Raw genomic sequence first — 123346 nt, 5'->3', positions numbered from 1 at the left:
GATCACTTGTTTCTTTTTACGTTGTTAGACCTCGGGAAACAGTACCGAGGTTGGAGGTTGGAAAGTGGCTTGATTCGCACTTGAAAGATGATGCTCAAGAACTGCACAGCCTTTATGAAAGCTAAATGCGCCTGCATTAACAAAATATGTGGACTGTACCCTCTTCAGTGAGCGCAGCGGAAGCAACATTTTATTGAAAATGGTTTTACGTAGTGACATCAATATTAAACAAAAATACACACCTGTATACCCCCTAAATTGATCTTAAGTTGTGCCGATGTAAGAAAGAGAGAGAGGGAGAGAGAAAGGATGAAAAGAAACACAGGGAGTTTAACTGGATGTTTAGTTTTGTTTGCCACCCTGCACGGGTGACATTCTGAATAACCCGGTTACCATGCCTGTGCAAGATGACACGCAAAGTGTTATATGGTCGCCTGTGACGAACTGTTCCACCTTAGCCTGTCACATGCAAGCAGCCATTTGACCATAGATCTAAATTGCGTTCGCACAGAAACGAGTCAGAAGCTCACAAAGTATACAGCTTTTCACCCGTGCATATTGTTGTGCACATCGACAGGGTAGTAGTTAACAATTTCTAGGTGATTATCACAATGTGCAGCGCCGTTCTGAAGTCAGTATATCCATTATCGAGAGACGTCGCGCGGGGCAGCCCAGATAAGCGAGAGTTTCGGTATCATCGGGGGCCACCGGAACGTTTCGGCATGTAGCTGTGAATTGTTTTCGCCACTCGTATATATATATATATATATATATATATATATATACATATATATATATATATATATATATATATATATAGAGAGAGAGAGAGAGTAAATCCGCGCGACAAACGCTTCGCAGACACCAAGCGCGGCGCTTTCAGAATCCCCTCCGGCGATCCTAACATTCCACGTCGTTCCCAGACCCTGGCTCCGTAACAGCGTAACGCGCACACTGAAAAGCACATACCCGACATCGGTGCGGTTATTAACGTGTCCCATGCGGCTCAAATGCGTAGAAAGAATGGAACGCTTGCGGCGGTAATTATCATTAGCGCGAGCAGCAGCGAAGGTCTGGTCTCTTCGTTTCCATATTGCGCGGTGTCCCGCCACCTCTCAAGAGTCGTTCCGTACACCCAGCCTCCGCATATTAATCCGCAGAAACCAAAATAGAAAGCGAGGGATAAAAAAGAGAAGAAAGATAACTGCCGCTCTTTCGAACCGCAGTACACGCGCCGCGCGGACTCTATTACGCTAGATGAGGCCGCCGCCCCCCTATGCTCCATTCGCTGTATAGTTCCTGCGCGTACACCTTTTTTCGCGCGCGCCAAATTCTTCAGGCGCGAACGACGCGTCCCGGCGCGCGAAAGATGACAGTGGCGACACGCGACCGTGGAGCCATCGTCATAACTGAGACCGGGATAAAATAAGCGCGGGAAAAGTAGCAGCGATGTATCCGGTTACATTGCTCTCTGTGAATGCCGCGCTTTTGTTTGTTTTTACCTCGTAGCTCGGTGGTGCGAATCGAAGCTCCAAACGAACAGCACGCAGCGGTCGCTTAGAAACAAAGGCGACGCGACAGTGCTGGCAGTCAACGCTTTTCTCTCTCTTTCTCTCTCTCTTTTCTGTGACGCGTTCTTGGTCGGCAGTGGTGATTACATTAGGTGGAGGGGATTTGAACAAGTGTATAATATGTATATACATAAATATTTCATATGGCGTTCCTTTTTCCGATATATATCTTCATTTGCTTCTAGCAGTGGCAACATAGCTGCTGCAGCACGCGGTCGGCAAATTCCTATACGCGCGATACGATTCCACACAATGGAACCTTATAATTGCCTGCGATTACTTTGTTATCGTGGTAAATGTATGATATTAATAATGCGAACAATGTTTTGGAAGCTCAAGTGTCATTTTAAAAATGTGGTCATAATGTACTACGATGAAGAAATAAGTATGCAACGTCTGGTCTTAGTTGCATGCGCTGCTCGAGCTGCCGAGTGCCGTGTTATACATCATAAAGGAAACACCGCTTCACCTGCGCGCTGACTCGGCCTCAATCCAGTTGCGTTTCGGTATCTCGGCAGTAAAGCCAACGTCACAGTGGTGTGATGTGTTTTCCTTCACGGCGTTCTTTCCCGTTGAGGCGATTATCAACGAAAACAAACATTGCGAACATGGCAGGCCGGGCGTTCATAACACGAACGCGACAAACGCTCGTCGAGTCGGCCTCTCGGGCTGGAATCGGCCTCTCGATTTCGTGTAAACACCATTCTATCGCGTAGGGCGCTTGTCGAGTCGGGCTGAGACAGCGCGACTGCATCGAATAGATTGGCCCAACTGGGCCCACCTGAAAAGCCTGTGTAAACACGGACGTGTCGGACCAGCAAAGAGACTTGCCCGAGAGCACCGGGACGTGATCCTTCTTTCTTGCTGCCCGCAGGAATGGTATCATGGACAAAGCAACGCAGGCACTGTGCGGTGCAACCTCTTTCATGTGGCGATAAGAGTCGCGAAGTAGAGATGTGGCTGATGGCTGTGGGAACTCGAAGTCCTGCTTGAACGCGTTGACACCTCGTCTCGAAGCTGCGTGCCGCCACTGTCGAGAACCGTCAGAAGCGAGTTCGTGGAAACGCGGTTCACGTCGGGCTCTGTGAGCCCGATCTTTTTATTTGTGCCACACTACCAGCTGCCCTCTGGCAGCCAAGGCGGGAGTGGTTAGCAATGAAGCAAACATGAGATAATGTCGTGCTATTCATTATAGGAAAGGGTTAAAAAAAAGGCACCCAAGTGCATGGTGAAAGGCTATTGGAGTCAAAACGAAAGTACTTGCACCTTAGAACGGGGGAAAAAAAGGGCGATAACAAATATCAACGCATGACAGTTGATCATATGGCAGTAGCTGACAAGTAGGCAAATGACCAAAATTACATAGAGGTAAACTAACTCCAACAGCCCGCGTCGGGTTCGTGCGAACGACTGCTCCAGACGTGCTATCCATAGACGGAAGCTATAGAAAAATAGCTACACTCAATTGATGCTCATCCACCATTCTCACTCGCGGAATTGTTTGGCCCTTGGCAATCGTAAACATGGCGTAAAGCATATCGAACGCACCCGAACATTTCTTACGGGGTGATCGTTCTTAAGCTTTCCAATATTTTTAAATTAACATCCGGCAGGTAGCATAACTGTTTTCCTTGAGCTGGATTATTCGAAGAGGCGGACATTACTATCACCAAAATTATCAACACATATTCAATTAGTTAACGTAAATACACTGATTATTATCTTAATTCACTATCTTATGCCACATATTGCAATTTGCAAATTGTAGCCGGGGAGTTTTCAAGACGTATCCGCTTGAAATGAATCTCGAGGTTGAGACCAGTATCGAAATATTATTTCCCGAAATGTAGGACGGAGTACGTGGGCGTTGCGGCTACTTTTGTGCTTCAATGGATAAAAGAGCATTTTATTTAAAGTTTAAGTGGAACTGCGCATTTTCACGGAGGTTTTGATGGCGCATATTTCCAAACTGGTGTCCTGGAAGTTCATTCCAAGTGGATGCGCCTTGCAAACTCAATGGCTACAATTCGTAGATTGCAATGTGTGCCGTGAAGTAAATAATTTGAAAGTAAATTAGCGATTATTCTTTATTTAGTTTAATATGTATTTCGATTTCTCGTGGAGGTAATACGTCCACCTCTCTGAACAATCCAGCTGAAGAACTCAAGGACTAGAATTATGTTACCTGCAACTGGCGATTTTTAAAAATTCTGGAAAACTTAAAAATGATCACTCCGTATAGAAAACGTGTACAGGTACCGCACTTTACAGTAACCAGAGTTTAGCGCAAACCACTTCCGTTATTCCCGTTTAAGTGCTCTACATATCATGCGTGTCACACGCTCTCTATGTTTCTTTTTTTTTTTTCGTATTCTCTGAAGCTTGCTTTTGATAGCCGTTTTTCTGTGTGTGCATTATTTCAAATATGCACTTTCCTCGTATGCGCATCTGCTCATCTCAGACTGCATAGCAGCCTCACGTATGTGTCTGGAACCTTGAAGTGTGGTTCAACTTGTCCTCGCCTTTTATCTCTATATGCTCGTGCACGTGTGTTTAGGACTGCATGGTCCACAATTCGGAACCCTATCGCGTTGCTTCTTACCTTAAATAATAAAAACATTATTGATATTATTATGCGAGAAGGCATGGAACGGGCTGATGGCGATGATGATGACTTTGGTTACCAAATAACTAGTATATGTAGGATGTCCTAGGGGACATTCGCCAAGGTTTAAAATTACGCGGAAGCACTTTTGGAGGCCGCAACCAAACGCTTGCTGTGGACTATCGTATGGAACAAGTGACATCATTTTTGTATATTCTGCGTAATTTCATCATTATAGTGAAGAATTATTAACCAACTTCTCCATGTACCAACTATAGGGCAGAGCTTGTAATGCAAGGGTTGCATAGAGCTTTCATGCAACGATCTAATTTGGCAACTTGTAGGCGTCTACTTGATACGTAATTATTTTTTCTGTATCTTAAACGAAGTCCGCGAAATATGACAAAAAAATAAGAAGAAGCTTGACACATGACCACCTGCGTGCCGCGATTGCACAGCTTTCACGCGTGCCACGTGCAAACTAACGGCGCAGTCAGCCTCGCGTGCCGCCATGTTCTGCTTATCGATTCCCTGAACCTGCGCCGCTGCCCTGTCATGTTCTGAGCGGCAGCGCATGAGGCCAAATGCTCTGTTCATGCATATGTGACGCAATCGAGAGGCACTGCAATCGCGAAGCTTAAGTGGGCGCGTGGCGTGCTCTTTCTTTATGAATATATTTTGCGGGCTTTCTTTAGAAGGCTGAAAAAAAAAATGCATATCCAGAAATTTCAGACGTTGCCCCTTCAGCCATCTGTCCAACTTCACCGCAAGGCGTCCATTTAAGTAAATTGGCAGCATCTGGAAAAAAGAAATGGCATTTCTAAACGTCGGCTTAAATTCAAGAAGTGTCAGTTAGCAACTTTGAGAAGGTAGTGCCTTTTCATAACATTTACCGCACTTCATCGTAACTTCCTCGCTGCGTTATAGAACCATTTTAATTGGGACGAAAACGCTGTTATAACGCAGCAGCCAAGTTTCAGCAAAGTGCCATCAGTGCCTATGTTCTTAGAATGAAGCACCATCGCGACGTTGCTAGCCGAAAGTTGTGGAGATTCGGTCGACCTCTTCAAATATCATTTTCTTTAAATGGTGCCCATCGAGTTACGCTTGTGCATTGCGGTGAAGTTCAACCAATGACTGAAATGGAGATATCCGAAGTTCTTGGATATGAATTACTAATAACCAGGAAGTTAGAAGCTACTGAATTAGGTGTTCCCTAGAAGGCTTTATAACATTCTCATTGATCTTGTGCCATAAAGTGATACCTGCGAAGTTGGTTAACTTATAATCTTGACTACTTATGCAATTAGGCAGCATGCAAAAGAAAGAGACACTTTGTTCATGCATAACCAACAACATGCATTTACTTGCGTCCACCTAGAATACTGAAGTATATCTGTAAACATTCGCTAAAGTTAGCAGGGACAACTTCTTTACAGGCAAAAGAGTGATGAGGATGTCTGGAATTCGGGGAGCAGTTTCACAAAAGGGTGGAATTGCTATCCGTCCGAGAGCACGAAGCTACGAAAGAAGTCTACACTGGTTTCTCATAAAGTCTCATAACGTTTAAGAGGAAAAAAATATATGTAGATAAAACTCCTATGCTGGAATCTGAGGAGCGAAGCTTTCGAGTAGCGGTTAAAGCAATGCAATGCAACTGATTATATTCCGCACAGCGACTTCCATCATAGTGGTTATCTGCTTCCCAGTGAAGAGGGAAGACGCGGAGACTGCCACCATGTAGCCTACGGGAATGCGCATCATATTCTCTCCGGTGTTAAGTCCCTCTATAATTACAGTGTATTCAGGGTCAGCGGACCGGTGTGAATGAAGCGGGCTGCTCGTGGAAATAGTGCATCAATAAACTGCACGTTACTCGGCTAAACACCGATCAAGTAAATGAGCCAAGCCGCTAAGCCTAAGAAACTAGGCATAACAAGGCTTTCTCTATTAAAGAAATTGTGTTTCTTACATTTGTATTAACGAAGACATTTAGGTATGATGTGTTTTGTCACCGAATAATTCTGTACAATCCAAGGCTGGCACCCTGGAGACAATAGTGAGGGTGGAAAATATGGTAGTGCTTTCCTGAGTGAGCTATTCGGCAAGGGAGCAGTAGTAGCAACGGTAAAAAAGTGATTGTGACTCCGTCTTCATATCGTCTTTTGTAGAAATAAATTTTTTTTCTAAACACACGGAGCTCGAGAGCCTAAAACCATCGTTTTAGGAGTCTTGAAGGAATATATCACTAAGTTTAAATAGGCCAGCCTACTCCTACAATACGTCGAATACTCTTATCGACTACGTTGCAGCATAAGAGAGGCCTTAGAAGTTGCTTTAGCGAAAGCACGTTGAACGTCGTCGCTGCTATATCACCGACCCTCTATACCGCACCACAGACCCCAGAATTTCACAGGTGAACTTCTTCAAACGCATAACGACAGTTAGTCCAACGAATACTGTCACTTAACTCGCCCCTTTTCGCTCCACAAGCCACTGCCACGTGCGAGCGCTTTTCAGTGTCGGGCATTGTTCTTTACCGAACAATGTCCGACACTGAAAACGTAACGACCAAGTACTTTTTTCTTTCTGCTCAGTTCATATTCAAACTTTCCTGCTCCCCTTCACCAGCTTAAGCCGATGAACCTATTTTGTGTACTGGTTACCATGCTTCGAATTCCTATTTATTATTTCTTTTTCCTAGGTACCACATATTTTCGATGTCTCGTAACAAAGCAAAATATTAATGAAAGGAAATTACCTGCTTCGTCTTTGCGTTGGTTCTATTAAGTACTGCTTAAACACTGGCCAATTGTAGTGCAACTTATTACTAGCAGCTTAAAGCAGTGAGCAGTGACGAAGATGCGGGTATTGTTAGAGGCGAGGAAATGTATTCATAGCGGAAGTGATCAAAGTGAGATAAGAGTAACGACACAAGGCACTGGTTTAGATTTCATAATATGAAGAAAAGTACAATGTGGTGTCTATCATCTTTATGTGGATATTCTTATTTTAATTTTTATCCCTCTCTCTGGCTCCCCCCCCCCCCCCCCACCAAAAAAAAAAAAAAACTAGTTTGACGCATCAAAATACTTTTGCCATAGATCCGCACATCCACATGCATACGGGCGCTCTCTCTGTTTTAAAAAAAAAATAGAGTGAACTCTTTGCAATGCATTCATTGCTACCGCAGTAATTCAAAGCCTCACTCATGTTTCATCTGATTTTCATCCGTATAGCATTCGCATTTCTTTGGGACGATGAAGCAACTTAGAGCCGTCACTAAGCACTCAGTCGAACTTTAAAAAAAAAACAATAACCAACACGTCTACAGAATATTCAGTGTAACATGTTTCATAATTATTCTACTCAGGTGTTGTATGCAATGAGTGCAGCACACAATAGGGCTCCACGAGCAGAGGTGCACCGGGCATCAAAGTAAGTTCTCTATGCGTTTACTAGCTCTGATTTACACACGTCTGCGGATATTTATTTATTTATTTATTTATTTATTTATTTATTTATTTATTTATTTATTTATTTATTGCATACTGCCAGCCTGGATGTCAGGCTTAGGCAGGAGGGGGGTACATAGCAATAGTGTGTATAAGAATACGATGTACATTTGGTCGAGCAAATATGGCATTGGAAGAAGTTACATAAGACGTACAAAGCGAAGTACAAACACAATACCACGATAATGTGAAACATCGCTAACTATTGCGAAATGCACTCAAGAAAGAAGACACCATCGAGCACTCAACCATATGGGCAGGTAGGTTGTTCCATGTGCGAAGTGTGCTCGGGAAAACTGAGGCTTTGAACACATTTGTTCTGCACAAGAACTCGCTCACCTTCTTTGAATGGCAAGAACTGGTTTGTCGCTAGGTAATTGAATGAAAATATGCATTTTTGTTTATTCCAAGTTGGTTATGGTAAACTAAGTTGAATAGTTTTATTCTTTCTTGCTGTCGTCTTCCTGTAGGGTCTCTAAATTGGCTGTTTGCAAAAGGGCTGATCGGGATATTTACCAAACATAAGAATTATATATGAACCTGACACATTTGCGTTGGACATTCTCAAGTTTGGTAACGTTGCTCTTTGTGTGTGGATCCCAAACAACTGCTGCACATTGTAGAACTGATCTGATGAAAGTTTTGTATGCGAGTAGCCTAATTTCTGTTGGGAATTTACAAAAGGTTCTTCTTAAATATCCAAGTTGCTTCATTGCCTTACTTAAAGTGTACGTTATGTGGTCATCCGATTTCAGATCTGATGTAATTATGACTACTAAGTATTTGTATTTTGTAACCTGAGATAAGGTGTTGTTATTGATTGTGTAGCAAAACTTCATATGATTAACTTTCCGTGTCACAGTCACCGCAACTGTTTTTTTTATAATTGATGCTCATTTACCAAGTTGAGCACCAGGCCTGAATTTTACGTAGAGACATACTTAATTAATCCTAATCGTCGTGGCTCAAAATCTCGTCGTAAAGTGTAAGATCATCGGCAAACAGGCGTGTTTTAATTGATATATTGGCAGCAATATCATTTATAAAGACCAGATAAAGCAATGGTGCCAGGACGGAGCCCAGAGGAACACCGGACTCTACAGGGACAGAGTCTGAGCTGATTCCATCAAGATAGACTGTTTGATGCCTGAATGATAAGTATGTCGCTAGCCATGCGAGCAATGTATCGTTTTTCAGAATAGGTTTAAGTTTCAGAAGCAGTTTTTGGTGGCACGCTGTATCAAAAGCTTTCTCGAAATACAGGAATATCATGTCTATTTGGTTACCCCTATCTGATGCTGATGCCAGGTCATCGACAATTTCTAATAGTCGCGTTACCGTGGAATGCTGTCGGCTATCAATAATGCAGTTTTCCTCTGCAAAAGTGGAAATATGTGCGAAGATAATGTGCTCGAGTGTCTTCGCACATGTACATAATACGGAAATTTGCCTGTAGGAAGAGACAAGGGAACGGTGGCCGGTTTTCGGTATCGGTGTGATTTTAGCATGTTTCCAATCGTTCGGAAGTTCTTCACACGACAATGATTTATCAAATATCAAACATAGGTACTTTGCGCACCAATCAGCGTAACGGAAGAGAAAGGAAGCAGGAATGCCATCAATTCCCGGCGAGTTCCTGAAATCTAGATTGAGCAGAAGGGTCAGTACACCGTCTTAACTAATGGATAGATTATTTATTGCAGGAATCTCGTCAAAAGCATTGAATTGTGGAATTACATCATCATCCTTGGTGAACACTGAATAGAAGTAAAAGTTTAAGGCATCCGCTACGTCTTTTCGATCCGTTACGGCAGTGCCATTTATCAGAAGGTTCGAAACTGATTGCTTCTTTGGGGACAAGTGACGCCAAAATTTTGCCGGTGATGCAACAAGAAACTCTTCTAAGCGTACACTTTGATAATATTCTTTACTTTTTTTGATAGCATCCTTGAGAAGCAGTCGCAGTTCAGATAGCTGGTATAGTTTTGTAATTATACGCTTCAGACGCCAGTGCTCCTCATACAGAGTTAACTTTTACCTTTTCATTTTGAATAAAAAGCGAGAGGTGGCCCCACGATGACCGTTGTTTGAATGCCATGACTCGGAGACATTCTCGTCGCCCTGAGCAGTACTGCTCTTTTTCTCTGCATCCACGCGCACTGTAAAGCGTGTTTCTCCTGAGTGCGTGCGCGTCCCTGCCTTACCGCGCGCACCGCCCTCAAGCGACGGGTACCCGGCGCTCTGTCCACGGGGGCAATGGAGAAGATGAACGCCCCAGCATCTTCCGCCTCCGGGATCCTGTTTGTTCTCCAGCCCCCTTTCCCTCTCCCGCGAGCAGCGGCGTCCTATTGGATAGCCTAAACCTTGACGTCAGCGCAGATTAGCCAGTCCCCGCCTCCGCTCGCTCCGCCCTTTCCTCCCGATCTCTCACCGAATCGCTCCGTCCCGCGGCGGAGGCGTTTCGCTCGCGAACCCGTCGAACAGGCTCGGAGCAGACGACAAAACCTGGCCGGCTGCCGGCGGCGTGCAAATGGCGAGAGGTCGCTTGTAGCAAAGGGAGCACGCTGTTCGGTCGTTTGGTCGTAGCGTGGACGGTGCAAGTTTGTGGTCCGAACGAGACCTGAACATGGATTTGTGATTGTGTGATTGGTGTGTCGTGCTCTGGACAGCCGCCGAGTGCTCGCTCTCACTTGGTCTTGTGTCATCTGAGAAGCCTCGCGTTTTCGCGGGTTTTATGAAAGCACTTACGCCTCTCTGGTCTCCTGTCTAGTGCAGTGCAGGAGCTGGATGGAAGTTGACCTTCGACCTTGGTGGTGTTGCCTCCAGTGTTACCAGTGACGGCGCGGCATGCAAAGCAATCGTGGCTTCTCTTGCCCTCGTAGCAGATGAAGCAAAACCAACTGTAGTCAGCGCAAACCCGGTGTTTTTCTCGCCAAAAACTCGAAGCTCGGTCTTGAGTAAACAGAGCCCCAGGACACTTGCAGGACAACCTTTGAAGCGCTTCGTCGGGACCTGTCTGACGAGCATCCGAGGCTGATAAGAAGACGAACCGAACATCTCCTAGGCATCAGCAGGCTCGAACGTAGGAAAATCGACGTACTTCGCGCGTCGAAGTGCCGATAAGGGCGGCGTCGTGTCGCGCACTTCGCCGACGACCGTGCTCCGCGCCCGTAGGACAGCGAGGGAGGCTGACCGCGACGTCGCTGCAGCCTCCCGTCGTCGCTGTCGTCGTACCCCACGGGTCCCAGCGGCAGCGTGGGTTGGTGGGAGTCTGATGCGACGGCGGCGGCGGCAGCCAGGATGAGCTGCACCGAGGTCATGTACCAGCCTTACTCGCCCTACTTTCCCTACCACCAGCGGGCGGCCGCCGCCGCCGCTTCGTGTCCCGGGGCTGGAGCCGCGTCCGGCATCACGGCCGCCCAGGCCGCCTGCCTCGACTACAAGGTGAGCGCCCTGGCAGAATGGCATGTATATATATATATATATATATATATATATATGGGTGTAGGCACTGAGCATACTCGACAGGGTTATCGGATTGTAAAGCCTGCAAGATGGATCTTCAGAACGACATGCTAGCAGGCCAGGAGCTTTGATATACGATTACATATATCTTAACGCTTTGTTCGTTGTTCATATACATGTTGTACAAGGTGCGTAATAAAGTTGAAACGAGTTCGTAATAATTGCTCGGTTCTCTGGTCGCTGTTGCACTGAGGGAAGGATTCGATTAACTTGAGCCTCTGCCCGTTCACTGGCATTTATTACAATGAGAAGGAAATTTGGGTTCCGTTGAGTTAAAGTGATAATTAGAAAGAAGTAGTGCAGTAACCATAGGCAAGACGAATATACTTTTCATAAATGTGCGCGGATGCCTTTTTCACAATGGGAGGCGAAGTAAACAGAATGTTCTTCAATAGAATTGAGCGCATTACTCAGTGTTCCAGTGTAATGCTACTGAGGCTGCCAGTGGATCTGCAACATGTACTTTTTGTGGCTTTAATAGCAAAGTATTGAACTTTTAGTCACTTACGATTTAATCTTTCAAATTGGTAATGAACGAGATTACAAAATCGGAAAAACCAATAACTAATCTTTTAAGATTAGCGTGCTTAGCGTATCATTTTCTTGGAATGTGTAGTTTCGTTACCTTGTATTATTTTCTTGCGTCATCCATGTTTTCTCCTTTAGAATCTAAGTTTGCTTGTGCCTGTATAGTAAACGTCACAAGTTTCGATTGTTCGTTTGAAGTTCTCATGTGCTGCGACGTACATTATGAACGAATTGGCATATAGCCTTCGTTTGTGAATCAGAATTCAAAGCGGGGCTGACTGGTATAAGCTTGCATGTTGTGACTCAGTGCGGAAATTAAAATAATGTCTACGTGTTTCACGTCCCATATCCACGACCTGATTTTGAGGCACGATTTAGTTAGGGACTACGGATTAATTTTGACCACGTGCCTCCACGGGTTTCCTTAACGGATGTCTAAACCTATAAGTACACGAGCATTCTTGCATTCCGCCCCCATAGCGGCATCGAACCCGGGACCTCGGGCTCAGCATGCGCAACGCCATAGCCGCTTATCTATACCGATGCTGGTAAATTTAGTGTGGAACGCGCAAGACCAAAGATAAAGGGCGCGGACAGACGCTCATGTTCAATTCCTTACAGCCAGATAGCGCGTCGGTTTGTCCTCTTCGTCTCCCGTCCGGTGCGTTCTGTGCCAAGTAAGTCGCACCAGAGATTGCAGTCGCATCACGAAACCGGTCCGTTTCTCGGAGCCGCACAGCGTGGAAAAACGGAGCAATTCATACGTGCGGTGTGTGCATGTATATTATTCAGACGAAAGCTTTATTTTTACGGCGAAAGCAGTCAATATATAGCTCTGTAATGGGTTTCCTCTGTCAGCCTTCATCCATCCCGTTACGCGAACGATGAGTGGGCCGAGAACTCGTATAGCTGTGTCTTCGGCTCGATTCTTATCCCGACCCAGTATACCTGCAAATACGTACGCATTAGGCTAATGGGTGTCACTGAAGCGGACGGACCCAATCAGCGATAACACAGCAGCGATGGAACACCTCCACGCTATTGCACTGCGTCAGATGTTACGTACAAATGCAGGCAAAACGCGGTGTAGGGTATAGCAGAATAAACGCTTAAAATAAAACATTGACGTATACCACCACCGCTGCTGGGTTTCGAACTCACGCAAGCAGACGGGAAGTCGGTCTGGTTCTTCGATGCTCACAACACACAGACTGGGAATCGAACTCGCGTCATTGCAAAGATGGGCGCTTGGTAATCGGATGCGCTATACATGCAGAGGACTCGCGCGAAAGAACTATATTCTCCGCATTTCGGCAATGTTTCGCGGTTCCCATGAAGTCTGAGACAGTCGCAGCCGGCACATGTATTTCGGAGGCCACAACAGTTCGAGGACGAGGATGACTTTGAGCACACTGCGTGGCAGTTGTCCTTAGAAATATGGCAGCGTATTGGTGAGTATAACTCATTGTCGTGATAGTGAAATCAGCCTGGTTGCACGAAGAGGTGCACATGGCAATGGAGATGGATGATCAGCCTCAAGCGTAACTCATATGCAGAATTATGACACATACCCATGTTATGACGCATACCCATGGAGATCAGTCGGTTCGCGGACAGCAGTGTCGAAAGATCAAAGGCGTCACTGCCAACCACTTCACAATAAGAGCAACACAAAGATTTTTTTTTTTTTTTTTTTTTTTGCAATGTAGCTTCCCCGATATACGGAGGACAAGTGTCCTTCATTTGAGCGCAGGAAATGCATTGGATTTTTTTTTTCCTTCTTTCTCGATAATGGCACGGCACTCTTACGCTCGTGACAGTCATTCTAAATGTCATTTCCTTGGAGGCACATAATTCCCAACCGGGGCAATCGAAACGACTCGTCGTGGGTGAAAAGCACATCATACAGATTATTATAATGTATCAGAATTATGGGTGTTAACACATATTGTATTCTCATGTGCATAGTTCATTCCCACGTAATGTATCTCCCACAAATGTATTTCCGCGCACCATACGGGAGAATTTGCAGCATGATTTCCCTAAACAACAGTTTTCTTTCTTTGATATACCTTTACAAATACTTCAAACATTTCATTTTTCGCAAATATTTTCTTTTATTTTGGTACATTGGACGAAACCCGACTTCCACAACATCCCTATAACTGCTGGCTGTTCAGCTGTTTGTATGCGTAGCGGTTGAGCTAAAATATTTTAAGTGCAACCAACAAACGAAATCATGTGGTGATTTTCACAATAAGAGAATGCTGTTGTCGCATTGAGTTCCGAGCAGAAGGATTCGTCGAAGCCTGCTCTTCTTGCTTTCGCGATTAAAGGCTATAGCTCGAGGTAACGGCGTATAGCCTGCATATGTTCTAAGTCGGGGGCCAAATTCGCAACGCTTGTCGATCGTACACCAGCCGTTTTGCTACATGCCGGTCCCGATCACTAGTATTACATCCAAAATCGCGAAGTTGCTGACAGCGCGTTCTCGCGAAAAATAATTTTCTGTCATAACTCACTGTATATACTGGCACTGTTTTATTTATTTTTTTAATCGTAGCATTCGTCACGCCAAGTGGTTGATCCTGGTGAAAATGCAAGCGCGGTGACGTTCGCTCCAATGGCGAATGTCAGTTATACACCGCCGAGGACGTGATTGTGATTCCAAGCCGACGTCGGGATCTGCAGTCGCTGCTGTTATATATTCTGCCGATATATGCGTGCATAACTTGAGCGCTCACAAGTTTCGTACTAGTCGGTTCGGTGTGTTGCAGAAATCACGTGTACACGTTGTGACGCACATGCTTCATGCGCAAACATGTCTACCTGACGTTGCTTTCGGGCTTTAAAAAAACGTCTCTCGAGGCATCGTGTTGAAGAAAGAAAAAAAAATAAGGCAACGGCAGAAATGGAAAGATATGCCGAAGCACATCAATAGGGTTGAAATAGTTCAACATTCCAGAAGTGGCAATGGAGAGAAAGATAATTAGAATTGTATTGGTAAATCGCTATCTTGCTATTCAAAAACGATACGCTCACCATAGGAAGACGTATGGTAAGCCCGAAAAAAAGAACGCAAATGCTAAAAATAGATAAGGAAAGAAAAGAAAGTATAAGAAAGAAAAGAAATTGAATATATTGCGACGCGGCATTCAAGTTCCCACACCGTCTCTCAGTATTGTCGGGAATTTTGGCGACGCCCGTTCTGGCTTAGTTAAATTTGTATCGGTAAAGATAGATTACATTCTATTCTAAAACAGCAAAAATCGAATTCAGCTTAATACAAGAACTTTTTCTAAGCCCCGCAACGGCCCGAGTACGGAAAGATATTTTATATCTGATATTGTATACACATATGTACTGGCACTGCAGCTTTAAAAGGATTGAACTTGGGCCTTCACTTTTCTCTTAGGCTATTCAAGCTCTTAGGAGAAAGGGATCGGTTGTTCGCCCTATGCGGTAGAGATAACTGCTCGCGAACGCTATCTGTTCAATCACATCCGATGGGGCAATGCTCCCGACTATAACTGCGTATCTGTAGGAAGTAGCCGTGGAAGGTTTTGACATACGAGGCGTCGCTCATCCAAATGCAGGATTGCCTCTTGGTGTCTTCTTAGACACATTTATGAAGTCTCGTACGAATTTGTACAACATACAAACACTGCGCATGGCTAAGCCATTGTTTGTTCGGATAACTCAGGATGAGAGATTAGTACTAATTAGTACTAGACTGAATGCGAGGCTCACAATTCCTTCACCGTTTCTCAGTGAAACGTCAGCACGGCTGTGCAATATATATATATATACGATGCATGTAACGCACTTGCATCCTTGGATTTTATTTGTCAGAGGCTGAACGAGTGAACTATTCGCTTCGACTTCTAGAATGATTTCGCTGCCTCTGCGAAGGACTCACGCTCTTGGTTTTCGAGATTACCTTTCAAAGGCGAGTATGACGATGGCTCCAATCACGCGGAAAAGTTGTTTACGCGACTGCCACTTAGCGAGACAGCCACGTTGTCCGTGAAAACGTATTAACCGAAACCAGAACCGTACCTCGTGCTCTCTTTAATATCGCCCACAGTTAGCCACCCATACCTCCACTTTGTGACGTTGTCACTCAGGGGGCATATTAGATTGGAGGTAACGATCAACGACAATACCCCTGCCCGCACAAAACGAGCTTTCAGTACACTGAATAGAGGTGGTCTCCGACAGATGCGTTTAGGATATCTTGCTTGTTGGCGTAACAAAGTGGTATGTAGATCTGGGCGAGCACGAATTGCGAATCCATGGTAGCTCTCAGAGGATCATTGACAGAGGTGGTGAAGTAAAATGACGAAATCGCACATAGTTCGTATCACATGTAGGCCGAAAACTACTGCCCGACTCAGCAGCGCTCATGGCTGACATTCACATTGGTGAAGTCATTTGTTGCTGCGGCCTCCTGACGTAGAAGCCCTGCGCGTGACTCAGAGGCAAGTTTGGGACCTTGTTGAGGCCCCTATAAATAAGATCCTTCCGCCGGTTGCTTGGCGACTCGCGCAGTCTCGTCGCTTATTTGGTTGGTGAAGGACGGGTGAAAGAATCGAACGGTCTGCCGGCCGCACAGGCGTGCATTAGGAGGATTCCTTCTTATCGACGTCTGCTATCACGGACCACACTGCAGCTGAGATTTCCTGGCGGCGCTGTGTATGGCGCTATACTCAGCGTGTATCATTTTCTTGTTCGCTTAAGCGACGTACGCGCATCGACGAGGTGATTCCAAGCACTTCACAGTTAGGAAGATTGTTAGGGAGAGCAGCTGAAGAAATAAGCTTCGAACGCTTATTACCGCTAATAGCAGAGATTACAGAGCAAATTAGTTGCATACTGAATGCGATGTATCCCCAAAGTGTGAGACACGGGCCATAACTTGGCATACGTATATGCGATGACATTCTGTCTTTTGCTTTTCAATACTCAATCTATAGACGGAGGGCATTTTTGAACGTTCTTCGTCGAAGTGCGCTTACTTCTGGTGGCAAGGACCAGTCAGAGAAATTCGTATGGTTCTTCAGATAAGCGAATCAAAAACGAGGCACGTGACCCTAATGAGCACGCACAAGTTCGTAATTCATATTCGATGTATAGCTATCAGACCAGAATAAAACGTGACTATGCAGTCATGAAGATCAGAACATTGAGAGCACGTGTATGCATAAGCAGCTGCCCAAAGTGCATGCATAACGAGCCGTTATGAGATGTGAAAATATGTGCAACAATGGCGCTTTTCGACCTGGTAAACATCACGCACCTTGTGTTGACTTGTAGGGAAATTCCTCACGCTCTACTTGAACCTCACTTTATATATTTTGTTTTGTTTCTTTTATTTTCACGAGCCTACTATACAGGCACAGCGTGAAGATCATGCCGATGAACGGGAGCTTAGACGCACACAGTCCTATCGTCTCGTCTTCTTCACGTTCGACCTCAGTCACGAAACACTGACAAGCTATAACTTGCCTCTCTTTTGGTGAGTGTACAAATTATTTGGCAGCGTCGACTGATGTAAAAAGAAAATTCAAGGCTGGTACATTGTAGCAATTCCTTCCGCTGGATTATATGTGCCACTCTTGGCATCCGCCACTCACGCACGGCTGATCACCTTCACGGCACAGGCGCGCGGAACGCCGCTCTGACTACTGACAAAGCCCAACAAAAAATGACATTGGAATTCAGTCGTTTCAGTATCCCGGCGCTGGTTACCGTCATGGCACCAGGAAATAATTTCGAGCTAAGAAGAGGCGGTAAAATCAAACCCCAAGTTTCACCTGATGTGCATTGCGAGTACCGCTTCCACAACGGAAAGCAAGGCATTTTACTCGTCCACGTAGTTCAGAGGCGCGGCTGAGATGCCGGTTGGCTAATTAATTCATGACTAGGGTACGATGAATCACTGAACGAATCCAGAGAAGCATACCGCACGCAAGAGGACACACTGAAGCATTTCAAGTACCTATATACACTATCTTTGTGTACCCTTTGTGAACACTGCCAGATGCCTGAAACACTGGAACACATACTGTGCGATTGCCCAGCATATACTCTGGAGCGAAGATCATTAGAATGTTTCCTAGCCAGCGTTGGCAGGCAACCACTGCCGGAGGAAGCTATCCTCGGCCAATTGGCCTGACACTGCAATTTCAACGCGTGCAACGAAAGTGTTGTTGAAGTTTATGCAGGACACCAAGCTGGACGAGCGGCCCTAGAAGGCAACTGTCTCATATACATAAGCACTCACCACTTCTTTTATCATCATCATCCATCCCAGTACTTTCACTCCCCTTCCCTCTTCCCAGCGCAGAGTAGCAGAATAGAGCCCACTAGCTCAGGTCGACCTCTCTGTCTTTTCTATCAATAAATTCTATTCTATTCTAATATATTGTGTACCCTCTTGTACGCTGTCTCTTTGTTGAATATTCGAGTAGTAATTCCGTGCCATAGTAATTCCTAACCGTGCGTGAATTTCACTAATTTCACTAATGTGACTAATTTTGTTGAACTTCGCCAATTAACTTTTCAGTTCTTTATTGTACGACACATATTGCAACCTACAAATTAAAGCCGGGGAGTTCGCAAGACCGAACTGTCAACTTTGATCGAATTTTCAGGCTGACACCAGTTTCGAGGTACAAATTCCCGAAATTGGCGACTAACTTTATCGGTGTCCCAGTTGCTTTTGTGCTTGTATGCCTAAAACGACGCTTTGAATAAAAAGTAAGTGGAACAGCAGTGCATGCTTACCGAAAGTTTGATGGTGCATATATATCACGAAACGGGTGCTGTCATCGGTTTTCGCTCCAAGTGGATATGCTTTGCAAACGTACCTATTGCTACTTGTACATTGCAATATGTGCCGTGAAGCAATTAAGTAAGAAATATTTAGGTAAGATTTGTTAATTACTCGAATATGCATTTCGATTTATGGTCGCACTAATGTCTGCCGCTTAGGGTATACTGCAGCTCAACGACTATTATTACGCTGTCTGCCACAGGCGACTTATAAAAGTTGTATATATGGTCTTAAAATGCACCCCGTATAATAGTGTCCGCACTTTCGACAAGTGGGCTGCAGCTTCAAGAAGCTGTAAAACAGATAATGAAAAAAGAATGCTCATATTGCTATACTCCCTGGATATTTTTGTAGACACGCCAGTGGCCAAGTTATGTTTTTATTTATTGACGCAGTAAATGGCTGTTCAAGAGGCAGTGGAGGAAGGAAGCAGCACATAAACGTTAGAGGGCAAATAATGTATATAAAACGCAGAACACAACACACAAATCACTTACCAATGAGTTGCAGCTAAATTACCGCAATTCAAATGTTCAACAGTGAATAGTGAAAAAATTCATAGATATAAAGACAGAGCAATTATTTGGGAAACAGCGCTCACTGCTAACATAACATTAGCTAGCATTTCATTGAAGCTTTTATATCTCTCTATTTCTAAAGAGAGAGATATAAGGGGAGAGGAAATAAAGCCTGATCGAATCGGAATGCGTCGAGGCATGCTTTTAAGTTGGTCGAACATATAAAAGCAAAATATATTTTTAAGAAACCTAATTAGAACACGTATATATTAATCCAGGTCACACACAGCCCCGAATGCGCGCCGACTGACACACTGGGACCACCGGTTTCAGCCTTTTTCCTTACCCACACCGACCCCGTAAGTGCTCTGGACGCTGTTTCCGTTTTCCGAGACACGCTGTATCGCGGAGTGCAGAAGGCGAGATGCATGCCAAGCTGTAGCTTTGCATCACAACAACGCTCAATTGGGCTAGCTACGGTAAGCGGCATCATCATGTCCCACACACATCAAGGGAGATATGGCGCGGATTTCTGGCCCGCTCTGTCCGCACCGTCGTCGTTGTGGCACGCCTCAGTGACGCCACTTACGTCATATTCCGCGTCACATCGACTGGTTCCAGCTCTTGTAAGGCTGACGCCATTCACGCCACCCGTATGAAGCGTTCCCACCCTCCGAATTCCGATTGCCTTGCCCTATGGACCGTCGTCTTCATCGATAAATTGCTATGCGTTACACGGGTCGACGGCTAACAGAAGCGAGCGATGTTGGCCTGGACTTTTTAAGCACATAGCACTGTTGTTAGTTCACAGAATCCTTCGAAGCGCTCATGCACAGAATGTGGACGACTCGGTCCCATTTACGCCAGTGTCTTCCTAACGTTCTTACATCTCAAATTAGCACATGCAGTCATCACGAAAGTGCTCAACCTATTAACACGAGTGCTTGCATTTATTCTCTACATTTCAGATCATTTTTTTTAGCCCAAGTAAACCTTTGTATGCGTATCTGAAATATATCTTAAATGCACACAACTCTCTAAATTTTTCTATGGTTCTTGCTTTCGTATTCTCAGGTTGAAATGGTTTGGGCTATGACTGACAATACACGATATATAGCGCTCTTGCATGCACAAGTCCGGAGCATGGCCAGAATCAGCTTATAACGAAATGCACAATCAACTGTAGAAGCAGAAGCCATACCATTATTTGCAGAGGAGCGTGTGATTTTGCTCGAATGTGTCTTTAACGTAAAATGATGTGGCATTTTTGGGTCGGCTGTAGGCACCTATCACGTAATCTTTGTTTGTGTGTGTGTGTGTGTGTGTGTGTGCGTGTGTGTGTGTGTGTGAGTTTCGCTGTGTTCACGACGTATAAAAGCAATTTACACGTGACACGCAATAAACAATCGGAAGGTACACATATATATAAGCGCTTCATTGTCTGCAATTTCTTCATGTTGGGCATTTCTTCCTCCACTTATTGAGTTGCGCTAAAATCAAGAAAAAGCCGCGTAGTTTTTTTCTTAAATAGTTGCTCACAACATCCACAGTCACCAAGCGTCGAATAAATCGGCACTGAACATGCACAGGAAAAATGCGTTCGTCTGAGGAAAATGCGTGTCATGAGCGCCATTTCGCTCACGACATCAGTTGTAGCAGTTTTGGCCTTAGGGTCGATTCATCCCTAGACGAGACCTTCAAAACGGCTCATCGAGCCGGGAGAGCAAGGAGCCTTCAACACGGGCAGCTTAAACATTGATTTACAGAAACAGTGAATTTGAAAAAGTGGTGTAAGAAAACTAATATACAAATGCAATTTCGAGTGTCAGGCTTCCTACATTTCAAACAGGTAGATGCTTAGACGCGGTCCTCCTGATGCATGGAAAAAGAAAACATCAAAGTTGCACCCAACTTCTGGGAACCTATTACACTGACCACTTCACAATGATAGCGTACAAAGGAATAAAAATTGGGTACATCAGCGAGAATATAAGTCGTGAGCTTATATTTATTCCAACAACGCAATCTTTTCTATTATTAGCGAGGTTGCAGTTGTCATTGTTACTTTCAACATTGGCGCCTTAAAAAATTATTTTCCGACCACACAGCACGCGGCCCTTCCTCCCCCCCCCCCCCCCCCCAACCCAACCAACAATTCTGAAACCGCTGTCTTCTTGTCAAATACCCTGAAGAGGTTGAGCGCAAATATATGAGGAGAAAGCAGTCAAGTAAAAGCATGGTTGCCGTCATCACTTGGGGAGAATGTTGCTTTTGCAGAAAATGAGCTCAGGGCCGAAGGAAGCGCTGGAACCACACGTATTTTATATTACTCGCATGTGTTTAACGGTAGCTTTACACCGACAGCGTCAGCTGGAATAGCAAATTTCCAGAGAATGTCTTATCGGTGTTTGCTCGACAACACCTTTTCTGATGCTTCTGATGATGTGCCCTTGTTCCGCCATACACTATTGATATCTTCAGGTCTCCCTTCCTATGAATGTCTGCCTTACTTAGATCTCATCGTGCTAGCGCTCGATTACCTGTTTTTCTTCCTTTGTCGACGATGGTTGCTCTTTTTTTACGACGGGCTGAACGTTGGCAGTGGGTGTTATGAATCCCTCCATGACACCGTTTCTGGAGGCTGTGCACATATTCCGCATGCCTTCACAGATGACGTTTCTTTGTACTGACCGGATGGTTTAGTGTACCTAGTCCTAGTTATTGTACATTAACCGGTATGATTTAGAGGTTCCTTTAGTTTGATTATATCCCTTTATTGTCATCCATTGCTCACGACTGGCCGATCCGAGTGCTAACGTGTACGCGTACGGTTCACTCGCGAGCCAAGGATATATATTTGTGGGTGGATACTGATGACATGAGTCGGGTTTGTAGAAACGCGCCCGATAGTTTCTTAAACCTGCGATATGAATTTCATCGATATCTATTCATAACCATCGAGATCAACCTCCCTGATTTCCTTAGCAAAGTGAAACAACGTCTTATTAGGTACCGTAAACAAAGACTGAGAAACTACACAGCACAAATGTGCCGGTTCTTTCGACCCGCTTTTGGTTTTAAGGAGAAGAATACAAAATTTGTGAATATCGCTTAAAAACGCATCAACAATGATTGTAGCTGCCACAATACACTTGCAAGCGTTACAATTACGGCTGCAAGCGTTTGAGGGATTAATGAACGTGTCAGCGGGGACTCAAGACTGTACGCAAAATTTCTGACAGGAACCTTTTTCCCTTGTGCAGCCAGAAAAGGACCAATTCCATTTCGCTTGACAAATGCCAGTTATTGGTCCTATGTGCACGCAGCAAGGCGGTTCAATATGTGACTCAGTATCTTAGTCCGGATGTCGCGTTGCTCTAGCAAATGTTTCCACGATGTGAAATGCAAGTTAATATAGTCGCTTCAACTTTGCTTGCCTTGGATCTTGAATGGTACGCTGCGGCGCTTAATGTATAGTGCAGCATTGAGTGTGTTTCTTGCATCGCCAAAATTTAATCATTATCGTTTCAAATATAGCCCAAGATTGTTTGCAAAGGATTAGTTTACTATATAATAGACCTTTGCTTAGAAGAAGGAATGCGATTTAGGATCGCCACGTTTTGGCCAGTGTACGATAACTACTCAAAGTGCCGGCAACACAACGTCAAAGCTATAAGGAGGGAATATACACAGCAGCCAAATGTGTAATTTCAAAGCGAAGAACATTTATACCTTCTTAGTGCAGAAGGTCCTTGAAGGACAGCACCGCGCTGTCGAGGACGCGCGTAGCCGCATGACAATAGCGAGTTATGATTGTCAGAATTCCCTCGCGACTTCCATAAAGAGACCCCCACCAATCTTGCGGCTGTACAATGGACGCGAGTCCATAAACGCGAGAGATCCAGGACAAATCGCTATACGAAATTTCTGTAGAGTACTTTGCTGATAGTGGCGGTGCGGGAGGGGGGTTCAAGCTCATATTCTTCTGGCCCCACTGCAACCGAGACGAGAAACGATATACTACCTTTCACCCCAGATTCTCTCCATACGTGGCAGCCGCGACGCTCATAACAGACGCAGACGCGCGCTCACTTATATACGTCGCATTCAGAGAGACAGACCAATATACGTGAGCGTGCACCCCCGGTCCAGTTCGTTGTGTACCGTCCATGCAGAGACCTGGAGAGGCTGCGCGGCTCCCGCGAAAGTAATAGCACGCTGCCGCACGGCCAGCACAGCCAACAGTGTGGCCGGCCTAACGCCACTCGGACCAATCCTCTGACTCGACCCCGCCGCCAACGCTCGCAATAAGCGGCACTGACCCGATCCGTTGCTCCGTGCCATGCGTGGGCTTTCAGGCGGCCGTGCGCGCAGTCATGAGAGGAAGAGCTAGCGAACATTGCGCCCCCCCCCCCCCCCTTACCACGACAGACAGCTTCTCTAGGAGCAAAACGGAAAGGACAGGGACGCGGACGGGGAGAAGAGACGGTGCCGTCCTTCGCGCGCATCCGCGGAAACTTTATTGCGAGGTTTATTGCGAGCCGTTCGGTATAAAGCGCGCTGATGAAAAGACCCTAAGAAAGCGTGCGTGGCGGTAGGCGGAGGAGGCGCTGGATAGTACAGTGCCGGTCACGCGGTTACCTTTTCTTCTTTCTTTTTTTTTTCGGGCACATAAAGAGCGACGAGAAAACGTGTTACGAGGATATGTTTGTCGTGAAGAGACGACGATAGAGAGAAGGAGAATAAAAAAGAAGAATTCGTTTTATCGTTACATCGGCTACCATCCTGTAAGTTTTCTTGCGGTGACCATCTGTAGTACTCGCCAGTCATTGAGCCTTCAACAGCCATGTGGGACGCCATGTGAGGAGCATGCATCTATAGAGCGTTCCGCGTTTCGCGTTGAAGTAAAAAATAAAATGAAATAACTTTCATGCACATGTATATGACTTCTAAAATTCGTTTCTATGCGAAGGCTCAAGTATATTGAAGTGATTTGTAGAAGAGCAAGAATGGGCTCGTGCAGGCAGGGACGTTAAATAAATAAAGCAGGTCTCAGACAGCTATCATGCTGAACATTATGCGGACAAATTCATGAGTACAATAAAATTACACAGTCGTTGACTTCTATCATGTATGATAAGCTACAGTTAAATGGCAGCAGTGATAAGGACGGGAATCAAATCATTTTTTTTATTCTTGGCGTTAAATCAAGTGAACGCTCCTCAACATCCGTACGAACTATTCATGTGTCTTTCCGCTAATGCTAGATTTAAATATTTTCTATGCAAGCATTTCGGGATACCGTTAGAACAATTCGTGGCTGTTTTTTTGAATCCTCAGTTTTCTCTCCATAGTCTGCACTATATGCCAGCTTCCTAAGCCTCACGACATCAACATAATTACCCCACTATATATATAAGTGCATCCAAAATACCGAAAATGCTCAAACACCATAGCTGGAACAACAGCTGAATATATATGAAAGTACTCGTATAAACCACCAGCGAGGCTTCTCTAAGAGAAGGTGTCACCTAAAGATGTTACTCAATGTCCATGTTGAAATACAGGGCCCTTATTCAGAAAAAGAAAGAAAGAAACGTTACAGCAGTTCGTAAGAAAAGATACGAGCAAATGATGATTTTAGACATACGAATAGAGAAGACAGCCGGTGAATGACACGCAGCCCTTAAGAACAACGGGCTCGTGAATTCCGCCCTTTGGTCAGTGCTTACGAAAGCTCTTTCGCTCGAATTGTTCGTAAAAACAAACTGCACCAATTGTGATTCTAGGCACACCATCAGCGAAAGTGACAGGCCACTAGCAAAGAAAACTTACGAACGAGGAACTGTTTAAATTTGGCCGAACTTGCCAAGCTCTTTTCCTTAATCAGTGCTTCTGTGCAACTGACAATGCGGCCTTCCGGCCTGCAATGCCTATTTATAACACGTTACTTTCCAGGACACCTTATTTTATAGGTAATCTTATCCAAAGCTTTGGCAGCATTAGAAATCAACTATTTTGAATCATTCCACCGTCTTATATTTACGTCATTATTGATAGCTCACGATGGTAGTCTGGTGACATGGAGGGCTGTGCACAGTGTGGAACTGACGCAAGTTACTAAATTCGTTTACTATATTTCTCCAGAAAAATCCATTCATTAATTACTCAAGAACCTACTTCTTCGTAATGTATCGCATCAAGCTCAGTATCTGCCAACATTGTAACTTTTACCAAATAGAGTTTATTTTTTTATTTTTTTTCGAATGTGAAAAGTAAACATTAGCCCGCAGATATTCCCAATGAAAAATGAATTTCTTGGAATCTTTATTCATACGTGTGATTGCGTATCTGTAGTCATTCGCAAAATTACCATGCGGATTCGTCTTCCTGACGTCTCGCAGTACAGAACCATTAAAACGAACTAATGTGCAATAGAATGGTTATAACTATAAGAAAAAAAAAAAAAGAGGAGTCGACACTAATGGCTCTTAATAAAACACACTTCTGAAAGCGGTATTTCGCTCCGTACTACGTAAAGTCACTGCAAATACTTCAGGGATCGTCAAAGCCGCACGTATGGCGTTTCTCGCGCAGTGATAATGAAAATTCACTCTATGTTTTTTTTTCTATAACGGAGGCATTTACATCGTATTTGTGCCCATACCGACTAACCATTACAGTGGAAGAGGTGTTAATCACAATGCTCTGCTATTTATTTATAACTGACGCACAGACTATCTTACCGTGAATATTTAGGTACCAGTGCTGGAAAGCTTTCAGCCAGAGCAAAGGTCCGCAGTACTTCATGGCAGTCACATACGATTACATTCATGCCAGGAATCTGACCCGGCGGAAACGTGCATGGACACACAGTGACACACAAACAGATTGCTCTCGCCCTCAGTATAACCTTCTCGGGGACTTTGTTTTGCAAGCAAGTCTGGCATCGCAACACTTTGCAAACTGCATGTGCTGGCGTCTTAATGCCCGTGCCACGCATACCGCTCAACCGCCGCGTAACACAGGCCGCAGTGTAGTGGCGAGGCGATCGTAATCATCAAATGCCTGCTACGCAGGGAGAGCCCCCCCCAACTTATACTTTCTAATACTTTGCACGCCACAAACCTGCCACAACTAAAGCAAAGAAGCAAGAAACGCTACAGCTACATGCGCACCGAAGTTACTTCGATGATCCGACCCGCTCGATCAGTTAGCGCGCGATGATGTACACCGCGCCGATCGCCCGGCGCCACCACTAGCAGTCTATCGCGACCGGTCATCTGGCGGTGTGGAGAGGCGCGGCGTAGCCTTTGAAGAAGAAGAAGACGCCGCGCGTTTTTACCCGCGACCGCCGCGGCGAACAATGCCGTGACCTTGCAACGCGTCGCGCATCGCTTGAAGGTCAAGACCGACAAGCCGAGGGTGAGCTTCGGCGACGCTTCACGCGCCAACGAGTACGTGGCCAGGGTACCGTGCCTCGCAAATCCGGTATCGCTCGGTTCTCCGCAGGCTTTACGAATCTATGCGCACATCGGCGTGAAGTGGACCGCCAGGCCCCTCTAATTCCATCTTGCTTTGTGCTTCTTGTCTCTCGAATCATGCATGGCTAAAATCATGTTCAACACGTATAAGAAAACGCTGAAATGCGAGGAAGCCACTGATAACTATCAAGGCAGCGCTTGACACCGCCACTTTCAGAAGCCTATTAAGCCGTTGGGTGAGACATACAAAACTAGTTGACCTTTTTGCGCCGGTGTTTGTGTGAAATACATGCTCCATTCTGCCTAACCTACGGTCCTAATAGGCTTGAAAACTCAAGCCCACTTCCCGGTTGGCTTGCCTCCCGAATGCCACCGTAAGTGCTCATAGCCTTTACATCGTGACTGGCAAAACGTTCCCCAGAGCAGTGCTACAATAACCCATCTTTACCAACAGCCGCGAGGCAATGCTCACTAAATTTGCACCGGAAAGGCTGGTCAGAGCGCACAGCGGTCGCGGTTGCTCTATTTACTGTAGCCTATACAAGGACTGCGGTGCCCTGTTTCTACGACTCGAACCTCTGTGCTCTTGCACCCCGGCTTGCCACTTACTTTTGCGACATGAGATACTAAGTGAATGCACGCATCTGGGGCTGCCTAGCACGCTCACAAACGGCCACTGAGAGCAGGTCATTTCTGGCACTGACAATGTCCCCGCTTTGTGAGCTTGCGATGCATGAAGCCGTGGTGCAGTTATCTTTATTGCTTAAAATAACCTATTCGCCGCGAGATCGAGCTGTATAAGTGGGAGCACCTAGCCGTGTTAGTGTGGATATGCAGTGGGCGACGCGTTCGAAAACATACTGTGGCACTTCGCTGCTGTCGACTTCAGACAAGTGTGGGCTAATCAAACGCGCTGGATGTAATGAACTGGAAGTATATTGCCCTTCAGTTCTACATTTTCTTCCTTTTTTTATTTTAGCACGAAACGCGCAGAGCATTCTTATTTACGCATGAATGAAACGCGAACTGTGATTCGACGGAGGGCTGACTCACGGGCTGACAGTCTGATAGCGCACTTCTTTGGTGCCTTTCTTTATTTGAGTGCTCTGCTTGCGTTATACCTACGATTCTGATATTCCTACTGCGCAGCTGCACTGATGCAGAGCTTCCTGCTAATTTTCCATTTTTCTTACTTGAAAAAGCCCGACAACGCGTAAACTTTTACTGTACACTTTACTTCATCGCTTGAGCAGATCGTTTCTTTTTCCTTTCTTTTTTCTTATGAAGTCCTAAATCGCTACTATGATCAACAAATAATCGATGTGACTGTGTCTGATTTTTCCTTATGAAGTCCTAGATCACTACTGGGATCAACAAATAAGCGATGTCACTATGGTAGCGCGTTAGCACGATCGCCGCATTGCTTTATATGCTGTTATTTCTGTCGCAGTAACAGTAAAAACATCGCATTTAAGCACGAAGCTGTCTTCCGATAGTCACGTACACAACAGTGGTATGGGAATAAGTTCGAAGTACTTTAAGGACCAAGGTACAATTTTGTTTCCTTTATTTAAGCAAACAAATTGCCGTTCCATTCCGTCAAGCTAGCGACGCCTCATTAAAGGCGCACAGTAATAGCCGCTGACAAATCAGTGTTATAGAATCGTGGGTCTAGCGGCGGGCATGGCACACATGATCCTAATGTATTACTGTAATTTCGCTTGCCTTCTTTAATAGAAAATTGAACTAGCAAAGTGCCACAATTCACTTGCAAGGCAAAGGCTTCTTTGCAGTGTGTTCAGAACCAGCTAATAAAAAAGGGCCTTATATATAGACGCAATAAGGTTGTTGATGAAACCACATTACAGAAGCAACAGTCACGGAATTATTCGCCTAGGATGAAGTGCACCCAGTGGTAAAACTGGAGTACTTACATATATTAGGACACCTTTTATTTTTCCATCCACTAGGTGATCCTCACGCCACTTAATTCACGTTTCGTGGTATCACAAAGATTGCGGAATAGCCAGCACAGAACAACAGATAGTCGCTAAACCACGGCACTCACGTCTTATTGCGACCGTTTCGTTCGCTTGGAAGGACGCAAAATGCCTTTTGTGGTGTGCGTGAAACGCAAAGCGGAGACAAAATTGAAATGATTTTGGCAAACGTAGGGGGCGACGATCACATATTGCGCGCTCGACCCGTGCAGTTACCCATCTTATCACAGCGCAACTACAGTGGAAGGCCAAATGCGTACCAGCACTTGCGACTGCGCTACAACCACGGAACGAAAAGTATTTAGAGAAATATGCAAACCATACGCGCACAAGTAAACACGGAGGAGGAGGAGGAGGAAGATTATATATTAATGAATAAGAAGGAGGAGAGGTCGACCTGGAGAGCGTGTCTCTAGCCTGCTACTCCTCAACCGGGTCAGGGGAAGGTAGATATCTAGCAGATGACGCGGTGCTCCATCCGTACTACGCATGGTTCAGACAGTGTCCGCCAGACGGCGACTCCACTCGATCAAGCGGCCAATAGGTATCGACAAACACACATCCAGACACCACGGAGACCAATCAGGCTGGAACTGCTTTTTCATTGCCTTTTGCTCCGTGCAAGCGTGTTTGCACAAGCTCAGTGCCAATCTTCCTCTTCGCATATCTTCTGCTCGCGATCATAACGCTGTAATGAACTTTTTAAATGCTGTAGAGCTCACTTAAAGAGGCCCTACAATGCCGAGGAGCGTAACGGTTAATGTCATATCGACGATAGCAACTCAACTCGTGTTCAGTGTGTCTTCAGATATGCATAAGTCACACATGGGGCCGTCGGCCATTGCAAAAGCATACCAGTACGATTTCGTAAAAGCCACTTCTATAGCCATATGGCGGGACAGTAAAATTGCATCGAACCGGAGAAATGCTCAGTGGCATTTGACGCTTTAACGACGGGTCAAGTATGTTAAAGCGACAGTTCGAGATGCCCAGCATCATATAACCAGCTTACACCTTGGTGTGAGCAAGCGAATGACCATCCTGCGCAGCCTTCGTTGTCCACAATGATATAGGAACTTCCTGGGTTCCTTTATGAGTGGACCGCGCTGGTATCAGCGAAGTCTTTAATTACCATGCCACAAAAGCGGACTTCCGCCTGCAGTCAAGGCGGATAATCGCGTCTAGAATCTAGGCATTATAGATTAGCGTTCCCGCTGAATGCCGGCACAGTGGTAGATCGGCCAATTAGGACAGAAAAAGAACATGTATCTGTTCATGTGTTCCTCCGCATGTGGCTGTTCCAGAAATACTCGACGTATAATGCCTCCCTGCACATACTAGCCACATGTTGAAATTTTGATCGTTTCATTCGTTGTGTGCATACTTTTTCCATGTGGCAATGCTGATCCGCCCCTCACCCTGGTGCATCACATCGTATCTCTCTCGATTCTGTTTTTCCTGCGCAGCGGTTCGTGAGCCCCAAGATGCACGACCTGTTGGCCGGCAGCGCCGCCATGGCCGCGTCCTCTCCGGCGACGCCGCCTTCGTCGCTGCAGTCCCTAGGTCCGCCGCGTTCGACGTCGTCCGCGGGCTCTTCCTCTTCGTCGCACCACTCGCGGAACCACCACCACAACCACCACAGCGGCAGTGGCGGCACCGCCGCCAACAACAGCGTGGGCAGCGGCAACAACTCCTCCGGCCACCACGGTTCCAGTGGTCGTTCTTCATCTTCCTCGTCGGCATGCGCCGTGGCCGCGTCGTCGCCGCCTTCGACACCCCTGGCGGCCAGGAGCCCCGACCGGGAGGAGTCCTCCATCCAGGCGGGCAAGGCCGCGTCGTCTTCTTCGCTGCCCGGAGGACACACCGCAGCGGCTCAGGCGACGGGAGGAGGCGGCTCGTCCCCTTCTTCGGCGGCGGTGAGCGGTGGAACCTCGGCGGTGCCCGGCGACGCGCATTACGTGTCGGCCAACTGTGTGGTGTTCACGTACTATAGCGGCGACATCTCGTCCGTGGTGGACGAGCACTTCTCGCGAGCCCTGAGCGAGTCCGGCGCGTACGACGGCACCGCGGGATCCTCCTGCAAGTCCGGCGCGTCCCAACTCAAAGGTCGGTGCTCGTTCGGACCGTTGCGTATCCTTCCTGTTTCTTTCTATTCGTGGCGCCATAATGGTTCACTAAGTTACATTGCATGTTTGCCGATATGTGTCTCGTATTGCCTCTCACAAATTTCGCTCACTACTTTGTATAGTGCACGTGAATTGTTTGTTTTCCCTCACACCTTCGCTTTATCTTACCGCCTGTCCGCGGCAGGGTATAGCCAAAGGAACGCTCACCTGGTTAACTTTTTTCCCTCCACCCCTTTTTCTTATCTCTGTGTATAGTTCAGCGACGCATGAGTGCACAATTATCATCCAGCAGTAGCAACGGCGCACGAATGGTCCAATAATAGGTGCCATCACTGAATACAGGGTGAATAACTCTATGAGAGTGAGCGTTATGCCCTTAGGCAATCTCAATCAATTCACATGTTTCGCATGCCTACGTGGATGGTGCACGAGTAAAGGCGGCGGGCCAACAGTTGCGAAAGTGAAGTGAATCCATGGTTTATTTAGTCACTGTTTTCAGTGGAAGTAATCGTCGTTACGATTTATTAGCGATGTGTCAGCAGTCACGCGTTCCGGTCACTTCCGTAGAGAACTTCATGGGGGTCACCAATGCTGTCCGTCTTCAAATATCACCCCATTGCGCGCATAGATTTTAACAAACCAAACAATTTGGCTTTGGGGCGTCACAGCGTTAATCCGCTCTCTCTTTGGGCTTTTCAGATTATTATTGCTGAGCGATCGGGTTTATGTCGAAACCACGTAGCTTGCGGAATGAACACTGCATGTACGTTCGTCGCCGTTATAGCAAGCATTTCGTAATCTGTTATGTCACCTGCTTCATCACAGATAAGAACTGTCATGAGAAGTAGTCAGTAACCCAGGACACTGACGTCCGAAAAAGCACCGTATCCAAGAAAATCGTTGTATTGTTGGTCTACGTCGGCACAGAACACGTGGGAAAGGGACGTACTTGCTGCTTTCTGCAAGAGTGGATGACTACTATGTGGACATTAGGAACACTTACTAAAAAAGAAAAAGAAAAGATAGTCAAAAGAAAGTAGCTTGTGAGAAAAGGTGACAGAAAATCGACGTGATGCTTAAAAGCAATGGCTTTTATCCAACTTTGATTCTGCAATGGGTCGCTATAATGGCTTCTTGCCGATATACTACATGTGAGTTATATCAAGTTTATTGCCAAACACTAGAGTAGCCTGCCAAGCGATCAACTATAGACTAACGCTTCCATATAGTCTATCAGCGTCTCTGTGTTGTATGAGCTGCCACCATGATTACCTTGTTCTTACCGTAACGGCTTTTTGGTTTCAATGGCCCTTAATAATTATATTTTTCCCAAACTGCTTTGACCAGTCCATGGTATATTGTCGCTTGTGCTTGTCGCTTCTTGCGTTCAGCACTTGTCCTTGTCGCTTCTGTTTGTGTTGCGTGTCTGGTCTCGCGCTGGTTTTATCATCATGGAATACCTACTATCCCGGTCTCACACCATGGCATACGCTGGGCAGCTAGTCGGTCTTTTCACTTCATTTAAGTGCACCTGTATTGTATCTTGTATGAACGCGTACGTTAGCTACCTTCAATATCCGCTTTGCGTCCTGCCGCCTTAAAGTTGCCTCTCGACCACCCCCCCCCCCCCCCCCGCCGCCTTTCGAATCACCTTAATGACTATGTGCTTATACCACCTACATTATTTGAACAATAATAGTCTCTTGGGTAAAGACCTTTACGGTAATGGTATTATTGCGTTAAAATAAATCGAATTACAAAAGTTCATTGCTACTGCGCGTATGGATATTATGGGTGTTAAGAAAACACCTAGGCAAGAGCCATGCAATCCTAATGAACTGTGACAATGTTGTGCTATAAAGCCTGTTCCATAATGCTATAGCTGTTAATATGCGTGCACACGCGACCATAGCTGGAAGAAATCTTAACAGCTACAGCCTAATCTCTGTAGAGGTAGATCCCAAGAGCTGTGATGATTGTGAGACACGTACTGTTGAGAGCGCCCCTGGCTTATTTACGAAAATATCCTCAAGCCAGACGTGGCCAGACGTCACGTCTTCCTGAAGATGTCTATTTGAAAACAGAAATTGTTTGGTTGAAACGGAAAATTTTGGCTGGAAGTGTCGTGGGTCATCAATCGGAACGACACGCTTAAATGCCTGCCTGCATTCAGAGTGGGCCACCAAAATTTAATCTTCACCAGTGGTCATGAAAATAACCATGGTACTGAAGTGATACATGGCGAACAATCTGGCAAGACAGGCATGCTCATATGAAAGCGGGCTACAACATTCCTGCTGCAACAATGCTTTGACAAAACAACGGCAACCTGATAACGCTGACGGCATGCGAAAAAGGAAATCGCGATGAACAAGAGTACACACGTGGCAATACACATCGACCGCTTTCCGGCCAGTATTGATTACAAGGGATATATTTGACATTCTTATTTGTGTGCGCCGCAACGGTTGTGATTAGACAGGCAATAATATTGAGCAGCATATCCGTGTGAAATTCTTCGTTAAGAACATTAATGTCCTTGTGGTTTCTTAGACTTCTTGGAAGTAATTTCTCAGCAAAATTTTGTCATGTAGAATTGATTATTGTCGTGCGTAAGCTGTCCAAGTATTTTCAGATCACCACAGTTACAAAGAATACTAAGAGTAAAAAAAAAATTTACCTCAACAAGTGTGGTGAACGTGGCAGCTGGAATGTGCATATCTTTTGTTTTAACGAGGCACATACTCAGCCGGCCACATCGACAAAAAAAGAAACACATCGTGACAGGGGCAAACAAGGCGTCGCAAATCTATTTAATTGCTTAATATTACAAAGGAGCACGAACGCGTTGCAGGGTAACGGCTATTACGTAATCAGGGAACTGACCTGTAAGCACACGTGCGTCCGGGCGAGGAGGTTAGCCAGACTTTGTTGAGTTCTAGTGCACCATGACACTTCAAGGAGGCAAAGACACGTAGAAAAAAAGAGACGCTGAATCAGCTAGAGGACGACGTCCACGCATAAACCTGGGGAAGCTCGAAGCCATTCGTGCAGGACCGAATACCAACGAGGAGTAAGGTAGCATATTCACTGCGTACGCCTCGCACTGCAGGACACAGAGCATGACGATCTAGGACCAGCAGGAATATCCGTGTAGGAAAGTGCGTGCCAGCGACTTAGCTTCGAGTCGAATTAGACGCACTATGGCGGTGTGCACCAGGCGCTGGTGACCCGAAGAGCCTAGGAGTGCGGTGTTTTCGGCTCGGATGGTGCCCAAGGGCGTACTTTGAGCAAAAAAAGTCAACTTATTCGGAGAAAGACACAGATCGACACGAGCTCGTGCACCGTGACCTGTTGCTTTGCACTGTGAAAACGAAAAGATTAACAAAAGAGAAATTATGGATAATAGTCGTTTCAGGAACAGTGTAGGAGGATAGCAGGGGTCAACACAGTGACAATCTGTAAGCTTTTAAATATATTTAAGCTTAGTTATTGGTTCATTTTGTGCGCGTCGTTATATATTTATGATTAGTTTATATGATGCCGCTGGACATCTCACTGACAGTATGAACGATATCTAGGGAAGTTTTGTCACAATATAGTGCAGGATATATTGCCATATCAAGATGAATGCGCCATTGGATTGAAATGCCAAAGTCAGCTTTCATGAAAACGTGACCTTGCATGATGAGTCTCACAGCACTTTTCACTTGATACATTTGACCTATTAGATCTTTAGGATGACGGCACATTAAAACATGCCGTTGAGGCCTTTTTTTGAGGTGAAATTAAGCTTTATTGTGTTCGATAACTGCGTTATCGCCTGCTCGCACCAGCTTTCATTCACGCTTGTTTTGGTGGTAGTGGTTTTCGATTCATTTTACAATGATGAGTCTGCATCAAGACGTGTTGATGGAAATATTTTTCGAGACAGTGCCCCATATCCGATTCTGAACGACACGACGGACCCTGAATACAAGGACGCGGAGGTGGTATCCAGTATACCTCATTCTCCTCGTCTTTTGAATGTGGCAACACCGTAACAGAAGGAAGCACACCAACATGATTATGATCACAGTGGCAACGACGTCGTCATCATTATCTGGCATGACTCACGTAAAGCGCGAAGTCCGAAGAAGGTACACACAGCGATCGGGCGGGACGAAGGAAAATATTACAATGACGTTTCACTTCGTGAACGTGGGTTACCCGCAAGGGTGTAGGTGGCAATCCTATCTATTTGCGAAAGCACTTACGTGGTCACTGCAGGCACATTTCTGCCGTCGTCATCGCCATGATATTCTGTACAAAGTTCTAGGGCGATAACATCGTCTCCGCGCGACCTATGCTGCATGTGCGAGGAAAGCTGCGATGGCGAGCCGACGACCGCGGCTGAATCTCGCGTGCGCAAAGGAGGAATGCAGGGTGCCAGCACGCTGTCTTCCGCCGCGTGCGCGGTCTCGGGTGAAGGGGAGGGAGGGGGTGGGGCGACGTTGTACTCCGCCAGCAAAGGCGTATTCTGCGGCTGCGAGCGCAATGTTTTGAAAGCAGTCTGCAGGGCGAAGATGTACCGGCTGCGCTTCCCACACGGCAGCCTTTTGACAACGAGTGTCCGCGGTCATCGAGTGTTGTGTGTTCATATTTGCCTGTGCGCGCTGGCACCGTGCTTGTTAAGTTTGTTAGTAAGCGAGTGTTTGGAAGTTTATGCGGTCATTAAATCTACTATCCTTACTTGGTACAGCTGTGTACTACTCTGGCATCGCATTCGATACATCCTGCTCTGTGTTGCTCTTCTGGTCTTCGCGCAAGACACTGCGCTGGGCTTCCAAACGGGCTTCACGCTGTCGAGTTTCTGCGCTACTGCATTTTGCCTAATACATGCGCATTGTCGCAAGCCGCCTGGCACGCTCTTCAGAAGTCTCCTGGATACGCCAAATGACAGCATGAACGCCAATGCATTTCTCCGCGAAGTTCGGGAATTTATATCTCGAAACTGGTGTCGTCCTGCGAAGTCGTTCCAAGTGATCTGCCTTGCGAAGTTCACTGCTAGAATTTGTAAATTGCACTATGGGTCATAAGATAACTAAGTACAAGGTTAATTAGTGAATTCCTGTTAATTAGTCGATTTCGCATTCCGATTTATTGTGCGAGTAGTGTCCGCCGCTTCGACTAGAGCGGCTCATAAACTAGAATTGAGCTATAGGCCACAGGCAACCATCAAAAAATTGTAAAAGTCTTCGCTGAAACACAATGTATATATACATATATATATATATATATATATATATATATATATATATATATATATATATATATATATATATATGAATGAAGTAGTTCTTCGTATCTGGTGCTTAATAAATCGGAAGTGCAGCCGAACGCAAAAAAAGGTAAAAAGAAACATTGAAATTCGACTTCTCACTTGGGGTCCGCCCTTCATGAAGAGTCACTCTTGATGAAGGCTGTACCCTGTCTGCAACAAGCGACTGCACTTCCATCAATATATATATATATATATATATATATATGCGCGCAGTGAAAAGCATAGATGTTGCAGTAGGACCACGATAACAATCGTGACCATACGTTGCTGTTACAATACTTTTATCCATTTTCTGATTTTGATAACCTGATTTGAAATATTCGTTTGTGATCAAAGTGTTAAAGCTGTAATATTTTAGTCGACAATAAGGTATACGGTTAGGTTCTTCTTAGCTTCACTCGCTGGTTTTACAACTAATAAGCATGGGCATGCCATGCACGCATCTGAAGCGAGGGCGGTGGTGTTAGGTTCTACTCGAAGGCATTCAGCTTCAGCCGTGTGCGTCGGTTTCTATTTGCGTTTATTCAGTGTAGAGAGCGCTGCGCTTCACATAGGTCCTCGAAAATGTTCTAGCCATTCTGTGGCTGAGAGGCGCCCACGAAAAGTACTTTGAGAAACACAATGCCCCATCACCGTCACGCCAAATCGAGTTCCTACAGAAGAAAACCTTTCCGTTTGCTTCAGCACCAGGCTTTTATACAGATTGTATACCGTGAGTCCCAGGTAATGCTAGTGAAGCTGTTTAAGGAAAAAGAAATATTTAGAAAACACGGTGGGTGATACGATTATAAGGTCTATGGTACTCGGTCGTCAAAGGTCGGACGACCAAACACCCCAGGTCTTATAACCGTATACATTGCACCGTGTGTTTTAAATTGTTTATTTCTTTAAAGGTACACTAAAGTGAAAAAATATTTCTTCTCCATCAGTAAACCACCGTTCTAGAACACCAGAAACACCACTCTTACAACGATAAGGCGTTTGGTAAGCCAGAAAAAGCGCAAAAACTAAATACGGGTGGCGACGCCTACTTAAGTTCCCGCTCCTGGGGGCTGTGACGTCATGGATTTCGATGGCATCTTCCAGGGCCTACTAATTATATATATCGGTATAGATTGACTACATTGTGTTCTAAAGGAACCAAATATTAAACATGGCAAGTTTCGGGAACCTTTATTCAGCCAACGCTGCCCAAATGCGAAAACATGCTTTAGAATCCCTGACGTCATGCTGACGTACCGGCGCTGGGGTTTCGGCGCGAAATTAAAATACTGATACTTGGACCTTCATTTTCTCATCTAATAATCGAACTATCTTTTTTAAATGACTGCCTGCAGGGTTCTAAGACAATGCTCCATTAATTCAAACTGGTTTATTGTTTCGCTTTAGTGTCCCTTTAACAGCTTGGCTAACGTTAGCTGGGACACCCTATATACGGAATTCTACGAATACTGCTATCGGAGGCAAACCTTCGTGAGGGAGAGTGCTTAAGGAAATTTGAAAATGGCATCCATGCTATATGGAAGGCTTGCTGTTTGTAATGTAGTGATTGAAATCTGAAGGAGAGAAGAAAATAGACTAAAAGAAATTGACGAATAATAAGCAATATAACGTCCAGATGACAAATGGCGATATATATATATATATATATATATATATATATATATATATACGCTGTAAGGCCTGACGGGAAGCTGTAGGTATAGACGCGTGAGCAGCCTTTCCAAAGAAAGTTGCCCCATTGTCTGCGGTAGCCAACGGCTCTCACTGCCACAGCGAGCCCCATCCCCGTAGACTGAGCCTCGCGCAAACCCAGACATGTGCGTGTAGCAAGCACTCCGCATATGAGGAGCTGCTTCCGCAAAACGGCAACTCACTTCCGGCTATCAGGAGCACAGTAGGGGCCTGCTGGCGCCTGGGCGAACGGGACGGATGTACGCAAGGAAAGCGGTTGTTTTCCGTGATAGTTTCTCTCGCTCGATCTCCGAAACTAAAGGAAACAAGAGAACACGCGTGGAGGAAATCAGTGGTGGGAAGTGGGGGGAGGGGTGGGGGTGCGAAGCTATACAAAGAAGGAGACGAGGAATCTGACGCTGTGACTTTTCCTCTGGGAAGTATAGCAGAGCACTTTGGTAAAGGGACAGATCGCGAACGATAGCGCCGGTGTCCCAAATAATGAACATAAAGAACTGAAGCGTTCGTTTTAACGTCCTGAAAATTGCGCATTGAACACGGACATCAGAACATCATTATATGGATGCATAAAGGGTGCTTTGTCTGTCCTGTAGCTAACACCATCACCGAACGGCTGATGGGGAGAAATGAAGACTTCTTTAGGCGACTCCTTCGGGTCAATCAATAAATATGATGGGGCTGCGACACATCACGACGATCACTGCGTGAAAGAAACTTTAATACCTGTTGCGGCCATGTTTATTCGGCGTACGCCTTATGGCCAGAATTATTACAGTTTTCAACTACGGCTTCTCTCTTTACACATATAGCGCAGCTCGTTGTCATGTACAGTACAAAATTATATAGCATTGAAGGTATCAGCCGTGCATGTGAGGAACCCGCCCGCGATAGGTGTAAAAGGTATTTAGAGTGATAGGCTTAGAGGGACGCTGCAGAGTGGGGGGACGTTGCGACTGCTGCGCTATGTAAAATAGACTAGGGGTATAAGTGCAAAGCTTCGTAAAGGGAGAGAGAATGCGCGGATGCTGAGCATGTGCCGGGCCTGAATGCTGACAAAGAGGGCGAGGGCGCCCACGTGATCCTTACTGCACCCGCTCCATTACAGTGACGTCATCAGACAACGTTTTGTTGGCACACAACAAGCACTTATGATGCTGGGACGATCCTGTTTTGGAGGATTACAGTTAGTTGCTTTTGAGAATGTACGTGCGAAGGGACCTGCAGTCTAATGAACACATTGTTCAATTCAGTGTGTTGCACAACGTTTTTGAAATTCATTTGCTTTTTACACTAAGGCACTCACTGTTTTCTCAAAGCAATCATATTTCTCTTTTCGAGCGTACACCAAGGTATATATATATTTTTTTAACGCAAATGCATACAGGCGCGAAGTCTCTGCAGGTAAGCACACGCAAACGTATTTCCTCCTGTGTGGCGTTTGCTCGTTATGTCTCACCGCTCTAGACTCCTTGCTTCAGCGTGACTTCCTACGGCGGCACCCACAAGTTTACGTTGTGGGCAGTTCAGCTTTCGATGCCGTTCCGTATTGGAATTGCTAGCTTCACAAACGTCAACAAGCCGGCACAGTTTCTGTATACCGCTGCACGGAACTATTGGAACGGCGAGCAGGGCGAGGAGGTGGATATGAAACAAGAAAGAACGAAGCAGTTCCGTGATCCACGTGTTTCCGAGTGGCGGGCGGTCGAAGGGGATGGGGGAAGACGGCGCTTTCTCCTTCGAGTAAGGTCAGGTCAACTCGCTTCCGGAGAGCGCGGTGCAAGTAAACAGGTTCATACGCTCGCACGTGCGACAGTCCCGCGGAGCACTTGCGAAAGACGTATACGCAAGCACACGTTGCGTCGAAGTGAACGAGAGGAGAAAATAGCTCTCCCGCAATAACTTTCCGCCGCGTTAGACTGGCGCTAGACACAAGCACGTCCGCAGACTGTTCGGGTATAGCCGGACAGTTCATTAGTCAGGCGACACCTCCACTCTGGCTAACCGGCAACTTTTGTCACGGCGTATATTGTCTCTGCCGTTCACGTGGCTGAGTACCTCCTGTCTAACTCTCGCGGTGGTGAGAAATTGCGAGAACCATTTCTCTTGGCGCTGCCCGTAGTCGTTCGTCAACTTTAAGGTTGCACTGCGATGACAGAAGTTCTCTCGAAAAATGCGACGCTTTAAACCTCGACCGGCGAGCAGTGTACACACGAGTGATGGAGTGAGCCAGAAGTTCGTGGTTGTCGTTTTCACTGAAACATTGCTGCAGAGTTGTACTTCAGACAAATAATGCTTAAAACATTATTATCTTATGCTAAGGGGAGCAGTGTAATTGTCGATTTGACTATTGCAACGAATTTCTGGGGGTAACCACTCTGCATAGTTATCATCCCCCGCCAACTGCATGGTGAGCAAATGTAAAAAAGATTTGAAGGGACCTATTGAGACAGGAATAAAGGATGCAATCAAACATCGTGGGTGTGTCGTCTACACACCGCAATGTGTTTTACGAACGAGTAAAACTCGAATCAATAATATTCTAGTGTAGACCAGCAGAACACATTGCACTAGGGCAGACCCCACTATGGGCGCTACATATTCCAGGTGGCCCATTAAGAGGCGAGATAACTTGTCACAGATTGTGGCCAAGAGAACGAAACGCGACTGTAAGCACCATTCAATCGGGCACGGCTTACGGCATCCGCGTAGCACTTGTGCCGTGTTTATTTCTTGCATCATAAGCTATCGTTGAGTAGTATAGGAAGGGCAACGTTACAGCCTTACAACACGCTGTGCCGAAACCTCACACCTTCAAGTACGTGTGTGAGGTGCGCAGGTCTAGCACTGCATCTTACAGACGCTGAAGCCTCAGGATGGACTAAGAGCGAAGTTCAACACAAGAGTGAAACACCTGCTGTCAACTGCATTGTCATAAAAGTGCAAAACAAAGCCTAAGCGAACAAAGTGAAGTTTCTTTTTTTTGTCGAAGGACTTTGAGGCACGCTGAGGAGGCAATTTTATGTGCAATTTTATTTCCTGGCACTCTTTGTAATTTCTTCAGCCCGTACACTCGCTCTTGCGAAGTAAGCGGTAATGGTGTCCTCTACAGGGGACCCCAGCTTCTTTTGTGGCGTCGCTGGAGTGGTCGACATTCCTTGCCAGCTCGTTAATCTCTGTGCCTTCTCTCCTAAGAGAGAGAGAGAGAGAGAGAGAGAGCGAGAGAAAGAAAGCTAGAGTCGGCGCCTAAGGCACTTCGCTCATTTAAGTGCTTTCTTTTCTTCTTTTTTTGACACCCTGGAGTTTCTTGTTCAAAAGAACACCATATATTTGCGTCCGTAGCACATTTTGTCTTTTGTGTATAAACTATAGCTTTGACGTGCGTGTTCCTATACGCAAAGGACACTAGAGTGGCGTCAGGGACGGAAGAGGGGGGGGGGGGGGCAATCAAGAAAGAAAGAAAGAAAGAAAGAAAGAAAGCTAGTCATACCAAAAAGTTGCAGAGTTCACCCTCGCAGTGCTAAATTCACATCGTGCAGTTAACCATCTCATCACTCCCCCAAGGCAAGGCCGGGGCAGAAATGCGTGGCACAGTCTTAATTCGTTCCTCGCACACACTTCGTTTTATATACGCTTGTCCTTCATTCTATTTCACATCCCTCCTTGTGCCATTTGCTTTCTCTTGCTTCCTTTTAAATACCGCAAGCGCATCGAGAAGCTTGGCTGTCTTGTCCTGTACGACTTTGGTGGAGGCCAGAGGCGAATGTTCTCGTGATTTATGGTGCGCGCCTCTTGCCTGTACACTTAGAAGGCATTAAATCTTTCTGTGTGGCGTCTGGTGGCCCCATTTTTTTTCTGTCGACCACAAACCAGTCCCAGGCTGGCTGGGCAAAAAAACGGTGCGGTCAACCCCGCTGGGTGAAACGACAAGGAAACGCGATAATGGGTTTTACATATGGCCTGCGCATACAACACACTTCGTCCAGTAAGGTTAACGGGCGGCAGGCGCAGGTTTCTAAGCCATTTCCCTCGCGTCTTTCGAGGGACACGCCCCTCCTCGTTTTTTTCTCGTGTCATTATTGTTGCATGTCCTGTTGACCCATTTTGCTTGTTGAGGGATGCGTTCGTAATACTTTATTTCCGCTTGTCATTAGGTATTATCTGGGCTTGTCGCATGCACATTGAGTTTAATATGAAACGTTTGTTTCTATTCAGACATCATATTGATGAACTAATTTGACATTTGCGCAATGTGCGCATCTACGCTTAAAATAGATTTCTTTAGGTTAATGAAATTACTTTGCTTTTTTTTTTTTTACCGCAGGAGCCTTTCCTATTGTATTACGCTCCAATAACTATCGAAGCCTACTCCGATTGCGAAATGGACGGGCAAGACTTTCACTTTTTGTTTATGGTCTGAATGTTCTAATTTTCAAAGCCCTCGTTTCGAGGTGCCATTAGAAGTACTCTGATTTTAGAACAAACGCGCAACAGCACCGCACAACGTTATGCATCTGCTAACAGTAATCGTTTTTCTATCCTTCCCCGAACGTCCGTCTATTCCGGGCGTCACCGAAAAAGCGACTCACGACAGCGCCCTACATGTTACCTCTATAGCTGCAGTAGGCGGGTGGTTTCCCCCCTACGGATTAGTGCCTCCGCTTGAGATAAGCGTCTGCCGCCTACAATCATTTGCCGAAGAGACCTAGCTAGGCCTAACGAGGCCGACCTTGGTTCGCGGGAGAATCCACGTCTCCGTCTGTCCGCACGCTGACGAAGCCCGCGACGCTGCTTGACAGTTCGTTTCAGCAGACACGACAGTGCGCACGTGTTCTTGGACGCGGAGCTGGGAGCCCCGCGTCTCTTGTGATTAGCATCGCCGCTTCGCAAGGGTGCGCTCGGCAGCGCTTCTCGGGCAGCCTCCATCGCGCGGCATACGGAGATGCCTCGTTTAGAGGCGAGATGCGACAGAAACCTGCTTTGAGCATCGTCGTATCGTTATCGTCGTGTCGGTTGTGAGGCGGCACTTATTAGGCACGAGAGCGGTATACCTCGCTCTCCGGTTGCACCAAGATCCGATCACATGTGTTTGTGCGACATGCTTGTGCGAGAGGGCCGGTTTGAATCGCGATGCGGATTTCATTCCATGTGAACGCTTTTGCTGTCACGCAGAAAAAGATTTTAGCGAAACGTGGCTTGCCTTTTAGTAAAACATGAGCAGGCAATTTAAACGCGCAAAATAACGCTAGGAGATGGTGGTTAGGTTGGACTGCGAAAAAAGGTGGTTGCTTTTAACAGTCACATGTTCGGCAGCATTCGCGACAATAATCTGCAAGAGAGCCTGCGGTGGGCTGCCATCCACTTGTTCATTAGTTATTTTGTGTGATGTGTGTATGCATGCCCGTTTCCATTTTATGCCTGCAGAGGAGGTGACCTATTGACAGTTCTTTTCGGTGCCATGCATGGTGCCTCTGCGACGCATTTTCAATTGAATGCTTGTTTGAATACCTAAATTGCTGTATGCACGGGCTATACATTGTATATGTGAAAGACAATGACGGGAACAGAGTACTGTTATTCGCTATGTAAAATTACTAGAAGTAATATAGTTACTACCCTTTTCTATGATTACGCGCGTGAAAAACTGTGCATGGGTGGGTCTCGTGAAGCCTGTACAGTTAGATGTTCTAAGGTCTGAAGCGTATAGCGTCGTGTAAAGTATAGATTAGCGGTACGACAATATGGTACGACACATTAGTGGCATAACGTACTACTTCGCCGCTGCGAAATGTGCCGTGCCACGAAGCGGTGCATGGCGTCGAGGGCGAATGCCGGCGCGAGCTCAAGCCGTGACACATGCGCACTCCGAGCCGGCGCTCTTAACGAAGTGCGGCCGTATAACGACAGTCCCTATTAGCCGGTCGGCGGCGAGCGCTGCTGCTTCTGCTTCCCAGGCGCCCGGCGCAAATCAAAGGGCGCACCGCCGCAAAACGGTCGCGCGTCGCCATGTCATTTGTCAGCCGCGGCTGCAGCGCACGCACTGTTCCTCCCACACCGCCGCGAAGCTGCAGCGCCGCGCGCCGTTTTCTCGCTGACGAACCGTGCCCGCGGAACACGGGCCCTGCAGCGGCGGCGGCAGCGGACGCCCGCGGCCAACGAAGCGACCAACTACTCTTTGGCCTCGGGGCCTTTTATTTTGAGCCCCCGCGGTCGGCGACGGCGCGATCTAGAAGCCCCCGCGTTGTGCCCCAGCTGGAGAGGGAAGAGAGGAGTCCTCGAGCAGAAAGACCTGAAGCCTGCTTAGAGTCGTCAGCGCAGAGGGGAGGGGGAGGAAGAGGGATCGTCAAACTGGAGCGAAACTCGGATCTCCAGGTTCTCTTTGAGATAAGAGGGCCGCTCCGCGGAGTGCGCCGTCATTAAGGCGGGCAGAAAAACACGTGCGGCGGATGCTTGCTGTGGCATCGTTTTCTCCCTCGCCCATTGTCTGCCACGCTTTCTCTGGCGGTTGTCACCCATTCGCGATGGTTGTGACGGCGGAAAGCAGTGCCTCGAACACATGGGGTTCTGCGTTTCCGAGTTCGGCGTGCGAGCTTTTGTGTGAGGCCGGCACTGCGGATTGCGCTTTCCCACTGCGGGTTGTTTCTCTGTTTTGTTACTGGTATTGCGTTTTTACTCTGTGGTGTTTCAGCATCGCTGTTAAGTTATCGTCATGACAGATGTCATCGCAAAATGAATGGCGGACAAAGTAGAAGTGTTTGACTTTTTAATGAATGCAGCGACCAGGCATATCTTGTGCAGGTGTTCTGTACGAAAATCCGATTGTTTCCACGAATAATAGGTGTCCAGCGGACACGAGCCGATGGCATTAGAAACCAATTAAAGCTCGATATTGTACGGCATCCCTGGCCCATATGTTTCACTCAGTGACGGTAAAAGCAAGGCATACCCGCTACAGAGCAACTTATGTGAAAAAGGCTAGGTGCGTTGTGGTGTAACGGAACTCGGCACCGGAATTTCAGGTCCGTCTTTGTCTTGTTTTGAGCTTCAGGAGTTGGCTTAACAGCGCGCATTTGAAATCTGTTCACACTCGCCTGCTGCATCGGATCTCCTGCCTAAAGCATCAAGTTACCCTAGTCATACGATATTTTGGAATGCTTCCTGTGGCAGCCGTATTTCTTGTCGCATTCAGACCTTCGTAAACACGTAAGAAAGGGCAAATTTTTTACTTCAGATCACATTTCTGAAGTGTTTAATATTCTGCTTTTCGTAGGTATATATCACGATTCCATAGAAAATCGTACATTCCACGATGCTAACCTCACGCGCGGTGAAAACTTTGCAGTACAGTCTGACAATATTCGTGTGCATTTGCAGCATAATTTTTCATTGCAAGGAACCCATTAGCGCCAAGTGTAATGTTAAAAGTACAGCACCATTTTCATTCTTAAATAAATTAAGAAGAAGCATACTGTTCTCCTCAGTGTGCTATTTTGTTAAGGAGAGACTTGCCGAGAAAACCGCAATGTAGTTTTTCCTAGTTCCATGATGTGTTTGATCCATTTATCGCGAAAGTTGGAGAGATGCTGAGAGTAACAAATACTGTTGTGCGCGCAATTCCTTTTTGATCATGCTTACGGTTTGCTTCTCGAAGCAATCCGCCGTGGTTGCTCAGTGGCTATGGTGTTGGGCTGCTGAGCACGAGGTCGCGGGATCGAATCCCGGCCACGGCGGCCGCATTTCGATGGGGGCGAAATGCGAAAACCCCCGTGTACTTAGATTTAGGTGCACGTTAAAGAACCCCAGGTGGTCAAAATTTCCGGAGTCCTCCACTACGGCGTGCCCCATAATCAGAAAGTGGTTTTGGCACGTAAAACCCCATAATTTTGCTTCTCGATGCAGATTTCTTTGTGTAAGCTTGAAAAAGGAAGGCCGTAAGTGATGACGGCATGATATAGCGCCCAGAATGCATTTTTATAGTGTCACAAGAAAGTGCATGCAGGTGCACTTATGAAGTGGACTGGGCCTATGAGTAGGCTAGTAGTATTTGCTCCTTCCCAAAACAGATATAATGGACCTGTATATTGGCAAAATATTTTTGTTGGCTGTGAAGTTTTTATTGACGTTTGCAAATACAAATAGAGAATAGCAATAACCGCGTCCACGTGGGGCTCTGTCGTGTCGAGTTCGGCGTGCGTGGCCTTTGTATAACACCGACACTGCGCATTCCGCGTTCGCATTGCGGGTTTTTTCTCGGTTTTATTACTCGTAGTGCGCTGTAATTGCAATGTTTTCTCTCTGTCTGTTCATGTCTTGCCGCCGACAAAAATGGCAACGTTCTTGTCTTCGCTTTCAATAAAGAGCTACCAGTGCTGCAGTAAGTTTAGACATATGAAACCATCGGTTAGATATTTTAGTAAGTTCTTTTCAATAATAACAGTTATTTGCGCACTATTTTATAAAGATTGCCAGGTAAAGGGTAGAAAAGAGACACCGCAAATGCAATGTATTTTCTTCTCGTAAACGAGATGAGCTATGAGATCAGAATAAGGCAACCCGCATTCGGGACCCGCAGCCGGACATCATTTTATAACAGGTCAGAAGCCTCCAACAAAAATGCCACTAAGCAAACTATGCAAAATGATTATCATAGGAGAAATTGAGTGTCATCGCAAGAAAGCCCACCACTATCTTTAGTGTTTCAAGCAACATTGAACCAAAGGCTGAATGCCTTACTCTTGTATGCCTGCATAAATCGTCAAATGTTATGTCTATATACATGTATATCAATTCTTATATTAGCTCTGCGTGCGCCTGGGAAAGCAACACCAAGTCCCTGTCCCATTATGTGCCAAAGTCTTATATGTTCTAAACTTGTATAATAAAAACACCTCGCAAACAAAGAATAATTGACACTGAATTGCTAGTTTGGCCATCACAAATCTAAGCGGGCATTTATAAAGTTTCAGTTGACCATTCCCTGTAAGCAATTTTGTCTGCAGAAGTCCCAAACTATAACGTACCTTTGAAGACCTACATCGGGTTTTTCTCCCATAAAGGTCCAGTGTACATAAAAGAAGTACAGCATCGTGGTGTCTGAAACAATACAGTGCAATTCATAAATCTATGACGGTGGAGTTGTGAAATACACGCAAAATTGCCACGCGACTGGGCCACTCGATGCACTTTGCGTTTATTCGCGGGCTTCTTTCACGCTCGTAAAAACACTTTTATGTAGCACGTATTGGGCAACAGAATGCTGTATCGGGAGTTTTTCATGTTGCTGTACAATTTCCTGATTGACAGGTTCCATCTAATCATAATATTTGAGAAGTTGTATAATTATATACCGCTAATTATGTAATTAGTTAGAATGAAAAAAATATCCGAGTATCTCCAAGCGACGGCAAGCAATATTACCTTGGTTCTGTCTAGCTACGTGGCATTCGCATATTTCTAAACTGTGGCTAAGATTAGCTGGGACACCCCGTATATCGACAAAATTGCTGATGGCGTTGCCCTGATTTATTTTCACAGCGTACATTGTGAGCTTTTCTTCGAAGTTCCCATTGGATATTTTACTGTGTACTTCTGCTGTTTTCATTATTTACTCAGCACAAAATGAAGATTAAGTTCCATTGGGGATCCTTGCTTCAGCAGTGTAGCTACTGTTACTTATATGCTGACTTTCAGCGTCATCGGACACTCTTGCTCAGTGAAAACGGGGTTCTGCTGCTGATGAAATGTTTGCATGTTCGTTTTGCAGCAGCGGGCACCAGATTCATATTGGGAGTTGGATTGTTGCCGATAATTAAGCACCTTGAGCTTAAATATAATCCTTTCAACATTGAGTGCCATCAGGTATTACTTGCAGTGACCTCACCTTCCATGCAGTTCTGGGTAGTATTTTGCATACCTATATATTCAAGCTAAGGGGTTTTAGGTTCCCCTAGAATCCCGTGGCTTTAACATTTTGTTCTGGTCACCTTTAAATACTTGAAAATGAGACAATTAATTGTTTTCTTTTTTCTGTAATATACTTGAATAATACCCCATGCCGTGCCTCTCCATCAATGATGATTAACATGCAGTAGCGTTTTCTTCCTTTCTTTTTTTCCCTGAAGTCGCTTCACAATCTCACGGTCTCTCTGTTTTCTTAAGCACTTTCGAACCAAATTATCTACACCACACTTCCTTTATGGACTCAACAACGCTGCTTCACTACGTGTAATGAACTTCTATGCTATTTCTTCTTCTGCCACGCTGGGTGATCTTGCATTCTAGTGCGACAGCTACGTGTATGCCATAAGCCAGTATATAAAAGTTCATTATGGCATCACATGAACTCCTCCTGAGCAACGTTCTGTGCCACACTCTCAGAGAAGCCAACGTCTCTTCACACACAAACAGCAAGAACTAAATGAAGTAAACAAAGTACCATACGTCGTACCATACGCATGTATAGTCGGACAGGAAACCAGCACTTCCTCGCCCCGCGTCTTCTTTAACCAGGCCTCTCCTTGGAACTTCGAAGGCGATGTCCGTGTGGAACGTGACATGGAGCCTGACAAGCAAACCCTCAGACGCTATTTTGGGACGGTCCCGCTCATCGAGCAGCGGCGTTCGCTTCTGGGTGCACGTTCAGAGGAATATGGCTCGTTTATGCGTCTTCACTGAGTCAGGCTTCTTTTTGCACAGTATTGGCAGCTATTTTTGCGCCAGCAGGTCAGAGGCATTTGTTGAAACTAAAATCAACTGTATCCACTGATGAAACATTATGACAGTTTTTAATAAAGGCAAGCTGGAAATAATGATAAAGACGTATAGATACAAATATTGCCCAATAACAATTATAATCAGCGATATCTCTAAGGAATTCTGGTGAGGTACGATGGCACTTTATTTTATCAAACATCTACCGCCATGGCAATGCAGGGAATTTCGACAATGCTCTCGGTGACATTGGTCATCGTCGGAATTGATTTCTACTGAAATTTACTTAAATCGTCGCCACTTGACCATCTGCCGATAACGTTTACCGCTACGTTGTCAGCAATGCTGCTTTTGCTACTCACCATGTGCGCTGCATGTTTCTTGACAAGTTCTTGCCAAGTTCTTGCCCGTTTCCTATCGGAGTTAAAAAAGCGGGGAAAATGGGACTACGTGACAGTCGTAGCTGCGTGTACCAAATCAACCTCGTGGGTGCAGGAGGCGCCTCAGTAGGTTATTGCGATTCCATTTGGACCACCGTAAAGTCTGTAACGTGTACCATATGCGTAATTTGCCATTCTTGCACTACTGAAATGCGGCCACCCTAGCCTGCAATTGAACCTCTGACCTCATACTCAGAGGCAAAAGGCATTAGCTATGAGACGTTGTGGAGTGCTATCGATAGAAATAAGTTACGAACGAGCAGTTGACGTGCACGGTGCTCGTACGTCTCGAATAATGAACATGTCGAAGATCTAGGCCCGGCTGGGAACGCTCTTTTTCAACCAGCGAGTGTCAGGCTACAGGTTTAGTTTTATTCTATAATCGATGTTTTCTATAGTCAGAAACATTTGCGTAAAATTCAACAAATTCACTTTGACGCGCGAAGCTCTGCAGCGTGTTTGTCGATGAGTGCACAAGCGTTACTCATGATGCTCGCGCTTCGTTATTCAGTCATAAAAGTCACCATTGAGGGCTTTTACTTGAAGTACCGCAGCCCAACGCGCTGTGGTATTGGGAAAGGCAACTGCCATTGGGCGGGGTGGACAGGAAGTGCAGTTTGTTCTATGGACACTTTAAGATACCACGTTTGCCCTGAAGGAGCCCGCACCACGTACCCAGTACTAGCAGTTAATGCAACAAATTTCACCACCATCCATTACCGATTACCAACGTCCATAGCGGCCTCCAGGCGCGTGCATCGCTCGCTCGCACAGACGTCAGCAGAGTCAGTAGTTCTAGAGGCTCCGTATCGATCACTCGGCGATCGCAATGCCGCGTGGCCGGTCTGCATCCTCCGTTGACCGGTGTCCCGCACAACGTCCTCCCTCCGTCCCCCGGTTCCGTCAGCCTGGCATCGAGCGCCCGCTCGGTCGCAGCGAAGGGCAGTCGGAACAGGCAGCGTCAGCAGAGAACACGCGACGACGCCCCGTTCGGCAGGCGCCTCAAGCTCTTTCCTAACAGATACACACAAGGAGGCGCCCACATGTGCTATTCGGCAGCAAGGTTCCACCGCAAGAAAAAGTCGTGAACGCCGGAGCTCTTGTCGCGACGAACAATAACAAAGTACAGAAAGAGAGTGACAGAGACAGAGACTTGTCAAATACAGAAGGGAGTTCGGTGACGAGAGGGTGGCACAGAGAGGTTCGGAAGCGCGCAAATACGTATAAAACAGGGCGGACCCATACGGCGAGCAGCGCAGAGGACCGACCATACTCCGAGCGAAGCTCTGAGGGAAAGAGGAAAGGAAGAAAGCTCGGGCTGGATCGATGAAAAATCAATAGCGCCGGCCGCGAAAACAGCCCAAGCGGCATGGCAGTGCGGCGTATACTGCCATATACGTATATGTATAAGGCTTGTCTGGCGTGGCTCTCCTTTCCCTCCTGCCATGGATAAAAGGAGGCGGGGAGAGCGAGACGAACGTGTGTACTTCAATGACGCTCCGGCACTCTTGCTGCTTTCTCCCTGCAGCCGCCAGAGAAAGAAGGGGAAGCGGTTTAGGGAACGGAGGAAACGCAAAACACAGAATAGGGAATCGAAAAATGAAACGGAGGCGGAGGCCAGTAGAACGCCGGCGAGCAGAGAGTAAGAGACGCGTCCCCCGGACTTCCTCGCGTTGTGTGGGTGGCGGTCTGATATCCCCTGGTGGCGGATCCCTCCTTGGACTTCTCCTCTTTCTCCTGCGCTCGCCATCTAGAACGTCCCCATCGATCTGGCTTCGACGTGAGCGTCGGTCGTCTCGCCCTTCCTCGCTCCCTATTTCTTCCTGTACTCCAAAGCGCCGCCCTTTCCAGCCGCCGTCAGCATCCCGCGTTTTACTCCCTCCTCCATCTTCTCCACAACTCCCTTCGTCTCCCTTGCGTAACGACCAGGCTCGCTCCTGTTCTCCTTCGTGATGTTCTCCTCTTGAGCAATATCTATCCTGTTGAGCCGCTGAAGCTGAGGGAGAAGCTATAGCTGCAGTTTCGTTTTGTTTTGCACCGTATACCGTTATTTTTATTGAATTGCTGTGGGTGGTTAGGATTCTCTACCGGGTGCAGCGTCATTCACTGTCACTATTTTGCGCTGCTGTAGTAAACGAGGATGTCGACCTTTGGAAGTTTCCAGAGGCACTTCTTTATTTGCGAGAGTCATGTGGGAGTGGTCACTGCTCGCAGAGCTGGGGCGGAGCAACATTGTCTAACCACGTTCACCACTTGTATCAATTATCTCGTTGACCCTTACAAAACCAGAGAAAGGTAGGGCTTCAGAAAAACATCGCTTTCCGGTAATGAACCGATGGTATGGGCTGCTTTCGTATGAACATTGGTGAAGTTTGCGTTACGCAGAAAGGAAGAGGGGAGGGGGGACATAAGCCTGCGAGCATCAGGTGAGCAGTGATTCTGGGTTCTCTGTATTTTCTTCTCCTGCGTTGAAATATTCCCATTGCGGCGAGCCACGCAAGGCGGATGACGAATAACGCGCAAATACCGTGAGGATTTTGGGAATGTGGGTGCAGAGCAATAAACGCTACACACACACCATAAACCTGCTCATGCAAGCGACGTCTCGCAAAAAAGAAGCGGCATGAAGGAGGAAGATACGGTCAAGTTGGTTAAGAGCCTCATAATCAGCCGGATCACGTACGCCCTCCCACATTACAACACAAACAAATGCGAACGGGACCAGGCCGACGCCATCATAAGGAAAACATACAAAACAGCGCTTCACCTGCCGGCCAACACCTCGGCAGAGAAGCTGCTGGCCCTCGGACTCCACAACACGTTCGAGGAGATCAAAGAGGCACAATTAGGGTTGCAGCTACTCAGACTCCAGCAGACTACCACAGGCAGAAATCTCATAAAAAAACTGGGGCAAAAAGAAATTGAAAGGGAAAAACAAAGAACGGCAAACCTACCCGATGAGTATCGCAGCACCATCGAGGTAGGGCCCCTGCCATGAAACATGGACCCGAATTTACACACGGCCAGGCGGAACGCTAGGGCAAAATATGTAGAAAATACCTAGCAAACAAGGCGAACACGGTATACATGGACGCCGCGGTATATCATCGAGAACGAAGGGAACCAGAAAAAAGAGTCGTCGCGGCAGTAATAGACTGGGACTATAGGGAAATGGCTTGCGCGTCGGCACGGGATTGTACGGTAACCGAGGGAGAGGAAATGACTGTTGCTCTAGCAGCTGTGGAGGGCTACCGCACAAATGGACGTCAGACTCTGGAGTTTTGCAAGACGCGTAGCGCCACCTGTCGTTGCGAAGAGGCAATAATTGAGTAGTGCGAAGCGCGACTCCCTTGCTAAGTTGCCTATGCAGCTAGCGATTGCAAAACAACGATTTAACTAGATTTTGCTCAATATTGCGAGTGTTTTGCGCATTTAACACCCAGACAGAGAGCTATGAATTTCTACGCTAGTCGGACGCGCCGCTGAACTGCCATAAAGCGCTTGCTGGCTCACGCTTCAGACTGATGGCGGAAACGACGGCAACCACGATAGCTCCGCGCGCTACGAATAAACGCCGCAATCGACGCTACTGTTGTGCTGTAAATTGCCATGAACGTGAAGGACGAAATAACAACGTTCAGTTTTACCGATTTCCATCGCGATCGTATGAAGGGGAAAGGCGAGAGCGCTGGATACGGGCCGTTCAACCTGTTGGGTAATCGGATTACTTGCATTCCCCACAACACAGCGGCTCGCATGAGAAAGTGCGACAATTTTGTTCTTCTTTAATTGTGTTGAGTAGCCCTGACGGAGGACCGTGGTAACCAAGCGAAAACTCAAGAATCTGCAGCCAACACTTCGTTGGTAACAGAAAAAACAACGTTGCGAACCATCCTGCTTATGTGCCATCGATATCTCCACCTTTTAACAGACATCCGCCTCCGCTTGACTCAAGTGGAACGGAGAGATTTGGCAGGTCAGCTTAACCAAACATTTTTGTTCGTTTATGAATTCAAAATCCTGTTCTAGAGCATCGTTGTATCTCGAGCTCATTTCTACTTTCGGTATTTTGCATATCCTGCGCCGATACAACAAGCACGCTTCGCAATGTGCTGAGCCTGCTCGACTGCGTTTTCCAAATGTGAGCAATAAAGTTGCTGTAGGAGCACTGGATGAGTAATTGCGAAGTAACGCACGTGTGTAAGGAAAAAAATGTCACGTTTATTTACATTTATTTGTGCGCGCTTGTTGTTTGAAGCGTCTGCGAAAAGTTCAAATTAAGGTACTGAGCGATGCTGTAGCTCCTGCGAGAAAGAAAGATGCAGCGCGTAGGCACTGTAGGAAGCTTACTTTTGTCATGATCGCACGCTGTTTGCTGCCTTGGAAAACGTATTCTGTTTGCTACCCTGGAAAAGGCTATGAAAAAATTTACTCTCTGTAAATAATTGCGAGACAAAACATTACGATAACATACATAAAATAGTGGAGATACCTAAGTCTTGGGTTCAGGACATATTCAATATCAACCAATTTGAAATGCTTCGATTTTTATGCTGATATGCCTACAGAAAAGCCTGATGCTCTCTGTACTTGCGAGTTGCAGCACGCCGAAATAACACTTGCGACTTTATTTTATATTGTACACGTACTTCGCCCTACTGAGCTTCCTTTCCGAAGCGTGGATGGGCGGAAGAAGCTTTCCAGGTCCTTGATTTTTAGGAAACCGTGCCTCAACACAAACGAAAGAGAAGGGTCCATTGTGGCCTATGCACCGGCTTCGCTTGCGGGCAGCTCTCCATGCACTACTCAGTTAGCGCCAAGGCTGCGATGGGGGCGCTGGTGACGGGTTTTTCCGCAGCGCCGCCTGGGCAGAGTCTGAGGTCTATAGATCCCTTATAATTCTAACAGACTCCAAGGAAGTATGCCGAAACTACATTAACTGCAGAATCAGTCACAAAGCGCTCCAAATCTTCCTCCGCGCTGGCCAACAGAATAAACGCATTAGACACACCATCTTTTGGGTACCGGGGCACACTGAGATTGAGGGCAACCAGAGGGTTGATAGGATCGCTCGCGAGCGTACAAACCGAGCGGACCTAAACAGAGACCCTGAGGATTTCATGACAGTGATCCCAACGTACTATGACATACTAAATTACCATAGAGGGACGAGGATCAGATATCCCCCGCCCCAGAATACACTCACTCAACAACAGGCAGTTTTCTGACGAAAGCTGCAGACAGGAACTTTCCTAAATTTGCATATATTAAGCAAAATGTTCCCAAGTCAATACAGGGACACATTCCCGTGGTGTGGTGCAATACCCACACTTTATCATATCATATGGGAGTGCAATACGAATAAGGTATTCCACAAAATAGAAAATCCGAGTGCGGAGCAGTGGGAGAGCGTGCTCTCCAGCGGCGACCCTAGCCTCCAACGGAGGCTGGTGGATCATGCCCGACGAGCAGCCACGCTCAGTGGTGCCCTGGAATATGGGCGCTAACCATGCAGGCCGGAGATCGTCATCAACCAATAGAAGATGAAGACATCCGGCCCGACCGCTGAATTACTCTTTCTAGAGCAATAAAGTTTACTTCCTCCTCCGCGAATTAAAGCATGCTCTACGAGTTCAAAAACTCGATACTTAACCCGAGTTCATCATACCGCTACCGTCTGGAGACATCAAAGTCCAACAGGTCTTTTCTTTTCTCCGCATCTTCAAAGGGTGCAAACTGCTCTCACTGACTCCGATTCCTTTTGAGTTGACTGGCCAGGAATTGCCGATATGAACGTTCCATGGCGTAGCCACGCTATCGTATTCCCAAAGTAAAAGAAATCTTGGGATTATTTCCCATGGTTAGTCTTCAGGGCAAAGCATTGTCACGTGTCCTAGTGCTTTAGACAGCGGGCTGTCACTGTCTGTCAATTTTGCTTTATCATTAGAACGGTCTCGAAAGAGACCCTAATGTGCACACTTGGTATTTGGTGCCTAGTTTTTGTTTTAGGTTCGTTCTAACTATGTGGAAAATATTTTACTTTACATCAGCATATTCTCTTGAGCGGGAAATGAAATATGTGTCAAATTTTCTATAAGGCACTCGTATCACGCGCAATACTATAGTACCTTGCCTGTCGCCATTAGTGCTTCACCCTTCGGTTAAAAAAGAAAGAAAGAAGTTGTCACTTTGAATTTCAAATGCAGAATTACTTATCCGTTTGAAAAGAACCTATTACTGATGAATGCATTAGTATCGCTAACGGCAAGATCAAAGGTAATCTTTAAGTGCGTCAACGCTTTCTAATAGTTTACAACAATTGAAGAAGCGCTTTGATATGTGTGCGCCCACGCCAATGTGCACAAATACACCGTGCTTAGAACAGGTAAACAAGGCGTTCCTTGGAACTGTCCAGCTGCCAAAACTGGTATAAAAGTCTAGGTTAACAATGGCACCAACATTGAAGAGTAGAGTGTCATTAGTGACTGACCAATCCGTGTAAACTTAGCCTGAGCCATACTACAGGCGGAACTACGCGTCTTTATCCAGCAATCGTAAATAAAATCTGATGCACCAGTTCATACTTTACATTGAGTATAGGCATAAAATGTCAGAGACGCGTTGCGGTTCATGATGGTTATAAAAGAAATGCGTTGCGGCACTGCAGTTTATAGACATTGGTCAAATACACCTTGATTGTACATCTGTAGATAAAGAATTTCTCATTAAAGGAAAGTTATTTTGAACTCATATTTTAAGTAGAGCATTGCAAAACTTAAAAAAGTACCTTCAACCAAAGTGACCTCCAAGTGAACTAATTTAATGTGCCCTTAACTCAGTGCCGCCTATCTTATTTGAGGCAATTATTACATATGTTATTACCAGAAGCAATGGTATTAAAACACCATCCAGCGCTGACTTTCTCGCAGGGCTACCACTTTCAAGTGGATCTTAGGTAGCCATGCCTCTTAAGAGACATCCAACGAAGAGAACATAAGTGAATCTGTCTCGACTCGTAGAGAAAATCCCCGTTGCCTAGATTTAGTGGCCCCTATTGCTGGCGAAGACGCACGCTAGTCAGCTCTATCGGCAAGGAGCGAGCTCGCTGCAATCCCAGCGATGTCCCAGCGCCACGCGTCAGCTGCACCCTCACGCGCGCGCGCGCGCGACGCCTCGCGCCCGGCTCAGCGCTCGCTCGGTGCCACGCTGCCACGGCGTGGAAGAAAGATGGCCGCTCGCCGGGGCCAAGCAGCCAGCCGCTCTCTCGCTCCTGCTCTCGGTCCATTTGTCAACGGGCGCGGGCGCCGTGGCAGCAAGTGCCGCGTCGAGCCAGGTTTCGAGCCGCGACTGAGGCCGAGCTTTGAGCTTTTACTTCGGACCCTTGGCGGCTCGCCCCGGACTCGAGCCGCGGCACAGCGGCGCACCTGATGACGATGATGGAACGTCGCGTCCCGCTGTGTCTGGGCCCGCCCCGGGACTTTCTCGCACAGCCGAGCGGAACGGGGACTGCTTGATGCGCGCTTTGCTTACTTGCTGTTGCCGTGTCTTTCCGAGAGCTTCTGCGCGTGCGACGGCTGCGTCTTGGACCGGGGGACGCGGTCGGAGACGCCGCGAGCTTCTTCGCCCGGGTTCCGAGGACGTCACGGAATGAGAGGGAGAGAGAGAGTGCGGCTCCTCGGGCAAGCACATGTGCGCGTGCGTAATGCATTCGGCATCGTGAGCGGCACACATCTGTGAGCCTCGCAAAACTTGCGTGGAGTCGAATGCTCTATAATCGAGCCAAGAGCCAAAGTAGGACGCTCGGAGTCGGCGTTGTCCCATTTCGATCCAGGAATGAATGACCCACAGTTCTTTTTTAGTGCTTATTTTTTGACTTCTTAGAGTCCACTTGGGGAAAGAATTAGCCCCAAAAAGCAACATGGCACACCTGCGTGGTTCCTAAAGTGACACCCGTGGCAAAAGAAATGGTGCAGTGAGCGTATCCCGGGCTTCTGGTTGCCGAGCTGAATTCCTTTGAGACGTACGGCACGCGCCACCGCAAATTTCATTCCAGCGTCTCCTCGTCGGAGGTGCTGAATGGAACTGTTGATGGCTTTTACCAGTGATGCGTTGGCTCAGAGTTTGGACACGTGCGTCGTGCGGCGCCAGCAGGCTACTCTACGTGGATGCCGGGGCGAAGTGCTCGCCTGTCTTCCGGAGCGCACGGCTACGGGATGCTTGCGGCAAGCTCTCCGTTTCGTCTCGGCAGTCCGGCCGAAACGTTCCGTCTCGGAGCGCGTGCTCTACTTTTAGCACGTGGTGCGGCACGCTACACGCGAACATGATGGCGCGTTCCTCGAGATGCTATATGTGCGCGTTCGGCAGAGTGTCGCTAACGCATGCCTCCGCGTGTGTGAATTCTCCCTCTCCCCCGCCTTTTTCTGCCACCCGAAGTCGCCTGACTGTCGCGCCAGAGCTGCGCTGTTTGTGTAGCTGGCGGTGAGACAACTGCTTCTGTCGTTGAGTGGTGGCGGGAGACCAGAAGGGGGGGCGGCGGCGTGGAATAGGGGGGAAAGGCAGAGGTAGGACCCGTCTGTTTTCGCCCTTGGCGTGCTCCATCGTCACGTTATTGATTGGAGCGCGCTGACGGCGTTTGCGCGACGAGAGTTGCTTAATTGCCCCTTCTCTGTCATCCCAACCCACCCGGTCAGGGTTGTCAGTTGACCCGGCGCCTGGTGGTCTAACACATGTCTTTTTTAGAAATGCGCTCTCCGGAGGTTTGCAACTCTGCGCTTATGCTGCGCGGAGCATGAGCTGCAGTCACGCAAATATGAGCGTAGAGGCAACAAAACAAAATTGTTGGCGGGTACATATTGCCCTTTCTATATCTTTCTCAATAAAAGGAACACTTACTCATGCTGAGAACGCCTTGAGGCGCCTTCCCCAAAGTAAAACGGCAAGTAAACCTTAAAAAGTTCCGCTGGACAATCTCCAAGCTTCGAGTGATCGAGTGGGCGCGCTTGTTCGTATCCGTGGTGCTATCCTTGCAAGCGACAGGCAGTCGTTGCCACAACATTAGGTACTGTGTTGTCTTTTTTCACGGGTCACAAACCAACGACAGTATGCGAAGCCTACGAGAACATAAGTTTGTGGATATATATATATATATTGCATTCTGACAACGAGTAACGGGATCTAATTGTTCGTGCTTAGAACCAGAAAACATCATTTTATGAACATACGAAAACTCTTCCGGCAAGCGGGGCGTTCGCGCAGGTGTCCAGGTGACGCCGACTGTTTACAAAAAAAGGAAGCCTGATCTTTAGGCAAGGTTCAATGAAACTTTGTGTAAATTTACTGAAACACAATTAAATATTATTTCTGGCAGCTTTTGTACAGCACGTTCTTACGAAGTTCTCTCTGTAATGCCACTGGTCTTGAGCGCAGTAGAAAATAAATGAATTCGCACTGACGACAGCTAACAAACTTGCTGCCGTGCGCATGCCTCGAGCACTCACCTCGTGCAGGGAAACAGAATGGCTTGTCTTCAAGATCGTGCCACGCAGCTCGTTACTCACGTCTATATGTAATTACGCTGTCTAGAGCAAAAAACAAGACCAATTAATTGAACCGTCGAAGATGAAGTGTAGCCGACAAAACAGTCAACCATGCAGTGGTACTCGTCATTACAAGGGGTAAATGTACAATTGTCGTCGCGTGCAATTGTTTCACCTGTTTATGCTAACATTCAAGATGGCAACAACAAGAATGGACCAGCGTGAAGGGGTAACCCGATTTGTAAGCGTCCATGTCGTTGTCAGTTTTGAAACAAAGAATTACGTGGTTACCGCTAGACGTTGAACCACCGCGAAGCAATGCTTTGCAATTGGTAAACTTTCAGAAGTCGGCTAGGGGTTACCGAAATATCATATGGAGTATTTTCCTCGTTTAATAGGTACAACAAATAGATACAAGATGCAAGATACAATATGCGCAACGAAGACGCATTTGCTTTCGGCGCACTTTGGTGTGCACTGGAAGTAGTCCGTGCACTTAAGACGCAAATAAGCACTCTGGCGGTTTGTTTCGTTCTTTCCTGGAACCAGGAAAGCTGTTAGTGTTCTTTCTTCCCACGACGTGGCGCTACGTCTGTGACCCATTTCCAAGGAGCTCCAGAGGACCATTGCTTTCAAGAGAACGAAGCACTTGTCTCTCGACTGAAAAGCCGACTTACGTCACCTTCTCTTTTTTTTTTTTTTGAAAGCCAGAATGTGATGGCCGAGCTAGTAGAAGGTTCAGCAAAAAGAAAAAAAAAACAAGGCAAGTCAATCTATACAATATAACAAAATAAATATAGTGGATGTATACATACAGAGCGCGACCGAGTTGAAAACATGCTAGTCTGAAAGAAACTTCGCTTCCTTTAATTTAATTTTTGTTGCTTTTGAGAGAACACATTTGTTTCTCTATCTTTAGCACGCTTTCGGGCGAGGCATGGTTTCGCGAACGCCGAGCGCTTGCTAAGACATCGTCATCGCCAGCCGCGCGATCCCACTACATACACCTCAGAAAACAAGGGTCCACCGGTCTTAAGTAGAAATCGACCGCGAAGATCTTCAGGAAGGAGAGGAGTTGGGAAGAAGCGGACAAAAAGAAAGAAAACAAGCTAAGGCGGCTTTGCTCATAGCCCGTGAAGAGCGCGCACCCTGAAGTCGAAGGAAAAGGAAAGAACGCAAAGAAACGATGGTGGTGACACGTAGCGGGCATGGCGCCGTGAAGCCTCGGCGCGGAGAAAAGAAACAGCCCAGAGCAGGCGCACTAGTCGTGCGGCGCGGCAGAACTGCCGCCAGGGGGCGAGGGTGCAGTATACGCGAAAAGTCTGGTAACGCCGATGCAAAGACATGCCGCACGCCGCGGCTTCGGTGGCAAGAGTGCGCGTGGTTCTTCTTACTCGATCCCTCCCTCCCCGACTCGTTAATTCGTCCTTTGCAGATCGCCATCTGCCGAAAAGCAAGCAAGCACTAGTGCGACCGTATAGTGGCAGGCAAAGCCGGCACCTCCTTTTTTTTTTTTTTTTTTCGGGGGCTGGAGGTATTACCTAATCCGTTTCTTTCCAGTCGGGACGGCCACCGTTTGTCACGCCATGACTTCTCTGTCGTTGCGACTATTCCTACGGGGGCTTCCCCTCTCGCTTTGTTGGGAGTCTCTTGCCGCGCGTTATAATATTGTCGCAGTCTGCACGATCGCGATCTTATTAGACGTATCGAATGCTGAAACCCGCAGAGCCGTTTGCACGCGTTCTTCTGTGGAACAAAGTGTGTTGCGCGAACCAAGAACTGCCCGTGCTGGTCAAGCATGCAACGCCCTTTCGGCGAGCGATATGATCTGCGGATTACCTGCAGATGCTAAGGGCGAAGTACGCATAGCGGCTAAAAGCACTGCGACTGTGGCTTATTCGTTCCTTAGACGTGCCGCGCGACATGAATCTGCGGAACAGAGGTATGGAAATGCTGCAGATTTTTTGGAGCCACTGTGTGTTTATTAGGCGTTCTGCATGCCGCGCTAGTATGAATGACTGATGGCATTCAACGTCCGTAGTCTCAAAGCTTTGACTATGACGGAAAGCGCTTTACAAGGGTGCCGCGGGTAATTTAGACAAATAAATATTGGTTTCGTGCTTGGTGCATTTGTTCTAGGTTTTTATTTCTCTCTTTGTTCAGCACTGGGAATTAACGCAACATACTCTTTTGACACGCTTGTATCTTGTTTTAGCCTTCAAAAGAAAGCAGCTGAAAGCGTGGGGTGAACAGATGACCGTCATGTTGTGGTTTGATACTATTTCACGTTCTTATCCCTTATTTATTGTTTTCGCTGTGGTCTTCTGGAAGAATGTGACCACTGTGTTCACGTAAACTTATACGTTGCGCAAGAATAAAAGAGGAAAATGTGGGGCACTTCATTATTTTTATTTCTTCCACACATTCTGTTTCTCTACTAGAGGATTCATGAGGGCACTTACCCGGAGAAATGGACGCACCATAAATACTGCACTACGAACGATAGTGGCAGCCATACAGTCATTATTTCCGATGTTTAAAACTCAAACTAAGGTCCTTCGGTGTATCGTAGCTAAGATAAGCACCTGGTAAACGTTTTTTCTGAGCTACTGAAAACTGCCCTCATGTTATTCCTCTGAGGATGTGGCGGTAGCGAGCGAAGGGAAACAATATTACGATCTCGTCCCGAATCTCTCGCTTGATAGAGTGATTTCATTAGTAGCAGCGATCCTGAGTAGCGCGCTAGTCATTGGAAGTTTTTCATCTATGTGGTGAATAACTTGTACATCCAGATCATGTCTGATCGCATCTGTGTATCATTATCACTTCTACACGGGTTTGTTTTGAACGAAAATCAAGGGGATTGTGGGTATTTTGTGATAAGGTACAGTTCTGGAAGCATTTGGAGACCATGAACGTTAGACTTTGAACCTATGGGAAAGAAGGCCGCAGTATCAACAGAAATTAACTGGATAGGCACAATGCAAACCACAATTTTCATACTCCTCCAGCAGTTACGCGCTGCATCCTTAGAGATTTCTCTGAAGATGTTTCATTTTCTGCCATGTATAACGCGTTTCTTTTGCTCGCAGATGTAGTCCAAATATATACAGCAACAAAAGAGATGTCGCGTAATAAAGACACGAGACCTAGCCCGAGCACTCCATTTTTTTATGATGACTTGTCTCTGTACTTGTACACTCAACTTGATTCCCACGCATTGTGATTCAGGACTACAACGTGCTAAGTCGGTTGCTGAAACTTTAGGGTTGTTCTCTGGCTCCTTTCATAATTCTTAAATCGCGAATTGGTGCTTCGCTACTGTGAGGCAGATTTGTAGTTCGAAGGCACCGTCAGTCTCTATTTTGTCTATTTCTATAAAGTAATATGTTCGTCTGTCTACGCTTTCCAATGTTTACCTTTTGATTCTAGAAGCAAGCATTCCCTTTTTTTTTTTAAGCCGGCCAATTTTCTGCCGCCTGTCCAACAGAAGTTGATGGCTTTTCTTCGGGATCTCTCGAATCCCCATGTGGACAAATAACAGAGGGCGATGCCACGGCCACCCCGTTATTGTTCCTTTATTGCCACCTGGTCCTAATGATGATTACACACGCGTGTGTGTAATCGGCCCTCGTCCTATTCTATCTTCAACACCAACTTCACTTGTATTTCACGTGGTTTTAGGTGATGTGATTAGAAACCCAATACTTTGCCCAAGTTATGAATTATTATTATTACCTGTCTGCAGTAAAACGATTTGGCATATCACAAATAGATCACGAAAAAAAAAAGCAAGGAGAGAGAGAGAGTTATTGGTATACTGAAACCAGCTTTACATGATCGCAGAGATTGAAGTCCCAGTGACTTGAAGGTATGACGCAAAAAAAAGAACACCAAAAAGATAGACTGCCATCCACTCGTAGCCTTTGGACCCGTTGGATTAAAATTCATGAATTAAGCCTATGCAGGTAGCGTCAGACGGAGCCCAAAGAACTGAGAAGCGGTTTGCTTCCAATTGTATCATTTCGGCAGTGGGAAATTACGCTTTTTGTGAAAACTGCAGCAACGTCGACAAATAGGACACTTTATCACACGTGAACCCTCTGGCGTACTGAAGTGTAGAGAATAAAAAAAAGCTATCGAAGAAAAAAACTAATCAATAAGATATAATGACAGTAACTTTGCGTATCTGCAGTTATACGCCACTTTAAACATATGTTTAAACAGCAGCTTTTTAAACATTTAGGTTTCTTCGGGAACTAACCGCTATTTTTATGTCTAGCCGTTTACGTGGTACGATTCCGAAGACAGGCTAGTCTAATAAATCTGGGAACGAACAACACGCTGGTATCGCCGCTTGTATGGGGAGCGTTTTCTCATTTTTCCCTCGTATCAGCTAGTGTTTTGAGAGGCCGCTCTTTAGACACTGCGCCCCTGGTCGAAAACGCAGGTGAGATGATTTGAGGCGCTGCTCCTTTGGTTGCAACGTCTGCGACCGCGCACAGGGTCCTGAATATGGTCCTATAGAAAGTGGTACTCGATGTACGGGTTGCCTCTCGCTTATGGATCATGCACGCTGGTAAGGGGAGAGCCACCCGTAAGACATAGTGCCTCATACCACCTCATACCACCTCCCAAAGCAATGCACGACGCATTCTTGCACAGTAACCGGAACTGATCCTTCATAACGTTTCACCGCCGTGAACGTTTTCCTTTTTATGGTCGCCGAGGGCGAGTTATCGTGCCAAACGAAAAATGCACAATGCATGCCCTCGGTTTGGGGCACAGCTGCTGTTTGCTGCATACAAATGAGGAAGTCCAGCAACAGGTAAGCGTCGTCCTCGTCATCATAACGATGTAATGCTTGTACGATGAATTGCGTCATGGTATACACAACCTTGCATGTAAATGCTACAAGTAAGCCCTTTTACCGTCATTAACCAATGTTGGCGCTGTTTCCGTCTCACTGATAGGCACACTCTGCAGCATCATATATTTAGACCTTGAGATTTACCTTCGAGGTAAATGTCAAACTTTCTTTCACGCACAACACAAGGTGGAAAGGAGCTAAGATTTTGTCCTGAGGTGAATTCATAGCGTGCTTCCAATTTGGCCCATACTTTTGACGTCTGTTTCCCTTAATTCTTGCTGGGTCGTCGAATTCCTCTTCAGTTCCTCTCCTTGTACTGCCGATAAGACGAAGCTTGATTGACGCTGGCAGTTTATCTGCATATATCTGCTCTCATCGAGATTAGTACACACATTTGAGTAAGGAGTGTTTTCCTTCGTAGCCATCTAAAAAAAGACATTGACACCAGCCACTTTTAGTTTTATTCGTGTCACTCAGGGAAGAAGTCCGGCATTCTTGTGATCACCATCGCCGGCGACACTTCTGCTATAGTCGCCGTTCTCGAGGAATGCCGCGACGACGTTATTGTTTATTCGGAGCCTTTGTCGACTCATTCCGCTGTCATAGACCGCGCGACCAGCATACTTAATTTTGAGCTTTCTCGTCTTTATTATATTCGAGCTGTAACGCCGGACTACGTTTATTGTGTGCGGTTGCAAACAGAACCCGCCTCTTGGTTACTTTGTCAGGATCGCCGTCTATTCATGGTTGTGACAACATAGCTTTTCTGCGTGTTTACGTTCTGGCCGGTCCAAATAAGGCCGTGCCACACACTGTCGCAACCGTCAGATTATTATGCACATCTTCAACTTCAGCGTCTCAACCTGAGTTCTCCCCGCAAGGTACTTCGATGGTAAGCTAGGCATTTTAACGCGATAGTTTTAAGGGCCCCGTGTCAGAGAAGATCCGGCGTCGGCGTCCAGCGTCCGGCACGTGGCGCAAGGAAGTTACTGAACTAATTGTATTTCTCAAGCAAAAATACGTTAAAAATCGTAAAGCACAACTTTCACACAACCTGCAGACATGATAGCTCTCGTATTGTAACTTGAATATAGGAGAAAACGTAATTCTGTTACATCATCATCAGCCTGGTTACGCCCACTGCATGGCAAAGGTCTCTCCGATACTTCTCTAACTACCCCGTTCATGTTTTAATTGTGCCCATGTTGTCCCTGCAAACTTCTTAATCTCATACGCCCACCTAACTTTCTGCCGCCCCCTGCCACGCTTCCGTTCCCTTGGAATCAAGCCCGTAACCCTTAATGACTATGGGTTATCTTCCATCCTCATTACATGTCCTGCCCATGCCCATTTCTGTTTCTTGATCTCAACTAAGATGTCATTAACTCGCGTGTGTTCCCTCACCCAATCTGCACTTTTCTTATCCCTTAACCCTTTTCGTAACACTGCTCGTAGAACCTTTTCGTAAACCTCCAGGTTTCTGCTCGTACGTGACTACTGATAAGACACAGCTGTTATACACTTCTCTCTTGAGGGAGAGTGGGAACCTGCTGTTCATGATCTGAGAATGCCTGCCAAGCGCACCCCAGCCCATTCTTATTCTTCTGATTATTTCAGTCACGTGATCGGGATCCACGGTCACTACCTAACCTAAGTAGATGTATTCCCTTGTATTCCCTAAGTAGATGTATTCCAGTGCCTCGCTGCCTATCGTAAACTGCTGTTCTCTTCCGAGACTGTTAAACATTACTTTAGTTTTCCGCAGATTAATTTTTAGACCCACCCTTCTGCTTTGCCTCTCCAGGTCAGTGAGCATGCATGGCAATTGGTCCCCTGAGTTACTAAGCAAGGCAATATCATCAGCGAATCGCAAGTTACTAAGGTATTCTCCATTAACGCTTATCCCCAATTCTTCCCAATCCAGGTCTCAGAATACCTCCTGTAAACACTCTGTGACTAGCATTGGAGAGATCGTATCTCCCTGCCTGAAAGCTTTCTTTATTGGGATTATGTTGCTTTCTTAACGGAGGACTACGGTTGCTGTGGAGCCGCTATAGATGTATTTCAGTATTTTTCTATATCTAACAGATATCTTTCAGTACCCTGATTCCGTAATGCCTCCATGGCTGCTGTTGCGCTAAAACTCAAACAAACCCCTTTTCCAGCGTTTCTACCAATCATAGACCGGCGCCGGCGCGTGAATATCTCGGCGTCCACGGAACGGCGTGCCTGCTTCCTTGAAACACTTCCAGATGGCCCTCACTTTCGCCGCATGGCGGCCCACACAAGAGGCCGCGTTTCTACCAGAAAGCCCACCTTCGTGCATAGCGGTCGCCGCTAGCGTTTCCCGGTAAACATTACGGTTACGTACGCTGCAGTTGCCTGGAAGCGTGAGAAGCAGTCAGGGATCTTTGAATGCTATCGCGTTCCACTCTTAAAGGCGAAGCTTAAGCGTCCTCCAAATATTAGTGACAAAGGAAGGAACAGTGCGTATACACGACGTTTACAGAGGCACGGCCGATGGATTAAAGAAATTTGTGGAGGTTCCATGCATTGTTGGGATCGGTGTTATGCGAAGCATTTTTCAGGCCCATGGCTATCTAGCATTCCTTAGGGTTCTGCAAGCGACACCATGTAGACCAACCTGCTTGTGTAAATTGAGTAGTTGTGCGTGTATGTGTGGGGGGGGGGGGGGGAGGGTTGCGAGCGTAGACGTGTCTGTGACGCCAGCAGCAAGACGATAGTACGGCGGCAACGATATGATTTCTACGGCGGCCGTTCTTCGCTAGCTTGCGTCATGACAATCGTTTTTCTCTGCACAGGTAGCGGACGAGCGTAAGCGAGAGAAACAGAGATGGTGACATGATATTAGTGACTGTGTGTTATGCAATCGTACGTACCTATGGCTATGTCATGTGGTGTATGTTACACACCACACCACATAACGACGGAGGCATTTATACTTCAACGAAGAAATGTTAAAGCATGTCGGGCAATTGTTAAGTCGGTAGAACATCGCACAATTTCTACGTGGCGTGCTACGAGGGAAGTAGCGAGCAAAGCGGGCCTGTCCTTGAGATATTTCAGACTAACACAGCGCCTCTGAGCGGCCAACTGTTACAAGAAACGAAGAAGAACAAGCGGCGCGGTGTGCGTGCACTTCCATCGTTTCAATTAACTGTGTGGCTTTAGAACGAGAGAAGTATGTGTACTTTCGTTCGTACCATGGGACAGTCACTGTTTTATTTGTATGTAATCTGAAACAACTGAACACGCACTTCTAGACTGTCGGGGAGGTTACTTTCTTGTGGTATTCTTCAAAGAACATTAAAAAAATGGCTTACCTATATGTAGCTACGGCATTAGATATTCTATTGTTGGATAACGACAAATGCATCCCATTTGACGTAGTATAATGCGTCTAAGTGTACATGCTGTTTGCTTGTCAAGAATGGCCTATCGTCATGCGGATGGAGGCGTGAGGTTAATAAGCGGATACTTTAGTGGATCTTCACGCATAATGGTTCCAGTGTATAAACTGCAAGAAACGGAACCAGTCTGGCTTCCTAGGTTAGAAGAGCTGATGTAAATGGCAGAGATTTGACTGTTGCTCTCCTGAGCCCTTGCTGGGCTGGTGTGTTCCTATAATGTGTTTCCGTGTGAAGTGAAAGAAAGAAAGAAAAGGCCGATCGGGACCTAATGGTTAGAGCATCAGGCTGCTGGGCTCGACGGCAGAGGTGCGATTCCATGCACAGTCAGCGCCACATAATTGCTATCTCAAAAAAAAAAAAAGCACGACCTCGTCTTCACGCTCAAGACACTGCTGCACCATACAGATAGCGTTCATGCTGCAAGCGCCTCTAACGATAGGTTTTCTTTGCCACATTTCTCGCGCTTATTGGCCCATTACTTGTTACAATGGCGTCATTACAGCACATCTGCTGGCCTAATCCCAAAGTGTTTTTTATTCAAATAAAGCTCGTGATTAAACGACACCGCGTGTTTGGTATAGCTAGAATTGTATCCTGTGAAATATGTGGCACATCGGCAATATCGACACGTCACCGGGAGTGCTACCAAACGCCGATGCAAACACGTTGAACGCCTTGAAAGTCGGTGCTAGAGAGCGCTGCGGTTCCGACACCATTCCGGTTTGACAAGGTTTCTAGTCCGACAGAACTGCCTATTTGCTGCTGTTGTGGGTGACCGCATCAGCCGTTTTATAGGCGCGTGAGAAACAGGGCGTAACGGGGATAATTTCTTCACAGCGACGCCTGGGTACTTAAGAAAGTGGTGACAGCGCCATCGACACCGCGCGAGCCGAAGCGACGTCTGCTCGTGCGCGCACTGTTTTTTTTTTTTTTTTTTCACCTAGTTACCAGCAGACGGTAATCCGTTTACGCTCAAGGTTCTTCTTTCAATGACGTTTTCGTTTCTCTCTCTCTCTCTCTCTCTTTCTCACTTCTGCGCTGTCGTTTCAGCGTCCCTGTCGGTGAAAGTGCGGACCGCCGCACGCCTGACGGGAATGCCGGCGGCTTACTCATGGAGAACGTGAAACGAGCATTCCAGAGCGGCGGTAAACGAGAGAACGAAAAAAAAAAAAAGAACAGTAAACGTCTGAGGCACGCGCGCGCCGCGCGTTGTTGGCGGGAGACGAGATATTGCGTCATCAAGCGCCCCTCTCCCTTTGTCGCACTCTCCTCTCTTTCCCGTCTGTGGTGCTTCCCAGCGTCTCTTATGTCGTTCCTCACCGTTCGGTCGCACACGAAATAGCTTGTGAGAGAGAAAAAAAAAAAAAAAAAAAGCAGTGCAAGCTTAATGCTTTAAAACGCGGAACTGTCCCGTTAAGCTGCCGACAGATTAGACCAGTTAAAATGGCTCCTGTCCCTCATCTTGCTTGCTTCTTTCCAGGAGGCCATATCACATTTGTCTCTATCGGCGAGCACTAAACGGCGTCGAAATGCCGATGAGTTCACAACACTAGAGCTTGAGCCCGATGAATGGCGTGCGCAGAAAGACGGGCCGGGTGACAATAGTGAAATCGCCGAATCCAATCGAACATGAATATTTTATAAAGACGGTCTTGGAATATGGAATTGAATCCCTAATAGTTTCGCACTTATAAAAAAAAAACGAAACAGTGGAAAATTGTATGGAGGCCATTTAATTAAGGTGTTCATTTGCGTTAATCAATGCACGCATGCAGTGCAGTTATCGACTGCACGTCCGGTCAAACCGAGTAAATGGTAACTGCTTAAAGTTGTCTGGTGCACCACCACAATGGCAGCGATGAAAGAAGAGAACGTCACGTCACCGGATACACGTAGAGTGTTCTTTTTGCTCGTTAAAACAGCTAAGTGTCATGCTCTATCGCCGCATATTCTTTTAAGGGGATGCCATCTTGTAAGACTGCCAAAATAAAAAAAAAAGTTAGAAAAATGACTTGCCTATTTTGAGGCAACAGATTCGCAGTTGGGCAAAGCAAGGCATTCTAATTGAGTGGCGCCTCTGAGCTACAACCATGTCTCAATTGCAGCATAATCTCCCAAAAATGTCTCGATTTGCATCGGTACCTCTTCTCCAAGGCTTCTACAACGGTTGTCATCCCGTACATTCCAAACGACAGCGAATGTCCCACAAGTTCGAATACTGAAGTCCACAATCGATTACGGCGACTGAAATTTCCAATATTCACACGCTCGCTATTCTTAAAGGGATAGTGAATAAAAAATTTGCCGCCGAGATTTCTGTCTCCAGTGATAGCTGTTGCACCGAGAGCGACCAAAACAACACTCTTAATGAGTAGAAGTGAGCGAAAAGTAATTATTTTAGTGAATATTTCTCAAATCACAGCACCTACCGGCCTCCTCCGAAAGCTCTGGCAAAACCGGATATCACGTCACGCTTACGCACCTCGAGGCCCATTGCGAGCGATCGTCCACACTGCGCGCGCGAAGGGGCGAGTTGACGTTTGCAGCAACGCGCTTTCTTTGTTCGACCGTCCTATTCGTACCGCTTCCTCGTGTGAGCTGTTCGAAAACCTCGTCTTTCATCTCGTGGATTTGTGGTTTGATGTGTGGAGCAGCCGTGTCAACGTCGCAAAATGCCGTGGGTCTGCTGTGCGCATGTGAAAACGGCAGGCAGTAGTCTTTTTCTCGCGTACTCGTTCACGCTGTAGTTTTGCGCACAGGTGCCGTTTGACCGTAATTTGTCGTTTGTACGACGTTCTGAGCCAGATGTTTGGCCAATTCTGCCAGAATGAATCGAAATCCGCATCGTCTGAAGATAGTCTGAAGCGACGGCTGACGAAAAAAAATTGCTGACATGAGACTGGTGGCGCCATCTCGTGTGCACCAAGGGAAGGAGTGCTCGGCTGCGATGAAACAACGGGACGCTGAAACCGCTGCGCATGTACTCGTTCACTCCTTGAATAACAAGACGTTTCCTGCTTACAGAGGCGCATTTCAGTCACTGCACATGCCTGGCTTCAATCCTCACCCGTTGCTTCATCGCATCTATTCTCAAAACAGCTACTTGCGCGCATCAAGCACCTGCCGCGCGAGAGTCGGCAGCCGACTGTTATGCTCACGCCGCCGGCCACACCTGCTCCGAGGGCGTAGGTACAGGGAGGTCTACACGCGTCAATATCTTCAACGTTTTCTACGTTTTTCTTTTTTTTTTTGTACAGTGTGTACTCACGACACCTGTATTGTGCATTGGTGGCTTTCATGTTTTACGCGCTAGCAGCTATCCATCCAAGCGGGCGGAGCAAGCCGCTTTGCGCGGAACGCAGAGTAAATTCCTTACGTCGCCTGACATTGCATAGCCTGAGGCATAAGCGTCCTCGCTCTGTTGAAGCCAAACATGGCAAAGCGTTTGCGTGAGTGAATCACGCTGGGCGCACCGCCACGCATGCAAAACTGTCAATGAGGCGTGCGCCTCTGGTCTAGCTAACTCATTCGTGACAGGTGCGAGCTTGCGATCCCAGCCGCCGCAACCGCGTTTATATCTGGTTTCCACCTATGATGCCGCCCCTGATCTCTCGAGGCGAACGCGTGTACATGGAATGCACAGTGTAAACACCACTTTGCTGGTCCAGGCTCTCTCGGCACCGCGGAGGGGGACTGCTGCGGCGGGTCGTCGTCAGTTTCGCTTGACGACGCGGACGGATCGTAGGCATACGCCTTTATCGTTCGTGGTCGTTCAGTAGGCCGCTCATCCAAGTCGGAGTCATAAGTTCCGCTCATGCTATCGCTCTCACTAGAACTTTGCATTTTGCACTGCGCAGCGCGAGGAAAACAAAACTGCGCAGCCGGCCAGCTCGCTCCGCGGCTGCTGGGGGTAGGTGTGACGTCAGATCCGCCGGCTTGTTGTCGGGAGCGCTTTGCGAGTGACGCGGTGGCCGCTCATAGAGAGTCAAAAATAAAGCCATCCGCTCAAAAGTAACCCGAATAATGACTATATACTATAGCAATCGTGTCTTAGGAATGCAATTGTGGGGCTTTCTCTATATTCTTCGATTTTTATTCTGTATCCCTTTAAGCATTCTTGAGCGAGAACTTCGGTAAACTTAAGCAGCACGCACACCGCAAGGCTCATGGAAGCAAAACCTCTATAGTTCCAAGCTGTAGTTAGTCACGACGAGTGAAGGGGTTTGATATATGTTCGTCTTCGTCAGTGAAATTATGTGTACGCGCAGTGTAACGAGTACAATGCAGCGCCCCAGGATTGGCCGTCGGTGTCTGCAGCGTTTAGGAGCGCATCGGTGAATGAAAATAACATTTTGTGCAATTCAGCTTGCGTTGAGCACAGGTGTTCCCGCCTTCACGCCAATCATTTCGATATTGCCAGCAATAAGCGAAGCTTATGTGCCACTCAGTGAAGCAATAGTGTTATGCACTGTAATATGGTTTGCGAAGCGAGAGAGGTGGTGTGAAGAATTTCTTTTTCACATCAATAGTGAGTATTTCACCTGCCAGTAAAAAACGGTGAACCATGTTATAATGGTCGTTACATGTTTTACTTTTGATTGTCCTGTCGAATGTTCGGCTATGTCTTTTCACAGGTATAATCGAAAAAGAAAAGAGACATATGTATATAAACCGCAATATATGAATTTCAATGCGCGACTTCTTGGACCAATGTGTAAGGAGGGCCTTCGAAGCTAAACCAACACTAGCTTCAATAAGAATGGGATGCTAGCTGTGCAAAATATGCTTGCACAGGTGTTTTGTGCGCTTTGGCAGACACAATGTTCGTGAACAACTGATTCCTTTACCAATTTTACTTACTTGTTTTTTTATTTAATATACCCCCAGAGCCGAAGGCATTACAGAGGGAAGTGGCTTCCAGTCAATAAGAAACAATGAAATGCGTAGTAGGTTAAGCTACATAAGAAGGCTTGGCTGCTAATACAATGCTATCTAAGTAATCATCATGAGAAATATACGCTATGAAAACATATAAAAATATAATCGGCAAATGACAAAATAAGCAACAAAGTAATAAGCATTATACAGTGGGTCGTACAAATATACATACAATGTTAACTAATGTTTGGTTAAAGGCGATGAAGTGAGAGTCATCAAACCTGTAATGAAAATAAACTTCCTAATTAACTTTTTTTTTTGCTGTCACCTTTGTGCTATATTCTTATATTTGAAACGCCGACATAATCGCATTTGGAGGCAACTTCCCTTTCTATGACTCCTATTGAGCGCTTCTGTTCGTAGGTATTTATAACCAACATTTGCACTCATTCAGTTAATTTCGCATTCAGGGGCATGGATTTCGATCAAACGTCAAGCCACGCAGGAACACCATCGTGTCTTAAAGAAAAAAAATCGGTCATTGCTAGTTTTCGCAAGACGAAAGCAAGAGCGCGGCTGTTATCAGCTTCGTCCAGCTTGCGCATGATATACCATATGCCATGAGCTATATACGTCAGAATGGGGGCGCTTTACGTTATGTCGACGTTCTCGTCTATGAATGCAAAATTAACGGAAGGAATTTCAAAGTTGATGACTAAAATCTCGGAACAGAATCACTCGAGGAGAATCGACCCAAAGTGAGGTTATCCTAAAATAAGTTCGTCGTTAAGCTTCGTATATAAACTTATATATATATATATATATATATATATATATATATATATATATATATATATATATATATATATATATATATATATATATATATACAACCGCGATAGTGAGAAAATTAGTAAGCAAGTATGTTGTTAATAACAGGTTTGGTGGCTCTAATTTATTTCCAAAATTGTGTCAGTACGATTGCGACAGTATACATAAGCTTCCTGTGCAATCAGATTTTATGTAGCTAGCATATATGGCGTTTTCATTAAAATTACGGGCACTTTAATTATGAAGGACCTTGCATATGCATGGAAACTGCAAACTGAACGGAATGCCATTTTACTTTTGTAATTATTTCAATCTAGCTGTGGGCTGGAAAGTCTAAACCACGGAGCAGTTATTCATGGTACAGCTCTATACATTTTTACAAAGGCGCCTGTGGAGAAACGAGCCGTAAGAACTTATTAGCTTTTGTTTCTTTTTTCAAGGTGCTGTACCACCAATCTACGGCTGTAGCACTGTCTGTATGAACTGAGTATATATGTAGCCTTTAATTACGCGGACGAGAAGGCGTTACCATACAGTAATTATAAATGAAAACCTTCCTGCGCACCCTTCGTTACATGAGTTCGAACAATCGTGTAATCGTGACATTGTTCTTGATAAGTCTAGCGTATATGTTGCGAGAATAGTTCGTCAACTAAACAAAAATAATATCTCGTCATTAAAGCACTAACTCCTGTGACACCAGAACGATTAGCGCGTTTTTCTCAGAAACGATGCACCACAGAGGACACAAGAAGCGTCAAAATGAGAGTGTGGTTACAGCGGGAACGGTTTACCCTCCTGCATCTCGCTGACGGCTTGTTGGGAACGAACACCTTACGGCAAAAATTCCACAAAGCAATGTGAAGAAGCGACCGGAGAAGGAACAGCTTCACTCGTAACTGTCCGGTCATTTCATTACATGCACTGCGCAGTGTTTCAACCGTAAGACGTACGAACCAATTATAGCGGAGCAACAAGTAAGAGGAATGAACGTTCAAGCGCAAGAAACTTTGGAATCAAGGCCAATGCAACTGATCTAATTTCACGAACCTGTGGTACATAGGTTCGCTCCATAGCAGTTCATACAGTCGAATTGAAGCCGATCATCCAGCTCACATCCTTCGAAGGAAGTATCAGTCGACACACGGGGAAACCATAAATTTTTTCATTGCAGTCGATTATGGTTTCGAGCAAACGACGCCTTTATGTGGGTTAGGTAAATAAAATGGACTCTTCACCAAGAAAGGAACCCTCCCAGAACTTGCACTTTCGCGAAGGCTCGCTGCTGAGAGAGGTGGCCTCCATGCGTCCACCGTTCCGAGACGTAAGCGCCTCGCTTCTAACGACACATTTGGGCTTGAAGCCAAGCCACCTCCCTTCCCCACCTTCCGGGTGTGAGCCTTCCCCTTCACGAACCGCTCTCGGCTCCTGATTTATGGCACGCCTTTCTCGACCACGCCGCGAGGATGAGCACAGGCCTGCTTCCACATGCCCAGGGCTTTACGAGCGCTCTCTAAGAAGCAGCTCTTCGCGTACTACGTCGCTTGTTACTCGCACCCGGACCACCGACGGCGGGCTAGCCTTGTGGGCTTCCGCCTCGTCGAGCACGCGGTGCTTAAACACTGATGGCCAGGCGGCTCACTAGAAGCAAGTTGGCGCCGTGTATACTTGTCGCCTGATGGCTGGCTCTCCAATCTTGCGGCCAAGCCAAGCAGCTCAAAAGAAGAGCAGAAAGCGAATGCGGGCAAAGCTGTGGGCCAACCTTGAGAAAAGTTATTGCGCTTCCTCGTAGTTTAAGCAGGTAGAGCTGCTGCTTGGAACAACAAACTTCTCTTGCTGTAAAGCTCGTTTTTCCTTTGTTGTCTTGGTCCGCGATGTGGCATCATGTTTCCACGTGAGTTAAACGAAAAGTTAGAGCGCTGCCGCTTGGCGTCAGAATAAGTGTAAAAAAAAAAAAACAGTAAACAGACTTGTCTAAGAAAGGGAGCTGGATAGAACATTAGACCGCCACATGCTATAAGTTACATTTCGATTTTACTTTAGATATTCAGTTGCATGCTCTATCGATGTCCTGTCTTACAAAGTCGCTCTTGTCAGAATGTTTCAGTGAATAACAAGAGACGCGCATGCCTTCGTGCTTGAGATCCTTTCTGTCAGTGCGACTGTCGCTAAAACAACGAAATTTGAAGGAGCTTCAAATGCCTGGTTTCTGCCGCCCAAGTAACTTTGTAGCTATAAGTAACGTATTTTAGCATGGAGTTTTCTCAAATGAACACCATCGTCATAACCTTAAACAAAACAACAACCAATAGGTAAACCATGGTGGATGCCAACTATTAACGTAGTATTTTCTGTCGCACACTTAGACAGTGTATCTTCAATGGAGAACAAGTGCCCTGTACAGAGTTCCTTGACTGCTCTCCCTGTTATTACTGCTGCACAAGTCTGCCCCAAGTCTGCTTCTTTCATCAAACGTTGCAGTTATTTGTTACAAAGTGCCCTTTCTCTTCTTGTCTGCATGGCAGCGTGATGCATTTTCCCCCCTACATGCACCGCTTTCAGAGTTTCGTATTTGTTTCTTGATCTCCAGCATATCCTCGGTAGGCGACTACACTTGCAGAATGTATTGCGTAACATCGCCCGCAGTAAGCACGACAACCTGACTCCGTTTATTATCTTCCTCTCCGCGTGTTTGCAGACGCGCCGCCTATGTCGCAGCGCAACTTCCCGGCCTCGTTCTGGGACTGCCATCAGTCGGCTGGCTCGCCCAACCACGGCATGTCCGCGGCGGGCGCCGCGATGTCGAGCCCCGTGGACCTGTACGCGGGCAGCGAGGCGCACCCTTACCATCACGCGCACCACCACGCCGCGTCGGCAGCCAACGCCGCTGCCCTTCACGCCAGTTTGCAGAGTGACCCGTGGCACTACGCGCTCACGGCGCCCCAGGCTGGACCGTACAGGTATGGATGTTCACACCGCGGCGCGTTGATGGATGGATGGGTGGATGGATGGATGGATGGATGAATGAATAACTTTATTGAGGAGGTCTCTCGGAGCGCGCGCGGGCCACTCCCACGTCGGGACAGAGAGGCCATGCCTCTACGCCGCGTCGCGGGCCTGATGGACAGCCGAGGACCACAAAGGTGGCCAGGACCACAAAGTCACAGTGGGACCGAGCTCTACGCAGCTAGGACTTTGAAGCACAGCTGTGGGCGTTGATGGAGGATATGGCAAATTGTAAAGTGCACTTCCCCGCATATCGTGTCTGAATTAACCAAGATGGCAGATGGCAGGCTAGAGTCACCTGCGAAGTGTCAGACTGCGACAGAAGTCACCTTGCGCCCTAAGTTGCTCGCATTATTTAAGGCTTCAGAATGTGCTTCTCTGGTTCAAGAGTGCTATAGCGGTAGGTCGGCCGTCCTTAGAAGCGTGGCAGAAGGCATTCTATACGGAAATTTCGCAGTCTCATGACTTGATCTGACTCTCTGCTACTGTGAGCTTTGTCCCTCCACCTAACACCGGTCCATTGTTCTTATAGTCCAGGGTTATCGCTTTCACGTAATCACATGACTTCCTAACTCAGTACTTCTTCCTGCTGAGCACAATTAGGAAACCATCTACCAGGGGCAATGTGGCAATATCAATATTACCCGCTGGAAACGCGTCTACACTTTTAGTCTCGGTCATTTGTATCTGCTGAGGCTCAGGCACGTGTCTGTTACCGGAAAAAGAAATCAGGATATGACTGAGCACATCGTAATTGACTGCCAAGATAATGACCGGACCAGAATCGTAGAATATATTCGCCATTCAGAGTAGTTCTGGTTTAACGCCGATTAAGGTAGGAACCAGGGGCTAAAATCATGATTTTTGTCTGAAATACGCATTTTCTAGTCTTGTTCACTAACGTGGCTGATAGGGCATGTCGATATGACATGATGGAAGTTCTTAGCGCACGATAAGACGAGGACGAAAAATAGACATGAAACACATGCGCGAGAAAGACAGCGCCCATGTGTTTCGTGTCTGCTTCTCGTCCTCGGCTTGCTGCGCGCTAAAAGCTTCAACTCATTTTGTTCGTTTTAGAATTCTAACATATAAGGAAGCTCCTCGACGAATTTGATTATTAGCTGCCAGGTAGAAGAGAAGCGATTGATTTTTTTCTTTACGCTGCAATGGCACGTGTTTTGGCGTGTTCTGAAATTTTTGAATTGATTTGTAACAGTTCGCACTTTTTTTTAGACAACTCGCACATTTAGGAAAACTATCGATTCAAGACTGCAAAGGCGAAGACTAAATTGAAGGTTGTGTCATGCCTGAAAATTCACTAGGAAGGAGGCTATAGACATCTGGAATGTTAAACTGCTTGTATATATTAACAAAGCTGTAGATTTCTGGGTCACAGTTCACCACAAAAAAAAGAAAAAAAATAGAAACTCAGTTTTCAAGTATTGCTCTTTCTCATTCAAAAAAAGGCTTAAAATTTCAAGTGGCTGCCCCTATCCAGTAATATTGGGCGTTAAAAATATACTTATTAAAACAATTTTCTCTAGCTTTGTTACCTTCGAAATGATTGTTTTCCTAAGGTGGCACATTGATTTGCTCAAGGGGGCATGCATAATTCCCCCCCCTCATTTGGGGGGAGAGTTACTGCAGTATAAGCATGAACGAGGTCTCCCCTTTCAGCCCCATGCTCTGGGACCTCCTTCTGTATGCTTATGTAAACATGTATATCCACTTATTAAAGAAATAAACTGAAACGGAAACTGGTTAGCTCAAGCAAGGCTGTCTGTGGCCACCCCATTTCACGCCCTCTGTCACGTGAAAACAACCGATCGTCGTCGTCGTCACCCCCCGCTTGCAGCGCCCCCGCCTTTCCTCGCAGGTCCTCGGCGATGCACGAGCTGGCCTACTCCGCGGGCGGCGCTGCGCACCGCTTCGGCGCCCAGCAGTACGGCTCCCTGCTGCTGCAGCCGCGCTCCTCGCGACTGGCACCGGCCACCTGCACCGCGCTGGACAAGGGCGACGCGTGGGCCTCCCCCGCCGCCCGCTACCACCACGACCAGCTGACCGGGCACCACGTGGTGGACGCGTCCGGCTACCAGGCGGCAGCGCACCACCACTACGGGTCCATGGGAGCCGCGGCCGCTGCGGCCGCCATGACCGGTGGGCAGAAAACCTTTTCTCTCCGTGAATGAACTACGTTACCGTTTTCTTTTTTTTCAACGCACCGCGTTATTTTTCTTTTTGTATTTCCTTGTACGCCGACCTGCTTGGTCCTCAGACTGCAGCAGATCCTCAATAAAATAAAATTATAAAGAAGAGATAGCTATTTCATAATTCAAGGATACTGAAATCTGGACGTCCACGCTTCTTAAGTCAAGCGTACTACAGGGAAATCATGCAGCCAGAGGAATTAAAGCTCCGTATCATTAGCAGAATAACAGCAACGAAATGACGGAAGTAAGAGTAGTAATATTGATGGAGTGATGATTTAAATGAATTATGCCTTTTTGTTACAGCAAGCTAGAAGCGGATCGCGGCTTTGGCTTGTGATCTTTCATAGGCACATAGCGTTTGTAGCGCAGCTAAGTGAATGAACGTCAGGCGAAGGATAAAACCCATATTTTGAGAAGTTTGCATTCCGTGTGTCAAAAGAAGATTTTGTACGCTGTTCTTCGATTGGCACGTATAGACATTGCAATTAGAACCCCTAGCTAGTCGAAACTTGCGTGGCTAACGCAGCGCGTAACTTCAATTTAAGTTATCAATTCGATGCTCACTTTCTCGTCACGCGACTGTAGCTAAAACTTGAACTCCAATGAATGTTCCATTTGATCGTAGGGTGTTCGCAATATAGAATGAATTTCAATTCTAATGTTTATGCTTGGTTGCAATTGTGGGTGGCATTTCTACATTAACATCTACTATGAATACATTTATTTGTAATGTTTAGAAAGTATTACTTTGCTTCCCAAGGCGAAGGGTAGAACGTGTCAGTAAACGAAGTTGCTATTATTTTACGGATATGATTTCTAGAGGTATTTGTAGACCCAATTATTGAGAGGACACAAAGACGGAAGTCAAGTACGTCTTGTTTAATGGCAGCGTTGACGACTCCAATAAACAGAAGTGCCAGGTTTTCTTTCAGAAATCCTTGCTTGCAACATATCTTCGTGGCATGGTTGACAACAAATAATAGTAAATAAATAAAAAAATATTCATATACTGTCATCTAAGAGACTCTGACAATTTGCGCACGTGTTTATTCATCGACGCACACTGACGTGCTCATTCAGCCCGGCCACTCTTTATAAAGAGTGCTACAGCATCGCCATAGGCTTGTACAGCAATTGTTGTTTGCCCGTTTACCCCAGCAAGATATGTAAGCAAATTCATCGAAGAACAACGCTACGTGCTGATGCTTCAGTCAGAAAAGGCTTCAGGACTAATAAATATATAGGCGGACTTACCTACGGGCGCTCTGGGCGGCCGGAAAGAAACCGAAACTACAGATCGTACTTTGCACGAGTGGGTCACCTGATCACCGCCACGTTTTAGCATACTTGCGTCAGCAGGCAGCTTTATCAGTCTAACAACATCCGCTGACCCAACCAACGTGTAATAGTGCGTACCGTGTGCTCTGCCAGCAATGGTCGTTTATCGGCAATGGTCGTGAGCTGCATGCATCTGGAAATGTTTTGACCTCGCATCATATCTATAAGTTAAAATGCGCCATTGTACGTAGCTTGGGAGGAGTCAGACGATCTCATCGTCTCACAGCTCTTGATGTGAGCAACAGTTACTTGCACCTTATTCGGTTGCGCCAAATTGCACCTACATTGTTTATAATTCCGCGTCATTGCCACCGTTATCGTTTAACGTGTTCATTTATGGTCTCTACGCACACGTGACCACCGCGGTTGTGTAAGAATTATTCACTTGCTCACCGAGCGTTACACCGAGGCCTGTTGCCATGTGTGCAGCCCAAGAGCAGCGTGTAGTGAGACATTTTGAGCGAACAAGCAAGCTATATGCAATTTACGTTTCCTAAATTCATTAGCCTAAAAAGCGATGCTTTAATAAGTTTGCCATTCGACCACGAGAACTATCACGGAATCTGCTAGTAAGATGAGTTCGACCTTAAGAAAACGTACAGGGCGTACAAGGCCGTAATAGAAGCCCGGTGTCTGCGGTGCACAGTGCATAGACTATAAATCTCTGAACCATGCTTGCGAAACCGGAAAGTTATTTGCTTACCAGGAATAGTGAACTGGCGGTTGTCTGCATCGTGCTCTGCACCACTGTCTCCAGATCCCAACAGCGGCGGCTACATGCTGGAGTTGTACAAGTTCCAGGCGATGCACGCGTACCGGTGAAAAAAACGAAAACGAAAGAAAAAAAAAACCGAACCAACCACCACCGGTGGGGGTCTACAGCGGGTGACGTCAAGACGACAAAACAAGAGTACGTTTTTTTTTTTTCACCGCTTCTGCTGGACTTCCCTGGAAGCTCTGCGCTCCTCGCTTGGCATCCCTTGAAACTAAATAAAAAATAAACACACTCGTTTCTGTGCACGCTGGTGCCTTTAGCTTAACCAACTCTCCGACGCGGTCGTGCATTAACCCGGGCTTCGTTTGCTTGCTGTAACGGTGGTGGTGGGTTTGGTTGCGGTGTGACGTTTCGCATCCCCCTTACTCTAACTCCTCGTCCTCTGGTGGCTGGTTCTTTTTTTTTTTCAAAGCTTTCTCTCCGCTACTGAGCTACGGCAAAGGCAAAGTACGTACATTAAGAAATGAAGACAGAACGCCGACCACAAGATGTTCAGCTGAGTTAACGTTCTCTCTCCCACGGGGGAACCTTGTTCACAAATAGGACCTTTTGTGGTCGATGTGCTGTGCTCTTTTATGGTGCGTAATTGCGTCATACTCTTCATTTCGCAGAAAGATATGGGTGCATTTATTTGAGCGTGTTCCTTGATAGAACGATGGTAAAGACTTCGAATGTTAGTCTATGCTATGGTAAGAAGTATCGGAAATGTTGTCATGATAGTCCTAGTGCAATGACGAACATATTATTACACTTATAGTGTGCCTCAAGAGGAATGAATATTTATGCTGTAGAGCGATCATCCAACAGCACCATAATCATTCTGCGATCTCGTGGAGGTTGCATTCTGTTTCCTGAATTACTATCGACACTGTTATACGCCAATTAACGGCCATTATATTAAAACATAAAGTTTCATTTATCTTGGTTGCAAAGGTGCACACACCTTAGGAAATACCAAATAATGTGACGTCACATGTGGCTCCAGGCTCCGCGCGGGCTTTTCGACGGCTATACCTAAAAAATATGCCCCGAAAGTATTGAACTAATGAGGCCACACGAATGTGACGGCGCGAAAAAGAAAACGAGGCTTGGCGCAGCAAACACTGAGAATAAAGCACGCACAAGAACATCATGGGGCTGTACTCGAGCGAGAATTAACAAAGGAACACGTAAGATTGTTGTCATTATTTGCGCATCGAATGTCGCTTTCCTATCGTGCAGCTTTTGCCTGTCTAGTTCACTTGGCAGCCTACTCTTATATAAAGCCAGGTTGGAAAACGCCACACGTTCCCTTCAAGAGCACTTTATTATCGTTTCATTGTTGCAATGGCTGGCCGGCACGTAATTTAAGGACAGTTTGTGTTGTAGCATGCAATGTGTTGTTCGAAAAAAATATATTCTTAATATTATAAATTTTCCAACAATATCTTTATAATATTATGTCTGAAGAAAGCAGAATGAAAACTGAATTCACAAACATCAGTCCAGTAATTGTGCAGAAATTACGCAGAATATTTAGAAAGCCGAGAAACCTCGCGCGCAGGATTTTGTATCTAGCTATTTATCGATTGTTGTGCAGGCTTCAGTTGACGTTGCGTGTCGGCGTAGATGGTTTTTGGAGTGAATTCAGCGCTACGAGAAAAAGACACACAGAAAAGGAAGAAAGAAGGCACGCGTGTTAAGCAGAAATGTGTCTGGTTGGCTAACCCTACATTTGGGAAGAGAAAACAGGAATTGGAAGAATAGAGAAAGAGAGAGAGAGAGGGAGAGAGAGAGAGGGAGGAATGCGGGTAATGTGTGCACGTGTGCGAATAACACCTTGCAGCGAACGAAGAAAAAGGAAAAAAGACGTTTTAATAAAATCAACAGACGCTCAAACAAAAGGTGGCATTAAATAGGGCTACTTTAGCTCCCCCAAACCCCATATTTTTCGCATTACTGGCGCTGTTGATATTCCACCAGGCGCTTCAGTGCCGAGAAACTTATCGCTTCGACAACCATTTACTGCGTACACCAAGTGCCTCTAATGTCTGTAATTCAAGTAGTATGTCGCCAAAAGCAAGCGTTTGGGAGATGTACTTACACAATGTCCTTAAGACAGCGAAAACTTTAAATGATCACGTTCGATTGCGACAAGCTTTTACTTTTATGCAAAAAAGAGAGCACTTGGGGTTACATTCTAGTCTGCACCGGAACATATATAGTAAATCAATAGTCTTAAAAGTATAGATGTAGTAATGTGTGCAGCTATGAAAAGTCGGCTATCCTTGCATGTATGCGCATTGAAAGTTTGGCAGGCGTCTGAAAATCGAAGTTCGAGTAGGCCTCCTAGCGGAAATAAATGAACTTTAACGTGAGGCCTTAGTCTCAGTGAGTATAGAAGTGAAGCCATGTGATAATCTCGTAGTCGCCATTTGACCTGCATCGAAGACATAAAGACTGAACGCCATAGATACCTTGTTTAGGAACATTCTTGTCCCGTTTGTCCTATACCAACTCTGTGGATTAGTGAACTAAGCTATTCATCACTGTCTTTCACAGCATCTTGAAACGATTTACGAGTTTTCAATGCAGTTTGTATAAAGGTGTCATTTTTGAAGCCTACCACTGTTTATGCTTTCGTCTCTCGGCAAACATAGGCTTTTCTGAACGCAAACCTTCTATGCTCTGACCGCGCCTCACTGTGGACTGATCTATGACTTCTCAAACATTATTGCTGCATGATGCTATTTTGTCTAATTGTTTCGAATGGACTGTCAACACAGTGACAGGTGTCATATTTGCATTCTTCCAGGTGCTGGTGTTTACAAAATCGCATACTTTTGCAGAAATTTTAAGTTTAGCGTTGTTCATTATATACTGGCTCAATATATTTTATTGCTGATATTGTGGCGCCTACTAATAATATGTAATAGATTCGATTGCACTAAGGTAGATTTTTGGTATATCAAACTGTTAACGTCAAATGTTAAACGTTTGTTTTGTAACAAAACTCGGAAATCACAGCATTTTTAAGATCAGTGATACGAAATACTCTGTACTTTCACAACTGGCCGACATCAAAAGAATGCGCAGCCATTTTTTTTTTTTCAGAAAAGAAACAATGTGGTAAATATATAGGCGCCTGATACCATGTGCTCTAGCTTTCTGTTCTATAGTCAGTTTCAATAAAATTTGTTTTAAGAAAGTTGAATGTTAGCATCATCCCCGTTCTGCTCTCTCTTATTCTCTCAAAATATTCTGTTTCTCCCGAAGTGCTGAAAATACATCAACTTCTCTTTTCCTTTCTCCAAAATATTATCTTTGTTGGTACCCTTAGTTTCTTGTTATGTTTAGTTTATCGTTTGTTCGATTTTTCCCCTTTTTAAACTTACGTACAGAGTCTTGTGAAGACACAGCTTACAACCCAGTGACTTGAATGGTTCAAGTGGCGAAAGTTGTATAGCGGCAGTCTTTTTTTAAACATTGAACTAAGCCACAGCAGGTTAACTATTATAATCACTCATTTACTCATCATTACCGGCTTTAATATTAATTTGTGCGTAACGTAAAACAAGCAGAATGAAAAGTAAATTATTGACATTTATTGAACGCTTAACACATTCCAGCTTAAAGAACAGCAAAATAGCCAGGCTCTTCCTACGACAGCGACAGCGTTCGTACGGCCGTCTTGCGAACAATATTGGCGTTCTAGTCTATAAAGCTAAAAGATGTTAACTTACAAGCAAGCATTACGAGGTTCCTTTTTTCCCCACATATTACAGGCAAATGAGTTAGGTGCTATCCTGCATCACTCTTGCATAAAGGGAGCACGGTGACGCACACCTGTGTCACGAAGTTTATTTTTCTTTTTGCTTTCGCTAATGAAGTAGTGCTGCAGCGGCAGCGCTAAAGCAACTGTCCGGCATCACCGCCTCATTCGCAGCCTTTCATCACAGCGGCAAAGCCGTGCCGGGGCGCCTTGCTGAGCCCGGACTCTCTAATTCACCGAGTGATGGCTATGAAACAAGGCTAGCGAAACCGTTAGTCCACCCTGCCTAGCGCTCTGCGCACCCCCGTCTATTTTGCGAGCCGCGGAATCACGATCGCGCCAGAGAAGCGCGGGGCACTGCGGTGCGCGACGGCCTCAATTAAAACGAGTTCGCCTCGCGCCCGCCTGGCGGCGCCACCGTGGTCCGAGCGCTGGCGACGCACCCTGCCGGCTTTTCATCCCGCCGCTTCCCGTGCGCGGAAGGGAAGCCTCGTTGCGGCGCGCGCACAAGTGGAGCATCGAGGCGGAGAGCGAGTGGCGTTCGGCGGTGTAGTTCGGCGTTGGAATGATGGCGGCGCGCGCGGCCATTGGCGCAAGTAAATAATGTTTTGCCGGCCCGGAGGAATTGCCGCATTCCTCGTTCCTGATTGGCCGGAAGGCGAGCGGGCTCTCCAGGTCTGGAGCGGGTGGGCAGGGGTTCTCAGGAGAGAGAGGTGGCGTGGGAGGGAAAAAGGGGAATAGTGGGAAAACGGGAGTCGGCGTTATGCGAGGGTGCTGAAAGCGAAAGCCGGGCGTTGAGGTAACGCGGCTCGCGAAGCGCGAGAGAGAGACAGCCGTTCAGGGAGACCCGCCGGGCCAGGAAAAGCGTGACTCATGCCGTAACTTTTCGGTCGCAGGCGGAGGTCTGGGAAGAGGCGACCGTGACTTTTGTGCCGAGGCGCGGTCCCCTCCATTTTCAATTTGCCGACTGTCTCCCGGATTTGTTTCTCCCCGCAGAATCACACGTATACTCACAAACGCGCGGGGGTTTCCCCCGCGCTCTTGTTTTGGCGGACTTGGTGTCGGTTCTGTTTTGTCGGAGTGTGTCGCATTTGGGTGGGGTGGCGGTAGACGTAGCCATTAAACTTTATAAAACTGCAAGAGCGGCTAACACTGTGCGTAGCTGGCGCTAATAGAGTTTTAGTTTAGATGAGGCAAGCGGCTTGCGTACGCAAGAACTAGGGGCCAAGGTACTGCGCATGTGCAGACGGTTCTGCGCATGCGCAGTACTGCCGCCCCTAGCTCTTGCGTACGCAAGCCGCTTGCGTCCCCTAAACTAAAGCTCTCTGTTTTGAATGAGTGCTTCGCGGTGACTTGGTGGACCATTACTGGAGACTGTAGTTTCAGCCTGTAGCTTCTCGCTAAGCATTTATTTAAAAGATCTCAAAGAGAGGCCGTCGCTTAGTTATTCCGGGAAAGAAGGGAGAATATTGTCAAGAGGATGGTAACTAGTGCGTTTCTAGAGTTCTTATTACGACTGGTAAGGCGCCTAATGATGTGAAAGTAGCGTGAGATTTTTTCTTTCTCTATTTGTGCTTGTTGTATGCCCTAAATTCCCATCTCGAGAAGCGTCGAATGAGAGCTTAAGATGCAATACCGTGAATGAAATGCTCCCATAAATCTATGATGGCTATTGCATAGGACGGATTACGAATTAAGGAAGGCACGCACTACACTGGCAAACCTAAAAGTTGCACGAAAATTTGTTTGATGGTACATGCATATCCTTGTAAACTAGCAACTCAGTGACCAATATTAGGTTGGAGTATGAGGTGTCATGGAAAGTTATGAACTGATGTCTTGCTCAGGCTAGTGTGCAAGGCACCCGCATAGGGCGCCAGAATGTCTGCATAATACTCGAAACCTATCCTGGAGCGTACAGTTTCAAATACGGAATTACTGTTTGAAATGTTTCGGGTTTCTTGCTAAGAAAGATTCTGAAAGCTTGCGAATAATGTTGCTGGGTTTTTGGAAAACTGAAATTTAGAATCGAATAGTAGACGTGTTCCAGTTAAAATCATTCGAGTTCTCAAGTATCTGCGAAATGCTGCATGAAAAACTTTGTAATTCTCCGTACTGTAAACAATACTAATTTCATAACATACTTATTTTTTACTCGTACTCATGAAATGTTGTTTGCCGGAAAAGAGGGTTTTTTACTCCAGCCCGCTACATATATGCCAGTTCGCCATAAAACTTTTTATTAGCCCAGCGAAGGAAATTCCTTAGCCCCTGTAGAAATACTGACAGTCTTTTATTTACATTTTACATAAGTATTACGAAGATTTTAAGAATGTGGTTGTCGCAGCTCAAGCGTGTAATCAGCGACCGTGGGCGGCACACTGCAGTTATCCGTGTAATCCGCGCGATGCAACAAACTCTTACTTTCGGAGGCAAAAAAAAAAAAAACTGGGAATTTTAGTGGCTGGTTCTTCGGGTTAGAGGTCCCACCACTAAGATCACCGAACTCATGATTCTAGTTGAATGCACATATATGCAAGCAAGGAAAAAGAAATTATCATTTCGAGTGCATCTTGATCAGCTGCCCTCCCTGTAACGCTATGGAATGCCAGTTTCACTACTCTAGTAACAGTGGCATCTTCTCAGCATGGCCATGTCGACTTACTTCTAACTTACTTCTTATTGACGATCTTATTCCATGTGGACTTGGGGGCTCTGCCGTTGAGTTTCAAATGACATCCACATCTTGCGCCTTACGAGGATTGCCATATATAGATCGTATTAAGATGACACAGCGGGTAAAGTGTAACTTTCATGTTGCTGCTGATATACAGCTTGAGTAACGCGGTGGCGAAAAGAGAGAGAGAGAGAGAAAAGGTTGGTACAACCAACCTTGGGTCTTGATATCTATGTGAGTGGTAGCTCGCGCATTACGACAAGACACGCGCTGCAGATTTCCAAGACGAACGCCTCGGTGAACCACCCTGATAAACCTTACAGAGAAAGCTGAACATTTATTCAGAACGAAAACGTGCTGAACCATAAAGCACGGCGTAGCTGATCTTGTAGAAACAGGAAAGGGTGGGAAAAAAAGAGATACACACGAAGAGAGAAAGGGTGAGAGAGGCACTTACCAAGACGATAGCATTTTCTGTACCCGACTAAAGTAGCAAAAATTGAGAAAATGACAAAACCATCTTTCTGTACAAGGGGTACTTTTGGCTTTCATTCGATTTAAAAATGATTAAGGGAGATCTATATGTCTAGAAAATTGTCTCCGAAATTCTTTGCTATATAGCAAACACTTACGAATCCTCAAGGAGTACAATGCGGAAAAATGTACGTTTTTCCATCAGCGCAGTGACTTGACATATATACATTGAAAACGCTCTCTGAAAGACCTTATGCAGCAAAGTCCGACGCGTAACAGCGGACGTTGCTTTTGTCATCACTAATTATCTCTTTTCTTTTTTCATTTGTGTCCTCTTATGCAACCAAACGCAGGGCTCGATAGTCAAGTTCAAGAGACCGGCAAGGACCTCTACTGGTTTTGAAGCGGCCCTGTTCGTTATATACCTCCCTCAGCGACGCCACAGCCTCGCAGTAAAGAAGATACGGCAGACGTTCGAAAGGAGTGTGGTTCGTAACGAACTGCACATACGCAAGGGAGTGAAGAGTGCGCCGACAGTTATTCATCACGTGACCGGGCGCTTCAGTCAGTGAACACTCTGCGACCCAGAAGGACGCCGAGAGAAAACTTTGTGTGTCCGCATTTTTGTTTCTTGTTGTGCGTGTGTGCGTATGTGTACCACTTTGTGAGTGTGCGTGACCCCTTATACTTTGCGGGCGTGGTATATCGATCAACATGGTCAACCTAACCTTTTTTCGAAAGCTCTCGGTCATTGTACATTGGAGCGTTCTCAAGCCTGCAAGTATACCTTACCGGACTGCCCTGCTCCGTGACTAACGTTCTCATTTCTTCGTGAGGCTTAGCGCGTCGTTCGCACTCATGCGACGCGCCTATGAGACGGAGATCTTCCTGTGCGTAACGCTTGCGTCGTAGCATCATCTGACGACGTAAGCGTTACAAATGCATTTATTTACGAGTCGAGAGTACCGTGCCATTTTAAAGAAAAGTTCATGCAAGTTTTCTTCTTCAATGACAGTTAAGGCACATCATGGCGCTATACGGTAAACAGGACACGCGCAATGTTGTCGTTAAAGCTTTTACGCAGACGTGCTTTAAGCATTGTGTTTGGCTCGTGTTTCTTGACACAAGTCTGAGGAATACTTTCAATTTTACGAAAGATCCGAGTGAGCCAGGTTTTGTGAATGCTCATGTTTAATGAGGCGCAATGTACAGGTGTTTGTGTGTTTCCATCGCCCATGTGTGCGCCTGTGTGTGTGTCTGTCTGTGTGCATGTGTGCGTGAAACCAGACCGGATGGTATCAGGACAAAATGAAGTCCTGTGTTTTATTCCTTCTTCCCGCGTTAATTTATTCCAGTAATCGCTTGTAGCTGCACACGCCGCCGTCGTGCATAAACAGTTTCGGCTGCCCTGCGAAGCCAATTAGTCGGCGTGCGCATTACGAGCTTGAACCCTGAGGACCGGTGTGCTGAGGTTATTTATGAGTTGTGTAGATTATAGACCTACTTGAGGTGCTGTCGGCGTCGTATGCGCCCAGATATACCTATGAATAAACGAGGAAAGACTACCTGCGTCAGCGCGCACTGAGCATGCCTGTCTTTTGTGCATAATTTTATTCTCCAGATTTCGTGTCCGGGTCACTGTGTCTACGAAGCCTGTACAAAGGAAGAAATATAATGAGTTCTGTGAGCACTTCATGGTGTCTGTGGTTGACTTTTTGGTTCCGTAAGAAAAAAATACGCTATTCCTAAAAACTCATGCTCCCTCGAACGGTTTCCTTACCTTGAGAGAGCATTGGTACCTCGATTCGACAGTTATGCTGTATAAATGTGGGAAGCTTTTGGTGTACAAACGTACGCTTCGCCCGGAGATTCTGATGTGTACGCCTAGAGCGTCCGTTATTTTTATTTAATTGATATTGCTATCAAATGGGAGCACTATACGCTCTAAAATAATTTACACCCATAAAAGAGAACAAGAGTGTAAATGTGTCTATAAGCCACACACTTCGGGTGTGATTTATATAACGGAGAATCATTTACACCCTTTTCACTTTTAAGGGTGTAAATTCTTTTAGAGTTTACTTACCTTGCACTAGCTTCGAAAGCATTGCAGCCTCGGGGAAGCAAAAGGACTCACAAGCGCTTGTCTAGTCCTGTTGTATTCAAAAAGCTCATTAGCGTTTCATTGGCGTTGTGCATATTATAAATTTCTGTGGCCATAGTCATAGGATTTTAGCTTCCTAGAACGGTCTGTCGTGTAAGCGGCTAAGGCCGAACGTGTCATAGAGAGCCGTAGTTTAGAGGTTAGCACGAAATTCGTTCTGTAGCCTCATCACGTGTGCATCGGTTGCATGCGGCACTGTTCCTTTCCATTCCGATGAGGAATGAATAAGCTTCCGTGAATCCGACGCCTGACCACGGGCGGCACACTAACAGTTGTTTTACGAGGGCCCGGGTGACAGGCGAAGTCGCATGTCAGAGTTCAGGGAATTTAATCGCGAGCTTTACAAAACTGGGCGAATGGCAATGTCGAAGTATACTGCTACGTGCAAGTGAGTAAAGATACCGCGCTGCATCGGTTCTTGACTGTGGTATTAGTACACGCTGACCTTGGTAAGTCGAGCGTACTGTTTCATTTGGCCTGTCGCTGCCGGCAATTAAGCAGTGGCTCGCCAGCCACTCATATATAATGTCGTAGCTGTTCTTAAAAGGTGGGTGGTGAGTATGTCTAATTTCATATACCGTCTGTTCACGAGAGCCATTATGCAAGACAAGCTGAAGCGTTTGTAGGGCCACCTTGGGATCACAATATATTGTCCATCGATTAGGCGGTTGTTGAATCAAAACAGAGATGGCACCCTAGAAAGCTGCAGATTCTTCTGCTGTGGATGGTGTAACATGCTAAAACTAATGTTGTATAAAACCACAGCTCGATCGGTCAATCAAACTCAGGTAGGACAGTTGGAGCTTATAGAACGGTCCTTGTAGATATATGTACGCAGTAAAAAAAGAGCGACTAATTTATGAGAAAAAGAGACAGCCGCTTCAAGACACATGGTGCAACTTAAGAGCATGAACAAAGAGCAACTTAAGAACAAAGAGCATGAGCAACTTAAGAGGAAGCTTTAGCTCGGGCCCAACTCCGACGCGGCCTATTCAAATACATGTAAAAACGGAAAAACGTTTTTCTGAGATAACCCCTGGACCGATTTTAATGAAATTTGTTGCATTTGAGAAAGAAAGTTGAATTCTAGTGACTGTTGGAAGCGGAATTTCGATTTAGGGCTTGAATTTTGTTAAAAAGATTTTCAAAAATTAAGAAGTTTGAAAAGAAATAGAAGCACGAAGTTTACAAACTAATAGCTCTGCATCAAAAACAGATATCGCGATTCTGTAAACGTCATCCATTAGACCATTCGAAGCGGACAAATTTGATATGTCATTTTACATCTTACGTGAATTTGTTACGTTATTTACGAGGGTTTTGCAAAAGTTGTAATAACACATCGGCACATTTTTTGAGGTTCATGTGTAACATATCAATTTTGTCCGCTTCAGATGTGCTATCAGATACAATTCACAGAATTGCTATATCATTTTTCTTGCTGGGTTACGGAGTTGTAAACTTGATAGTTTCGTTTTCTGGAAATTTGCGATTTTTGCCAATTTTTTATAAAAAAATGACAACCTAAATCGAAAATTTAAAACCAACAGTCACTAGATTTTAAGTTTTTCTTTGAAATGCAGCAAACCCCGTCAAATTTGGTGCAGTGGTTGCCGAGAAAAACGAATTCTCCTTTTACATGTATTTAGATAGGAGCACCCGAGCTAAAGCTTCCTCTTAAGCCATGATGGATTCGCACATGGACATAAGTGAGCTGCGACGACCTCTGTCTATATCTCACTTTTAGTCGATCGCTTGACGCTCTATTTAGCAAGTGCGCTAAAAATCTCCGCAGAGTGTCACGCGAAAAAACAACGCGCCGTTGAGCGATCCTTACGGACGCTTGTCGTCGCATTCCTTTGGCAGCGCAAGCTCGCGAGACACCTCTTCAAGGAAATGCGGAGTTGGCACCTGGCGAAAGCAGGCAAGGAGAACGCGCGTGGAGGGAGCCGCGTAAGAAGGGCGGGTATGAACGAGTCTTTCACCGGCAAGCGAAAAAGAAAGCAGGAGAGAGCGCAGGGCTGATGGACGAGGCAAACGGAACTGCAACGTTCATCGAAGGAGGGCGTCTTACGCCAGCTCAAAGACAAATGCGGACACGATTGCACGTACCTGCTTAAGCGACACATTTGCTTGCGTTGACTTTGCTATGCATAGATAGCTTCAATGAGCAAGGGCTTAAGGGAAAGAACACTGATTTCAGAAGAAGGTGGTACACCTGTATTAGCAGAGCATGTCCCACAAAAAATCTAATATGCGGCTTCATATTGTTCACTGGGAATGGACAGTGCTCTTTTGTGATATTTGCAAGTGCTGCGGCTTTTTCAATGAAGTTCAGCAAATGTTCATTCAATAGATGCCTATTGCACAGGTTTGTTACAAGGTTCAGTTAATTTCCGATTAAATGTTAATTCCGTACTTGTCTAGTACATCCTTTAGAATTTAGATTTTATATTGGGATTCTATAGAAAGCTAAAGACGCGCTCACAGTTTATATGCCGCTTTCGTATAACTAGCTTAACGACATTTACATTTAAACTGAACGCCTGAGAATAGTGCACAATGCACAGCCATTCTGTAGACGTGTTTTTATGAGTTAAATAGAATATTAAGCAAATAAAAGATTTTTTCCACAGTTGTACGTGTCCAACGTCGACCAATATGCCTACGCGTATAGAGCACACCAATACCGTCGCAAATGTAAGAAATTCCCATTCCACCTCAAAAACCCTCACAGAGTCACGCATATACTGCATATTAGCAGCATGTCCCGGGCGTATGATGTGGTGTACGAGAACGCAGGATCACATTTCACAACGTCGACCACTTTTCGTAGCCCAGTGGAAGGTATTCGAAGTTTTAATAAAAGCACGATGTAAGTGACACTGGCATCATCTCGCGATGTTCAGAAAACGAAGAGCATAAAAAAAAGAAAGAAGAAGGAAGCACAGCGTTCCACGATTCCTGGCTCCTCCTGCGCTGTTTGACTTCAGGAGGACGCGGGGGAGAGCGTGATGGATGACTAGACGTGCTGCTTGGACCGGGATCTTTTGCGTCGCCTCTGGTCCCTGCGCGCTCACTCGCGTTCTGCCAGCCCCAGCAGCTAAAAGACAAGGAGCCTCTTGACGGGAGTGACTGCACTCTGAAACAGAAATGTACAAGGAAATCGCAAACGAAAAGGAGAAGAGGATGGCAGTGCGCCGAACCTCCAGTTCGTGCTTCTTGGATCACTTCTTGTGGAACGTCTACATCCGTGCTCCCGATGGTGCCCTTCGTGTCAGGCTCATTATTCATTTGGTCCTCTATGCACTACGAGGCACGCTATTGAAACCCACGTACGCATACAAAGTATACTTTCAGCTAAAGCTGCTTGCAACTTAAGAGGAAGCTTTAGCTCGGGCGCTCCTATCGAAATACACGTAAAAGGAGAATCCGCTTTTCTCGGCAACTACTGCACCAAATTTGACGAGGTTTGTTGCATATAAAAGAAAAACTTAAAATCTAGCGACTGCTGGTTTCGAATTCTTGATTAAGGTCGGCAAGTTTTTATTAAAAATTGGCAAGAAGCGAAAATTTTCAGAAAACTACACTATCAAGTCTACAACTCTGTAACACAGCAACCAAAAAGGATAATACAATATTGTGAATGGCATCTAATAGTACCTATACAGCGGACAAAATTGATATGTTACACATGTATCTAAAGGCGATGAGCAAAACGTGAACAAGGTGAATGCAGGAGCCAACGTTTCGACAAGTGGACTTGTCTTCTTCAAGGCGACATATGCTTTCCTCGCCACAGTATATATAGGTGGGGTTATTCTAAAGGGGAGGGGGTGTGAGGCGGGAGGGCGCGGAAACGAGGGAAAGTGTGTTAGCGTGTCGAATTAGTAAAGGAACGCTGTGTACAAGGTCAAAGCCAGGACCCCCCCTCCCATCACCCTAGTCTGTCAACCCACGCGCGTTAGCCGGCGTGTCAAGGGCGTCTGACACGCCAGCTGACGAAAGAAAAAAAAAAAAAAAGAAAGAAAGAAAGAAAAAGAAAAAGAAGGGAAGAAAAGGGAAAAGGGGGGGGATACGCCAAGAAATCAAACTAAGTGTTGTTGCCTATAGCTTGAGGTTTAGCATAGCGAATAGATTCTAAAGCTCCCTTTGAAACGTTTATGCCTATTGGTTGCAATGTCTTGAACGAATAGATTCTAAAGCTCCCTTTTGCGTATCCCCCCCCTTTTCCCTTTTCCACTTGTCGAAACGTTGGCTCCTGCATTCACCTTGTTCACGTTTTGCTCATCGCCTTGAAGTGCCATCTCCCGGATTCCCCGTCTTTACATGTATCTAAAAGAATTCTGTAATATGGAAATAGAGCGTTTGCAGAACAGTTGTACACGACGTCACAAATTAACGTTAGATATAAAATCACATACCGAATTTGTCCGCTTTCAATGATGTAATGGGTGCCGTTTACAGTACCGCGATATCTGTTCTTCATGCAGAGCTATGATTTTGTAAACTTCGTGCTTCTATTTTCTTTCAAGCTTTTTAATTTTTGAAGATTTTTTTAACAATATACAAGACATAAATGAAATTCTGCTTTCAACAGTCACTAGAATTTAACTTTCTCTCTGAAATGCAATAAATTTCATTCAAATCGGCGCATGGGTTATCTCAGAAAAACGTTTATTTGAATAGGCCACGTTGGAGTTGGGCCCGAGCTAAAGCTTCCTCTTAACAACGATACACTTGAAGAGAAAGCAAGAGTGTGAAGGCAATCCAGTAGCTTTCAAAATGGCAACAGCACTTTTGCGACCTCTTGTAGCTGCGATACGCGAGGCCATGGTCCCAAGATCACGTTCAAAATGAACGGTTCGCTCTCTAACTTATTTAGTTAAAGCTGTGCAGAGGTGATGTCTTTCATTTTCAAAAGATGGACAGTTGCACAGCAGGTGTTCGATAGTATATAGATACAGCAGACATAGCACTCGGCGCTATCAACCATTCCAATCAAGCCCATATGTGGATTGGTGAATGCCACACCCAAACGTAATCGGCACAGCATTGTTTCCTCACTTCACGGAAGCCCAGGTAACAGCCGCAGTTGCATAGGCGGGTCGAGAAAAGGCAATCGATGCTGGGTGAATTCCCCCAGGTGTGTGCCAGTTCTCAAGGAAGGAAGGAAGGAAAAAGTGAAGAAGAAAAGGCAGGGAGGCTAACTAGTTTAGCTTAACCGGTTTGCTACCCTACACGTGGGAGCGGGATGGGTGATGAAAGATGGGGAGGAGAGAGAGAGCACATAACACAGCACACACATCGTCAGTTAGTCAGTCACTCTTGCGCCGTATACGTGACATCACTGCCACAACCGCTTGCCCAAGCCCGTCTCTTTCAAAAACCGAAGTAGTCCCTTCGTCGCCTTCAGCTGCGATGTCTTCTGTCGGCGATATGTGAAAATTATTTCCTACAATGCGCTAGCTTGCTTAAGTGCTGGGCTGCGTCAGTCCTCAATAAAAACACAAAAACGAAGCTTACTCCTTCGTGTGCTTTCCTGGCCGCTTCGTCGGCGAGGCCGTTACCGGAGATACCGCGATCACCTGGCAGCCACTGAAACACGACGTCGTGTCCTTTCGCGATCATGTGATAGTGCATTTCTCGTATCTCAGACACGAGTTGTACACAGGACCCAGGAGGAAGAGCTGATAAAAGACACTGTAGGGCCCTCTTTGAGTCGCAGAATATTTCCCGCCGATTAGCTGGTGGGATGTTAATATAATAAACGGCACCGCGAAGGGCAAAGAGCTCCGAACCGGTTCATGTTGTGACGTGGGAAATTTTGTATCTGATGCTTATCGATCGTGATGGTATAACCACGGCACCGGTGGAGCTGATCTGAGTGGAAGAACCATCCGTATTCATGTGGACTCGGTCAATGTAGAAAGTGTGCAAACAATCCAGAGCTGCTTGCTTCAAGGCCAAGGTAGGCAGGTCAGTCTTGTTTCTTATTCCTGGAATGGAAAGGCGCACTTGAGGTTGCTTTAAACACTACAAGGTTGAGAGAGAGAGAAACAACTTTATTTGCCACTGCAGGGTTGGACGTTAAGCCAGGTAGGCTCAGTGTGGCTCCCAGGTGGGGGCGATGTCTTCGGCCCACGAGACGAGTGCCAGTTGTGTTTTCTTGTGCCGGATGATAAGCAGGCACGATGAATGCTGACCACCTTCGAGAATGAAGCCTGTGGTCGTCGTTCTGGCAAGCAGGTAAGATAATCTGATTGCACGTGGCGAATATACGTGGCGAACATAAGCCCTAAGTAGGTCAGTGGAAATGTAAGTCGTGATCGGATGGTCTTGCGCCATTATAACTTTTCCTGCTGTTGAGGCACTCCGCGGAAGGCCGAAGCAAATGCTTAGTGCTTCGACACTTTGAAGTGCTCGAAGATTTGACTTGCATGTTTTGGCAAGCACCGGAGAGCTATAGCGTAGGAATACGATAAAAATTATTGGATACATGTGTAACATGGAGCCCACTGATGGTCTTCATTTTTTTTCGCCGGCGATGTATTTGAAAACGACAACAATAGATCTGAGCTTCTTCAAGTGGCCAACCTGAGGGCTTCAGGGAAGATCCCGACCTACAATGACACCCAAAAACCGACGATTTCTCTTAAAGAAGCTAGGCTGGACATTGATGCATACTGAATAACCAGACGCCGCTTCTCGCGTAAAAGCGACTAACGCACATTTTTCTGGCGAGATGGTTAGACCTTGTGTGCAAAGATAGCCAGATGACTGTGTTGCTGCATTCTGTAGCCTCGCACGAACCTGCAGGCGAGTCACCTCTGATAATCAGATGCAGATGTCGTCGGCGTAGATTGAGACACTGCCAAATAAAACACGTCTTACGAGAAGTAATTTAGTAGCCTCAATAGCAGACTTGCAGCAACTGTATGCACGTAATCACAAATGAATTCATGCGTTGAAGCGCTTCTCAACAGCAAGGCCCTAGATTATCGTGACAGTGAACATTCTAACAGGCCTCTCTAAAAAGTAACTGAAATGTATTTATCGCAATGCGCCCACTTTTCTATTATTTTACTGCTTATTTACTAGAGAGAGAATTGCAGGGTGCAGGCTGCCCCCACTGTCCAACGAGGGCAGAGCATACGTGGTGTCTTTAGCTTGCAGCTGGCCTGTCGTTTGTTGGCTTGTGCGGTACCGTAGAAGCTGTTGTTACGAGGTGTGGTGTCACCTTGGCGCGATTTTGAACGAGCATTATTTACGGCGCAAATTTAACCAACATACTGCGTAGATGCGTGTGCAAAGCTGAGTGATAGCCAAGCAGAAGCAATTGGGATGGTTATGAAGCGAATGAAAATGTCGTACCACTGCTTCGAGAAAGGCCCCTGCACGTGAACCGAGCTACATGGCAGAACTTCAACAGGTAATAATGATGATATTCGTCATAAAGTGCGAACCACGATGACGATAGACCGTCGGCTTACTGACAGAGAAGTTTGTCAGCTGGCGATAGCAACACAAATCCTATCAACGCCTTTTTGAAGACGATTTCAGTACGCAGCAGGTACCGGTATAATTTAGCCAGGCATTTTGACAGGAATTTCAAGGCCTGGCCACTGCACTGTACAATATCGCCCCTGTGCTCGCGGCTCAAATGATCGCCTCTTTTTTGGCACGGCACGGCATTTCAGTGATTTCTAGAGCACATGAGAGAGAGAGAGAGAGAGAGAGAGAGAGAGAGAGAGACAACGAGACATTGCTCAATGAGACAACGAGCGAAGCTCAATCTCGACTTATACATATTTTTATTCCTTCGGTCTCGAGCACCAGCCAAGCTCCCTACGCCCTCCGTGGCATCGCCTGACCTCGTCCTATTTACTAAGGGCGATCGCGTCGATGCTGCTGGCGCTACCTAGCTTCTCCTCTGTCTGCGAACGATATCTGCAGCTCCATGAAACTCGGCGGTCTGAAGTAGCGTAATCACTCACCGGAAAGGAGACGTCCGGGGATGATTTGAGGGATGCGACTGTGGAAGTCATCTCGCAGTAAGCTGCCTTCAGCCGGCCGAGTGTGATGGTGTCAGTTTTGCCATGAATGCCCACGATGTAAGTGGACTTGCGTCTCACCAGTACGGGAAGGGGGCTGAGGTACTGTGGGTGGAGAGCAGGCTGAACGGGTCCAGAGCGCACGAAGACGTGGGTTGCATTGGTAACGTCAGTTGAAATGGAAGGTGTGCGTGCTGGAATTCCACCTGTCGGGTAAGGTTTTAGATGCCGGAATAGGTCACGAAGAAGTTGAACGTATTCGTGAGTAGCCAGAGCAGCCACAGGTGGTTGTGGTGACAAGAAGTTGTTGGGCAGACGTAGCAGAATACCATAGACGAGCTCAGAGTTCGAGCACTCGATGTCCGATTTCAAGGAGCACCGGATACCAGAAGCAAGAGTGGTAGACGTTGAACCCCATGGCGACGGCGTGTCACGAGCAATCAGCGCTGACATCAGCTATCGTTTAAAGCGTTCCACGGAGCTGTTGGTTTGGGGATGGTAAGCGGCCGTGCGCACACGATTCGCACCAAGCAAAAGCAGGAGCTCTGGAAAGAGCCGACTCGGATTGCTGCCCTCTGTCAGTAACAATTTTGGTAGGGCATCCGAAACGGACAACCCATCTTGTGACAAAAGCTGCCGTGACCGTTGCAGCAGAGCTGTCTTAAAGTCGAGTTGCTCCTGGCCAATGGTATAAACCTGTCGATAGAGGTGAGCAGTTAGCGAAATCCCAGACACAGTGGTAGCGGTCCACAATGTCAATGTGAACAACGTCAAAACGATGATCAGAGTGAAGAAACTGGCGTGCTGGGGAAACGGGGTACCTGTGAACGTTTGTACGTTGGCAGGGTGTGTATGCACGAACTTAGTTGTGTACACCGCCGTTCATTCGGGGCCATACGTAGCGCAATGAGATAGAACGTTGTGTGGCACGAACGCCGGGGCGGGCGAGCTGGTGCAGTGTTCCGAAAAGCGGCTTGCGTGACGTGCTGGGGACAAGTGGTGTCGGTGTGCCTGTAGAAGTGTCGCAGACGAGTGCGATACCATCAACCAGGATATCGCCCAACGGCCGTGCTGTTTCGGACTAGCGCACTGGAAGGCGCTCAGGATCATTAACCTGGTGTGCGGCGAGTGTCTGCACATTGAGTGACGCAGGACGTGCTGGTACTGTAACGGCGTTCACACGACTCAGGGTGTCAGCAGATACATTCTGGTCGCGGCTGACGTGTCGGATGTTGGTGGAGAATTACGATATAAACAAGAGATGGCGAATTTCTCGAGGTGTAGGTGTCGACCACTCTCTGCAAAGCGCATGTGTCAAGGGCTTGCGATCCGTGAAGGTGGTAAAGGGTCGACCCTCGACGATATGGCGAAACTTACGGATGGCGAGGTAAATTCCACGCAACTCTCGACCAAAATTGCCGTAGCTAGCATGGGTTGGAGTGAGTTTCTTGGAGAAAAAGGCCAGATGTGGCCATGAATTATCTATGCGCTGCTGGAGAACCGCTCCCACGGTTGTGCTCATGTCAACTCAATCTCAGCTGGTATTTTTTTTTTTTTGGTTCCCAGTGCCAGAAAGGCTCCCCGAGCCAATCGCAGCCTCGCCAGTCTCCACACGTAAGCCGCTATACACGATATATATATATATATATATATATATATATATATATATTAAAGGAAGGCAGGGATGTTTGTTAACGAGTCCAAAATACGGTTGGCGACCCTACGCTGGGAGAAGGGAAATAGAAAGATGGCGAAAGGGGGAGGGTTAGAGAGACGTGCACGGACAACACCACAGAGTCAAAGGCGCTGGCACAAGCCAGACGTTCTCAGAAAGCACAAAAGCGTCTTCACTGCTTTCTGAGTAGATGATCGGTGAGGACGGTGTTCTAGTATTGTTTGCTCACTGAGAACACGATCGTCAAGTTTCCTGAATGTGTTGAACGCAGAGTGAATTTGTGCTTCCAACTAAGGGCAGTGTCACAGTAGGTGGTAAATGTTTTGCTCGCCGCCGCAGATATCACATGAAGGACTGTCAGCCACTCCAATTACTGCTGAATAAGCTTTCGTGAAGGCAATACCCCGCCACAACCGACACAGAAGAGACACTTCGCGTCGGTGCAGTCCTGCGGGAAAAATACACGAAAATCGAGAGGCGACAAGCATCTGAAACGGATGCATATCTCGAATTTGTCGAGGAAGTGTTCCATAAGTGTTTGAAAAAGTTGAAAGAACGCAGAACTTGGTGTGTAGAAGCAGACGGGAACCACTTTGAAGGGGGATTAGGATGACGAAACCACCAGGTGACCCTTCTGTTTTTCCGAAATCATGGTCGGATACTTTGCAGACAGACCTTGTATTAGCGAATACAACTGGCGACTAACAAATGGCTCTCGTAAATGTAGCGGGAAATTTGACTCCGCGACAGAAAGTTGTTTTCGAAAAACTGTGGCCGAATGCTGGATCAAATAGCGCCGGGCGTATCTGGCTCAAATGCTCAAAAACACGCCACAAGTTGAAACGACGTATTTGTAAAGAAGGCTTCAAAAAAGGTTCTGTGGAACTGTTTTGGCAATAGAGCATACTTTTGTTAGTTTCAGCTGAGCTTGTACATTTTAGCGCATCTACTGTATAATTTCCACTGTGGCAATCCTCTTAAAGCAGCCTCCCTTCGAATGATATAGAGTAATAGTAGCTTGTATATTCGCTGCGCATTTCACTCCAGTTAGAATTTTGTGCGTTCTACGCATATCTGCTTAGAGATTATAAGGACAAACCAAACAAAACTTTGTACTCACTTAGGCCAATGTACAGTATAAGCTTACTAAAACCTTTTGTGTATAGGACCGAAATTCGTTCTTGCAAAAACCAGAATACATATTAGCGAAAATTCTTACGCTAGAACTGTTCGTAAGACAAAAAGAATTCAGCCAATCCCAGTGCTTGACGCATTATTAGCGAAGCCAGCCAAACACAGGGGAAATTCACTTAAGAAAGAAAAGTTTTCCGAATCGGGCTCCAGTATTTCCTAGCCGAAAGAGGCCTAAGTCCCACTACAACGAAGCAGGTGACACATTAGGGAAGCTGTATTCTTTCAGCGTGCGCGCGAACGAATAATCTGAACCTTGGTCTTCAAAGGAATTATAACAGAGCAATAAATTGGGCTACTTGGTTCGTGCTAATTTTGAGAGTGAGCCGACTTGCAAGCACAACAGGAACAATGGGGACGTCCCTGAAACAAAAGTATGCGAATGTGTCCTGAACCTGTGTCCTCGATACAGAGTCATCTACCCTTGTGTTTCTGTCAGTTATTCGTGTTGCGGTTTCGAATCAGCGCGCTCTTAAAATCAATTCTAGAATAGCAACCAACCGCATTGAAAGAAATGCACAAATAAGTATGGGTATGCGTCTGTTTGCTTTAGGAAGAGAAAAAAGAAAAAGAAACGCAGCACAGTCAGGATGTCAACTAGAATATGTCGGTTTGGGACGCTATACAAATGGTGAGGAGGAATGTTATAAGAATAAAACGGGCGAGTGTTACGTGTGCGCAAACGAAAGGATATTTGCATATTAACGGTCATAATTGCGCACAGTCATTCAGGCTGGTATGGACATATCAACAACACCAGTAGCACGCGAATCAATTTTGCACCGGCGACGTATGTTGTCACTGTTATCGATCTTCGTCTCTGAAAACGCTTCGGAGCCGAACAGGTTTGATGGGGCCTAGTGAGAGAGGAGCCGGCCATCGTATAACCGGAGGTATGACATGCACTAGGTGGTGTCACCGCATCCACAATTGTCACACGTCGGTCTCTCGACCATTACACTGCGGCGCAAATCGGCGTTTGTAAATGCCCCTGAATAATCACCAAATAATTTTTTATATAGCAAAACCAGGTACAAGTCCCCCTAAAACTGAGCCAAAATTTATATGCCGTGTGTTTCTAGAATGGTGAGCGTAGGGCACGCGTGCAAATTTTTTAGACGAAGCAAGAGAGTACGTATTCACTAGGTACATTGTGTCGCCAACATTTGACGACCGGAGTGCGCCACCAGAGTATGCCAGCGTCCTTCAGTTGGAGGTTCGGCCAACAGCCTGATAGTCTTTAATGATTAGTCTTACTGTCGGTAGTAAGATGAAAGCTCAACTGTGCCCGAATTGAAGATTTGCAAGAACGTCGCCCACGCGCACATGCTGGCCGGCTCCGGCGGAAAAAGCTGGAAGCTTTAGGGTTTAGTGACCAACTGTGCTTATTTGCAGTGTGGCCTCATTTCAGCACGCTGTTTTTGGAAAGTGCGCATTTAGGGCGACCCACACACGAAGCATACACGTAAAAAAAAACATACGAAAAAAAAAACTGTGAATAATCTGGACAGGCTACTACTCCCAAAGACGTCACGGTATCGAACGTGATCCGGCCATAAAAAAAGATTCCTCAGTAGTGGAATCTGCAAAGCGCCTTAAAACGCGTCGTTAAAAAGGAGCGCACTTGCTACGGCATTGACTGTTTCAGTTGCGACGCTGGCCTCGGAAGTTTGCGCTTTCTCTGTTGCTACGTCGTGCCACAGAATTGCCTGCCCAGCGCAAGTTTTTCTGTCGCCGACTCTGCATGTCGGGGCAAATTAGGCTACGGTTTCAAGTCGAGCTCGGCACTTTCCAAGAGGACCTGACCCAGCGGCAGGAAATCCGGGTTCCGATCGCTGATCGCTCAGACTCATAAATAACAGTTTTTACGGCGTCAGAGGTCACGCCATGTCGATGTCTCCTGGACACAAGAACAGCTGGTGTGGTATCGGCCCTTATGGTGCAGATTTCCCTCAGTGCCGAAACATCACATCGCGCACACTGCTGCTAGATCCCTGTATCACGACATGCTCATAAAATTTTTATATCCGAAATTGAGAGCACTCCCTACGGCTTCCTAGATCACGAGGTGTGGTATTCCAATTTCTCTCGTGTCTAACTCAATGGTTCTCTAAAGAACACGAATCAGAGACACCGAACAGCTCCATTTTTAGTAAAAGCCACATGAATCCAATCGACAATGAACGCAGCGAAAGCGTACAGGAAGTTCATTTCTTTTTCATTTAATAAGAAATTAACTGTGGAAGCAGGCTACACTCTTCTATGCATGGCGTATATGCGTGTGCAGCTCCCCACGGGGACCAGTTGTATTTTCAGTTGTACTCTTAATGCACTTTTCGTTTCCTAATAAGGATAAGTTTACAGTAAAACTTTACCCTCGTTCCGTAATCAATCGTAGATTAGGGAAAGACGGGCTAACTTTGGCAGCCCTTTCCTTGTCTTCACTGGGTCTTCATTTCGTATCGGCATAGCCCTATAGGAACAATGGGTTCTATGTTTTATTGAGAACGCTCCATGCATGTGTTAAAAAGATTGCTCTAAGCTTTGTTGAGAAATATTCTTAGAAACAAGATTACGGGGATATTCTTCAGTAAAGAAGAGTGACAAAGCCTTCTTCAGCACATTTATATCGGGCTGGGCCTAAAAAAAACGTATAGAGGAATGTGAGGCTCACACACACACGCAAAAGATAAATAAAAGACCAGGCTGCTTCCCCCCCCCCCCCTTTTTTTTTTCGTTGGCACAAGAACCCTGGGAGCGTTATCGGGGCTCTACAGTATCTTTCCGGTGGATATATGATGCGGCAGCAGTAAAAAAAAAAAATTACGCCTTTCACCCTTGTATCATAATCACCAACGCACTGTATCAAATCATAACGCACTATGTGGTTCCTGGTCGTCTCCCAATTCACAACAACCACTATACTCCCAACCGTATCATGATAGCCCATGACCCATTTGCTATCTTATCACAAGGCGATAATAATAGCAGGGAAAAAACGGCATTATGGGGTGATTTAAATATCTCACGCTTGCATTAGCGGTGACGCTTCACCTCTGACGACCCCGCATTAAAGGAAGGAGATCAGAGCCTTTCTTTGTTATTATTTGTTTATCTGTCTTCGCTAGGATGATAATACAACGTGTATGACACCCTACGCGGGCTACATATCATAAGAAACGAAGAAACAAACACACCAAGAACAAAGCAGGGGTAGAGCATCGAACCCGTGATGCGAGACGTGGGATCGTACCCCACCTGAGGGAAGTTGTTTTTTTTTCATCCACTTTCCATTTAATTGATTTATAATTTCTCTATTTCAATTAGTAAGTACAAGTAATTTCCCCTGTGTTGTCCTTGGTGTCTTTGTCTGTTGCCTTCTTGTGATATGATTAATAAAAATCGGGCCCCTCGGTTAAACCCCATTCTTTTCGTTCATTACATAACCAGGGTCTCGAATCCGGCAACATTGATGCCTTCAGGCAGCACGTGTGGGCTTATTGACCAGTTGGCTTTACCCAAAAGACCACGTACTCGTGACGCTTGCGGCAGAAATGATGTTCCACATCCGCCGCCAAGGTTTGTGAGTGGTGGCGCTGCCTAACACTCCCAGGGTAAGTTATAGTAGCAACACATAAATACCCCGGATAGTGGACAGGGAAACGGCGCCGCTGTAGCTCAATTGGTAGAGGATCGCACGCGTAATGCGAAAGACGTGGGATCGTTCCCCACCTGCCGCAAGTTGTTTTTTCATCCATTCTCAATTCCATTGATTTATAATTTCTCCATTTCAGTTAGTAAATACAAGTAATTTTCCCTGTGTTGTCTTTGGTGTGTTTGTTTGTTGGCTTCTTATGCTATTATTAATAAAATCGGGCTACTTGGTTAACCCCCTTTATTCTCGTTCATTATACGGAGTACAGAAGGACAAGCAGCATATAGGCGCAATGATCCACGTGCAATATTCATTTTGGAATGCTCCAACCGTACAAACCTCGCGCCATCAGAACTCGTGGCGATGTCTGATGTCAAATTCGAAGCATTTGTCCCCGTTGCAATGCTTTCGCCTCGCGCAAGGTAGCCAGCTAGAGGAGCCAACATCTTGCCCACGTCTTTGCCGTTTCTTCAAAGCGTTAGCTACTCCTCCCTCTTTTGAAAAGCTGCAATGTTATTAACAACGGCGGCCTAGTTTTTTCACCCATGCAACACGGAAAGCAGCTCCACGCTGAAATTCCAACACCGTTACATGTTGTTGTTGTTGTTTTGTACGAGTCTGGCTCTTGCGAGACTCTGCTATGAATCGAGTCGAATTACGCACTAAATCAAGCGCGCCACAGGGCTACAGCGGAGACTGCAAAGCTTTTCACCGAGTGGCAGCGTTACGTGCCAACCTGGCTGCTTATAACAGGAGCGAATTCCAAGACTCGGGCATTCGGCATGCCCAAGCGCAGGAAACTGTTCCTTGTCACTTTCGATCTGCGCTTCAGACTTCACGGCGGGCCCCGCAGCGCCGTCTAATTATACGCTCACGTTTACGCTCGGTGCTCCAAGAAGAGCATCCCAGACTCGCAAGAGTGCGATTACACAGCCTGGATGCTCCTTTCGTTGATGAACCAAGAAAGAATATCTTTGTCTCTGGCGGCGGCCGCGGTAGGCGCGCTTCAGGCAGCCGCCAAGGCGTATATGTGTGTGCACTGGCCGGAATGTGCATTCTCCATACACACGGCCGCCAGCCACGTCTAACCGAGAAACGAGAGACGAAACTGTGCTCTAGCCGACAAAGAGCACGAGAGAGTGGAATGAAGGAGGGTGGGGAGGGGAAATAGGGTGAAGAAAGTGTAAAGAGCTCGGGAGCCGCCTCGAAAGTTGTGTGCACTGCACCTCGAGGGCTACTCGTAATGCACCGTTCCGCATCGAAGCACGAAATTGACATTTTTGTCTCTGTACTTCGTGTCTCGTGTAACGGCACGTGCGGGCTATACCTGAAGATATATTGTTTTACTCATTGATACAGTTGCTTCGCTCTGGAGAGATAATATGTGAAACATTTGTCAGGAGTGTATACTTTTCAGGCAACGAATTGAACAAAAGAAGCAAGCAAGGTTCTCGGTTGACGCGGCACAAACGTTTTCGCAAAGGAATTTGCCGGTGTCTCCTCACGACAGCGACATTTGCACTGATGAGGATAAATCCACTTACACAAAGGCTTGTTTCAAATGGAACCTTAATGCTTCTACACCTGCAGTCTGCAGAAGCCTTCAACATCCAGTTTCTTTTGCTAAGCCGTACATCCGAGGTGACATGCCGAGCACACCAGACAGACACCGCCACGCAGCAACATTCGTGCATGATGCCACGGATTATGCCAACAAGCATGTTTTAGTGGAGCACATCGATTTCGAAGAAAAAGAAACGACGAATGTGCGTAAAGCGTCAAGAGGGACGACGTGCGAGAGTAAACTGCGGGAAAAAGAAGTTTCGCGTTTCACCATTGGCTGTGCACGAGGAATTGGCGGGTCCGAGTCTTTAGTATAGGGACGCGCGGGAAACGCCAGCTGTACCTAACTATCGGCCAAGCATTTCAACTGCTTCGGCTTCGAGAACGCTGCACACCAAGCAACCGGTAGGGCGAAGCGCAGACGGCGGGAGGGCGCGCGAAGAGAACTTGGCCGCACTCCGAAAACCTCAGCGACGCCCGGAATGCGAGGCACGCTGGCCGCAGAAGCTTCTTGGGGAGGGCCTACGTAGGCTCCACGGCCCGGCCGCCGACGCGGTCGTATACTCGTCGCCGTCGCGTGCCGTCGACGGGAACAGTCCGCCCGGTAGTTCTCTTTTTTTCTCCTGGCCGCCGCTTCTCGACGCTCTTGCGGGCCGCACGGCCCGACATGACACAAGGAACGCCGAAACGGCGAGTTCGCAAACGTTTCTGGAGCTTGTGCGCCCGCACTATACCTTTTGCTATGCATTTGTGAGAGCACGCTCGGTGTATACGGTCAGCGCCTTACTTCCGCCCAGGCTTTGCGGAATTGTAGCGCATCCCAGCCGTGTCTAGGGCATCCATGGCTACAGGAGACAGAGGGACAAAAATAACGTAGTTCCTGTTCCCAATGCTGTCCTAAACGTACTGTCGTAACGTTTTTTGTTTATTTCAACACGGTTTCGCAAACTGTATATCCAGTAATCGAGCAATATATGCGAAACGTCTGAGAGCCGATCTTCTGTAACATTCATACGCGCAGACGCATTTTACGGCAATGTCAAATGCTTTCTGAAGTCTCACGCACCGTTGTCGAACTTTTGTACGTGTGGAGAGAGAGAGAGATGCCGAAGGCGGAAGTGAGGAGAGCGTGGTGGAGGTGCATACTTTCAAGTCGACGCGCATGTTGGGCGCGCTGTGCGATATAGTCTTGCGCGCAAATGTAAGACACGCCCAACCTCCTCCCACCCCCACCCCCTCCATGTGAGAAAGGTGGTGAGAACGTCAAAATTAAATACAAAATGAGTAGTTATTCAAGGATACTGCCCTAGCTCAACATTTAGGCGAACACATTCATATATTCACTTGTGTGATTGGTGCATTTCACCCATTGTATTGAATAAGGAATAAAAAAAATTGCAGAACTGGGGATTTCAGCGAGTCGATTGCACAGATGAAGTCAAGATACTGTGTATACTACATTAGCAAAGCTGGGAAGGAACAGCTGTCACCAGAGTGTTCCTCTACTTATTCGATAGGTATTTTATGGCGATAAAGTTCTATATAGGTAATACGATATGGTTCTAGGTACACAGCTATGGGGCTGACGCTTTGAATAGGGTGCAGCTATGGTGTATGGGCGTTTTTCGCAATTTATAGTTTACGAAACTATCTTATTTATCTTGGAGAGATCTTCTAAAATTTCCATTATATGATATGACATGCCCAAACACCGATCGTGATTGTGGCGTGGTGTTTCGCCCACTAGAGGTACGCAACAGAAAAATCGAGGCGTTTATCGCGTACACGAGTGTGCTCGAAATCGGAAGTAAGTAAGAGACACGAGGAACAGAAAAGTCACTTTAATAAGGCGAATGTCTTTCTGGAAGCGTTCAGCTGCTCGGTTTTATAGGTACTGATCTTAGACACTCACAGACGCTGACGCACAATTTTTTTCCTCGCAATATGAACAGTTACTGTTCGCAGGATAGCAATTAGCACGCAATCCGGATCATTCAAGCAGATTGATGGCTATCATTTTCTCAAGGCCAGCGATGCATGGCGTTCTTAGAGCCCCGCGAAGCGAGGTATACTGGACGCATTGGGGTGGTTCCAAGGAGTCGGAAAGAGAAACAAGGCGATGCGAAGGCTCAGATCAGGAGCTAGCGCTCGTCTGACAGGGAACGAAGACGGCGAGATTGGAAAGCGACACGCCCGCCCGCCGCAACGTGTGTTTTCCTCCCGTTTGCTCACTGCTAGCGGGTGACAGCGGACGCGTCAAGTAGTCTCGCCTCGCACGACGGTCTCGACGAGCACGGCGATCCCCTCCGCCCTAACTGCCAAACCGGCACCGGAGTGCGACCAGAGACGCTCCGAGCGGGCCCCGATGTCTTGTCGAGCCGTTTCCGCTGTGACAGTCCCCCTACACTCGGAAGAGGTGAAAAGAAACGTGTTTTGCGGTTGCCGTTGTCGGCCGCACTTCCTCCCACATGTGACGTGGACGTGAGAGCGGGGCTCCAGAATAAGTGCGCCGAGACGAAAGCGATGGGAGGCGGCGAAAATAGATGTTGAAAGGGCACGGAGCCAAATTTTGAGGATCTAATATTCGCACCGCAGCGGCAGAAGGGCGTACGCCCTGCCTACACTGAGAGACTTGCTATCGGTTCTGGCAGCCAAAACTAGAAGCTACATAATTTGAACTCGTCTAGATGACGAGTAATGCCATTTTGTGCTACTATTGACATTGCATGGAAATTCATACAACTGTCATCATATGGTGACATCCGTTTAGCACGGCGAAATAAAGACGGAGAATACGCGTCCAACCGGTATTACCACAGAGAAATAAGGCCAGAACAGTTTGATCTAATTAGACGTCCGGATGGTTTGCTAAATATAATAATGTGACGGGATTATGTTCACGTGTGATTCTGACACACCGTGCTTCGTACCATGAAGGAAATTGCAATAACTAAACAAAGTGTTGCGCTCAAGTTTTCCTACTTGACCTAACCTTGCCGTGTTCATTGGTCCATGCTAGCACGTACTGCTCGCATTAAAGTAACAAGACAGTGGTCGCCTTCCCCTAGCTTCGTTTCATGTCATCATTTACTGCATCTGCATTTGTAGTATTGAAGCAACCGGCGGGAGAGTTCATGCTGCAGAAGCTGGCACATGAGATATCTCCAGTTAGAGGGGTCTTAGCCTGGTTCCCCTTTACGTTTGACAACTTTGCTCCCGGTTATTATTCTCTCGTGATGTAAACAATACATTTCTGGAGGAGATGGTGCAACTTCGCTTACTCAATTACCTCCCAGAAATAGTTGTGCCGTCACCTGTCATAGATACACCAGAGGCCCCTTGCATCTTCCTTTACGACCCGAAGGCGCGATTATATCTTCACTGCTTCCCTTTAAGAAATTTCTGCTGCACTCATAGGCACATTGTTTTCTGTCACATTTTACCGTGCTCCTTATTTCGAATTCTATCACCTGGATATACTTAAGCGTGTCCATCGAATTGTCATTGCTCCAGGGAGTGAAACTTTTTCAGGCGCAAACCTTAAGTGCCTTATACCCCCGATGGCCCCGTGAAAGAAACGCGTCGTCCGGATCAACGGTATAAAAACTATCATCCGCAATGGCTCATACCTCACTAAGCAGAGGGGTATGAGGGGTACCTCTCGTAATGCAGAGGTTACAAGCACTCAGCAAAGTGAAGCGTGCAGTGTATACATTCGTTGGAATCACGCCTACAACGTACAGAATTGCGGCGTCTAGTCGAGTAGTACAAGAAAAAACACCTGACCTTCTCAATGGCTCATACCACTGTAAGACTTAGGCTCACCAAAGTGAAGCAAACAGTGCATGCATTCATTGAAATCTCCCGTACAACACGAATAACAGCATACGGTTCCATCCCCTGCTGAGAGGATGCAACGTAAGGTTGAAGAGGAAAGTCATTGGCACGAGTTTGACTTCGCTATACGAGAGCGTGAAGCCGCATGCGGCTTAGCTGCAGCTAAGCATCGAAAATTAGCCGAAGAAGCCTGTATCAGGTAGATAAGCTGAAATGATACGTGCATGCGTGTAGCATATTCGGCGCATGCTCGCCACTTGTGTGCCCTTTCCTGTACTGGGTATAAAACGAGCACGAATAAACGCTGGGGTGTCTTCGTTTTTTGAGAACTGGTCCAGGCTGTTACTCTGTCTACACTACTAATGATACATGGTATCAGAAGTCACGCCCTTATTGCTCGCGCACGGTAAAGCAGCATGGAACTTGTGAAGCCACCAGAGCCGCTACACTTCACCGGCGAAATCAGTAGCCAATGACAGCTTTTCAAACAAAAGTTTGAACTTTTCTTGGTTGCCTCCGAGCCCGACAAGAAGCCTCGACCGGATGCCTCAAAGACTGCTTTACTGCTAACTGTGGCAGGCGACGACGCACTGGAAATTTACAACAGCTTCACCTTCGGGGACTATGAGAGCCGGGAAAGTTACGCAACTGTCATAGCCAAGTTCGACACCTACTGCGCAGAACAGCTAAGTGAAGTGCACAAGCGCTACCTCTTTCGGCAACGCGTCCAAGCTCAAGGTGAGCTGGTCGAACAGTTTGTCAGAGAGCTCAGGAAGATGTCTCGTTCATGCAACTTTGGCACCATGGCAGAGTCGTTCATACGTGACCAAATAGTCTTTGGTACAAATGATGACAAAGTAAGGCAAAAGTTGCTGCAGCATAAGAAGTTGACCTTGGCTAAAGCGGAAGAAGTCTGCAAGGCTGCGGAAATGACTGCCGCGCAAAACGAAATCTGGTCTCGAGAACAGAGACAGGTTGACACTGTCAAACTACGGGAGCATACGAAGCAGCAGCAGTGCGATGAACGGCCTGCAATGTTCAAGTGCCGCAGGTGTGGACGTACGCACGGTCCGCGAAGCTGCCCTGCATTTGGCAAAGTGTGCAGAAAATGCCAAGGGCAGAATCATTTTGCTGTCCGTTGCAAGGTGAATAGACAAGTTCGGGAAGTGAGGAGCACCGAAGATAGCGAAGAGCAATTTGACATCCTTGACGTATCTGTCAACAGCGTTGGAAATTCGTGTGACCGTGACTGGGTGGTCAGAGCACAAGTTGCGGACACGACAGTAGACTTCAAAGTTGACACAGGATCGCAAGCCAACCTCGTGCCATTCTCTGCCTACAAAATAAAAAAACTGCAGCCGAGGGTACCCTTGGCTAGAAGCAACTCTATCCTACGATCTTACAACGGAGGAGTCATCAAGCATCTCGGAGTCATGACTGCCACGGTGGCCGTCGGAAGCAAGACGGCAAAGGTTAATTTCTTCGTCGTGAAGAAGAGCCGACATGCCATACTTGGACTGCAAGCCAGCGAACTGCTTGGACTGTTCTCGCGCACCGTAAACGACATCCGAATAAGCAACAGCAAGGCAGTTGTCCAAGAGTTTCAACGACTTTTTACTGGGACTGGATGTATCAAGCGACCATACCGCATGGTTCTTGGAGAAGATGTGGTGCTAGTCGTCCAGACAGCCCGCCGTGTGCCCCTTTCCTTGAAGGAGCCTCCGCGCGAAGAACTTGCCCGCATGGTCAAAGCCGGCATTATAGCCAAACAAGACCAGCCGACGGACTGGGTGAGTCCTCTAGTTATTGCCAGAAAAAAAGGACTGAAATCTACGGTTATGCATGGACCCGAGGAAAATTAATGACAGCCTCAAGCGCGAGCACTATGAAATGCCGCGTCGAGAAGATATTGAATTGGAACAAGCTGGAGCACGTTCTTTTTCGCGCCTTGACGCCAACTCGGGGTTTCACCAGATACTGATACACATGATGAAACGTCAACAATTTGTACGTTCGCGACTCCCTTCGGTCGTTACCGCTTTTTGAGGCTGCCCTTCGGTGTAGCCTCCGCCCCAGAAGTGTTTCGAAAGGCTCTTAGCGAAATATTCGAGACACTGCCAGGAGTGCGAGTGTACGTTGATGACGTCACCGTGTGGGGTGCCACAAGACAAGAGCACGATCAGAGGTTACGAGCGGTACTAGAAGCAGCACAGAAAGCTGGTCTCGCGTTTGATGCAGACAAGTGCAGCATTGGCGTGCGCAAGATTTTTTTTCTTGGCGACGTTTTTGCGGCAGACGGTATACGCCCAAATCCTACCCTGGTCAGCTCCCTGTTAAGTATGCCAGCGCTGACTGACAAGCAAGCAGTGCAGCGCATGCTCGGGGTCGTAAAGTATTTGTCGAAGTTCCAGCCATCAATTAGACCGAACGGAACTGCTTCGCGACTTGATAAAGAATGAACGTATCTTTTAGCGGACGGAAAACCACGCAAAAGAATGGAAAATGATTTCTGACAGTCTGAGCAAAGATCCTGTGCTGGCGATTTTCGATCCTAAACGGATTACGAAGACAACATCCGATGCTTCGCAAAATGGAATAGGCTTGGCTCTCTGGCAGCTTCATGAGGGTTCTTGGAAGCCCATCGCTTAGGCCTCACGCGTCTTAACCGAAGCGCAACGTAGATATTCCCAGATAGAAAAGAGGCTATGGCTGTTGTCTTCGGGTGCGAAAAGTTTCACCATTTTGTGTACGGACCTAACGTTGTCCTCGAGAGAGACCATCGACCCTTAATAGCAATCTCGAAGAAGCCGATTGGAGAAATGCCGCCCAGACTGCAGCGATTTTTTTCTTCGTTTGCTTAGATACCACTACAAACTCCAATTTGTTCCAGGAAAATGCTTGGTGGTCGCTGACAAGCTGTCTCGAGCATCCATCAAAAACCCAGAAGTAAACATCGACGATGACGTGGAAGTTGACGCGGTAAGTGTTTTGTCATCACTGGCCAGCGAGGAAACATTGAAGCGCTTGGCAGAAGGAACTAGCAAGGACGACTACTTGAGTCAAATCATTCATTGCTTTGAAAGCAGTTGTCCAGTCCCTGGGACGCTAAAATCCTTCGAAAGTGAATTGATTGTCATGAGTGGTGTGTTGCTTAAGGGATGCAAGGTGGTGATACCGTCAAGCATGCGCCCTGTGCTACTTCGAAGAATACACGAAGGCCACTTGGGAATAAATAAATGCAAATCTCGAGCGCGTAAGTTGCTGTTTTGGCCTGGTCTCAATGCTGACATTGAAGCACACATCAAGAGGTGTGCAGTATGTCAGAAGTATGCATATCGGTAGCAAAGTGCACCGCTCATGGACCGCCCAGTGCCTGAACATGCATGGTACCGAGTGGGTGTCGACATATCTCAGTGGGCCGGAAAATCGTTCCTGTGTGTTTTCGACGCGTTATCCAACTTTCCGGAGGTGGAACTTCTAAGTGACACAACGACGGCCACAGTTGTGAGAAAGCTCAGCGCAGTATTTGCACGGTATGGCATACCTATTGAAGTGTGCACAGACAATGGTCCGCAGTTTGCGAGTCATGAGTTTTCCCTGTTTGCAAAGAAGTACGATTTTAAACACATTACGTCCAGCCCGCGGTTTCCTCGCTCGAATGGCGTCGCAGGAAAACGCGTTCAAATAGTAAAGCGAATTTTAAAGTAGACGTCGGAGATGAACGATGATTTGTGGCTTGGATTGCTCGCTTACAGGAGCAGTCCGCTAGAAGACGGTCAGTCGCCTGGAGAGTTGCTTCAGGGCAGACGACTTCGCACAACTCTTCCAGACTTCAACGAAGCTCACAGACAGTCTGTAAAGAAACATGAACAGTACCGAACCCCAAGACGCAGTCTTGCACCGCTACAAAAAGGCCATGTTGTCAGAGTACGAGGAGACTCGTGGTCACCGAAAGCAAAGATTCTTAATGCGACTGCCCAACCAAGGTCGTGCCGTGTCGCCACCGAAGATGGCGTCGTTTTGCGACGCAACCGACATCTCATGGCTACGGCTGAGCCTTTCAGCATTGCGCCTAGTGATGACGACATACCAGACGACAGCCACGAGAACGGGTCCCCTTGCCAGGTACAACCAAACAAAGAAAGTGCTCCTGCCATTACGCCACCAACACGAGAACCAAGAAGATCCCAGCGCGAAAGAAGAGAACCACAGCGGTTGAGATATGACGACAATTTCGTGCAAGTTCCGTGAGCTCTATACCTTCTGAACTGCGTATGCAAACTTTAATCGGTGACGGTACTGTGTATTCTTCTGAGCGCATTTGTTCGTTAAGACGTTAAAGTTGTTTAGTTTCCTTCCAAGAAATGAAGATGTATCAGGTAGATACGCTGAAGTGATACGTGCATGCGTGTAGCATCTTCGGCGCATGCTCGCCACTTTTGTGCCCTTTCCTGTACTGAGTATAAAACGAGCACGAATAAACGCTGGGGTGAAACCCTGAAAGCAGCAACGCGACGATGCAAGACGGCGCATTACCAAGTGTGTAGAAGGTTTTCGCCTTCACGTGTTACCGGAGTGTAACATGATGCTGAACTTTTTGTTCAAGTTACATTCGGCAACCCTTTCGCTCAAAAACTGGTTGGAGAATGGCGGCTGTTTCGTGCCGTGGTCGACAAATCACCGCTAGTGTCCACATGTTGAAACAATTCATCACTGTTTCGTAGGCTGTACGGAAGCCATGTTCTTCTGGGAGGTTCTCTAAAGAATACGCAAGAAAGGTTCATACATCACACCATACCCAATTCGTTTCCTACCGTTTAAAGAGCCTGTGGCCCACCACGTGACATGTTCATGTTACTAAGTCTATATAGCTGTTTCCGCAGCAGAATGTGCGACAGGCACGCTGAACCCCCAGGGAACACTCGGTCGTTTTTTTTTTTTTTTTTTGGAAATCTGCTGCTTACATTCGTAGTGTGTACGATGCAGTTGAAACACCGCAGGGCTGGATGTCATTATTGGACACTTGCGCCTGCTCGCCTGACTTTCGAAAGCATTTGCAATCACTTTAAATTTCTGTACCACTTTGTTTTTCTGAATGCCCTGATCCCATGTAATCAAAAGAAACAAAAATGAATTTTGTAGCCTAATGGTTCGAGCATCGGGCTGTTACGCTGGAAGGTCTAATCCCTGTGATGGAGGAGAGTTTTTCAGTTAGGTTTAATCTACTAGGCTAGAACCAGTCCAGCGACCGGCCGACAGACTCGCGACCACCGACCGATCCAGGCCAAACCCTTGAATGGTAGGCAAAGAAATTTGAATTGTAGCGGACATACTGGAACGTTGGAAACATGAAATGAGACGACCGAATCTAAAAGGCAAAGTGCAATCCTCTTGAAAGAGCATAGGTTTGGGCATGTTGGTATTCCATAACTTTTAGGTTTTTAGCGCACAAATAGGGACGAGAGACGTAGGTACGACGCGGTATAGCGCTGTGTCTGCGTCGTACCTCTGTCCCTCGTGCCTTTTTGTGCGCTAAAAACGTAAAAGTTATACAATCCTCTGTTTTGACCGCCGGTGAGGTAGTGATAGTTCCGTTTGCTGATGGTTCGTTGCGGACACATCTTCTGGTCAATGATGGCTGGCACTGCATTCAGTGCATCCAGCTTCGTTCGGAGGGCATTGCCCTCTGAACGAAGAACTATCTGTCAAGTTTTTATAGATGGCATGAACAAGCGAGAAATCGCCCTTCTGTCGCTTCTATTGCGAAAGGACGCTAAAGCAAACGTTTTGGTTCAGCCCACAAAATCATAGTCATAGGTTTAAGATTGACTAAGATAATGAGAATGACGAAGATCTCAGCTCGGCACCTTTATGCTTCTCGTCGGTCTTTGACTCTGACAGCGACTGTAATACTGCGTTGTTGGCAAGCAGCCTGGTCGAAAATGGTTTACAACTCCCAACGCCGATACCATTTTTTCCCATTCTTTGAAGATGCCACAGTAGGTAACATCGTAAAGATATGAAGGAACGTGACATAAAACTCTGTGCCTCAACCATGTAGCTTGAAACCAGGGAGAACTAGTCAAGCTCAGCACTTCGTAAGGTCCGGTTCACTGTCCTTATGTACAGAAACAATGCGTACCCGCGCTCAACTATATATGCGAAACATGGGTATGAATGCTGTGCTAGACACAGTCCAAGTCCAATGCCTTTGCTTCTTGACTCAGTGACAGCGGTTATAGCCAACATTAGAGCCTATCAGCAATTTCAACATGGTAGAATTGGACTTGAAGCAGAATTCCACCTCTTCTAAATGGGTTCTCAACTCCCAACATTACGAGGTTTTCCACAATGAGAAATTATCCTCAGGGGTTATCCATATCGCTGCCATAAACACATGACTACCTTTTAGAGCCTGTACATGGCCACCGACATGCTGCAGGAAGCAGGAACATTTCAGGAAGCATGTCGTTATATGGAATATCCAGTTTATTTAACCTTGCCGCAAGAAAATTCGCTCAGTTCAGTTGTTCTGGTCATATAACGTTTTATTATTGACGCATGCCGTATGAGAGAGACGAACAGATTCTTTGTTGATTTCCGTGGTTACGCACGTATTGGACCTATGGTGAAGTCTCACCCTCACCCTCTGGCGTGTGTAACCATTCGTTCATTACAGATTATACGACGCAGCCCAGTACATGATGATGCATCACTCTAGTAGGATAATGTTGACGTACACGTGCTGAAAACGCTTTATATCTGGCTAGAGCAAGCAGATACCTCTTTAACATTAGTACAGGTTGTCTTATAATTTCGTATAGCCTTCAAAATAAGAAGTGTATTTATAAGTATCTTTCTGTCATTTATATAACAAGTACAGGTTATGACATGTACGGCATTTAACCAGTCCGTCACGTGAAATCTGCAGCCTTTTAGTTTTAGTACCTTTGATAATGTTATTTTTTTTCACTTTCCTGCGCGTCAATGTGCAGGTGTTGCCGCTTTGCTGTGACGTCGGCTTCTTACTATTCACACATGTACCGTAACAGCAGTGTAAAGTTTAGTTATACTAACACACTGGTGGGGTAGTTGCTTTGGTGTTGCGCTGCGAAGTCCGCGGGCGTGGTATGAAAACCCACATGCGGCGGCTGCATCTTGACGGGGCGAGAAAAGCAAGAAAAAAATAAGCAAAAAAAAGGGAAAAAGGAAGGAAACAACAACCGTATACCCTGGATTAGGCCCCAAGAACCCCAAGTAGTCAAAGACAATCAGGAGTAGGTGTGCGTCATAATCATGTCGGGGTTTTGGCACGTAAAACGTCAGTATGTAATTTAATTGTAATGATTAGCAGGAACGCAGTACACGCAAACACAGCAATGCACACACCACACATGCTTGTCCGCACTGACACAGATGCAGCACAGCGGAATACAGGTCCAGCTGCTCTACTTGCATACAATAATACGCGCGAAAACTAAGGAACGACTATTCGGTCATGTCAGCATGCTTGTTAGTCACTGGCTTCATCCGATGCGTTTGTACTTTTCTCTCGCACTGGCACTCGTGCAAGCAGTACGTGCCCTCTCAGCAATCAACCGGATTACGGAGGGAAAAGAATCACAAGTAAAAAAAAAAAAAGAAAACATGTCCACAACCCAGAACCCCAGCTCTTCCTCTGACCATGCACAGAATTTCAGTTGTCCTTGCTTAGCCTGACCGCAGGAACCCTTCATGTCATCTTAGCCATGGAACACTCGTACACTTGGAACAAGGCCACTAGAGAACCATCTTTCGGGCAGTGTGCCCGCTTACCCACGAGAGTGAAATGGCGTTCCTAATATCCAACGTGAAGGCAGTCACAGGCAGATTGAGTGCCGTAAAGCTACCCGCGTTGGCACAAGGTGTTTTTGTCCTTTTATGATTCCTCGAAACGGCCTTCCACGTAAGAGCACGTTGAAAAGAGCCGCCGCGTGAGCGTGCGGAGAGGTATAGTGTAAGGTCAGGAGGGGTGAGCAGCTCACGGCACCCAGCGCCCATCAAAGGCGGCCCCTTGTCGACGGGCACGAGGCACTCGTAACCCCGAGCTATAGATGGCCCCCATCCAGCGCGGCAGAGGCTTCAGTCACGAGCACGTGCTCGAACGGCACGGACACTAGAAATCTGGCACTCCTGGGGAACGAGAGGAGACAGCACTCGGGCGTAGGTGACGCTGGGGTGGCGGTTGTTGGTGAAGGTGGGGGGGCGATAGGGAAGCGACAAGGCAGCGGGCGCCAAACGAGACGTTCAGTTCCGCCGGTCGGGCCCTAATGAGTTCCTTTCCGGCAGCCAAGACGGAGCTCGCCAGCCGTACCATCCTCCCCTATACGCCTCTTCTCGTGCGAGAAGGAGGCGAGACGGGACGGCTGACAACAGCGCGGTCCCTGTTTACGCAACATGTGCCACGCAGAACCTTTCCGCTGACGGGCTTTAGGTTTACGTGCACTGTTGCGGTTACACGGTTTGAGCTGGCAGTGGGGGGTGCGGCCTTCAATAACGTCTTAGTGGAAGCGAACGATCTAGCGGTGAACGCGACCTGATCTGCCGCGGCTATAAACAAGCTCTTGACTTTCCCAAACTGCATTCACATTATGCACCTCAGCTGCAGATCGTCGCTGAAAACACGAACAGTGGCCTAGCTCTGTTCTTGTTTCCTCTGGATAACCAATCTACTGAGATATAATTCTGCAAGTACTAAGATATAATCCTACGGCAGCGGTGATATATCCTGGCCTGGTTTTATTATATATTGTGCCATGCCAGTCCATGTCCTGCGCTGCATATGTCCTGTCAGTTCACTTGCTGTCCGGCGCTAGTATATTACTCTTAATTACGATCTATAAAGCTACCTTTAGATAACGGCTGCTTGAAGGCTTCCTTCTCCTGTGTTTTCTAGAACAGCTGCGGCTAAAGCGACAGAAGGTGACGATTAAAAAAATTGAAATGAGGATTCCGATGCAAGTTTATCAATACGCTCAAAAAAAAAAAAACAAAGAAGATGCGCCCACTCTCCGTTTTGCAAGCAGGTGCCCTTAAAGACCATTGCGTACGGTGCCAAGAAGAGTTTTGGGTTTCATTTCTTCACTTTCACCTTACCGGCTCACAACTCGCACTCTCGAACGAATATCGCTTCAGTTAGAGACGCGGTACAGGCACGGTCATATACACCAGCGGCCGCGCGCGCGACGTCGCCCGGAACGGCGAGCATAAAGTGTCTCTTCTTTCGACAAGGCGTCAGCTGGCGGAGGCCTCCAGCACCGGTGACAGGAGGTTCGCGGCGCATGCCAGGAATTTAGGTGGCGCTCGCGCCTGCCGTCTTTCTTAGCCGCCTACTTTCCACTTTATTTCTCCGTTTGTTTCGGTATTTTCTTGTTGGTGGCGCTTCGTGCTGTACGGCTGTGTCTCAATGCCCCGCCGTTCCCGGAGACTGAGTAGAACGACAAAAATGAGCGTAAAAAAACAAAAAAACGCACATTTATGCCACGCAAAGATTCCTGGCTCGCTGTAACGACTCGGGTGCCTGCCGAGTGAAACCAGTGCCGAGTCCCTCTATGCAGGCTGCCAGGAAGGAACACCTCGAAGACTATCGAACAGGCGTACACCCATTGTGCGCACGCGTTGCAGCCTTTGTATTTCGTGCACAGTGCATTGTACGCATTTCAAGCAGCGGATAGAGTTTCGCATTCCCTGCGCGCTTGCGTCGCGTTCCAGAAAGCCAGCACCTTGTCTTCCCTGGCGTTTGCATACTTCGCTCTCCGCTGTCGCGCAAGGGGTGCAGTCGGAGGCTCTGTTAAGAGTCAACCAAGAACATCGCAACTGCATCCAAGTCGGGCTTGTCACCCGCCACGGTGGCTTAGTGGCCATGGTGTTGCGCTGCGAAGCGCCAGGTTGCGGGATCAAATCCCAGCCGCGGCGGCCACATTTCTATGGGGGTGAAATGCAAAAACGCCAGTGTACCGTGTATCGGGGGCCCGTTAAAGATCCCCTGCTGGTCAAAATTTTCCGGAGTCCCCCGCTACGGCGTTCCTCATAATGAAATTGTGGTTGTGCCACGTAAAACCCTGGGATTCAATTCAATTCCCGTGAATGTCCACGCGTGCGTAAAACAACACGACTACCGCCAATGCCCATAAACCTACCTGCTGGCCTTGTAGCATAGAGCTTGCCACGCATAGGCTTTAGTTCATTCGGCACTGGCACACTGTTCCATGCTTTGGAAATGACCAATGCATGGCCGGGGAGTAATTTACCGTTGGTATCCCCAAGCGACTGCTCTTTCATTTGTGTACAGGAGGTTCCTTGGCGGGTTGTTTTGGCACTACCTTTAGGTTGTGGGTGGGGGGCAGGCTGTGCTGCCCGCAGTAGGACATATTCCCTAATTCTATTATTTGTAAGCGTTATTGTTTCGGAGAAATTGCCAATTTTGTCGAAATGTACGAAAATTCAGCCCTCACGAGGAACAACTCCAGCGATCGACGCCACGACGACCCACATTTGATACTGCTGTCCTGAAGGCTTGCGTTGTCTTCTCTAACCGCAAATGACTTTCGCATTGCCATGGCGAAATATGAGACCGTTCTGCAGCGCAGTGCATGGATCTCGCCAAGTAAGCGACAAGGTACTGGTGCCCTGGGCACTGCAAACGAAGCACTGCTACGGCGCTGTCGGAATCGCCACTAACTGGCGAAGCAAACGTAGGGTGCAACACCGAACTAAACATCAAGCCAAATGTCGCCATAAGCGTACAGATGCGCTCCGAGCGCCGAGCGCGACCAAGCGGTCCTGGTGCTGAGCAGCTGACTATACGGACGCGCATACGCTAAAATTTGCCGGGAACCAAGCAACGCGAAAAGGGGCCTTAACAGAGTCCCAAAGGTGAAATGTTTGGGTGAGTTTTGACGTGAAGAAAAACGCAATATATTGACCGCGTAGCTGCGCGCTTCACTGCAAATGGCGTGCAAGCGTGTAAGCGTGGTGTTATTACGCCAGCTGTACCGGGCCATGCAAGAAAAATTTACCGTTACATCTCTTACACTGGTGTTGTGAAGTACCTGACACACTGTTTTGACGCTGGTGCTTTCTGTAAGGAAGGTCGGGTGCTCGTCCTTCGTACAATTTCTTAATGGTTCCGTGTATACCTTTTTTTTTTTACATGTAAAACAAAGTATAAACGAGCCGTCGTCTTCTGTGGATATGGCTTCCAGTGAGGCTGCCTTGTTAGGCTAACCACTACACACTGCTAGACTGCTACATCCTTTCAACTTGAGTGCAGCAACTAATTATTTTAATATTTGAAAGCGAGGTTAGAAAATAATTTTAAATATAAAGTTTGCAGTCTATTTACCAAACACAAACAAACTATAAGCATAAACCATATATTAACAGACTGAACAAGAAGTTCTTGCAGGATATCTGGGGAATTTAGGGAATATTTCAGCCGAGTTAGGGAAGAACTTGCTTCCGAGGTTGACAGCGCTGACGATAGCACCCTTTTCTTTTCGTGCGCTGAAGGCCGATGAAGTTACCAAAGTTTAGAGCTGGAAACAATTGTAAATTCCAATCGGCAGATGAATATGAAATAAACTCTTAGAAACCACAAATGTGAAATCGTGAAATAGAATAAGGAGTTGAGCACTATGCACTATTTGAAGCAATGCGGAGGAATGAAAATGTCGTCAGACATGTTGCACATTTTCAGTGGCCGAGCTAAACGTTGCAAGTCTGAGACTCAGACTGTAAGCCTAGATATCGGCGAAGCATTGGTCTTCTCCCAAATTCACAACGCCGCTGTCCGCCTTCCACGACAGTGAATAAGCGAAATTTACACATTTATGTCTGACGTCTCGCTCTCTTGTGTCATCGGCTGTTTATACCTAACGGCCTATACGGTAGGTAGCAGGAGATCAAATGAGATAACGCCCATGGGGGCACCCTTTTATTAGTAGTAAGCCTGCATAATTTCTACAATCGTACGCCTTTATTCTCGCAACGCAAGAAATTCCAATATTTATGTTTTTGTTATATCCAGTATGCTAGAATATACACTGAATCTAAAGAAAAAAACACGAAGAGAATATAGAGACGCTGCAAGTGTTGGGTCTTCATAAATTACGACGGAAAAGAAATGTTCATGTGAGTAGACTGTTACGACAAAGCATGCGGACCTCAACCTATATGGCTCAGTATACGAGCGTCACGGCACGCATATCTTGTCAGTCCGGAACCGCGATGGCGAATTCATGGTGATCACTTCAAGCTGCAGGGCTCAGAAAGTGCAGCGTCACATGTGCAGAAAGCGGAACGTCAAACGAAAACGCATATGTAGCGGCTTCCTTTGAGCAGGGAGAGTCTTTTTATGACAACGCTATTCTGATTGACTTTATTTTCGTTCGTGTTTTCTTGCGACCCTTGATTTGTACGTAGGGACATATTTTTTTTTCTTTGAAAGTTGCGAAGGCTATGAAGTTACTTTCGGAAAGAAACGTGTAAGGGTGTTGGAGATATTATCATTCAACTCTCATATATAGGAACTGAAGAAAACACACCTTTTCTCATTGCATGAGAGTCGGTCGCAAGGCGGCAAATAGGAACACTTGCTTGACTCCTTGACTGCCAATTTGAAAGAACATGAAAACACGTACAAACTTACAAGACACGTACAAGAGACGTACGATAACAAATACTGGGGCCCTCTAACGTAAAACTATTCCAATATGTTTTTATTCCAATCTTCTGACGTCTAATTTGCATAACCACTGGCGCAAGCATCGGGCGGTCACCCGCAGTGTTGTCTGAACAGACCAATCAAACGCTATCCTCGTACATAGGAGGTCACTTTTGCTTGCTTGAAAAACGGATAACATTTCCTACACTGAGCGGCTTGTCTTATCTAATTGGTTCACAAGAGGCGAGGAGCATGCTCAAGTGGAGAGGGCTTTGATGGGGCCGAGCCACTGCAGTGAAAATCGATAACCGGATGAAGAGGGTGGTACCAGCGTCTGCGATTCGTCCGTTTTTCCTTACTTAGCTTGCGGTGGCTCGTCGACAATCGCGGCGGCATGCAACGGAAGCTTAAGAATGACGCTAAAACGGATCCTCAGCATGGAAGAGTTGGCAGAACGAGGTTGTAAAGATGCCCAAAGTGCTCGAAAACGTTACACGGCCACGCAAAAAGCTTTACTACACGCAAATAAACCCATGCTCTCCTACAGGTGCGAGTAGCCAGTGACTGAGCGATCGGCGGCAGCCATCTTTTATTCCTTTCGGAACGGGCCAGCCTGCGGTCATTCAGAATAAAATTCAATTTTGTTCGGCATATTGATGCATCTTTATCGCGTACACGTCACTTTGACGCAGTGAGCTTTTGCGGTTTTGTGACGTCGCGTGAGAGGCAGGTGAAGTGGGTGCTGTCCGAAAATTTTTGACCAGTAGCTGAGGGCTAATGGCGAAGAGGCGTCGAATCAGAAATAACTATTTTTCTTTTGTTCGGTCAACTCATGCATAATCCATGTGTACACGTTATATCAAATGGGGAGCTATCGTAATTTTCGTGACGTCGCGTGACAGGTGAAATGTGGATGGTCCAAAAAAATTTTTGACCAATCGCGGAGGGCTGATTGCAGAATCGGAATAGAAAAGTTTGGAATAGTTTTACGTTATAGTGCCCCTGGATTAACTTCTTCAATCAATTCTCAAGAAATCCGCAATTTCAGGGCAGTTTCATAAAAAAGAATAAATTGTCTCATGTTGAGGGGATGAACAAGTGGATGAACGTGCACTGAAATTCACTTCAACGACTGTCGACCGCGCTTGTCGTTTCTTGCGGTGTACTAGAAGGCGCGGTTTTATGCCCTATTCAGTTTTCCTTATACATAAATGATTTACCGGACGCACTTAACCTGTCAAAAGGTTTGATGTACGCTCACGACACCGCCTTAGTTTACTCAGGCGACTCGCTCTCATCAATAGAAGACACTATATCCGGTGAACTGCTAAAAGTAGCTAAATGGTTTTCAGAAAATAGACTAGCCCTAAATACTGATACAACTAAGTATATCATATTTCACTCTAACAGGAAAATAGTAGACTACAGTGCGTTCACTTTGACTCTAGCGAACCGAACTCTGGATTGTGTTGATTCATTTAAATATTTAGGTGTTACTTTAGACAGGCACTTGCACTGGAGAAAACAAATTAGCGTTGTCTGTAGAAAACTCGCTTTCAGCTGCTACACACTGGCCCGTGCCCAGCAATATTTTCCTCGTGCATTACTTCCTTGCATATACTTTTCTTTGTTTCATACCCACATGAGCTATTGTTGTGAAATAAGGGGCCTAACATAAAACTTACTTGACACCTATAGTGCAGTTGCAGAAACGCGCCCTAAGAATAATAACATTTTCCTCAGTTCATCACCCAAGTAGCGTTCTGTTTACTGACCTTCGTATTCTTTCCTTCACGGCGTTAAGAAATTGTAAGATCACTTGTTTAGTTGACAAAATACTCAACACCGA

At 46.6% G+C, this 123346-nt stretch overlaps 2 protein-coding genes across 5 annotated transcripts; one reads left to right on the top strand and one right to left on the bottom strand.

The window, feature by feature from the left end:
* Positions 1 to 10163: 10163 nt before the first annotated feature.
* On the top strand, positions 10164 to 88345 carry vg (transcription factor vestigial). Of its 4 annotated transcripts, none has more exons than XM_050172185.2 (6): positions 10164 to 11135; positions 30051 to 30690; positions 75120 to 75381; positions 77307 to 77587; positions 79736 to 79888; positions 87009 to 88345. In XM_050172185.2, exons 1-5 carry the CDS (start codon positions 10992 to 10994, stop codon positions 79798 to 79800), a joined length of 1392 nt encoding a protein of 463 aa, XP_050028142.1. In that variant the 5' UTR covers positions 10164 to 10991; the 3' UTR covers positions 79801 to 79888; positions 87009 to 88345. The 4 variants fall into 4 exon arrangements, with proteins under 4 accessions (XP_050028142.1, XP_050028140.1, XP_050028143.1 ...); XM_050172183.2 differs by having other exon boundaries at positions 77286 to 77587; XM_050172186.2 differs by lacking the exon at positions 79736 to 79888.
* A 3577-nt stretch (positions 88346 to 91922) lies between these two features.
* Positions 91923 to 97326, bottom strand: LOC140219111 (uncharacterized). The gene is made up of 2 exons (XM_072288995.1): positions 96817 to 97326; positions 91923 to 91961 (listed from the first exon to the last, which is right to left on the bottom strand). The coding sequence occupies exons 1-2, from the start codon at positions 97324 to 97326 to the stop codon at positions 91923 to 91925; spliced, it is 549 nt and encodes a 182-aa protein (XP_072145096.1).
* Positions 97327 to 123346: the final 26020 nt, after the last annotated feature.

The sequence above is a fragment of the Dermacentor andersoni genome, chromosome 6 (assembly GCF_023375885.2).
Source record: "Dermacentor andersoni chromosome 6, qqDerAnde1_hic_scaffold, whole genome shotgun sequence".
Taxonomy (NCBI): Eukaryota; Metazoa; Arthropoda; class Arachnida; order Ixodida; family Ixodidae; genus Dermacentor; species Dermacentor andersoni.
This window is presented reverse-complemented; position numbering and strand designations above follow the sequence as displayed.

Bases quoted from the DNA above. Each gene is read 5' to 3' on its own strand.
- vg (XM_050172183.2), top strand. From the start codon at position 10,992: ATGAGCTGCACCGAGGTCATGTACCAGCCTTACTCGCCCTACTTTCCC. The intron at 11,136-30,050 runs GTGAGCGCCCTG...TTTCCTGCGCAG, and splicing joins CCGCCTGCCTCGACTACAAG to CGGTTCGTGAGCCCCAAGAT. The intron at 30,691-75,119 runs GTCGGTGCTCGT...GCGTGTTTGCAG, and splicing joins CGGCGCGTCCCAACTCAAAG to ACGCGCCGCCTATGTCGCAG.
- LOC140219111 (XM_072288995.1), bottom strand. From the start codon at position 97,326: ATGTCAGCGCTGATTGCTCGTGACACGCCGTCGCCATGGGGTTCAACG. The intron at 91,962-96,816 runs GTGAGTGATTAC...TTTCTGTTTCAG, and splicing joins CCCCGGACGTCTCCTTTCCG to AGTGCAGTCACTCCCGTCAA.